A 144,179-nucleotide genomic window follows, 5' to 3' on the forward strand; every position below is an offset into this window, starting at 1 on the left:
ATGGCAACTGCCTTAGTATTTCTTTCAAAAAATCTAGCCCTTTTGAGGAACTTCAGACACATATGTCCCTCGTCAAAAATAAATCAAAATCTGGTAACATGACCATGGGTTAGGACAGGAGTTCAACATCAAAGAGATGGAGTCAAAATGAGCAGGTGAATTGTCACACTCTTTTCGCGACCATGGGCGAGTCTAAATAGTTTTTATGGGAGGGCTAGATGTCATTGAAGTTTCCACTATTTATTATGAATCTTGAATGTGGTAATCTTATCTTAAGCACTGATGCTAAACGTCTGAAAATGACTGATAAGACAAATACTACATTTTGAGGCATTGTCCTCTTAGCCATATCGGAAAGAAACGCATGAAGAAATTCAACTGTGATGGAATTTTGGAGTCTTTTGATTTTGAATCATTTGACAATTGTGAGTCTTGTCTGATGGAAAATGACTAAGACGTTGTTCACCGGCCATATGGAACGAGCGAGCGACTTACCAGAAATCATACATACTCACGCATGTGGCCTAATGAGTATACCGATGTGCGGTGGACATCTCTATTTTGTTACATTTACCAATGACTTAAGTAGATAGGAATATGTTTAATTAATGAGACAAAAGTCTGAAATATGTGAAAAGTTCAAAGAGGTTTAGAATGAACTGGAAAATCATCATAACAAGAGAATCAAATTTCCGTGATCAAATCGTGGAGGAGAATAATTGAGTTGCATGTTTAAAAAGCATCTTAGAGGTCGTGGAATTGTTCACAACTTATGAAACCCGGGCACCACAGTGGAATGGAGAGCCCAAGAGACGTGATCGAACTTTGTTAGACATGATTCGATCTATGATGTCATCAATCGAACTACCACTATCTTTTAGAGGTTATGCTTTAGAGAGCATTGTCAAAGTGCTGAAATGATGTCATGTGAGATATGGAACAGGAAGAAACAAAACTTATCCTTTCTTAAAATTTGGTGATGCGATGTGTATATAAAACGTTTACAACCAAATAGGCTCGATCCCAAGCTGGACAAATGCTACTTTGTTGGTTATCCCATGAAAACAATGGGGTATTACTTCTACAAATGAGCTGAGGGCAAAGTGTTTGTCGCTAAAAATGGAGTATTCCTCGAGAAAGAGGTCAGTGGGGGACAGTACAACGTGACGAGAGTATAGAACCTTTGATGTCAGAGCAAAGGGATGAGGCACTAGAAAATGTTCCTGAGGTCACTCCTTTGCCGGAAGCTACAACATGCAATGTAGAAACTTTGGTCAAGTGTAGATGAACCACGCATGAAAAGAAGAAACCGTCCTCAACATATGAGGTATGAGGATGAAATTTTCCTATTTGAGAATGCAATCTTTTTACTAGAAAATGGTGATCATGCCAATTACAAATAGGAAATGGCGGGCCTTGACTACGGGAAATGGCTCAAATCCATGAAATCCAAGAGAGTATTCATGTACACGAATCAAGTTTCAAACTTGGTTGATCCTCGAGAGGGTGTGAAACCAATTATTGAATGTACTTGAATGGAAATGTCCGTCCATAAAGCTTGACTTGTCAAAAAAAAGTTTCGACAAATTCAAGGAGTTGACCATGATGGGACTTTCTTGCCGGTAGCCATGCTTAAGTCTGTTCAGATTTTTGTAGTATTGCTACATATTGTAATTATGAGATATAGCAGGTGCATGTCAAAATGGCTTTCCTTAATGGAAAACTAGTGGAGGATATATATACGATACAAACAGAGGTTTAGTTGGTCCAAAGGATGCTAACAAGGTGCGCAAACTTCATAGATACATTATTGGCTGAAGCAAGCATCAAGGACTTGAAATCTTTGTTTCGAAGAAGTGGTCAAAGGGTTTGTCTTCATCAAGAGTGGTGAAGAGGCTTGTGTCTAAAGTAAGTGGGAGCGCAACTGCATTTCTCATATTATATATAGATGACATGTTATTAATGAGGAATGACATAAAGTTTCTTAACGCAATAAAAGAGTCATTGAAAAATAGTTTTTCAGTGAGAGACTTGGGCGAAGCTGTGTATATATTGGGCATAAAGATCTATAGAGATAGATCAAGACATTTGATAGCACTGAGTCAGAGCACGTACATTGACCAAGTACTAAGGAGATATAGTATGGGAATCGCCATGAAGGGATTCTTGCCCATGTCACGTGGCACAATGTTGAGCAAGATTATGTGCCCAAAGACCACTAATGAGCAAGCATGAATGACTAAGATTCCACATGCTTCCACAGTTGGATCTATCATGTATGCCATGATTTGTACAAGACCAGATGTGTCATTTGCTCTAAGTATTACGAGCAGGTATCAAAGTGATCCAGGAATGGACCACTGGACAACAGTTAAAAACATTTTAAAGTACCTTGACAGGACTAAGGAAATATTTTTGTGTATGGAGGTGATGAAGAGCTCGTTCTAAAAAGCTACACTGATGCAAACTTTATGACTTATCTAGGCGACTTTGAATCTCAATCGGGCTTTGTTTTCACACTCAATGGTAGCGCGGTGAGCTAGAAGAGTTCTAAGCAAAGCACTATGACGGATTCTACAACGAGACAGAATATATTGTTGCTTCAGAAGATGCAAAAGAGGGCTATTGGATTAAGAATTTTATAAACTGAGCATGTTGTGGTTCTTAGTCCGGGATCCTTCCTGTCAAGGTGTTGGCCCCCCAAGTGCAAGGGTTTGTAGCAAGCAGTAATTCCACTTAAGGGACCTCGACGTTTATCGAACCAACAGGATCTTGGTAACACGACCAATTATCAGCACCTGCACACACAAATACAAAAAAAAATCTCGGCCTCCAATAGCACTAGCAAGGTTGTCAAACTCACTAGCTTGCTAGTTACAAGGATTAAAAACAGCAACGGAACCAGAAAAATGCTTGAACTTAATGAAAAGTTGACGGGGATGTAAAAGCAATAAATTGAAAGAGAGTTGATTGAGATTGAAAGTTTATAGGAAGAAAATGGATTGGGATCCATACGTTCACTAGTGGTTTATCTCCAAAAGAACACGTGGTGTGGTGAACAAATTATAGTTGAGAGCGATTAAATAGTTTTGAGTATGACTGTCCATGGAATAATTAACATATGAGCATCCCGTCCCAATATCTTTAGACCGCTATCCAACTGCATCTATAGCTAATACTCCACCCCAAGATTTCTATCCAGCATGCATCTCGAAGTATTAAGTAAAAACACACAATAAGTATGATGGCATGAAGTAGATGATATATTGTCTTCACCATGTGTTCAAAGAACAACTACACAATCAACCTTTTATTCCTAGTGGCAACAACACAATACAAGCATGTTCCCCTTTTTGTCACAGTAGCAGATTACTTGCAAGGTTGAACCAAACTATCATACACAACTCCCTCTTGAACATCGAACCCCTAATATTGGCCAAAGAGAGAAGAATAGATCGGAGAGCATATATGAATAAGAATTATGCAGCAAATAAACCAAAAATATCTCAAAAAGATCCATGGATAAATCTAATCATAAAGTGACAATTCATCATATCCCAACAAGCACACCACAAGATTACATCAGATGGATCACAGTCATGTAGGGCGACTCATGTGATCTTTGTATTGGGAAGCAAGGGAGAGAAACATCTAGCTACTGCTATGAACCCATGGTCCAAATTAAACTAATCACGGGCGATCATGGTGGCCTTCAAGTCGATGGAGATGGCCACTGAGAAGACTTCTCCCTCCGGCAGAGTTCCAAAAAAGGCCCCCGGATTGGACATCACGAAACACAGGTATATAAAAATCCTTGAAGATTTCAGAGGTATATAAAGACATTGGGAATGAGAGGCGGTGAAATGGAGCACGGGGGGCCCATGCGATAGGCCCATGTGGCCCCTAGCGTGTGGTGGTAGAGAGTGGGACCTGTGGGCGGCCCCTGATCTATGTCGGTTGCCATCGGATGCATCTAGATGCAAATCTTCCGCTGATTTTTTCGGATTTTTTGAGCCCAATAAAATTGATTTTCTTGAAAATCCAAAAAAATCCAGAAAGACAGCAACTCACATTGGCCACTAAATTAATAGGTTATTCCAGAAAAATAATATAAATTGGTGCCAAGACTATGCCAAAATGATATAAACATGACATAAAAATAGATAGATTTGAGACATATCAGATCCCATGGAGGGATGACAATAGTGGCGTCATGGCCTAGGCTAAAGTAGCCAAGGTCTCACTAGAAATACAAACATATTGAACGTCGATATCACATAATCCGAGATATGGTGGATCATGGACATGTAAAAGTATGCGAAATTCATACAGACCTGAATGTGTTGGATCCGTTGTCGAAGCCTCTACGATGGAATGGCATTGGTGTTAAAGAACTTATGTGACTAAATTATTGACTATAGTGCAAGTGGCAGATTGTTGGAAATATGCCGAGAGGAAATACTAATGTATCATTTATTTCCATGTTCATAATTAATGCTTATATTTCTATGCCATAGTTGCAATGATTCTTGAATAAGAGATTCCGAGGAAAACCCAATTGCATGTGTGGAAACATAAACACTTGCACATCCTAGTCTCTCCTCTAAGAGTAGCTCATGAATTATTGAAAGTGCTAGTTATCGACTAGAGGGAGGGGTGAATAGCCGATTTTTATGAAAGGCTTTGAAAACAAGCAATGTCGTCGAAGATAGCGGAAGTGATACAAGATCTAACAGTGGCAAGGATTAAGACGAGCAATCATTGGAGGCATATACATCATACATGGATACATGCATTGAAGATAAACACAAGAAGCATGAATACAAATGAGCAAACAGATGAACGACTTCAGGGAATATCTTCAAACACAAGTAAGCAAGCAAAGAATTCAAAATATGATGCGGTAAGTAAAGGAGATTGAGGATGGAACCAGTAGCTCGGGGAAGACAATGTTTTGGTTGAACGGTTTCAACTATTGTGACAGTTGTACGTCTAGTTATGGAGACTGAGATTGAACTTAGAAAACCTGGTCTTCACCTTATTCCCCTTGAGCTAAGGTCACCTAGACCCCGCCCAATCACTGAGGTAAGTCTTCAAGGTAGACTTCCAAACCTTCACAGACTTCGTTCACCAGCAATCCACAATGACTCTTGGATGCTCAGAATGCGACGCCTAACCGACTGGAAGACCACAGTCTTCAAGTGTAATAAATCATTGATTCACTCAGAACATAGTGTCTTCGGTGATGCTCAATCACTCTAGGCTCTGGGTGTTCTGGGTTTTGTCCTCGCAAGGATTCTCTCTCAATGGCTTCGAAGGTGGGTTGCTCTCAAACGATAAAAGCCGTGTAATTCTCTCGGAGCAGCCACCAACTTATGGTGGAGGGGGTGGCTATTTATAGCCAAGGGGCAGCCTGACATGATTTTTCCAATATGACCTTGGGTCATTGGGGAACTGACACGTGTCCAACGGTCGGATCCCAACCCACGCGGCAACTTTACTTGAGCTCCAAGAAAAGCTGACTCAACCAACTCCAGAAGAGATTTTCTCTCATTTGTCTTCGCTCGAAGACATAGAATTTTAGGTTGAGCATCACGCCAGATTCTAACTTCGTTTACCTCGACCCCACTTGACGGTTCGGTGTATCCTCCTATGACTCAAGAAACAAGAAAATGAAACCGCCGAAAGACTATGTCTTTGTGCTTCATTGTCTTCAACGGATGTCTTCATGAGCCATTATGTTCAACATGAATATATTCATAAACCACCATTGTCTTCAATGTCTTCACACATTTTTAGGGGCCATCTTCGATGGGTAAACTGAATCAATAGGGACTTCTACCTATGTTCTCCTGTGAATCTCACAAACACATTAGTCCCACAACCAAGTATGTCTTCGGTAGTACAAAACCAACAACGGGTGGCACTAGATGCACTTACAATTGTTGATGATCTTGTTTTCCTGATATGGGCATTGCTAAAGTAACAATGATACCAACAACAATGCGAACATATTGTTAGTAGAACAATGGCATTGGATATACCCAATGCTTATGATACCCCGCGAGAAAAACATCGTCACTTAGTTGTCAATAATATCATATAAAGAGTTAATGTTTACCTATGTCTATAGACCATGAGAATATCGTAGGAACTTCATACTGGATGGTTACTTTGGGGTTACCAAACGTTTCCCGTGATAGGAGAGTTTAAGGGTACACCAGAAAAGTATGTCAAGGTTCTCGATGATTCGAGATAGGGATTTGTACCTCCGACAATGGAGAGATACTCTCTGGGGTCACTCAATATTATGGTATCCATTATCGTCTGGCCATAGACAATGGTAGTGATCACAGGGATACCAGAATAAGGAAACGAGTAATAGAACAAAACTGATAACGAGGATAACGAATATAGTGATCAAAGTGTTGATCATGGAAATACTGTCTCGCCTCGTGTTTTGTATAAGTACTGTGAAACAAAGGAAAAAATGTATTCGATAACAAAAGGTTCACCGAATAAAAGATCTTCGTGTGTATGTAGGAATTAACATGCCTAGATTCCACCATTAACTATTCCAGAAGGTGTTCCGAGTCATGCGTACATATTACTAAACATGCAAGGTACACGCTAAACGACTAGCAAATTGTATGAGTAATATAGGACATTGGAGAAAGAGAGAATGGCACCGGAAAAGTTTTCAAAGGTTTCAGAACTGCTCCAGATGGATCCGGAAGCGTTCTGGTTATTTTTGTAGGTGTCGAAAGGTTCCGAAATATTCTGCACGGAGGTGTCCTATGGGATTCACCTCGGCTAGCCCAAGGGGTGGCAGCCACATGGGCCCTAAGGGCATTTCTAACCGATTCCGTGAAACTTAATGGAGTAAACGGTGGAGTAAAGTTAGTGGAGTAAATTTTTACTCCACTAACGGTGGCCGCACCTAGCCAATCGCCTAAAAGTTAGTGGAGTAAAAATAAATTTGTCTAGATTCTGTATCCTAGCCGCACCAACTTCAAACAAAACACAATACATATCTTTAAAACATTCAAATTAAAACATGCGTAGCATAACCGTCATTACATAAAGTTTCATCATCTGGTTTTTCAAAGTAAAACATGTGAAGTTCGTCCAAAAGGCATCACGTCAAACACAATGTTTGATCCAAAATCACCACAAACATGGCATGTATATGTTGTGATCGGGCCAAAGTTTGGCATGCACCATCACCTCCTCGATCAGCCACCACTCAAACAATGTCATTGGCGAAGAAATCAACTTCACCATCCTCTCGGCCACCATCACCACCGCCATGAACACCGCCATCCTCTCGGCCACCATCACCACCAACATCAACACTGCCATCGTCTCAGCCACCACCACCAACATCATCGCCTCCACCACCCCCTCGACCGCCACCATCAACACCACCCCCTTGGCCACCACCAACATTTCGTAGAGAGGCTTCCAAGATCTCTCCACGAGTGAGCTCCCAATACTTTCTTGTGGTTTCATCCATTGTATTTGGATTCATGAAGATGATAGCGCGTACTTCCGCCTTCTTGGCATCACGAATCCTCTCCTCCTCAAGTGCAAGCCTATGCTCCTCCACCTTAAACATTCTCTCTTTGGACGCGGACTTGGCCTTCCATTTCTCATCCTCTAACGCCTTAAGCTCATTCCACCTCGCCATCTTCTCCTCTTTGCGTTCGTCCGCCAACATCTTATTGGTCTCGATCATTGCCAGAAGTTCTTCCTTGTAAGTGCCACCGAATGCATTTCTCTTCTTTCTTTCGCAATCTTGTTTCCTTCCGGTCTTTTGTTGGCATCTTCATCAACCTTGTCCTCCTCCTCCTCAACGGATGCTCAACCTTGACCTCTTTGGAGTGGTCTCCGCAATTTTTTGGATCCACTTCTCATTTTTGCATAGCTCTTTGTAACAATGATGCCAAGTGAAGGGCTTGTGGCCGAACTTGGTGTTCCGATGCTTGAATAGCTCTTGGATGTAGGGGCCATACTCCGCCACTTGCACACCACTCGGTGGAGCATGATTCACTTGGTCGATGCAACCGGACCATCGGTTGCATTGGTCATGAATGGTGCTCCAACGATGCCCAAGAGAACCTTGGGTACGGCTTGATCGCACGTCCACGGAGTTGTTGTAGTGGTCGGTAATCCTCTCCCAAAACATGGTCTTCGTTTGATCCGTTCTAATCGTTGCATCCATGGAGATGGCGCACCAAGCATCGCAAAGAGCAATGTCCTCCTTTTGGTTATAATTTTGGGTGTGGCCCTTGGGACCTAGGTGCTTCCTTCGGTCACCTCCACAACCTCCTACTCCTCGGCCTCCTCCTCGGCCACCACCTCTTGGACCTCCTCCTCGGCCTCGGCCTCCTCCTCCTCCATGTCTTGGGTGGCTAAATGGTCCCAAAATAAGTCATAGTTGAGCTCATCAAGGCCAACGGCGGCCGAGGACTCCAACGATGCGAGAAGTTCGGCCGTGTTCATCTCCGCACTATAATATCAAAGCAAACACTACCAACAATCATTACTGATCACTATCGGATACTGAAAAGACGCAAGGTTTTTAGTAATTTCAAAAAAATTCCTACGCACACGCAAGATCATGGTGATGCATAGCAACGAGAGGGGAGAGTGTAGTCCACGTACCCTTGTAGACCGAAAGCGGAAGCGTTAACACAACGCGGTTGATGTAGTTGTACGTCTTCACGATCCGACCGATCCAAGTACCGAATGTACGGCACCTCCGAGTTCAGCACACGTTCAGCTCGATGACGTCCCGCGAACTCCGATCCAGGAGAGCTTCACGGGAGAGTTCCGTCAGCACGACGGCGTGATGACGGTGATGATGTTGCTACCGATGCAGAGCTTTGCCTAAGCACCGCTACGATATGACCGAGGTGGAATATGGTGGAGGGGGGCACCGCACACGGCTAAAAGATCAAGAGATCAATTGTTGTGTCTAGAGGTGCCCCTACCCCCGTATATAAAGGATCAAGGGGGGAGAGGCGGCCGGCCAAGGAGGGCGCGCCAAGGGGGGTGTCCTACTCCCACCGGGAGTAGGACTCCTCCTTTCCTTGTTGGAGTAGGAGAGGGGAGGAGAAGGAAAAAGGGGGCGCCGCCCACCCCCTCCTTGTCCAATTCAGACTATAGGGGGAGGGGGCGCGCGGCTTCCCTGGCCGCCCTCCTCTTCTCCCACTAAGGCCCATTAGGCCCAATAAACACCCCGGGGGGTTCCGGTAACCCCCCGGTACTCCGGTAAATGTCCGAAACCTCCCGAAACACTTCCGGTGTCGGAACATAGTCGTCCAATATATCGATCTTTATGTCCCGATCATTTCGAGCCTCCTCGTCATGTCCATGATCATATCCGGGACTCCGAACTACCTTTGGTACATCAAAACACAAAAACTCATAATACCGATCGTCACCAAACTTTAAGCGTGCGGACCCTATGGATTCGAGAACTATGTAGACATGACCGAGACACGTCTCCGGTCAATAACCAATAGCGGAACCTGGATGCTCATATTGGCTCCTACATATTCTACGAAGATCTTTATCGGTCAAACCGCATAACAACATACGTTGTTCCCTTTGTCATCGGTATGTTACTTGCCCGAGATTCGATCGTCGGTATCTCAATACCTAGTTCAATCTCGTTACCGGCAAGTCTCTTAACTCGTTACGTAATGCATCATCCCGCAACTAACTCATTAGTCACATTGCTTGCAAGGCTTATAGTGATGTGCATTACCGAGAGGGCCTAGAGATACCTCTCTGATAATCAGAGTGACAAATCCTAATCTCGAAATACGCCAACTCAACAAGTACCTTCGGAGACACCTGTAGAGCACCTTTATAATCACCCAGTTACGTTGTGACGTTTGGTAGCACACAAAGTGTTCCTCCGGTAAACGGGAGTTGCATAATCTCATAGTCATAGGAACATGTATAAGTCATGAAGAAAGCAATAGCAACATACTAAACGATCAAGTGCTAAGCTAACGGAATGGGTCATGTCAATCACATCATTCTCCTAATGATGTGATCCCGTTAATCAAATGACAACTCATGTCTATGGTTAGGATACTCAACCATCTTTGATTAACGAGCTAGTCAAGTAGAGGCATACTAGTGACACTATGTTTGTCTATGTATTCACACATGTATTATGTTTCCGGTTAATACAATTCTAGCATGAATAATAAACATTTATCATGATATGAGGAAATAAATAATAACTTTATTATTGCCTCTAGGGCATATTTCCTTCAGTCTCCCACTTGCACTAGAGTAAATAATCTAGATTACATTGTAATGATTCTAATACCCATGGAGTCTTGGTGCCGATCATGTTTTGCTCATGGAAGAGGCTTAGTCAACGGGTCCGCAACATTCAGATCCGTATGTATCTTGCAAATCTCTTTGTCTCCCACCTGGACTTGAAGCGTCTCTTGATGTGCTTGGTTCTCTTGTGAAATCTGGATTCCTTTGCCAAGGCAATTGCACCAGTATTGTCACAAAAGATTTTCATTGGACCCGATGCACTAGGTATGACACCTATATCGGATATGAACTCCTTCATCCAGACTCCTTCATTTGCTGCTTCCGAAGCAACTATGTACTCCGCTTCACACGTAGATCCCGCCACGACGCTTTGTTTAGAACTACACCAACTGACAGCTCCACCGTTCAATGTAAACACGTATCCGGTTTGCGATTTAGAATCGTCCGGATCAGTGTCAAAGCTTGCATCGACGTAACCATTTACGATGAGCACTTTGTCACCTCCATAAACGAGAACCATATCCTTAGTCCTTTTCAGGTATTTCAGGATGTTCTTGACCGCTGTCCAGTGATCCACTCCTGGATTACTTTGGTACCTCCCTCCTAGGCTAATAGCAAGACACACATCAGGTCTGGTACACATCATTGCATACATGATAGAGCCTATGACTGAAGCATAGGGAACATCTTTCATTTTCTCTCTATCTTCTGTAGTGGTCGGGCATTGAGTCTGACTCAACTTCACACCTTGTAATACAAGCAAGAACCCTTTCTTTGCTTGATCCATTTTGAACTTTTTCAAAACTTTGTCAAGGTATGTGCTTTGTGAAAGTCCTATCAAGCGTCTTGATCTATCTCTATAGATCTTGATGCCCAATATGTAAGCAGCTTCACCGAGGTCTCTCATTGAAAAACTCTTATTCAAGTATCCTTTTATGCTATCCAGAAATTCTATATCATTTCCAATTAGTAATATGTCATCCACATATAATATCAGAAATGCTACAGAGCTCCCACTCACTTTCTTGTAAATACAGGCTTCTCCAAAAGTCTGTATAAAACCATATGCTTTGATCACACTATCAAAACGTTTATTCCAACTCCAAGAGGCTTGCACCAGTCCATAAATGGATCGCTGGAGCTTGCACACTTTGTTAGCTCCCTTTGGATCGACAAAACCTTCTGGTTGCATCATATACAACTCTTCTTCCAGAAATCCATTCAGGAATGCAGTTTTGACATCCATTTGCCAAATTTCATGATCATAAAATGCAGCAATTGCTAACATGATTCGGACAGACTTAAGCATCGCTACGGGTGAGAAAGTCTCATCGTAGTCAACCCCTTGAACTTGTCGAAAACCTTTCGCAACAAGTCAAGCTTTATAGACATTAACATTACCGTCAGCGTCAGTCTTCTTCTTGAAGATCCATTTATTCTCTATGGCTTGCCGATCATCGGGCAAGTCAACCAAAGTCCACACTTTGTTCTCATACATGGATCCCATCTCAGATTTCATGGCCTCAAGCCATTTTGCGGAATCTGGGCTCACTATCGCTTCTTCATAGTTCGTAGGTTCGCCTTGGTCAAGTAACATGACCTCCAGAATCACTACTGGAATCAGGCACTTTGCCATCTGCCATGGCAGATGGCAAAGGCACGGACGGCGGATGGCAAAGGGCTTTGCCATCTGCCAGCAGATGGCAAAGGGCCGGCTGAATAAACTCTGGTAAAGGCTTCTTTGCCATCTGCTGGCAGATGGCAAAGAGCCTGTAGCCTTTGCCATCAGCTGGCCGATGGCAAAGCCTGAGGAACGGGGTTAGCCACGTTAGGAGGCTAACGGCGTGCTTTGCCATCTGCCATCTGGCAGCTGATGGCAATGGGTGCAGGCTCTTTGCCATCGGCCAGCTAATGGCAAAGGCTGCAGGCTCTTTGCCATCCGCCAGCTGATGGCAATGGGTGCAGGCTCTTTGCCATCGGCCAGCTGATGGCAAAGGCTGCAGGCTCTTTGCCATCCGCCAGCTGATGGCAAAGGATGCAGGCTCTTTGCCATGTGCTGGCGGATGGCAAAGAGAACAAATAGGCTAGACGAGCGCTTTACAGGTTGTTGCCACGTGTCCTCTTTGCCATCTGCCAGCGGATGGCAAAGCTCTTTGCCATCGGCCAGCAGATGGCAAAGTGCCTATATTGCCTCATTTAATTTTGTTTTTTCTTATATCAATTCATTTTCACATAAAATTAAACATATATATATATATATGACCAATATAGCATATTCAACACATATTACCAATAGTCATGAACGCAAATATATCCAACACATATCCAACACATGTTACCAATAGTAGCAAGTTTCATCCATACATATACATAGTTTCATCAATATTACACAGTTTCATCACAGGTAGCAATTCTCACAAAGTCAAAACAAAAACTAAAGACAAACACTCCATCAACCCAAGCTTCCGTGATCTGAAGCAGATCTACAAAATGGGAAAGAAGAAAGTTAGAAGAAGAAGATTATTATGATGCAACTAAAATGTGAAGATTATTATGATCCAACTTACATCTGTAAAATAGGTCATTTTGGAGCTAAGTATGGTTACTATGTCATTTTTGAGCTAGCTAAGCATACTAAGTCATTTTGGTGTAAAAAATGCTAAGTAAGGTCATTTTGGAACTAATAAGTTTATTATGTCATTTTGGAGCTAGCTAAGCATATGAAGTCATTTCGGAACTAAAATATGTCATTTCGTAAGCATATTATGTCATTCTAGAGCTAGCTAAGCATATTAAGTCATTTGGAGAAAAAATTGCTAAGTATAGGTCATTTTAGAGCTATCCTAGGTTAAATAGGTCAATTTTGAGCTAGCTAAGCATATTAAGTAATTTTGGTGGAAAAAAAATGCTAAGTATAGGTTATTTTAGAGCTATCCTATGTTAAATAGGTCATTTTGGAGCTAATTAAGCAAAGCACTAGGCAAAACTTACCGTCAACCCGTAGGTGAAGGATCGGGGTTCTTGCTCGCGGTAGTGGCAGACAGAGGAGGATCGGGGTTCTTGCTCGCGCCAATGGCAGACATCGATGCTTGTCGGGAGTTATGCTGCACCAAATTAAAGATCATTTGCAATGTTTCGTTAGCATGATGCAACTCAAATGTGAAGACTAATAAGTAATGTCCATTCAAATGAAACTCGCCGTGTTCGCCGGAGCAATGACTGGCATCGGCGGAGGGGTCTGACCGTTCTTCTCACACATGGACTGCACATTTGGTTTTGACGAGTCAGTCATATTAGTTACTAATGAAAGGAACATTACGTGCATGATTTAGCTAATATGCAGAAGAAACTTACCGCGAAGAGCTCGTATATGGCCCGGTTAGCCAAGTCGTTCCGGTTCCTCTCCTCCTCCAAAAGCCTAGCCGTCCTCTCCTCAGTCTCCCTCTCCCTCTCCGCCGCCTGCCTCCTTTCCTCCGCCAGAAGCTCCTGGGTCTTTGCTCTCTCTTCCTCAATAGCAGCCTGCAACACCACTCCTCTTTAGCATTGTAATCATCGACGGCCGCACACATAATGTAATGGAGGAAAGGCATCTGATTCTGTATAACTAACCTTGATTTGGAGATCCATTGGCCGTGGACGAGGCCTTATCTCAGGATCGGAGCTCGTCTGGCGCCTCTTGATCTGCGGGAGAGTGCTAGTACAACGTATCAGTCCATCCCCAATGGCTAACAAGCCATGGTTCCTCCCACCACCAGATATCATCACCAGCTCTGGATCAATAGGCTGGCTCGGGTTAAAGTCCGGCCCTTTCCTCGCCTTCACCTCGTCTCTGTACCTCACGAGCTTGTTGTGGGAGGCGCGGTTGGTGAAGTTCTTTGGATCATCGATATCAGACTCAGAGAATGCCTTAGCCTTCTTATACGGGGCACTATGGGCCATGGCATAGAGGTCGAACAGCTCTGGCACATCCGTCTTGTTGTGCCGCGCCTAAAAGAGAGGAACAAAGTATTAGTTAAGGGCTCAAGCTAGCATGAAGACTGAATTTGCATGAATCATGAAGCAAACCACATACCCAGTTATCCCCGTACTGATATAGGTTGACGCTGCCTTGATGGTGTGGCACACCGCTCATTTTGCCACGCCGATCGTTTGCATTGTTGTGGGTGGATAGCCATTGGGGAGAGCACCACTCATCCACCAACGCCTCCCAACAATCCAGCCTATCCGACCATGAAAAGACGTTGGAGTCTTGGTATGATTGGCATATATCGAAGAACATTAACTGGGATTTTTGTCTGACTCTTCTCACCCATACCGTTGTCTACCACAACATACCTGGAAGACTGGCAAACGGGACAATACTTCAAGTCCGCATACTCAAGCCTAAATAAGGCACATCCTTTCTCACAGGCATCTATCTTCTCATAGGGCATCTTAAGTACACGGAGGATTTTGTCCGACTGGTACATGTTTGTAGGCATTACATGGCCTTTGGGTAGAAAGCGTCCAAATAGTGTCATCATCACGTCGTAGCATTCTCTTCCCAAGTTGAATTGAGCCTTTAGAGCCATTACTTGTGCGATGGCATCCAGCTGACAAAGCTCAGTGTGCTCATGGAGAGGACGTTTTGAAGACTCCAACATCTCATTGAAGGCCTTTGCAGATTCCTCCATCTCATCATCCGAATCCCGAGCATCATCAAAGTATTCCACCATGTCTTGCATCCCGGTACCATGCTCGTCGGTGTGAGGACGGCCCTCCTCAGCTCTGACACGTTGGGTAGACTCACCATGAAATGTCCAGACCGTATAATTAGGCGTAAAACCCCACTTCTGCAGGTGTTTGATCATTTCAAACTCTGACCTCTTATGATAGTTGTCGCACTCGACACAGGGGCACCAGGTTTGTCTCTGTCCATTTGCAAATGTGACTCTCACAAACCCCTTGGTTTTTGTTATCCATTCATGGGTCATGTCTTTCTGACTAGTGTGACCGGTGTACATCCACGCACGATCACTCATCTTGCCTAGCTACTGGACACACAAGAAATATATACATAATTCAGCAAACCATATTCATCAGTTAATAGAGTTTGTCAGTTTTATTACGTCCATGCAACCTAGACGCTAATAGGTAAAGATAGGTCCTAATCCCACCCGAGTATGTGTAGATTGGGTTCGTTTTCCCATGCTCTACTCTGGATCCAACGCAAAATTTTGGCAGCACCTCCCCACTGTTCTCCTGATACACGTCTCCGCAATAAGCAAAGAGGATGTGTACCCGGAGAACAACAGGGAGGCGTTGACAAAATTTTGCATCAGATCCGGAGCAGAGCATATGGGAAAACGAACCCAATCTACACATACTCGGGCTGTCCATGGATAACGTTGGACAATTCGAAAGAATCACGGTTATAAATATGCAAATGCATGCATATTTATAGATGTAACCCTTTTGAACGGGAGACGCATAGTGGTCACGCATACTGATGATTCAATCTACCTACAGCTAGTATGTTTCATCGGCACGAAGACCGGAACATAACAAATGATTGGGGGAGGAGGAGATGTCATTTGTGCTCACCCACGAACGCCGGGGCGGAGCTCGTTGAACGCACGGGGAGGTCGTCGAACACCAGACCCTCGCAGCGACGAAACAACTGCACATTTAAATCCACCCGATCAACACAAATATATATGATGTTTTTCATAACAAAATCGGAAAATATATGACCTAACTCATAATTCATAAATATATGACCCCGTCGGCCTCTGGAAGGCCGAAAAGCACCTTTTCAGTCAACAGGAAGCCGAAGAGGCGTCGGGGGTCGGGGGTGTCGTGTCTGGGTGTCGTGGTGTCAAAGGGACAAAGATAAATTCTATCCGGCAAAAGTGGACTGTAAAGAAAAGCCTGCTACATAATCCTCAAAACATCTATAAGCATATCCTAAATCTTGGCTGCATGCATGTGTTTTTTGGAAGTCTAAGAAGAAGAAAAACTAACATGCCTTTAGTGTGCACTTAATAGTCTGTCGCTGTACAATGTGATTTTTTCCAGTAGGGGTATAAGCGAGAACTCATAGACATCTTACCTTGGGCAAGAAGTGCTCAAGCGAGGAAACGACAGTGACCAAGGCTGGATCAAGCCCAATCTCCTCCTTTGCCTCCCTTAATGATGTTGCTGCATCATCAGCATCACCCTCCTCTGCCTTTCCTCCGGGCAATGCAACCTCCCCTGCAAATCTCAAGTGGAGAAAACAAAATCAGATAGGGTTTATCTAGCTCGTGTCTAGGTTGGTATCTATTTGTGAACCTGATTGTTGAAATATAAAAGCTAAGGCAAGCCAAACTAGCACTAAACAGAAAAAGCTAGGTTAAAAATCCTCTTAAAATTAGGGAGTGTCTATTTAGTACTTGATTGTTTTTCAATTCGGTAACATTCTCATTTCCTGACAAATAAACGGAGGACACTTGTATGTCCAAAAAACCCCACCCCGGCGACTGTATGCTTTCTATTTCTAAAAAATGGGTCGGGCTAGACTGTCACCCGGTTTCAACTAAACCTGAACCACAAATACCCTGGACCATGGCGAACAACTGCCCATCAGCTTGTGACCCACCAAACAGCCAAACATTGAGGGAAATCCCAGGAAGATCACCAGGTCAGAAACACTTCTACTTACTATATAGTAATAAAATCTGGGGAAATATTAGTATATTAAATTAGAAACAAACAGGATCCTCTGGAAATTACAGAAACTTTGAAGTCTAGAATGAAGAAATACAGTGGCAAAAAATCATATAACCTACACTATAATCCTGAGGTAGCTGAAAATTACACTGCAGACTCAATATTAGTGAAAGCATGCAAAAAAATACAAAAGAATGTGTGCACCTAATAGCATAAAAACATTCAGAGCCTACACACTGTGTTGACAAAGTAAATGACACTGAAAATTATCAAGAATTATAGTGCAAAAGAGTCCAAGAACACCTACAAATTACAGTCCAAGATTTACACTAGCAGAACTTGCCAACTTACACTGCAACTGCCTAGCAATTACTTTGTAATGTAGCCCTTTCTGCATTAAAATTAAAATACCTCGCTATAAACAGAAGAAGGCAATAGATGATATACGTCTGTCCTGCTTTGTATGCAATCGGTGTTGAGCACAATCCAACTTGCAAACCTCAGAAAAGATTCATCTTTTTCTGAATGTATATCACGGTTATGTCGTACATATGTAGTTTTATATCAAGAAACAGCAAGAAGAGAATTTTGTCAATTTTGGTTGAATTCCAATTGCAACTTCGACTGCAAGTCTGAACATTATTTTTTGAAAAGGGGGGAGACCCGGACCTCTGCAAGTCTGAACATGGACATGAGAAACTCAAAATTGCAAAAGGAGAGACTTGACGCAAACACACCTTTCCCAACACGACGATCAATTTCTTGCAGATTTCAGCAGATTTTTAACACTATAAATCTTGCTTTCAGTTCATCAACTTCTTTCGATCACATACAAAAGATGTTTCTCTGAAAGATTTTCAGAGGCCTATATCCCATCCTACCAGTTTCTGATGGGAATTCAACCTAACTGCATAATTTGACATGGGGACCTGCAAGTCCGTGTATAGATGTCAACCCTAGCATCACAGTTACCGTGCATGTTCTGCTCAGAAACAGAGAAAGGATTACATCATCATTGTAGAATGTCCTTAGTGGATTGCTCACCAATACATATATATACAGGTTCAGTATCATGCTCAAAACTTGTAACAAATGGAGGCCAAGTTTGAAACCTCGTATGGATGAAAACATCCTCTAACAACTTAAAACGGAATGCTTATAATATACTTAAAGTAGGAACTACACCCTATGCTCCTGAATATAAGACGTTTTGGCAGTTCGATATAAACTGCCAAAACGTCTTATATTTAGAAACATAGCTAGTACTTGTGAATCATTCCATTTAATCATTTGAGCAGAGTATACAATTATTTACACATAAAAATACTTCTGACTAAAGAACATCATGGGTTCAAGGTAATCACATGGGGAAATGTAAAGAGGTGTTCAACGAAGACATGTAAAGATTTTCATGACAGCATACTACCAACATCAGGCCGATCTGTGTCTCCCGAGTTGATTTAGAGAGCAAATCAAATAATGATAATTCGATTAAATGATGAACAAAGCACAGGAACAAAAGATGGGTGAGTCTAGTCTATCATCAGCATGAGCATTCTCTACATCTCACTGAGAATAGATGAAGAACCCCAAACTGAGTTCATCTTGTACTAAAAACTTGTAAATCATGACAACAGGCCTCCAAACTAACCAAAACCTTTTTCGTGTGGAGGGGCGAGCGCAGGGGCCTGGCTCGGTGGATGGCGCGGTGGCGGGGAGGGCCGCGGGGAGGGGCCGGCGCCGCGGCCTGGCTCGGTGGAGGGGCGGGCGCAGGGGCGGGGACGGCCGCGGGGCACGCCGCGGTGGCCGGGAGGGCCGCGGGGAGGGGGCGGCACCGCGGCCTGGAACGGTGGAGGGGCGGGCGCAGGGGCGGGCTGCGATGGCGGGAAGGGTCGGGGAGGGCTGCGGTGGCGGGGAGGGGTGGGCCGGCGGCGGTGCTGGGTGGCGGCGGGGAGGGGCGGGCTGGCGGCGGTGCTGGGTGGTGGCCGGGAGGGCCGCGGGGAGGGGGCGGCCGCAGGGGCGGGCTGCGGTGGCGGGGAGGGTCGGGGGAGGGCTGCGGTGGCGGGGAGGGGCGGGGCAGCGGCGGTGCTGGGCGGCGTCGGGAACGCGGGGCTGGGGCGCGGTGCGGTGGTGGCTGGGAGAGGTGGGGAGAGAGAGAGGGGTGGGGCCGGGCTGGGAGAGAGGGGAGGAGATTTTTTGTGAAGAAGAGAGGGGAGCAGATAGTCCCACTTCTTTGCCATCAGCCAACGGATGGCAAAGGCCCACATCTTTGCCATCAGCCAGCGGATGGCAAAGCCCCACCTCTTTGCCATCAGCCAGCTGATGGCAAAGAATCTTTGTCGTCGGCTGGCAGATGGCAAAGAGGTGGGGCTAGTGGGCCGTTATAGCTCCGTCATCCACTAGGCCCCACCCACTTCTTTTCCATCTGCCAGCAGACGGAAAAGATTCTTTGACATCTACTGGCAGACGACAAAGAGGTGGGTTGATTGGCCGTTACAGCACTGGACCCCACCCACCTCTTTGCCGTCTGCTAGCGGACAGCAAAGATTCTTTGCCATCGGCTGGCAGATGGCAAAGAAATGGCTGATGGCAACCAGGTTCTTTGCCATCTCTCACTTCTTTGCCGTCTGTTTTTGTAAGCAGATGGCAAAGACGTTCTTTGCCATCCGCTGGCAGACGGCAAAGAACTGGCTGATGGCAAATTCTCTGTTTCCAGTAGTGAATAGGATTACCGTACCACTCTGGTGCGGATCTTACTCTGGTTGACCTGAGGTTCGGTAGTAACTTGATCTGAAGTTTCATGATCAACATCATTAGCTTCCTCACTAATTGGTGTAGGAGTCACAGGAACCGATTTCTGTGATGAACTACTTTCCAATAAGGGAGCAGGTACAGTTACCTCATCAAGTTCTACTTTCCTCCCACTCACTTCTTTCGAGAGAAACTCCTGCTCTAGAAAAGATCCATTCTTAGCAACAAAAGTCTTGCCTTCGGATCTGTGATAGAAGGTGTACCCAACAGTTTCCTTTGGGTATCCTATGAAGACACATTTCTTTGATTTGGGTTCGAGCTTATCAGGTTGAAGCTTTTTCACATAAGCATCGCAGCCCCAAACTTTAAGAAACGACAACTTTGGTTTCTTGCCAAACCACAGTTCATATGGCGTCGTCCCAACGGATTTCGATGGTGCCCTATTTCATGTGAATGCAGCCGTTTCTAGAGCATAACCCCAAAACGATAGCGGTAAATCAGTAAGAGACATCATAGATTGCACCATATCTAGTGAAGTACGATTACGATGTTCGGACACACCATTAAGCTGTGGTGTTCCGGGTGGCGTGAGTTGCGAAACTATTCCACATTGTTTCAAATGTAGACCAAACTCGTAACTCAAATATTCTCCTCCACGATCAGATCGTAGAAACTTTATTTTCTTGTTACGATGATTTTCCACTTCACTCTGAAATTCTTTGAACTTTTCAAATGTTTCATATTTATGTTTCATTAAGTAGATATACCCATATCTGCTCAAATCATCTGTGAAGGTGAGAAAATAACGATACCCGCCGCGAGCCTCAATATTCATCAGACCACATACATCAGTATGTATGATTTCCAACAAATCTGTTGCTCGCTCCATTGTTCCGTAGAACGGCGTTTTAGTCATCTTGCCCATAAGGCATGGTTCGCAAAGTACCAAGTGACTCATAATCAAGTGATTCCAAAAGACCATCAGTATGGAGTTTATTCATGCGCTTTACACCAATATGACACAAACGGTAGTGCCACAAATAAGTTGCACTATCGTTATCAACTCTGCATCTTTTGGCTTCAACATTATGAATATGTGTATCACTACTATCGAGATTCAACAAAAATAGACCATTCTTCAAGGGTGCATGACCATAAAAGATATTACTCATATAAATAGAACAACCATTATTCTCAGATTTAAATGAATAACCGTCTCGCATCAAACAAGATCCAGACATAATGTTCATGCTCAATGTTGGCACCAAATAACAATTATTTAGGTCTAAAACTAATCCCGAAGGTAGATGTAGAGGTAGCGTGCTGACGGCGATCACATCGACTTTGGAACCATTTCCCACGCGCATCGTCACCTCGTCCTTAGCCAGTCTTCGCTTAATCCGTAGTCCCTGTTTCGAGTTGCAAATATTAGCAACAGAACCAGTATCAAATACCTAGGTGCTACCGCGAGCTCTAGTAAGGTACACATCAATAACATGTATATCACATATACCTTTGTTCACCTTGTCATCCTTCTTATCCGCCAAATACTTGGGGCAGTTCCGCTTCCAGTGACCAGTCTGCTTGCAGTAGAAGCACTCAGTCTCAGGCTTAGGTCCATACTTGGGTTTCTTCTCTTGAGCAACAACTTGTTTGCCGTTCTTCTTGAAGTTCCCCTTCTTCTTCCCTTTACCCTTTTTCTTGAAACTGGTGGTCTTGTTGACCATCAACACTTGATGCTCCTTCTTGATTTCTACCTCCGCAGCCTTTAGCATTGCGAAGAGCTCGGGAATAGTCTTATCCATCCCTTGCATATTATAGTTCATCACGAAGCTCTTGTAGCTTGGTGGTAGTGATTGAAGAATTCTGTCAATGACACTATCATCCGGAAGATTAACTCCCAGTTGAATCAAGTGATTGTTATACCCAGACATTTTGAGTATATGTTCACTGACAGAACTATTCTCCTCCATCTTGCAGCTATAGAACTTATTGGAGGCTTCATATCTCTCAATTCGGGCATTTGCTTGAAATATTAACTTCAACTCCTGGAACATCTCATATGCTCCATGACGTTCAAAACGTCATTGAAGTCCCGATTCTAAGCCGTAAAGCATGTCACACTGAACTATCGAGTAGTCATCAGTTTTGCTCTGCCAGACGTTCTTAACGTCGTCAGTTGCATCTGCAGCAGGCCTGGCACCCAGCGGTGCTTCCAGGACGTAATTCTTCTGTGCAGCAATGAGGATAATCCTCAAGTTACGGACCCAATCCGTGTAATTGCTACCATCATCTTTCAACTTTGCTTTCTCAAGGAATGCATTAAAATTCAACGGAACAACAGCACGGGCCATCTATCTACAATCAACATAGACAAGCAAAATACTATCAGGTACTAAGTTCATGATAGATTTAAGTTCAATTAATCATATTACTTAAGAACTCCCACTTAGATAAACATCCCTCTAATCATCTAAGTGATCACGTGATCCAAATCAATTAAACCATGTCCGATCATCACGTGAGATGGAGTAGTTTTCAATGGTGAACATCACTATGTTGATCATATCTACTATATGATTCACGCTCGACCTTTCGGTCTCAATGTTCCGAGGCCATATCTGCATATGCTAGGCTCGTCAAGTTTAACCCGAGTATTCTGCGTGTGCAAAACTGGCTTGCACCCGTTGTAGATGGACATAGAGCTTATCACACCCGATCATCATGTGGTGTCTCGGCACGACGAACTTTGGCAAAGGTGCATACTCAGGGAGAACACTTTTATCTTGAAATTTAGTGAGAGGTCATCTTATAATGCTACCGTCAAACAAAGCAAAATAAGATGCATAAAGGATAAACATCACATGCAATCAATATAAGTGATATGATATGGCCATCATCATCTTGTGCTTGTGATCTCCATCTCCGAAGCATCATCATGATCACCATCGTCACCAGCGCGACACCTTGATCTCCATCGTAGCATCGTTGTCGTCTCGCCAACTATTGCTACCGCTTAGTGATAAAGTAAAGCAATTACAGGGCGATTGCATTGCATACAATAAAGCGACAACCATATGGCTCCTGCCAGTTGCGGATAACTTGGTTACAAAACATGATCATCTCATACAATAAAATATAGCATTATGCGTTGACCATATCACATCACAACATGCCCTGCAAAAACAAGTTAGACGTCCTCTACTTTGTTGTTGCAAGTTTTACGTGGCTGCTACGGGCTGAGCAAAAACCGTTCTTACCTACGCATCAAAACCACAACGATAGTTCGTCAAGTTAGTGCTATTTTAACCTTCTCAAGGACCGGGCGTAGTCACACTCGGTTCAACTAAAGTTGGAGAAACTGACACCCGCCAGCCACCTATGTGCAAAGCACGTCGGTAGAACCAGTCTTGCGTAAGCGTACGCGTAATGTCGGTTCGGGCCGCTTCATCCAACAATACCGCCGAACCAAAGTATGTCATGCTGGTAAGCAGTATGACTTGTATCGCCCACAACTCACTTGTGTTCTACTCGTGCATATGACATCTACGCATAAACCTGGCTCGGATGCCACTGTTGGGGAACGTAGTAATTTAAAAAAATTCCTACGCACACGCAAGATCATGGTGATGCATAGCAACGAGAGGGAAGAGTGTAGTCCACGTACCCTCATAGACCGAAAGCAGAAGCGTTAGCACAACGCGGTTGATGTAGTCGTACGTCTTCACGATCCGACCGATCCAAGTACCGAACGTACGGCACCTCCGAGTTCAGCACACGTTCAGCTCGATGATGTCCCGCGAACTCCGATCCAGCAGAGCTTCATGGGAGAGTTCCGTCAGCACGACGGCGTGATGACGGTGATGATGTTGCTACCGATGCAGAGCTTCGCCTAAGCACCGCTACGATATGACCGAGGTGGAATATGGTGGAGGGTGGCACCGCACACGGCTAAAAGATCAAGAGATCAATTGTTGTGTTTAGAGGTGTCCCCTGCCCCCGTATATAAAGGAGCAAGGGGGGAGAGGCGTCCGGCCAAGGAGGGCGCGCCAAGGGGGAGTCCTACTCCCACCGGGAGTAGGACTCCTCCTTTCCTTGTTGGAGTAGGAGAGTGGAAGGAAGGGAGAGAGGAGGAGAAGGAAAAAGGCCCCCCCTCCTTGTCCAATTCGGACTAGAGGGGGAGGGGGCGCACGGCTGCCCTGGCCGCCCCTCCTCTTCTCCCACTAAGGCCCATTAGGCCCAATAAACTCCCCGGGGGGTTCTGGTAACCCCCCGGTACTCCGGTAAATGTCCGAAACCTCCCGAAACACTTCCGGTGTCCGAACATAGTCGTCCAATATATTGATCTTTACGTCTCGACCATTTCGAGACTCCTCGTCATGTCCATGATCATATCCGGGACTCCGAACTACCTTCGGTACATCAAAACACAAAAACTCATAATACCGATCGTCACCAAACTTTAAGCGTGCGGACCCTATGGGTTCGAGAACTATGTAGACATGACCGAGACACGTCTCTGGTCAATAACCAATAGCGGAACCTGGATGCTCATATTGGCTCCTACATATTCTACGAAGATCTTTATCGGTCAAACCGCATAACAACATACGTTATTCCCTTTGTCATCGGTATGTTACTTGCCCGAGATTTGATCGTCGGTATCTCAATACCTAGTTCAATCTCGTTACCGGCAAGTCTCTTTACTCGTTACGTAATGCATCATCCCGCAACTAACTCATTAGTCACATTTGCTTGCAAGGCTTATAGTGATGTGCATTACCGAGAGGGCCCAGAGATACCTCTCCGACAATCGGAGTGACAAATCCTAATCTCGAAATACGCCAACTCAACAAGTACCTTCAGAGACACCTGTAGAGCACCTTTATAATCACCCAGTTACGTTGTGACGTTTGGTAGCACACAAAGTGTTCCACCGGTAAACGGGAGTTGCATAATCTCATAGTCATAGGAACATGTATAAGTCATAAAGAAAGCAATAGCAACATACTAAACGATCAAGTGCTAAGCTAACGAAATGGGTCAAGTCAATCACATCATTCTCCTAATGATGTGATCCCGTTAATCAAATGACAACTCATGCCTAGGAAACTCAACCATCTTCGATTAACGAGCTAGTCAAGTAGAGGCATACTAGTGACACTATGTTTGTCTATGTATTCACACATGTATTATGTTTCCGGTTAATACAATTCTAGCATGAATAATAAACATTTATCATGATATAAGGAAATAAATAATAACTTTATTATTGCCTCTAGGGCATATTTCCTTCACCTTGATGGCATTTCATCGAGCATTTGGCAACCGCGATTCTTGTTGCCGGCTGCGGCCGCCGCTCGCGCCGAAGCTGTCGCCGTAGGGGCTGAGAGTTGCAGCATGACGAGGCGGCCTAGGGAGGCGCCACTTTGGCCTTCGTCTTCTTCTTCGCGGCCGCCTCCACGAGCGCCAACATCGCCGCCGTTGGCTTTTGAGCCTGTTTGCCTCCGGTAGGTGCGGCAGGAGAGCGGCGTGCCGTTGCCGGAGAGGCGGTGGCCACCCTGGAGACCATTGGAGCGTGGGAGGAGGAGCTTGGACACGGTGGGTCTTCTTCATACCCAAACTCTTCTTTAGAACGCCGGTGGCGCATGGGTGGTTTCTGACGGCAAAAAGCCGGCGCCGGTGACCAGCGGGGTGAGGGAAGAGGCCGGGCTATCCATTCCGGCCAGCCCGACGGTCATCGGCGGCAGCGGGGTGTGGAAGCGGCATCGGCGGGAGACAGTGCGGCGAGAGTGAGAGGCACCACTTTTATCGGCCGCAGCGGGATGGAGTAAATTCAGGGAGATTTCAGAGAGAATAGGGAGGTGGAGTAAAAATTATACCCCGTTAACTTTTTTAAGGGATCGGCTAGGTGCACCATAAGGGAGTAATATCGAATTTTTACTTCCTTATGACCTTTAGGGGATCGGTTAGAAATGCCCTAAGGGGGGCGATGGTGGGAGGGGGACTGGGGTAGCGTTTATCCTACTTTGGACCGCATGGTTTTGCTTTATGCAAAAGAAGCCTTTTCATTGACATGGAACGATGCCAGAGTAAAAATGTGATTGAGGTTGAGAATCTACGGTGGAGCTGAAAACCGGTTGTACAACCGAACGGATGCAGAGAAACTGATAAAAGAAGTCGATCGCTGCTGACAAGGAGTACTATTGAAACGATGAGTTTAATTACTCTCTTGATTGTCTTTGCAGGCTGCGTCGACGCCCAATCAAGCGACGGTTGCGTTCCCAACTCAACGCACGTAGGAGCAGGTTCATTGCACCGGTTGGATCTCACGCCCTCCTCTTGATTAGCACGTGCAGAGTGGATTAATTAAGGGGTTGATCACATGCTGAGTGGAGATGCTAATGCGGCCATCATAACTGGTGCTGGCATCGTGCTAGCACTGCCACCCACTGGCGGATGTGTTTATGTATGTAACTTTTCGGGCAATCTATGGGCAAACTGCCCGTGGATTGTGATGGCCCATTCCGCGTGTTAGGGCCGGAGATAGAGGATTAGCACTAGTGCTGTTGCTGCACTTCTGAATTCTGATGTATTGTAGTTCAACCCACCCAGGAATCTCGGCCGAGAAAGTATGAGCTCCACTAGCAGGGCAACGCAAGACAAGGCCTGCAAACCCTCGTGATGGTCTGGCCAAATTAGAGCTATGACAGAACTAATTTATCTTGAAGGGGTACCAGTGTACGCAGAGGATCTAGTAGTTGAGTTCTCCGCAGGGAATCATGGAGACTGTCTACTTTTCATCCTGGGGGGAAGTGGTTTATGCAATCATGTCACCATTTGTGCCAACCTCTGATTAGATCCTAACTAACTAATTACAGTGCCATCATTGACTTTGGGGTTGGTTGGGGAGAATTAAATGCAGCAGCATCTTCAGAGCTTTTTTTAGACATCTTCAGAGGCACTACTACTGTACATCAGAACCTGGATAGTTTCAGTTTGACAGATGCAAATAGCACCAACCTAGTGGCTAGATCAGATGTGAGCTCATCCAACTGAACTAGGTAGGTCAAGGAAAAACATCTCACGGAAATACTGCAAACGTCTGTATTATTTTCCTTCTCTTTTTTTTTGCGAGTGCCAATTTTTATGCGATCTTAAGTTTTTCCTTCTGCTGTTTAAATCGCAAAAATGCACATTTTTGCACGAAACTCGACAGCTATGTGTAACCCATGATGTTCTGAAAGTATGAATTTTTCGCTAATCATGATAAATGGTATGAATTTTTTCGCTAATCATGATAAATGTATATTTTAACAAGGGCACATGCGTGAGCCCGAGGCTTATTACATTATCCGCCAGCACTCACCAGACACCAAGCTGCCCATGTCCCAGCAAGTTGTGAGGTGTATAATGTCTAAATTAAGCAGTTGTTCCACTTGCAAAGTAGAAGCACCATATAAGCAGCAGCTGTTCTCATAGTGGCCTACTCTACCTCTTATGCATATAATTTAGGCAGCCTGCGCAATAATAGTTCCATACAAGAGGAGGCAAAGCAACCACAATCTAACGTGCTGCCAGCTTGATCCCTGCAGCACCACCACAGCCGTTGATCATATTAAATTAGGACATGCGGCAACTTACACCAACATGCCGGGGCTACAATTGCATTGCCCTTGAATATGACTATTCAATTTAGCTAGCTTTATAGTTAGACATGTATTAAACATAAATGTATCATCTCTAATTGGTTGACAGTTCTTCTGCAAAAGTGTACTACAGCTGGGTTAGGTTGCATTTTGGGATTTGTATATAGTTTTACATTTGTAATCGACGGCCAGAGCAGCTGTAATCTAGTGCATCCAACAGCTAGATTTGAATTGCCACAGAATAAGCAGGACAAGTAGACTGAGCCCTATGAGGGAACCCAATGAATATGATTTTATTTTAGTTGTCCACCAGTACTACTTTGCGTTGGACCACTAACTACGTGGAGATGTACAGAGTTGCTTTCGGGGAAAAGCAATATATTGTCAAACAAAACAAAGCTCAGCATGTGAGTATTGCACTCTAACTAGACAATTTGCACACAAATAACTATCTTCCTACTGGCAAATAGTCCTTAATATACCTCTGGGCCGAGCATCCCATGTCTCTCTGCTCCGGGCACCATGTTCACGACATGTATCATCACTTGTATTCACTCTTAACTTCTTCTATCAATGAAATGATACGCAAGCTTTGCGTATCCGCCAAAGAAAAGTCCTTGATATACCTCCAGTTGGGCCATGTATGGGAATATTTAGAGCAACTAGGAGAGTTTGGGGCATATACTGAACTTAATATTATGTTGGGGGAATTAGGTTTTGCTCCAGTTAGAATAGTTAGTTGGATTTTAATTCTACTATCAATTCAACTCTTTCCAAGAAATGGGTTTGCAGAAGCTGGATGTTGAGGTACGACGTTTTTGCAAATGCCATTTGCATGTTCCAAAAGATCTATTAAAAGTCTACAAACAATAATAGATTTTCTCTATGTATATGTAAATTTCAACAAATAGTAAGATAATTTTTGGGCAACATATGTCCCCAAAACAATAAAAAGAAGCCCATGTTGGTCTATGTATTTGTCCAGATACAATAAATATATTGATGGAAATTCTTACACACACACACACTACACATCTATATGTATATGTACAAAAAAATCAGAATTCTTTTAAGTGCGACCTGGAGCCCTAGCTCCGACTACTTTTCTCGGGTGTTGGTACAAAAGTGTCGTTGATCCTAGTATTTAAAATTTTAATGCAAGGATTCACTTCATAGTGTTTGTGTGAAGATAAACGATGCAAATTACAACCAACAAGTCATTTGTCTATTAAAACAAATTGTTTTCAGTGTGTATGAAATACTTGAATGTGTCATTAACAACTGAACTACCGGGGTTGGGGGGGGGGGGGGGGGGGAGGGTGTGGACACGTATAGATCATGTGAGCAACTCGATGTCTGTTCACTTAAAGGAAAAACCCTTGCTCTTTAAACAAAGTCAACTCCACAAGAGAAAAATGGGGGCAACCATATGGATCACATGAGGCCACGTATCCCCTACCAAAGACAACATAGTAAATTATATAAAGTCTAAGAAAAATTAAAGAACTGGCTAAGGACATCATTAATTACTTAAATCTAAACAGCTACTCCCTCCGTTCCTAAATATTTGTTTTTATAGAGATTTTAACAAGTGACTACATACGGAGCAAAATGAGTGAATCTACACTCTAAAATATATCTATATATATCTGTATGTAGTAGTCCATTTGAAATATCTAAAAAGACAAATATTTAGAAATGGAGGAAGTACTAGCTAACAGTACTTGTAATTAACTGTTTCAACTAAAAACAAGCAACATTGAGGCTGACATGTGCAGCTAAATATATAATAGGTAAGCTAGTACTTAATTCTGATGTTAATTAAGCTATCGTGAGCACTTAATAGACGCGGTAACTAAAGCTTGGCATCTTAGAACGTGCAAGGTGGTTGCCCATGCTTGGCTTCTCCATGCGCGGCTCTTGAGCTAGCTAGCCAAGTGGATCAGGCCGAGGGGGGAATAATAGTATTTCCTTCGGCTCCCGTACAATTGGAGATTTATTTATTTGCTAGTGGTGCAATTGGAGACTTTTTTATGGAGCATGTGCGTACAACAAGTGATGACTAAATACAAATGCAACGCACCAGCTACAAATAGCAATAATGAACATCAACTGATTCATCATCAAGCCTTCTTAATCATTTTAAGCGAAAATTGTGATATTCGTGTAAACAGCAGGTGCAATTTTTTTTTGAAATGAAGGCGTACCCCCGGCCTCTGTATCATAATGATGCATGCAGCCATCTTATTAAAAGTTCGCAAAGTATCACAAAGTCGTCAAAGTATTACAACTCACAAGTGGAGCGAAACAAAAAAAAATCAAAGTTCATGCTGACAATCACAACCGGAATGTCAATATGAAGGATAAGCTCCCTAGACTCCTATCCTGTTATGCGACCGTCATCCGAACCGGTTGAATATAGCCCGTGCTACCATCTCCCACTGGTTGCATCCAGTAACCAAAGGTTCCTTGGATTCCATAGGAGTGAGTAAGGACCACGTACGGATCCAAGCGGTAGCTCTGAAGATGACCTGCAAGAAAGTTAAATTGTGTTGTCTGTTAAATATCAAATCATTCCTGCAATTCCATATAGCCCACAAAAGCGCACATATTCCAATCTGAATACGAGCCGCAATAGTATGTTCAACCCCAGTTAACCACATTCCAAACAACGATGCAATGTCAACTGGAGGAATAATGTTGAAGGCTATATGAATCGTTCTCCAAAGCAATTTGGCGAGTGGACATTCAAGAAATAAGTGTTGTATTGTTTCATCATGATCACAAAAGCAACATCGTGGACTACCTACCCATCGCCTCTTGATTAAGTTGTCCTTTGTAAGAATTACTTGTTTGTGGACAAACCACATAAAGATTTTAATGTGTAAAGGAACCTTAATCTTCCAAATATGCAACGATCTTGAGATTGGGCCAGAATTAATCATGAGCCTGTCACAATCATGATTTGCACTACTTCAAACTGTATCGAATTGCACAGAACACCATGGTTGTAATTAGTATGTCTTGTTTGATTCCTAATTTCAAAATTTTCAGGTTTCTAATTCGGGGATGTTCATTGTTAAGTAATATTTTGGATCCACTGAAGAGGTAGAGAATGCAATAAAGATAATTTAAACTCATTTAATCCTCTAAAAATTGGGTCATCATGTTTTTATCAAATTGATGTCGTGCAGGCAGAACTTGGGCATCATTATTTGGCGTAGCTTAGCTAGCAAAGAATTAATTGACTAGGACTTTCCCTTTTCCGTATATATAAGCTATAGTTATGGGGAATTACTATTTTCAATATACATTTACAACTCAGCCAATTTGGTCAAGGAAAGTTGGAACTTGGCGGCATGGCTGGGCAAGTTTAACACCCTGTTGCAGGCACGATATTGTTAGTCTCTGTGTCTGCGCGTGCGCGTGCGCACGCACGTGTGTTTTAAACTCCATCTTTTTTATGTAACACTAAATGATTCGAACTGGATGCACTTAGTCCAACCGCCACCTCTTCATAAAGCCTAGACAACTGGCCTTGCTCCACCCGTTTCCCGCTGGTGAGGCCAACCGTTCCCTCCTCCTTCACTAGCCACTTCGGTGACGAGAGGTCGTTCCCTCCGCCTTCACTAGCTGCTCCGACAACGAGAGGCGGTTATGGGAGCACCAGATCTGCGTTGCAAAGTTGTAGTTAGGTCTCTTAGTTTTAGAGTTTCGGTGGAGACGATGTAGACACCACACAGATCAAGAATAAGGTTTCCTCGATCCCTGATCTACCTTGTCAGCACTAGCGTAGAGAAGGACAAGGGATTATCCGGTCGTTGTTTTTTCTGGAGTGGTGGATCTGGTTGTGTCTTCATGTTACGAAGGTGGTCTTCGAAGGTGTCTTCCGGCAGAGTGATTGGCAGCACTTCATGTCTTGGTCCTTTGACCCCTTCTTCGATCGACGACGTTAGGCCAACTTAGTCGTCCTTGGGGAGCTTGGGAGGTTAGGTCTCTCCGGTTCTGTCTGGTCAGATCTTTGGTGGTCATCCAAACCTCTTTGTCGGCTTCTCCAGGGCGGCGATCTCAGTCCACTGTCGCCGACATCTTCTAGTTTAGGCTGGTGCTTCTGGGTACTGCATTAACAATGCTTCCCTGGCTCTCGCGATGTTTCCGAGGTCGAGAGGCAGTATCGAGCTTCGCTCACAGAACGCTATTGGCAGGTGCAAAAGGAAGATGACATTGATTCCCCAAGGACATGTACGCACTTTTTAAATACTACTATAAGGATGTAAAGGTTATGGCCTTTGGCCTTTTCGCAAAGAAAAATGATTTTAACAATAAACTAAAATTTACAGAAATGCTAAATATCTGCCGTCAGATTTTTTTTAAGCATGACAAATCGTCTTTTATGGCAAATTACGTGTGTCCCGTCTCCCGAGCATAAACATGGCAGATGCTGCAAAAAAATGAAAATGTTAGGATTTGTCAGGATTTGCCATGCTTGCGGAAGGGAATTGTCAGGCTCGCGACACGTAATTAATTTTCCATGTTTAAAAATTCGACATCAGATTTATAGTGTGGTCCAAATTTTGTAGGGGGTCATAGTACATTTCTAACTTTCCGAAAGATGTATATAATTTAATAAAAAGTAATGTATATACCTGGCCGAAAGAAGCTATAGCTTTGTACTACGTGACGCCCAAAGAGCAGAGGGAAATAATGCATGGATTAGTCTAGCTTATCGCAACAACCTGGCTTAGTCTTAAACAATTCAGCTAGCTAGCGCAATCATCTGCAAGCAAACGTTTACAGCTGCGTGCCTACACACCACCACATCAGCGCAGCGCTGCACGCATACATACATTGCACGCGGTTGAATTTACGATACACGCTAGTCCGCGATGCACGAAACGGAAGAATTAAACAATGGAACCATCAAACAGATGGCATTAGAAACTTCTTGTTTTCATTTGAGTAGGATCAAAGGTGCTGTTTTGGGGCTGCCACTTGTTGTTTTCTGGCTAACCGAGTGCAGTAACCAGGATGAGTGATCACGGGAATTACGTGCTAGTGGTACAAGCAACCGGACAGCGCGACAAGTCGACAGTGGCGCGGCCGGCTGGCGCGGCGACAGCCGGAGATGGGCTCTGTCTGCCTCAGGCTGTTGGATCCGCGTACGCACGGGTGCAGATAGTAGACAGAGGCAGGATAGGTTGATCGATCATCGATGCAGCTGCATGCCCAGTTGATGATCAAGGTGAGGTTTAAGTAACCTCTCGTGGACGGAGCCCATTGGCTAACCGGCCGGTTGAGCCGCGTGCGCGCCTCGGGCGGCGTCGCCGGTGCGGTGGCGCTGCTTCCGAGCCAAACCACCGTGTGGACTTGCCGCAGATAAATAGTTGCCGCTCCGGCCGGCGCGGCCGGACCACACGTTCCCGTCGTCGTCATGCATGATCGTGGAGACACCTTGCGTTTGCACGGATGCCCATTGGCCATTGCCCCTGCAGATTCGTTACCTTTTACTTAGACTAGTACTACCTTTTACAAGTCCTGCGTGTATATCTAGGTTGTCAATTTTATCACCCTAATATAAACTATATAACACAAAAATTATATCTTTTGAAAGTAGAAACTCCGTAGTTTATGTTGGTATATTTTTTGTAATATATGACTTGTATTAGATTGGTCAAATTGACGACCTAGGGGTACGCGCATGCCCTGTAAACTGAGAGAGAGGTAGTAACAAGCATGTTATTCCCTCCTTTCCGGTTTATAGGGCTTATCTCAAAATTTTAGATTTTCCGTTTTATAAGTCTTAATTTGATTGTTTCCCATCACATGTTCAGATTTCAAGGTGCATTAAATCATTGCATACGAGGATTAAGAGAAAGTTGACCAATGCATATACTTTATTCATGAATGCATTGAAAACACAATTTTGTGAAGAAAACAGGCACATTAATTGAGTGCTTTTGCAAACTACAAAAATTATTCTACCACTTATCATCTATCTTGGTTGGTGACATTTTTAAATTAAGCCCTATAAACCGGAAAGGTGGTAATACTAGTCTATGTTACTACATTCATAATGGGTAGTGTCATAGGTGTGGTAACATACTCCCTCCGTCTAGGTGTGTAAGTCATCTTACGAAAACCAAATAATCCCAAAATACTTAGGCGCGGTCACTAGTAGAAAACAGGGCATTGGTTCGGCCCTCGTAATACCATTAATCCCGGTTCGCTCACGAACCGGGACCAAAGGAGGCAACTGTCCCGGTTCGTGAGCCTAGGGGGCCGGCCGGGCCACGTGGGCCATTGGTCCCGGTTCGTCTGGACCTTTTGGTCCCGGTTCCACGCACGAACCGTGACCAATGCGCCTCGCCCCTGGCCCATGACCATTAGTTTCGGTTTGTGCCACAAACCGGGACTAAAGGGTTGGTCCTCGTTGCGGTCAGAGTTTAGTCCCACCTCGCCAACCGAAGGGCGCTCACACCGGTTTATAAGCCCGTCCCTCTCTGCCTTGTTGAGCTCCTCTCAAAGTGAAAATAGATGCCCTTATACAGGGAATTTGACCTAAATTCAGAGTAAATTTCTTTGAAATTCATAGAAATTTATTATGAATTTAGGTTGAATTCTCTCTATAGGCGCATCTATGCTCATTTTTTTATTTTGGGGTTGGCGATCTTTACAGACTTTTTGTGTGTTGAATATGCACCATTCAAAATCACTCTCTGCTTTGAATGGTTCATTTTGAACACACAAAAAGTCTGGAGTTCAAATAAGTTCAAGAAAATGAAATCCCTTTGTAACAGATGAGTTTTCGTCTGAAACCCTGATACTTCGAAAGAGATTGTCCATTTTGTTCACGAAGTGCATCCAGCTTTTGCCGTAACCCTCTCAACTTTTTAGCACATGCTATGTGGGTGAAATGATGATACCATGCCAACTTTCAACCTTTTCAGAGCTTATTTGTAGGGCTTTTCAATTTCAGGGTCATTTAGCTCAAAACAATCCGTCACTGCATGAAAAATAACAAATGAAGTCAGAAAGGGTTGAAAATTGATGATGTGGCTTTGAATGGTGCATTTTGAACACACAAAAAGTCTGGAGTTCAAATAAGTTCAAGAAAATGAAATCCCTTTGTAACAGATGAGTTTTCCTCCGAAACCCTGATACTTCGAAAGAGATTGTCCATTTTGTTCACGAAGTGCATCCAGCTTTTGCCGGGACCCTCTCAACTTTTTTAGCACATGCTATGTGGGTGAAATGATGATACCATGCCTACTTTCAACCTTTTCGGAGTTCATTTGTAGGGTTTTTCAATTTCAGGTTCATTTGAAATGCTTTTCAATTTTAGGGTCTTATAGCTCAAAATAATTAGTAAATGCATGAAAAATAACAAATGAAGTCAGAAAGGATTGAAAAATGATGATGTGATTTTGAATGGTGCATTTTGAACACACAAAAAATCAGGAGTTCAAATAAGTTTTAAAAAATGAAATCCCTTTGTAACAGACGAGTTTCCGTATGAAATCCTGATACTTCGAAAGAGATTGTCCGTTTTGTATACGAAGTGCATCCAGTTTTTGCCGTAACCCTCTCAACTTTCTTGCACATGCTATGTGGATGAAATGATGATACCATGCCAACTTTCAACCATTTCAGAGTTCATTTGAAATGCTTTTCAATTTTAGGGTCTTATAGCTCAAAATAATCAGTAAATGCATGAAAAATGATGCATGAAAAATAACAAATAAAATAAATAAGTAATTAGAAACAAAATAATATAAACTTTATTAAAATATATAAGTAGAAACAAAATAAAATAAACTTTAATAAAATGTATGAAACTAAAATTAACAAAGTATTTTCTGTTCAAAACATTATAAGAAACCTCTAGTATTATTGAAACTAAAATTACATAAAATTGATGCAACTAAAATTATCGAAGTTTTTTCTGTTCAAAATCATTAAAAGCAAAAATAATTTTCATAAAGAACTTTTTTTGTTAGAAACTTTAATAGCAAAAAGAATTATCATAAAGTAAAATAAATAAGTAATTAGAAACAAAATAAAATAAATAAGTTTTTTGTTTTAAGTAGAAACAAAACAAAATAAATAAAGCAAAAAAGAAAACAAAAAAAGGCAAAAAATAAAAAATATGCCACCTACTGGGCCACCACGGCGTGAATACGACTAGAAACCCATCGATGGGCCAGGATTCAGGCCCGCAGAAGGCCCAGTAAGCCCATCAGGCATATCAGTGACAATTAGGCCCGTAAGCCTGCAATGGAGAGGAGATCGAGATGGGTGCGGCAGTGGGGCTTATAAACCACTGCGCGCCCCTCTCAACTAGCGAGGTGGGACTAAACTTTCGACGCGGGTGCAGCAGCACAAGGCCTTTGGTCCCGGTTGGTGCCACCAACCGGGACCAAAGGCCGCCGCTTCCCGCCCTTTGGGCTGCTGAAAAGAGGCCTTTGGTCCCGGTTGGTGGCAACAACCGGGACTAAAGGTCGCATTCGTCCCGGTTGCTGTCACGAACCGGGACCAATGCTTCGTCTATATAACTAGCACTTGTGAAATATTTCATTCAGTTCGTCTTCCCCGCCCCGACGACGCCGCCAGGCTGCCCCTCTGCGCCTCGCGGTCGCCGTCGTCGCCCTGCCTCCGACGCCGTCCCGCGCCGCCCAGACGCCGTCCCGCGCCGCCCAGCCACCGTCGCCGCCCCACGCCCCCTGCCTCCTTGTCGCCCGTCGCCGCGCCCCTCACCTCCGCCCCCTGCCTCCTCGTCACCCGTCGCCGCGCCCCTCACCCTCGCCGTCGCCGCCCCCTGCCTCCTCGTCGCCCGTGGCCGCGCCCCTCACCGTCGCCCCCATGCCCTGCCTCCTCGTCGATCGCCGCCCCCTTAGTGAGCTCATATGAATTTTCCTAATTTAGATGTGTAAATAATTTAGATGTGTAGTTTAGATGTGTAGTTAATTGAGTTGTTGTAATTTGTTCATAAATGAATATGCAGAAGTTAGAATTTTTTTCTGTTCATAGATTTTTTTGTGATATTATTGTTGAATATGCAAATGTTTGTGTGTTCATATATATACAAAGAATATGTCAATTTTGTTCATAGAATTTTTATAATTGTTTTCTGTTGTAATTTTGTTCATAGAATTTTTATCTTGTTCATAGAATTTTTATGATTTTTTTCTGTTGTAATTTTGTTCGTAGAATAAGAAGAGAAAGTGTTTAATAGAATTAGTTAGAAAAATAATAGAACTAGTTAAACTCGTTTATTTTTAGTAAGTACTACTTTATTCTATTTATAGTAAGTGCTTAGTAGTTGAACTAGTTGATTTAATAAAACTAGTTTATTTTAGTATAGAAGTAGTTTATTTTTAGCAAGAAAATTAATAGAACTAGTTTATTTTTTAGTTAAAGCAATTATTCCCGCATCGACGTCGATGATGCCAATCCCGCATCCTCATCATCGACTCGGCGGAGGAGGCCGACTTGATCAGAGGGGCCATGTCCGGGACTGGGCTCCGCCGGGCTGGTTTTGGGAGGTGCTACCTTCCCGGGGGCGTAGGTTGGTGAGGAGCCAGCCCGTCATTGACCCGATCCTTGTTTGGTGGCGGTCGCGTGGGCCAGTGATGGTGCCGAGGCTTCCGGACACCGCGGAGGTGGTACGTCACCGTGTCAGCGAGGAGACGAGCACGTCCGTCGCTACATGGTTGCGTTGGAGTGCAGGTTCGACAATACCTGGCAGGTTCTTCAGGGATCTCACTGGAGCTATGATCCTGTGATGGTTCCTTCTCTTTGGGTATCCACCGCCCGCACCGATACCCGTCGGGCGCTACGGTTCTAGCTGTACTAGCGATGCTATATGTATGATAGTATTCGAGGTGTATTAGTGATAATATTCGACGATGTACGGACGCATGGAGATGATGTAGTTTTGCTTATAATTGAATGCATCCTAATTTGAATACTACTTTATTTTGTGATTTGATTTTGATTATTGAATGCTCAAATTGGAAAACTACTCCTACTTTGAATGCTAAAATTGGAGAGCACTATGCAAGGCGTATGCATATGATTAGTTGATAGCTTATAGGGTTTTTGTTTTCGCAGAAATCTAGGAGCCACCCTCCATCATCCCTGCCGTCGTCCCCGTCACCGACCCCCTCCGACTTCGAGGTGAGACCAGCCACGAACCAGTTTTAGAAAGATAATTAAACGATATTTCGGGTTGACTTTAAGTCTATTGAGTCTCCACCATATATGAGAGGACGAAGAATCCGACTGTTGTCGTGGGGGTAGCTTCTCCTTCGTTCCCGTGTGCTAGACAATTTGGTGTAATGCACTCGGGAACGAAAGGAAGGAGCTACCATCACCGACGGTCGCAAATGTCTGAGAGGAATCAGTGAGGGAGAGTTCCACCATATATATATGAGAGGACAAAGAATCCCGACTGTTGTCGTGGGGGTCGCTTCTCCTTCATTCCCGTGTGCTAGACATTTTGGTGTAATGCACTCGGGGATGAAGGGAGGAGCGACCATCACCAACGGTCAAATGTATACACCACGTGAGCTGAGAGTTTTCAAGAAAAGACTCGACAAACCGATAGTCAACCCGTGATGAATAATAATGATCTAACTTAGGTTTTTTAGTACATATATTTAATTGTAGACGTTTAATATTTGAATTATGAACATAGGAAATGTCGTACTCGAACGACGAAAGTCTCCCGTGGGAGTGCAACTGGTGCCACGACGACCGAGGTCTGTGCGACAGGCCTCACCTGGACAAAGATCGGCGCTTCAGTATTAAGCTGGAGGAGACCTTCGATGTTGAAACGGTACGCAACGACGACAAGTGTTATTTTTTCGTAATTAAGCACGACTTCAACTATTTCAACGTGTACTTTTCATATTTTACAATTCGACTAGCTTATCCCATGCCATGCAAGACGCTACGTCTTGGAGAGGATGGGTTTTGAAGACCATGAAAGTATGGAAACAAAGAAAATTCACCTAAGGACCCATCATGATATAGATTTTGAAGTAAATCTGTATAATTCTGAGAGCGTAACCCATTTTGGTTGCAAAAATTGAGAAGCATTTTGCAAGATGTATGGTTTTGATGAGGGTATGCTTGTCACCATGGATCTTGGTGATCCTGACATCGAGCAAGACAATATGGACATTTGGGTCCTTGTTGATACGCCTCCAATTCTACCGCTATGTGAGTTTCTCAAACATAGTTATTCGCTAATTTATATTGTTCATTTCAAAATAGTTGACAGCTTATTTTCATTGACAGCTTATTTTGATTGTTCAAACAATGTGCGGAACATGGTAGACAGAACGTACTACACTGATGGCTCTGAGTTAACTTATAAGGAGAAAACTCATCTGGTCGGATTTTGTACTGATCTTGAGAATTAGAATATCTATTGTAAAACTCCTCCACAATATGGTCAATACGTGCCACTAGTGCACGTGTTGAACTACGGTAACTACTATGGAGATACCCTGGTAAGATTTCTTACTATTACGACATCCGTGCATCTTTTGCATACTTCTAAAACTAGTACATCATTGCTAACTATGAAGTTATTACTATGTTTTTCAACAGATAATCCCAGAGGATTGTGTGCCTCATTTGATGTATCAGAATGGTAGCCTTGATGTTTTGAACATACAACTAGGTCATCCTACGAATCTCAACTGTCCATACCGGATTTCTAAAAGAAGTGGAGACACGAAAATCAAAGAATGGAAAAAATGTATGGACAGTCGCAAGGAGGTTCTTGGAAGCAAAAGGAAGCGAAGCGCAAAAATTGGAGACAGGATGATCTCCATTCTCCATAATGGAGAGTCGGGGTCTATATTGTTTTATGCTATTTTACCTTAAAGAGGGTATTTAGGTCCTACCTAATACTGATGATCATGTGCTAAGAACAATTAAGTAGGGTTGGTTCGATGACTATGAGGATGATGATCGTATGACTTGTTATTAATAACGAGTAGAAGTTGTATGATGATGATTAGTAGGACTTGTTATTATGATGATGCATGATGCGGACATGAAGAGTTATTATATATCAGTTATTATATATCTCTGTTAGCTAGCTTACACACCCTAAATTACCCCCTAAACCCTCCCCCTTTCAAAAAAAAAAAACAAAAACCCAGCCACTGAAATGCTGACGCGTGGATGCCGTCCCGGTTGGTGTCACCAACCGGGACCAAAGGCCCTCCTGCCTGGGCTGGCCGCAGCGGCCACGTGGAGGCCCATCTGTCCCGGTTCGTGTAAGAACCAGGACTAAAGGGCTAGGGCATTAGTAACGACCCTTTAGTCCCGGTTCAACAACCGGGACAAAAGACCCTTACCAACCGGGACAGATGACCCTTTTTCTACTAGTGGGTACAATAACTCTCATCTCGTTTCTTGTTTCGTGACATATCAATCAATAAGAGATGTGGGCCATGCATGATTTAAATGACTTGAGACTACCAAACACGACATGTAGTGGTTAGTTCATTGCATGCAATGTTATTAATTAGCAAAATAACATTAATTTCTCCCGTTTTCCCCTCCATCTTGGTCTCGGTGCGCAACCTAAGATGACTTACACACCTAGGCGGAGGGAGTATATGCCTTCATTTATTACTTTGTAGACTCATTTTACATTGAAAAGCGCTATGTGATGGTAATATATTATGTTACTCTATTTCCCTCTCTCCTCATTAACTACTTGACACATCATCATTTTTGCTTATGTGGCATCTATGTTACTATTTATATTACTCCAACTATGACCAACCTTAGTTTACTGTGTTCCTCGCAAAAAAATAGTTTACTATGTTTCTTTCAGAAAAAGTTCATTTTTATGTAGGCAAGAGAAAAAGGTGCTCAGATGTTCACTACTCCCTCCGTCTAGGTGTGTAAGTCCTCTTACGAAAATCAAATAATCCCAAAACACTTAGGCGCGATACATTAACTCTCATCTCGTTTCTTGTTTCGTGACATATCAACCAATAAGAGATGTGAGCCATGCATGCTTTAAATGACTTGAGACTAGCAAACTCGACATGCAGTGGTTAGTTCATTGCATGCAATGTTATTAATTAGCCAAAAAAATTAAGTACTCTTGTTTTCCCCTCTACCTTGATCGCGGTGCGCAACCTAAGATGGCTTACACACCTAGACGGAGGGAGTACTATGCCGCAGCAGCCCAGCACGCGGTTGGTGCAGGGTCTTGCCGGCCCGTCTCTACATCTCCATTTCCCTTTTGAGTCGTAGCACACATGGCCATGCGTTGCAATGTGAAAGAAATAAGCATGTTCATCAAAACGTTTATCGACGCATTATGACAGCATCTGAACAATGATACCCGGCGACGGCACGTAGACGGACTCCGAGATCTAAACTTATTTTTCTGGTAAAAAATAAAAAATTAAATTGATAATCCAACTCTGAAACTCCAAAAGAGTTAATTTTGAAGACAAATTTGGCAGCCGACACTTAGGCGGACACCCAGATCTAGATTTGTTTTCTCGTAAGAAAACAAAATTTGGATTTATAATTGAGTTTGGAAGAATTAATTTTGAAGATAAATTCGGCACCTGGTTTGGACCCCAGAAGGATTTGTTGAGTCACAAAGAAGCCGCGCGACAACCATAGTGTTGTGCTCAGGATGAGATGGCCCTGACTGCAGACGGGTAGTGGACAGGTCTTCGAACCAGATCGTGTATGTACTCCTAGCTGGTCTCCATCGAGGCCAAGATATTAATGCACACACCTCTTTGATTGTTATGCATGGGTTCTGCATGCTTTTTCCGACTGTTGATGGCTCAACTTGTTGATTCTCGTTACTCATAGGCATAGATAAATTGGTGAAATTTGGTGTAAATAAGTAAGATGAGATGATTAATTGATAAACGAATTTTAGCTTTTGGCATCCGACTTACATGGCCAGGTGGAGGCCAAGCCGACGACGATGTACGAAGCGTCACGTTCTTTAGCACTTACGGGTGGTTGGGCCAAAAATTCAGAGAAATACGTTGTCCATTATTAATAGATATAAAATAGATATAAATATGGGTGCATTGGAGTTATAAATATCGATATAGATATAGTGCCATTTCCAGGGCAAGTTTGTCTCCCCATTAATGGGATGGAAGCCGAGCTCGCCTACAAGGGAGTCCCTAGAGGGCTAGCCCAGTAAACATCTAGCTTTGTCATGCTGATGTCATGTACCTTTTTTTATGTTTGTTTATCTTTTATAAATACTAAGGACATATATTATGAAAAAAATAATTTAGTTATTTTCTGCAAAAGCGTTCATCACATATTTAAAATTAGTTTAACTTGTAGAAAATGTTTTTCCAATTAACAAACTGTGTGGGAAATTTAAAAAGTGTTCAAGTGTTTCAAAAATATACTTTACAATTTAAAAAATATTCACACATTCCAAAAAATATGTTTGTGACATTCTAAAAAATGTTTTTACAATGTAAAAAAATGTTCACATAGTTTTCAAAAAATCTTTGTATCGTTGAGAAAACTGCTTTAACCTGTATTTGGAAAAATAACACATTTTCGGAAAAAAGTTCAAATCTTGTACTTAAAAAAACGTTAATCATGTATTTGAAAAATTCTAGACTTATATAAAAATGGTAGAAACATGTTCAAAAATTGTTTTAACGTGTATTTGAAAATGTTTAACACATATTCCAAAAAAAATGTTCAAATCACGTACATAAAAAATGTTAATCATCTATTTGGAAAATACTAGATTACATAAATTAAATGTTCGAGAAATATTCAATGTGTATGAAAAATGTAGACATCAAAACATATGTTGTAAAAATTAATCATGTATTTGAAAAATATAAACGTGTATAGAAATTATTCCTGGTGTATAAGAAAAATCTACACTGTATAAGAAAAATAATTTGTTTGATGAAAAATGGAAAATTAAAACCAAAGAAAACATGTGACAACAGAAGAAAGAAACAAAGAAAACCAAGAAAAGAGGAAAACGAAAGAAAGAAAAATTGAGAAAACCCAAAGAAAACCAATGCAAAATAGTGAAAATTTGATAAAAAAAACCACACGAAAAAACACAAGCATAGCTACAATATTGGGTCAACACAGTAGCGCCGCTCTTTATGTGTGACTATTACGACTCGGGTAAGAATGTCATTTGCACCATTTCCTACTGTTTTTGCAACCCGGGCCACCCCCCACCATTCGACCTGGGCTCAACCTATTTATTCTTTCTTCTTCTTGTTTGCACCGTGAGTTAAGGTGAATCTATTTGACGCTCACTGCGTCAAAGTGTTTGTGAAACGCACAACGATTGGAAGCGAAAGACTAAACTAGCTGGCCCATTCTAGTTAGGGCACAGGTTGCTACGGTACTGGTTCTGGGAACTTTCCAGATGGCTCCTGACAAGTTCTGGGAACCTTCTAGAAGGTTCATGATCGGATTCCTTTTTTCTGTTGTCTTCTTTAGTGCTTCATCGGTTTTCTTTTTGTTTTAAGTATTTTGGTTTTCTCTTTGTATTCTTTTCCATATTTTTGGTTCCCTTTTCTTTTCTTCTCTTTTTCTTCTTTAAAAAAATTCACAACTTTCAATTTTTTTGTCTTTTTCAAAAAACTCTTATAATTTCAAGCAATTTTCATGTTTTTCAGGAAATGCTTGTGTTTTAAAACATGTTTATGGTTTCAAACAAGGTTTGAAAATTTGAAAAATCTTTGTGTTTTAAAAAACTGTTCAAATTTCTAAATAATTTTTATGTTTTCTAAAAATATCACAAATTTAGAAAATGTCTGATTTAAACAATTGTTCACAATTCCAAAAACGATTCCAAATGCGTTTCTAAGAAATGTTTGCGAATTTTGAAAATTATCCGTGTTCTAAATATCTACTCAAAATTTAAAAAAATATTCGTGCATTCATAAATTTGTTCGCCGTTTTCAAGTATTGTATGGAATCTCGAAAGATGTAGAATTTTGAAAAATAATGCACTTTTTTCACTTTTTAAAAAATATTCTCAGTTTTTACTAGCATATTCACTTTGAAAAATTATTTTGATGGAAAGAATATCTTGAAAACGTTCTTGATGCGTCTTTGATGGAAAGAATATCTTTGAAAAATTATTTTGATGGAAAGAATATCTTGAAAATTTATTTTGATGGAAAGAATATCTTCAAAAATTATTTTGATGCGTCTCCTTCCATGCGAAGGTCGCCCGCGAGTATACCCCCCCCCCCCCCCCCCCCAAACGCTCCCTCGCTGGGTCGGTCGGCCAACTAGCTCATCTCCGATTTTGGGAAGGTTCTAGAACGTCCCCAAACAGATTTTTTTTACTTCATATTTCATTCAGTTTTTTCTCTCATTTTCTTTTTCTTGTTTATTTATCTTTCCATTTTACTTTTTCCTTTTTTAATTTTTTTTTCCAAATTTAACGAACAATTGATGAACATTTTCTTTCAAATTGGAGGAACATTTTTTCAAATCCAAACAATTTTTTAAATTGTAGATGAACACTGTTTTGAATTAAAAATTTGTTAATTGAATTCAAAAAATGTTCATACTTTTCCCAAATTGCAAATATTTATAAATCTGTGAACACTATTTACAAATACGTCAACATTTTTCTATATGGTGAACATTTAGAATTAACGACCATTTTTAAAATCCTTGAACAGTTTTTTTTGAATGTGCTCAGTTTTTGAAATCATGAACATTCTTCAACTTCATGGACATTTTTTACAAGTTGGTTTACATTTTATTTAATCATGATTTTTTTCGAAATTAACTTACATTTGTTTCAAGTTGTGGATTTGTAAAAAAGTTCACAATACAAAAAATAAATCATGAATCCGTAAAAAGTTGATGAATTTTTAAAAATGTTCATGAATTTAGAAAATATTCAAAAGTATTTAGAAATATCACGAAGTTGCAAAAAAAAAATCAAACATTTGAAAAATTTCCTCATATTTGAAAAAGCTCATTACTTTGTAATAAAAATCCCGAGACTAGAAAATTTATGAATTTGCGAAAAAGTCCACAAATTTTAGGAAAAAGGTTCTCAGTTTTGAAAAAGTTATGAATTTGAGAAATCGCATATTTAAAAAAAGGTCATGAATTTGTAAATATTTCACAAATTGGAGAAAAAACTAAATGAATTTGAAGACAGTTCACAAATTTGAGACAAAAATGTTCATGTATTTTGAGAAAAAAATCATGAATTCGGAAAAGTTCTGCAATTGAAAAAAATTCAGGACTTTAATAAAAAAGTTTCACGAAATTGGGTTAATTTTGCCAATTGAAAGACACAAAAAATCATGAAATTTAACTATGGAGAAGTAAAAAAGGAAGGAAAAATAAAAAATAAATGAAAAAAAACTTAAACGTACATAAACAAACAACAACGACAACAACATCAACAATAACAACAAAGACTTTAGACCCAAACAAGTTTCTCCAAGGCCCACCACATGGCATTCCATGGTATCTTATTGTGGGCCTTCTCCAAGTCAATGAACACCTTGTGTAAGTCCCTCTTTTGCTCCATCTCTCCATGAGTTGTCGTACCAAGAAATTGGATTTCATGGTCAACCACCCAGGCATGAAACCAAACTAATTTTTGGTCAAGCTTGTCATTCTTCTTAAGCGGTGCTCAATGACTCTCTCCTATAGCTTCATTGTATGGCTCATCAGCTTAATTCCACGGTAATTAGTACAACTCTTAACATCCCCCTTGTTCTTAAAGATTGGTACCAATATACTCCGTCTCCATTCTTCTGGCATCTTATTTGCCCGGAAAATGAGGTTGAAAAGTTTAGTTAGCCATGCTATAGCTATGTTTGCAAGGCCCCTCCACACCTTAATCGGGATACAATTAGGGCCATCGCCTTGCCTCCTTTCATCCTTTTTATAAGGCCCCTTGACCTCAGACTCCTGAATTCCGCACAAAATGCCTACTGGTATCATCAAAGGAGTCGTGCAGTTCAATGGTAGAGCTCTCATTCTCCTCATTGAAGAGCTTGTCGAAGTACTCCCGCCATCTATGCTTAATCTCCTCGTCCTTCACCAGGGGCTGGTCTACTTCGTCCTTGATGCATTTGACTTGGTCAACTTCCCTCATCTCCCCCTCTTGGATCTTGGTCATCTTATAGATGTCTCTTTCGCCTTCCTTCGTGTCTAACCGTTGGTAGAGTTCCTCATATGCCTAACCCCTTGCTTCACTCACAGCTTGCTTTGCCACCTTCTTTACCATCATGTACTTCTCTATGTTTTCTACACTCCGATCCAGGTATAGGCATCTAAAACAATCTTTCTTCTCCATAATAGCCTTTTGGACATCATCATTCCACCACCAGGTATCTTTATTAGATTCGCTTCTACTTCCCCTGGACACTCCAAAATCCTCTGAGGCCACCTTACGAATGCAAGTCGTCATCTTCGTCCACATATCGTCTCCGTCACCTCCTTCCCCCCAAGGGCCCTCCTTAACGACCCTCTCCTTGAACGCCTGAGCTATCACTCCCCCCCCCCTTGAGTTTCCATCACTTCGTTCTAGCAACTTTGGCACAGTTATCCCGCTGGAAAGGGATCCAAAAGTGGAAGTCAACCACCACGTGCTTATGTTGAGGGACAAAACCCTCTCCAGATATCACCTTACAATCTAGGCACACACGCATGTCCTCTCTTCTCGAGAGGATGAAATCAGTCTAGCTAGAGTGTTGACCACTACTAAAAGCCACTAGATGTAATTCTCCCTTTTTATAGAGGCTGTTAGCTACGATCATGCCATAGGCTGGAGAAAAGCTTAAGACATCTTCTCCTTCTTGATTCCTGATGCCATAGCCAAAGCCCCATGCACCCCTTCAAAACATGTGTTAGATGTACCCACATGGCCATTAAGGTCCCCTCCTATAAAGATCTTCTCGCCACTCGGTACACTCCCAACCATGTCCTCCAAGCCTTCCCAGAACTCCCTCTTGGTGTCCTTATTGTGGCCTACTTGCGGGGCATATGCGCTGATAACATTGAGAACCAAGTCCTCAACTACCGGCCTGATCAGGATAATCCAATCCCCATGTCTCTTAACGTCTACCAGTTTATACTATAGGCTCTTGTTGATCAAGATGCCTACTCCATTTCTGTTCGCGGCCGTCCCCGTATACCACAGCTTGAAGACGGTATCCTCTACCTCCTTCACAATATATCCCCTCCATTTGGTTTCTTGGACGCAAAGGATATCAACACCTCTCCTCACTGCTGTATCAACTAGCTCCCAAAACTTACCTGTCATGGACCCTACATTCCAGCTACATAAGCGGATCCTCCTAGTCATGGCTAGCTTCCTTACCCTTCGCACTCAAGTCAAATGCAAACACCCTTGCTCATTTTCCACTACACCCAGGCATCGGTGTAGCGCGCCACTAAGGATGCGATGGACCGATCCTTGCTCACTTGCCATCATATGCAGATCAAGATACAACGCGCCACGAGGGGGGGGGGGGGTAACTGCCTGGCCCTTTCCCATATGACACCACACCCGGATTACGATGTGACGTGTCACTGATAGGCTTACGCCCCAACAGAAATCTTTTGGGTTTCATCTCCATAAGGGTGGTTGAGTTTTGACGTTGGCTCACCAAGCCTATCACAACCCTCCTCTTTTACATGGGCTTGGGACCAGCTATGTTGAGACAACATAGGCGGAGTTTCGATTAGAAGGGTTTGGGCCGCTTATCGAATACACTCTATCTCTGTTTGGTGCTGAAGTATTCGGGCTGGGGAGGCGTGACAACTATGTTTCGCCGGTAGATTCCTAATAGGAATTGCCTACGGGAAACAGAGCAGCTGGCTGGCCCACCTAGCAGCATTGAATGATGGCTTCGTTCGCACCGCGCCCAGTCGTTGCATTCATCAGTTCAGTCCGGTGTTCTTTCTTTCTTTTTCTTTTTTCTATTTTTATTCAGGTTTCTTTTTCTTTTATTTTTTCTTCATTATGCTTTGGTTTTTCTTTGTTTTTGCAACGGCTTTCTTCGTCTTTTTTTTGTTTTTCGCTGGCCCAGCGAATGCCCTACCCACAGTTGCATAGATCTCAGCGAAGGGGAGATGGCACGCCAGATATTGAAAGTAGTTCGTTATAAGATAAAAGCCAGCAAACATTTTACTTTTCAATGCACCCTAGTGTACTACACTAGCTAGTGACACGAGCTTGCACATGGGATACCTGGGTTCGAATCCCAGGCACTCCTTTTTAGCCTTTTCTCACCATGATGGAATTAACTTTTACATGGCAATTTTTTCTAGCAAAAAATATAACATGTCAGTTTATAAATTTTTGAAATATGTCACATGGCAATTCAGCATTTTTTACAAACCAAGTTTATTTTTTATATGACATTTTTTTAGTAAGAGATGGAATTTATTATTATTAAGGGATGACATTTTAATTATTTAAGAGATGGCATTTTTATTACTAAGAGATGACATTTTATTATTATTATTACGAGATGACATATTTATATTTTAAGAGATGTCATTTATTATTAATAGTTGCCATTTTTATTATTAAGAGATGACATCATCATCATTATTATTATTATTACTATTACTATTATTATTATTATTATTATTATTATTATTATTATTATTATTATTATTAAGACATGTCATTTTTATTATTAAGATATGGATTTTTTATTATTATTAAGAGATGGAAATTTTCTAAATTTTTAGTATCCAAATAAAACCTTTATTATCTACACGATGACAGTTTTTAAAGTTTAGCATCACAACATTATTTTCTAGATCACACAAACTTTTTTTATCACACTCATTGTTAATTTATAAATTAGAGTAGTGGCATTTTTTTCTTTCTAAATTAGCATGGCAATTTTCATAATTCAAATCAGCGGCAAAAACGTTTTTGTACAAGATGACATTTTTTTTATTAGATACTGATTTTATACATACATCATGGTAAATCGTTTTCCTTTTATTTTTTGTGTACAAAAGGAAATTGTAATTGGGCCTGGAGGCCTAGAAGCTAAAGGGGGCCTCTATGGGTTGGTTCGCTCGATGGCAATTTAGCCTTTTTTACAACTCAAGTTTATTTTATGTGCCATTTTTTATATTAAGGGATGGAATTTATTATTATTAAGAGATAACATTTTAATTAATTAATAGATGACATTTTTAATATTAAGAGATGACATATTTAATTATTACGAGATGACATATTTATATTTGAAGAGATATCATTTTTATTATTAAGAGATGGATTTTTTATTATTAAGAGATGACATTATTATTATTAACAGATGGCATTTTAATTATTAAGATATGGATTTTTTGATATTAAGAGATGACAATTTTTTTTTAGTATCTAGATAAAATCTTTTCTATCTACAAGATGGCAGTTTTTATAGTTTAGCATGACAATTTTGTTTTCTAGATCACACAAGCTTTTTTTAATCACACTCATTGTAAATTTATAAATTAGAGTAGTGGCACTTTTCTCTAAAGTAGCATGGCAATTTTCATAATTCAGATCAGTGGCAAAAAAGTTTTAGTACAAGATGACATTTTTTATTATGTACTGATTTTTATACATATATCATGGTAAATTTTTTATTTTCTTTTTTTGTGTACATAAGAAAATTGTAATTGGGCCTAGAGGCCTAGAAGTTAAAGGGGGCCTCTATAGGTTGGTTCACTCGATCGCTAGCTCCCTAGTAAACAAAAACGTTCGCTGGTCAGTTCACCAACATGGAAACAAGTCATTTGTTGGAGCCTTAATATCATTTATATATCATTTTATCACTAGATCCGTCTGGCACTGTACGAACAGTGGATAGAGTACACTGAGGAATGCATGCTAGAAAGTACACCCACTGCTTGTAGAGCTGTGAAAATGAGAAGATGAAGGCAACACACCTTGTAGTCACCAAGAGAGCAGTTTGCCCATGCCCTCACCTATATTTGGTAGATTTCTTTTGGGTATTTTTCTTGTGGGTAGTCACCCAATGCTTGTAGTCCTTTTTCTTACATAAGCGAGGTCTTCCACACAATGATGTTTGTTGATTTATAATGCACTTAAAAAATCATACATCATAGTCCTGCATGGTTCAACAAGAATGAGAAAAAACAACTCAATCTCGTGCTAACCAGTGATCATCCTTTTTGCTGTTGATGACTACAAGAAATCTACAAGCATTGGGTGACTACCCACAAGAAAAACACCCAAAAGAAATCTACCAAATATAGGCGAGGGCATGGGCAAACCGCTCTCTTGGTGACTACAAGGTGTGCTGCCTTCATCTTCTCATTTTCACAGCTCTACAAGCATTGGGTGTACTTTCTAGCATGCATTCCTCAGTGTACTCTATCCACTATTCGTACAGTGCCACACAGATCTAGTGATAAGATGATATATAAATGATATTTTTTTCTTACTGTTGCAATGCATAATTTCATAAACTTAATAAAGTGCTAACTGTAGACTGGTTTGGCATTGGACACTACATCACATGTGTTTTTTCTGTTTTTGTTGAAGATCATGAACAAATGCATTCCGAGGAACTCCTTGAAATAGAACCCATTTTTGCAGCTACACTTTTGGAGGTATATTTTTGCTCGAATGAACTCTTGCATTTCTGTCCCAATTGTGTCTTTAAATATTCACAAAATATATTTGATGGTATCACTTCCAGGAAATGGTTCTACCAGAATCCTGGAAGACAAGTAAACTCAAAGTAAAATTGTGTGAGTTAACATTGTCTTTTAGTATCTTCTTATATTTTCATTCAGGGACAGTCCAACCCCGGTGTTATGTCAAATAAATATCAGTATTTATGCTAAACTTATAATTATAACTATGTTTATAAATCAAATTTCCAACTTATGATTATATCTATGTTTATAAGTCAATATTTCCAACTTATAATCATATCTATGTTTTGTGGTAAATTTAAACAACATTTGTAATAAAATTGCATTTCTCAATAAAATACACCTTAAATGATATTTAAATCAATTCAATTTAAATGTGAGCAAACAAAAATGACAAAATTTGATGTCTTCTTAGATTGATTTGTGAATCTTGTATTAATGTAGCGTATTTATATGTGTGATGTTAACTATCTAATAAATACCTTAAAGTGTGTGGTATACAAATATATCTTGATAGTGATCTTTATGATTAGATACATGCAAAATCTAGAGTACACGAGATGTTTAGAAGGAGCTTGGTACCTAATAGCTGGCAAACTGCTTTATTCACCTTTTGTTTCTATAACATGTTGACGATGTGTATATGATATATACTTGGCACTGAAATAATATTGCTCTAGCTAACATAACCTTTTGTACAACTTGTGAAACATTCACCAAAGAGAGACTTGCATTGTAACTACCACCGGTGGTACATAAGATTTGTCATATATATATATATATATATATATATATATATAGTAGGCCTTATATGTAAAATTTCACTAACGATGTGATGATTAATATGCACAGTTAATGTAATGTTTGTGTGTGTGTGCACACGCGTGCACCTTCGCCATTGGGCCTGACATCATTGTCCTGCTTGCTTGGTCTATGGGTCCTTTTAGTGAGCCGATAAAGGAGCAGAAATGATTCTCGTCTTTTTCCACAGAGGTGACCTTGATTTATCGAACCCACGAGAGGAAGAGTGCCTTTAAGGCTAGGGTTTGTAACAAGATTTGCAAGAGAATTAAATTCCAGTTCTTGGACCGGATCAAATCAAGTTGCACAGTTGAACACTTATAAATGGGAATAGGCATGAGTATGAGGACTTGTTCTTACAACCACATATTTTTGAACAGGATAATCATGATATTCATTGGTCCTTTGAAAGTCAGCATTTGGATATGCTTGAAACGTCTTGAAGTGGGGGATGTGTCCAAATTACGTCTTGACCGACACACATCCTGCATCAAGAGTCATTTGTCCTACCGAAGGCTCTATTCGTCGCGTGAGGTTGCCTCGGGTATTAAGAAAATTAGACAAAAGTATTTGGCATTTAATGACTACACCTCCTATATCCTAGAGATAGGATTCACACCATCATACTAAACCTTTCTATTACTGGTGTTTAGAATGGCATTTCACGGTCTCTCTGCCCTTAGCCTCTCCGTGGCTCGATCTCTATGATCGTGAACATCTGCAGAGACAAAGATCGCGAATGAGACAAGAGACATCTAGGAAGTAATTTTATTTCACACATACAAGACATCAAAATACTTTCATTGATCCATCCGACAAATACATAGGGCTATAGGGATTTGCCTCAACACATGACCTTGCCAAAATACTCACACATGGGACCAGAGCACAAGAAGAAACCATTGAAGAACACATCATGAGGATTATTGATTGATAATATGTCTTAGAATAGTTGCCGGATGCGATACACGATTATAAAGTGTGACTAGTTTCGATGAGTGCTGCGGTGATGGCGGTGGAGATGGTTGATATGTCTCAAATGTATCCATAAATTTCTATTGTTTCATGCTATTATATTATCTTATTTATATATTTTTGTATTACTTTTCAAGACTAACCTATTAACTTAGTGCTAGTACTTTTTTCTTCTTGTTTTTGGTTTCGCAGAAAATCAATACCTAGGAAGGTCTAAACATGATGCCAATTTTGACGATTTTTTATGGACCAGAAGGAACATAGGAAGCTTCGGGAGATGCCGAGAGTAGGCAAAAAGCTCCATGATGATGTGTGAGTAGTTTCCTTAGGACCTACGGGTCCATAGTAGTAGCTAGATGTCTCTCTCTGCCTCTCTCTCTGGATCTTCAATACCATGTTCCCCTTCTTTGTATGATCAGGATCAATACGATGTAATTTTTCGGTGTGTTTGTTGGGACATGATGAATTATAAGTTTATGATCAGATTGTTCATTTAATATTATTGAATCTTTTGATTTTTCTTCGTTGTAGAATTAAATAGCTATGTATGCTTTCCGATCTATTTGTCTTCTCTGGCCAAGATTGATGAGTAGTTCTTTAGAGAGAGTGGTGTATAGTAGTGGGTTCACGGTGCTCTAATCTAGTGACAATAAGGACAAAGATACATATTGTATTGTTTCCACTAAGGATAAAATGACATGGTTTAATCTTGTTGCTAGATTTCTTTCTGTCTACATTACGTCATCTTGCTTATTGCAATGATCTGTTTCTTGTAAACTTAATACCTTGAGATGTGTGCTGGATAACGGTTTCGGGGTGGAGTATTAGTAGTAGATGTTGATGGAGTAACGGCTACTTATCACGGACATAATGCATATGTGAGATTACGCCATGAATGATTCTAATTATAAACGTCTCTATTGTTGTCAATTGCCCAATTGTAATTTTTTACCATGCCATTGCTATCTTTCGAGAGAGATACCTCTAGTGGACCTCTGGCCCCCCATTCTCTATTAATTAAAGTTTTCCATACAATTTGCTCCTCCTTTATTTATTTTGCTATTTTATGACACAACTATCCATCTATCTATTAGCTTTCAATCTTGAAACTAGCAAGGACAAGGGGTTTGACAAACCTCTTGTAGCGTTGGGTGCAAGAATTTTATTAGCTTCTTAGCGTTGGGTGTACATGTGCTTCTTATCTTGTTAGCTTGAAGCTCCTACTCGTTCGATAAACCTTGGTTCTCAACCGAGGGAAAATTTTCTTCTATCTACATCACCTTCCTATTTGGGGAAACCTAATGACTCCTGTGGGAGTAGCAAAGAAATTTCTGGCATTGTTGTCCGGGAGTCTTCTTCTTCCAAATCAGGTGCCTTCGCACAAACTCTTTTATTTTGCTTGTTTTATTTCTTGTGTACTTGCCTTTGCTTTTTATTTGCCTATTTCTTTGCTTGCAAAATTTTGAAAATACCAAAATAACTTGTGTTGCTATTTCTGCTTTTGTTGCCACTATGTCTACAACCGAGAACACTAAGCTTTACGATTTTCAAGTACTAATAACAATAATTTTATTAGTACTCCTATTTCTCCTCCCGCCACTAGTGCGGAGTCTTATGATTTTCAGGCTACCTTGTTAAATCTTATGAAAGAACAAATTTTTGAAGAAGTTGTTGCTAATGATTCTAGTGCAGACCTTCCTAGTGGTAATCACGAGAAACTGCCTAAACCACTTACCCATGATAATGATTATCATGAAAAGAAGTGCCTTTAACCTTGCAAATAAAAAGGTTTCTTGTAGGAAGTGGGGATATTATTGAAAAAAATGTTATTTAAGAACTCTTTACTTGTGCAGGAACCAGCAATAGGGGGGGGGGGTCAATTCTTGCAAAAACCACTAGTTATGCGAATGCTATAATTTTGCTTGTAGTACAACTCGAAAGAAAATTTATAGATATGCATCCTACTTTGTAATGATTGTTTCTTGAACTCCCAAATATTCAGGATCCTAGAGTTAAACAAATGACTACTATTGTTCTTATACTGAATTTGCTTTTATAATGAAAGGGGCTCTAGAGATTTTTGCTTATTACGGAATAAGTAGAGAATGTCACCCTATAAAATAAGGTCTTTATGACCAGGCACTACTGGGAAAACGCTTATAGGTGCCCTCAAATGAGTGGCGGGCGTAGCCAGGTACATGCCAGCGGAATCGACACAACAGTGGCGGGCAGATATGTTGACCCACCACACAAACTCTTCCACTTTTGCCCGTGTGGTGAATGTTATCAACGGCGGGCTCAAAGTGCCACCCGCCACTAGTTTGAAAGGCAATAGTGGCTGGCAGATCGTATGCCCACCACAGATAAATCTTTGTAACATGCGCCCCAAAAAATCTAAATATCCAGAAGTTAGCTCTGGCGGGCAGTGGTAAAGGGCCGCCACACATAAGTTAGGTCCAAAAATTCCTTAGAAAATCATATTAGGTAAACATATAGTAGTCTCAAATTTGAAGGGGCTCCAAAAAATCCTCAAAAGTGGAAAACAAACTCAAAAACTGCTTTGCCCACTGGTACAGAGACGTGCTATACAAACAGTTTTTACCCCCTTTCCGCGATGGCATTCTGAACCGTCGCTGAGTGAGTGTGTGCGATAGGGGGTCCTTCCCACATGACCCAGAAACCATCGGGGATAGGCCCTCCGGCCACACACGTGGGGGCAAAATGAGCTCGTGTGCGATCGGGCGAGGCATCGAAGCCCAATCGTTTCCGTTCGTATGTACATCCCACACAGTGAATCCCGGAAAAACGTTTCCGTTTGTATGTATATCACACACAATTTTTTGTGTGGAAACGTTTGTGCAAGGTGGCCTAACGCAAACAGTTCTTTGCCGGAAGCCGTGTGTGATTGTTAGTTGATCCAACACGCCTACTTTCTCAAAACCGTGTGGGTTGTTTGAGTTTATCGCCCACGGTGTTGTCAGAGTAACCGTCTGCAATAGAAAACCCCAATAAGCAGGATAATTAGCCTATTATTGATAATCCATGTAGTAATCAAATTGACATTTCTTATAAAACACACCAGATATTTCATATTCGTATAACAGCAACCAGGATTTTATAATCGAATTATATCCGATAGCTTCAGCACTCGGTTACACCAAAGAGGGATGTAGCTAGCTACGCCATTACACAACAGCACCAAGTTTCACATGCAACATCGAAAACCTTTGGAAAGTAGCATCATACACGGTAAATAGATAGATGAATCTCATCTGGGAAACTGCAGAAGCGGAAGGCGAATATTGAGCCTTCAGTGATGTTGAATGTCCTTGCAACTTTAGGCCAGTGGCTATGGATTATTGCCCGCCCAACCTTCATCCTCTTCAGGAAGAATTCAATATTGTACCGTGGGTGTTGAATGAATACCTTCCTTGCCTCTTGATCATGCATGTGGTTTGAGAGGTAATCATCGGTGAACTGCTTTGGAAAGTACTGAAAACAAAGATATGCATAAATCGCTGTTATAAATTTTGAAATGGCACAAGGGGTAAAAACAAGGTAAAAGAGTTAGTACCATCCTATAGTGTCGGTGTACAAAAGTAGGGGCTCTCCTTTTAAACCCCTTTACTTGTGCACGGGCAGTCGGAGCCGCACCGGCGGCCACACTTAGCAGGGCAGAGGAGGGAAGCCGGAGAGAAGCCGGAGCACAAGACGGTCAGGGCAACGCCAAGACTAGAAACACCAAAGAGCAAGAGGGCGAGGTGGACTCCCACGGCAAGGCCCTTGCCGGGGCGGCCTCCATGGCCCCGTCAAGAGCCTTGCCGGGGCAACTTGCCCAGTACCAGCAGGGCGAGCCACCCTGAGCCCAAGAGTTCCGAACGCCGCCAACGACTACGTTGGAACCAAGGCTCGGGAGGCACCTCTGTGGTGGCATGCAGATCTTTGTCAAGATCATAAATACACAGGATCAAATGAGGACCAGAAGACGGCGACCCTCGGCGGGATCCTAGCCGAGGAAATCCACAAGACCCCCGACAAGCGCCTTGCCGGGGACGACTGCAACGCCACGGCAAGACCCTTGCCGGGCCCCCCGGCAAGACCCTTGCCGAGGGCATCAGTGGGGCCACAGCCAGGCCTGCGTCAACCAAGACTCCGCCGCCGTTCGCATGCAGCTGCCAGCCCAACACTACTAGGAAAAGGCCTGCTAGTGCGCCACTAGCATCACACCATTAGAATTTTTTACTAATGGCGCACCACAGGTGCACCATTAGTATCTGTTATACTAATGGCGCACCAGGCAGTGCGCCATTAGTATATCACACGGTGCGCCATTACTATCTGACTTAGTAATGGCGCACCACATAGAAATGCGCCATTACTAACTTTTTTTTTCAAATTTTTTTCAAATTATTTTTTCAATTTTTTCTTAATCTCTGGTCACTATGGCTTAATCTCGGGTCAATATGCTTAATCTCAAGTCAAATCGCACTCCGTGGTCAAACTTCCCGAAAGGTCACCCATCCTCACACTACGCCAGCCCAAGCACGCTTAACTTCAGAGTTCTATCCAACCCCAGCACCAGCTCACTTAACAGGCACTTGTTGATATATCTAGCATGTCAATCCTATTAAACCTTGTTGATGTCTAGGACTTTGTTCATGTTCATGAGTATGATGAAATTTTGAAAAAATATTTCAAACTTCCGTTCATATTACGTATCATATTTTGAACATTTTTTCCAAAAAAAATTTGAAACTATTTTTTTTTCTGTTACTAGTGGCGCACCTAGCAAATGGTGCGCCACTAGTAAGTTTGAATTTCTTTTCCATTTTCCCCCTCTAGATCTTAAAAGTCCCGTATCTTTTTTTCTGTTAGGTTTTTGGGGATTCTAAAAATGTTCAACGGGGTTCCCCTAGTTGAATTCGGATGTATCTTTTCAAGTAGATGATTTTTCATATAAAAAACTTTTTAATCCGAGTTCGTATGCAAAAGTTATGCCCATTTTACAAATTCCAGAGAGATTTTGCAAATAAAGTCGAAATTCATATTTGTAAATTTTCCCAACAACTAGACCACATATCACATGGGAAACTTATTTTTTTATTTTTTTTGACATTTCCATCATTTTCTTTTATTTTTTCTAAAACGGAAAAGGCGGTCTCGGGGGGGGGGGGGGGGTGCATTCGGTGGAATTTTTGGGCAAAGTAATGGCGCACCGTGGGTATGGTGCGCCATTACTAGTTTAACTAGTAATGGCGCACCACACCCACGGTGCGCCATTACTAATAACTTTGAAAAAAAATAAAAAAAATTGTTACTAGTGGCGCACCGAGGGTGTGGTGCGCCATTACTAGTTAAAACTAGTAATGGCGCACTGTCCCCTGATGCGCCATTACTAGTTTTGAAAAAAATAAAAAAAATTTGTTAATAGTGGCGCACCGAGGGTGTGGTGCGCCATTACTAGTTAAACTAATAATGGCGCACTATCCCCTGGTGCGCCATTACTAGTTTGAAAAAAAATTTTTTTTGTTAGTAGTGGCGCACCGTGGATGTGGTGCGCCATTAGTATTTGGACACTAATGGCGTACCAACACATGATGCACCATTAGTATATAGTAGTGGCGCACCACATGTGTGGTGCACCATTAGTGTCCATATTATCTATATCCCTTTTCCTAGTAGTGCAAACAGCTGGGCAGGCACCTGCGTGGCAACATGCGGCTTCCAGACCAACTCAGCAAGCACCTGCGTGGTGGCATGCAGATCTTCGTGAATGCCCTGCCACCGCGCCACCTCAGCAGCCTGCCTGCCTACATGGCGCTGCACACATCGCTGGCCTGGGCGCGTGTCGAAGCAAGGCGGAGCGGCGACGGACAGGACGTGCCTCGTTCTCGTCCCCGATAAAGCTAATGGACACCTAAGTAGTGCATTTAATGCACTTTGTCCCGTAGTGCCAGGCGATAAGCTCGCACACTGTAGACCTTTCCACCTCCTGTGTGCCACTGTGGCAGCCCCTTTTGACTATAAAAGGAGGCCCGAGGCATACTGGAGAAGGATTCGGCTCTTTGGAACTACGCAGCCACCGTAGCTAGTTCGAGAGCTCAAGAACACTCTGAAATACACATCAAAGCAGGACTAGGGTATTACGCATCCTCGCGGCCCGAACCTGGGTAAACGATCTTTGTGCTAGCTCCTAAACCTGCTCTTCTCACAACCCCGCGCCCGCCAACTGTAGAAGGGATTCCAGTGATCCCATAGGTGTCGTTTCCCCGACATCTTTGGCGCGCCAGGTAGGGGAAGCAGTTGTGAGAATCTGGTCTAGCAGCTAGCCTAGTAGTTCTTCATCGCCATGGCCCCCAAGAAGAAGACGATCACGGCGATCGGCTCGCCGCGAGCCGAACGGCCCGTGCCAGTGCGGGCGAGCAGCGGGCCGGTCGCGGACAGAACCCGAGCTGCAGCCCGCGAGCACCAGCATCGCTCTGGCAGTCAGAGCCTGGCGAGCGGCGTCGTTCGTGCGCCAGACGACGGGCCGCACACCGCCAAATCCAAAGACGGGGCTGGGCCCCCGACAGGCGGCGCGGGGCCCTCCAGGGGTGTCGCTGTGCCCCCTACGGGCGGCGCAGCAACCTCCAAGACGCCTACGCCGGTGCCCACAGCGCACTCTTCCCAGGGTGCGCGTGACGAGCAGCGCCACCACGCTGGAGACCCCGGCTGCCGCGGTGGGAAGAGTCCCGTGCATCATCTGCGGGACGAAGGAGGCCAGCATGCCCACCGAAGTGCTGGCGAAAATGGTACGCAGCCGCTGGGCCGTGATAGAGCTCCTTCTAACGTGGTTAGAAGTCGAAGCACGCCACAGTCCACGCAGCTCTCGCCGCCACCCATGCCAACAGAAGCTTTGGCGCGCGCGCAGCTACTCCTCGACTTCCCTCCTGCTGCAGAAAGGCTCGATGAGTGGAGGGCCACCTTCCGGAGCCTTGTCGGCGTCGCCAACCAAGACGAGCCACGGCCAGCGGGGCCCTCAGGCCGGCGCTTCGTCGAACCACCGCATGCCAGCGGTGGAGGGGCCGGAGGTGCTGCGGCCACGGTGCACTCTCCTCCTCTACGCCAGCCACCGCGGGTGTCGATCCGTCGTGATGACGCTTGTGATAACATTTCCATAGCGTCGTCCGACCCACGGACCCACCGCGACCAGCGCCAAGTTCTTCGGGAGCGAGCCCATGAAGACGCTCAAACCACCATCGAGCGCCGGCGCGATATACGCCACCAGTCAGATAGGCGGGCGGGGCCCACTATGGACCACCCAGCACCGGGAGGCTCCGGCGGCCTACCTTACGAGGTGGGTTGCCCGGCCTTTACCCGTGATCTGCGGCAGTTCCAGTGGCCGTCCCACCGTACGTTCAAGCCCGACGTCGGCGAGAAGTAGAACGGCAAGACCCACCCGTCGGAGTTCCTCAGCATCTACACCATCGCGATGCAAGCCGCTGGAGCTCGCGACGACAAGGTGCTTGCCAATTACTTCCTATTGGCCCTGAAAGCCAATGTCATGTCTTGGTTGATGCACTTGCCGGCGAATTCCATTTCTTCTTGGTCGGATCTGTGTCATGAGTTCCTTGGTCCCTTCACCGGAGGCCACCAAGCTCATGGCCAGGCGAGTGATTTGCATATCATTCCCAGGAAGGTGAAAACCTGCGCAAGTACATACAGAGGTTCAGCCGGGTGCAATACAACATCCCAGATGTTCATCCTGCCACCGTGATCAGCGCGTTCCATCAGAATATGCACAACCGCAAGATGCGTGAAGAGCTGGCGATGAACAAGGTCAAGGATGTCGCCGAACTCTATGTTCTGGCCGATAGATGCGCTCGGGCTGAAGAGGGGAGGAAGTACCCCGGCGAGGACGCCGGCGTGGAAACCAACTCTACTGACGAAGACGCCACCGCCCCGACGAAGAAGGGTCGGCGTCGCAATAGGAAACGCAAGGGCAAGGTCGTGCTTGCCGTCGAGGGATCCGACGACACCGGCGCTGCCAAGAAGGCCAAGGCAGACGACCCCGGCAAGGAGATTGCCGGGTGTGCCGCTTGCTGGGCCTTGGCGGCTGCCGACAAGCCAGTAGGCTCCGACAAGCAATACTGCAAGATCCACCGCACCAAGGGCCACGACCTCCAGAACTGCCGACAAGTCGAGCTGCTTGCTGAGAAGCAAAAGGCCGAGTATGAGAGGCGGGACAAGGAGAAGGGCCAGGATGGTGCCGAAGGATCCAGCAAGAAGCGTGGCGGCCAAGGAGGCCGCGGCGGCAAGGATAACGAACAAGAGAGGCCCGCTCGGGGCCGCGACAAGAAGCAGGAAGACGACGATCACGATGAGGACGACGAGTCCGGCGAGCAAGAGTTTCAGAAGGCTACGGAGGCCATGTGCGTCGATGGTGGCGCCTCGCTGCACACTTCTCACCGCCAGCTCAAGCAGTGGGCGCATGAGATCACAGCAACGGATCCATCGTTCGACGCTCAGAAGCCGTTGAAGTGGTCCAGCACGCCCATCATTTTTGACGCCGAGGATAGCCCTGATCGCACAACTGCGGTCGGGTGTTTGCCGTTGTTGGTTTCACCAACGATATGCAACCTCAAGGTGAACAAGATGCTGGTTGACGGCGGGCCGGTCTCAACTTGATCTCACCCATTGTGATCAAAAGGCTGAAAATTCCTGACGGAGACCTTGAGGAAACGGGAACGTTTCAAGGGGTCAACCCGGGGAGGAGCCAGCCGAAGGGGAAGGTCATGTTGCCTGTGACGTTTGGAGGAGAGTTGAACTACAGGACGGAGAGGATTGTCTTCGATGTAGCCGAGATCCCTTTGCCCTATAATGGGATCCTCGGCCGCCCGGCACTAGCCAAGTTTATGGCGGCGTCGCATTACGCCTACAACACGCTGAAGATGCCTAGGCCGATGACCATCATCACCGTTCCCTGCGACAAGAAGGATGCGTTGATCTGCGCCGACCTACTCTACCGGGAAGCAGTTGCAGCAGCTGCCGCCAAGGCACTTGCTCCTGCCGCTGAAGCCCCGGGAGGGAAGAAGAAGACCGGCAAGACCTCTCGCACCCACTCCGGCAAGCGCACCTCTTCGGAGTGTTGTGCTACCGTCGAGGACGTGCCAGAGAGCTCCACCGGCAAGAGCAAGAAATCCAGAGCTGCGCCGCCAGAGACCAAGAAGGTGTCCGTCAAGGAGGATGGTACGGGAGGGGCTTTCACCATAAGCTCCACCCTCGACAGCAAATAGGAAAGCGCGCTCGTCACTTTCCTACGGGCGAATGTCGATGTCTTTGCATGGCAAGCATCCGACATCCCCGGCGTTCCCAGGGAAGTGATTGAGCACCATCTTGCTGTCTACCCCCATGCGCGACCCGTCAAGCAGAAGGTCAGGAAGCAAGCTTTGGAACGGCAGGAGTTCATCACACAGGAGATCAGGAAGTTGGAAGCAGCAGGCTTGGTGAGGGGAGTGCTCCATCCGACGTGGTTGGCCAATCCGGTGGTGGTGCGCAAGGCAAACGGGAAGTGGAGGCTGTGTATTGACTACACAGATATCAATAAGGCTTGTCCTAAGGACCCCTTCCCGTTGCCGCACATCGACCAGATTGTTGACTCCACGGCCGGGTGTGATCTGTTATCATTCCTCGACGCCTACTCGGGCTACCACCAAATCTTCATGACAAGAGAAGACGAAGAGAAGACAACATTCATCACCCCATGTGGTACGTATTGCTTTTTACGGATGCCTTTCGGGTTGAAGAGTGCTGGCTCGACGTTCGCGAGGGCGGTCCAAATTGGTTTTGAGCCCCAGCTACATAGAAATATGGAAGCTTACATGGATGACATAGTGGTCAAAACCAAGGACAAGGCAACTCTGGTACAAGACTTAGAAGAGACGTTTGCCAACCTGCGCAAGATCAACCTCAAGCTGAACCCTGAGAAGTGTCTTCGGCGTTCCGTCCGACAAACTTCTCGGGTTCTTTGTGTCGCAGCGTGGGATCGAGGCAAACCCAGACAAGATCAAGGCTATCGAGCAGATTGAGGCGCCCAAGCGGATCAAGGATGTGCGTCGGCTCACTGGCTGCGTTGCCGCCATGAGCCGATTCATCTCCTAGTCTGCCGAGCACGCCCTTCCCTTTTTTCAAGATTTTGAAAAAGGCGGGCCCAATGGAGTGGACCCCGGAGACCGAAGCAGCACTGCAGGATCTGAAGAAATACCTCTCTTCTACACCAGTACTGGTGGCGCCTAAACCGCAAGAGTCGTTGCTGCTGTATCTGGCGGCGATGAATCAAGTGGTCAGCGCCGCGCTAGTGGCGCAGAGGGAGGTCGACGAAGAGGTAGTGGCAATGGCAGGACCGGCGGATGGCAAGTCAGAGATTCCCCTGGCAGGGCCAGGTGCCGGCAAGGCAAGGCCCCCGGCGGAGTCTAACGCCATCGGGACAGAGCCCGCGCAGCCAAATGAAGTGGTGCAGAAGAAGAAGATGATGCAGCACCCGGTTTAGTTTGTCAGCTCCCTCTTGCAGGGGGCTAGGTCAAGGTACTCCGGTGTGCAGAAATTGCTCTTCGGCCTCCTTATGGCCTCGAGGAAGCTACGTCATTACTTCCAAGCCCACGAGATCACGGATACGTCTCCGTCGTATGTACTTTTCCAAACACTTTTGCCCTTGTTTTGGACTCTAACTTGCATGATTTGAATGGAATTAACCCGGACTGACGCTGTTTTCAGCAGAATTGCCATGGTGTTATTTATGTGCAGAAACAAAAGTTATCGGAATGACCTGAAACTCCACGGAGATTATTTTTGTAAATAATAAAAAATACTGGCGAAAGAATCAAGGCCAGGGGGCCCACACCCTTTCCACGAGGGTGGGAGGCGCGACTGCCCCCTGGGCGCGCCCCCTGCCTCGTGGGCCCCCTGGAGCTCCACCGACCTCAACTCGAACTCCATATATTCGTGTTCGGGGAGAAAAAATCAAAGAGAAAGATTCATCGCGTTTTAGGATACGGAGCCGCTGCCAAGCCCTAAACTCTCTCAGGAGGGCTGATCTGGAGTCCGTTTGGGGCTCCGGAGAGGGGAATCCGTCGCCATTGTCATCATCAACCATCCTCCATCACCAATTTCATGATGCTCACCGCCGTGCGTGAGTAATTCCATCGTAGGCTTGCTAGACGGTGATGGGTTGGATGAGATTTATCATGTAATCGAGTTAGAATTGTTAGGTTTTGATCCCCTATTATGTTTTCATGAATATATGTGAGTTCTTGATCCTATCTTGCAAGTCTATAGTCACGTACTATGTGTTATGATCCGGCAACCCCGAAGTGACAATAATCGGGACCACTCTCGGTGATGACTATAGTTTGAGGAGTTCATGTATTCACTATGTGTTAATGCTTTGGTCCGGTACTCTATTCAAAGGAGGCCTTAATATCCCTTAGTTTCCATTAGGACCCCGCTGCCACGGGAGGGTAGGACAAAAGATGTCATGCAAGTTCTTTTCCATAAGCACGTATGACTATATTCGGAATACATGCCTACATTACATTGATGAATTGGAGCTAGTTCTGTGTCACCCTATGTTATGATTGTTACATGATGAACCGCATCCGGCATAATTCTCCATCACCGATCCAATGCCTACGAGCTTTTCACCTATTGTTCTTTGCTTATTTACTCTTCCGTTGCTAGTGTTACAATTACTACAAAACCCAAAAATATTACTTTTACTACCGTTACCGTTACTTCCATACTACTTTGCTACTAAATACTTTGCTGCAGATATTAAGTTATCCAGGTGTGGTTGAATTGACAACTCAACTGCTAATACTTGAGAATATTCTTTGGCTCCCCTTGTGTCGAATCAATAAATTTGGGTTGAATACTCTACCCTCGAAAACTGTTGCGATCCCCTATACTTGTGGGTTATCAAGACTATTTTCTGGCGCCGTTGCCGGGGAGCATAGCTCTATTCTTTGAGTCACTTGGGATTTATATCTGCTGGTCACTATGAAGAACTTGAAAGTCGAGAAAACAAAAATTTATCCCTCAACTACGAGGGGAGGTAAGGAACTGGCATCTAGCTCTGCACTTGATTCACCTTCTGTTTTGAGTAAGCTTGCGACACCTAAACCTGCTTCTACTATTAATTCAGATATGTCGCATGTTATTGATGATGCCACTTCTGCTATGCATGATACTTATGATGAAACTACTTCTATGCTTGATACTACTGTGCCACTTGGTGAATTTCTTGATGCACAACTTGCTAGGGCTAGAGAGAATGAAATTATTGAAACTGATAATATTGATGAAAGTGATGATGAAGACTCTCCCAATAAATATGAATTGCCTGTTGTGCTTGAGGGCTATGTTATGGATGAAGAAACTGCTAGAGACTTTCTTGCTTGCAATGATAGAAGTGATCTTAAGAAATTATTAGCTAAGCTTAAACAAAAAACTCTGAATGCTAGAATGAAATATGATCCTGCTTATGCTACTTCACCTATCTTTGTTACTGATAAGGATTATGAATTCTCTATTGATCCTGATATAATTACTTTAGTTGAATCTGATCCTTTCTATGCCTATGAATCTGAAACTGTTGTGGCACATCTTACTAAATTAAATGATATAGCCACCCTGTTCACTAATGATGAGAAAACTCGCTACTATTATATCCTTAAAATATCTCTGTTCTCATTAAAGGGTGATGCTAAGATATGGTTTAATTCTCTTGATCCTGGTTGTGTGCGTAGTCCCCAGGATATGATTTATTACTTCTCTACTAAATATTTCCCTGCTCATAAGAAACAAGCTGCTTTAAGGGAAATATATAATTTTGTGCAAATTGAAGAAGAGAGTCTCCCACAAGCTTGGGGGAGGCTTCTCCAATTACTTAATGCTTTGCCTGATCATCCTTTCAAGAAAAATGAAATACTTGATATCTTTTATAATGGACAAACCGATGCTTCCAGAGACCACCTGGATAGTTGTGCTGGTTCTGTTTTCAGGGAAAGAACACCAGATGAAGCTGAAATTCTATTGAATAATATGTTGACCAATGAAAATAATTGGACACTTCCTGAACCAACTCCTAAGCCAACTCCGAAGAAGAGGGGTGTTCTATTTCTCAGTCCTGAAGATATGTAAGAGGCAAAGAAATCTATGAAGGAAAAAGGTATAAAAGTTGAAGATGTTAAGAATTTACCTCCTATTGAAGAAATACATGGTCTTAATTTACCGCCTGTTGAAGAAATACATGATCTTAATTCATCACCTATTGAAGAAACTCATGGTCTTGATAACCCGACACAGGTAGTAAAGGTAAATTCTCTCTATAGATTTGATGAAGGTGATATTCCTCACTATAAGTCTGCTAGACAGTGCTTAGATGAGTTTGACAATTTTATTGTTAAACAAGAAAATTTTAATGCTTATTTTGGTAGACAATTAAAACAAAATGCTTATATGATTGAACACTTGGGTGATTATATGTCTAGAGTTAAAGGTGAACTTAAACTCATTAGTAAACATGCTTCTATGGTTACCACTCAAGTAGAACAAGTACTTAAAGCTCAGAATGATTTGCTCAATGAATTGAATAGTAAGAATAATGATTATGCCGTTAGAGTGGCTACTAGAACTGGTAAAATGACTCAGGAACCTTTGTATCCTGAAGGCCATCCTAAGAGAATTGAGCAAGATTCTCAGAGAAATAATGTAGATGCACCTAGTCCTTCTAAAAAGAAGAAAAAGAAAAATGATAGGACTTTGCATGCTTCTAGTGAACCTATTGCTAAACCACCTGAGAATCCAAATGATATTTCTATCTCTGATGCTGAAACACAATATGGTAATGAACATGAACCTAGTGATAATGTTAATGAAGATGTTCATGTTGATGCTCAACCTAGCAATGATAATGATGTAGAAATTGAACCTGCTGTTGATCTTGATAACCCACAATCAAAGAATCAACGTTATGATAAGAGAGACTTTGTTGCTAGGAAGCACGGTAAAGAAAGAGAACCATGGGTTCAGAAACCCATGCCTTTTCCTCTCAAACCATCCAAGAAAAAGGATGATGAGGATTTTGAGTGCTTTTCTGAAATGATTAGACCTATCTTTTTGCATTTGCGATTAACTGATATGCTCAAAACGAACCCTTATGCTAAGTATATGAAAGAAATTGTTACAAATAAAAGAAAGATACCGGAAGCTGCAATTTCCACCATGCTTGCTAATTATACTTTTAAGGGTGGAATACCAAAGAAACTTGGAGATCCAGGAGTACCAACTATACCATGCTCCATTAAAAGAAATTATGTTAGAACTGCTTTATGTGATCTTGGAGCCGGTGTTAGTGTTATGCCTCTCTCTTTATATCGTAGACTTGATTTGAATAAGTTGACACCTACTGAAATATCTTTGCAAATGGCTGATAAATCAACTGCTATACCTGTCGGTATTTGTGAGGATGTGCCTGTTGTGGTTGCAAACGTTACTATTTTAACGGACTTTGTTATTCTTGATATTCCCGAGGACGATAGTATGTCTATTATTCTTGGAAGACCTTTTTTGAATACTGCAGGGGCTGTTATTGATTGCAAAAAAGGAAATGTCACTTTTCATGTTAATGGTAATGAGCATATGGTACACTTTCCGAGGAAACAACCTCAAGTCCACAGTATCAACTCTATTGGAAAAATTCCATCGATTTTTTTTGGAGGTTTTGAATTTCCTCTTCCTACTATCAAAAAGAGATATGCTATTCTCATTATTGGGGATGTGCATACCCCCGTTGAGGTAACATAGTGTTATTCAAAATTTCTCCGGTTCCATGTTATTCGGAATGAGTTTGTTAACAAGACTTGAGCAACCTTGTTAGTGGATTCCTTTTGATGAGCATGAGATGGATGAAGTTAGAAAGCACAACTTTCTGTACCCTCCTTTTACTTTCTGTTATTTAGTTGAAATAAAGTAAAAATAGTATTTTTTCTGTCAGTTTTCTGAATTATCCGTGCAATAAAAAATACCCCAAAAATAAAAGTTCTCCAAATGCCCCGAAATTGAAATATGATTTTTTCTGGAATATTTGAGAATATCTGGCACTGAGAACACAGCAGGGGGAGCTGGCACCTGGGCACGAGGGTCCAGGGCGCGCCCACCCCCTGGGCGCGCCCCCTGCCTCGTGGGCCCATGGTGGCTCCCCTCCACTTATTCCTGCACCCACACACTTCTTCTTCCTCCCAAAAAAATCACCATCCAGCTCAAGCACGAGTTCTAGCTCATTTTGCTGCGATTTTTGATCTCCTTGCTCAAAGCACCTCTCACAAAACTGCTTTGGGGGATTGTTCCTTGGTATGTGACTCCTCCATTGGTCCAATTAGTTTTTGTTCTAGTGCTTTATTCATTGCAAATTTGTGCTGCCTAGGTGACCATGTTCTTGAGCTTGCATGTCAAATTTATATGGTTCCAAGTAGTTCTAATGCATATAGGCTCTAGGCACTTGTAGGAGTAGTTGCTATCAATTTTGTTGAGCTTGGTTCACTTTTATTTGAAGTTACTAAAAATTTCAGAAATTTTCAGAAAATCATGAAGAGATTTTTGAGGGGCTCATCGAGCCGAAGCTCGAAGGAAAAACAAAGTGAAGAAGAAGAGAGGCCCAAGTATAATCTGCCTCGTACTGCGGAGGTTCGCCCGTGTGAATGGCCTTGTGATGATTTCTTGAGAGCAGCTGGGATTTATGATGATTTTTATGAATTGGCTGAGAATGCAGGCCTCACCGACTTCCTCCACGACCAACGCGAACAGTATCTCTTACTCACCAATACTTTTGTGCAAAACTTCTGCTATTATCCTAAGGAATCTCCTCCTTCAGTAGAGTTTCATTTATATGATGTGGTTAAGAAGATGTCACTATATGAATTTTGCAGGGTTTGCAAAATACCTTTCGAGGGTAGCTTAGAGGAACCACATCGTAGAGATGTGGATGGGTTTATTGATACTATTACTGTAGGGGAAACTAGGAAGGTTTCCGATGCAAGAATCACTAGCATACATTTTCCTGTTTTACGCTACTTTGCAATATTTGCTAGTCATTGCTTAATTGGTCGCGGAAACTGTGGAAACCTTAGTGTTCCTGATATTATTATTTTGTTCCATGCTTTATTTCGTGATGACTCTGTTAGTATGGGCGCTATTATTGCCAAACGGTTAAGTCTGAACCGTACAAAGGGCCCCATCTTTGCAGGTGTCTATGCTTCGCGCCTCGCTGCATACTATAACATACCTATTAGGCATTATGAGAAAGAAGAAAAATTGCTGCCTACTGTTTATTTAGATTATAAGAGTATGGTAGCGCATGACTTTATTGTTAAGAATAGGGAAGGGGCACTTAAATACAAACTGTTATTTGATAAACATCACCCTGAGACTATTACCTTGCCTGCTCCTTCCTTGTTTGATTTATCTGCAGGCCAGTATCTCGTTCCGCTAGCGACCATCCAGGCATACCGGAACCCTACATCAGCCACAGAGCCAGAGCTGGAACCAAAATTTGATCCTCCACAACAGTCTAATTACCAGTGGGATCCGGAAGTAATTGCCAACCAGTGGCAATTAGAGGCTTCTTCTTCTCAGTACGACCCCAACTATAACTATGGATATATGCCAGGCCAGCCGTGGTAATAGACCAACTTAGGCCAAAAGCCTAAGCTTGGGGGAGTACGTATTTCTCACCGACATTACATTCATGTTCACACACTCATTTCTAGTTGTCGGTGCTCATACTCTTTCACTGTAATATCTATGCTAGTTTATTTTTCTTTTTATGCTTTCTTCTTGTGTGTTTGAAAAACCTTGAGAAAACTAAAAAAAAATAGTTGTAGCTTTTAGCTAGTTTACTTTTCTTGCTGTAGTAATAACTAAGAGAAAACCCAAAAAGATTTCCTATTCTTCTTTTGCTTGTTGGGAGCTTTCCCGTGTAAATAGTTTTATTTCTTTTCTTTTCTTTTCTTTGGGGGTTGATAGGAGAAGACCATGATTAAATTGTTGAAGTGGCTCTTATATGCATTATTTTTGATTTAACCAAGATCCCATATTGCCTTGTCTTCTCCTGTTTATTGAATGCTCGCAGGTTCCAGCTTAGTCCAATGCATGTGCACTATTATTATTATTCACATCGTTCGGTCGTGCAAGTGAAAGGCAATTATGACAATATATGATGGACTGATTGAGATGAGAGAAGCTGGTATGAACTCGAGCTCTCTTGTTTTTGTAAATATGATTAGTTCATCGTTCCTGATTCAGCCTATTATGAATAAACATGTTTGCAATGACAATTAGAGATTATAGTTACTTATGCCATGCTTAATTAGCTAGGAGCTTACAATGGTTTACCTTGCGTGCCAACATGCTATTAAAATGGTTGTGATGAGGTATGATAGGGTGGTATCCTCATTTGAACGATTCGAGTGACTTGACTTGGCACATGTTCACACATGTAGTTGAAACAAAATCAACATAGCCTTCATGATATTTATGTTCATGGTGGATTATATCCTACTCATGCTTGCACTCAATGTTTATTAATTTTAATGCATGATCATGACTGTTGTCGCTCTCTAGTTGGTCGCTTCCCAGTTTTTTTCTAGCCTTCACTTGTACTAAGCGGGAATACTGCTTATGCATCCAATCCCTTTAACCCCAAAGTTATTCCATATGAGTCCACTATAACTTCCTATATGCGGTATCTACCTGCCGTTCCAAGTAAATTTGTATGTGCCAAACTCTAAACCTTCAAATGAAATTCTGTTTTGTATGCTCGAATAGCTCATGTATCAACTAGGGCTGTCCATATCTTCCATGTTAGGCGGGTTATTCTCAAGAGGAGTGGATTCCGCTCCTCACTCACGAGAAAATGGCTGGTCACCGGGATGCCCAGCCCCATGCTTTATGCAAATCAAATCAAAATAATTGCAAACAAAACTCCCCCGGGACTGTTGTTAGTTGGAGGCACTCGTTGTTTCGAGCAAGCCATAGATTGATGCTTGTTGGTGGAGGGGGAGTATAAACTCTACCATTTTGTTTGGGAACCTCCTATAATGTGTGTAGCATGGAAGATATCGCCATCTCTCGGTTGTTATGTTGACAATGAAAGTATGCCGCTCAAAATATTATTTATCTCTGATTTAAAATCGAGCTCTGGCACCTCTACAAATCCCTTCTTCCTTCTACGAAGGGACTATCTATTTACTTTTATGCTGAGTCTTCACCCTCTTATTAAAAAGCACCAGCTGGAGAGCACCGCTGTCATTTGCATCCATTACTATTAATTTATATTGGGTATGACTATGATTGGATCTCTTTTACCATGAATTACAATGTCTAGTCAGTCCTTGATCTTTAAAGGTGCTCTGCATTTATGTTTTGCAGTCTCGGAAAGGGCTAGCGAGATACCATCTTGTTATATCATATCATGATTGTTTTGAGAAAGTGTTGTCATCCGAGATTTATTATTATTGCTCGCTAGTTGATTATGCCATTGACATGATTAAACATGAGACCTAAGTGTTATTGTGAATATGATTAGTTCATAATCTTTGCTGAAAACTTGAATGCTGGCTTTACATATTTACAACAACAAGAGCAAACAGAGTTTGTAAAAGTTTTTCTTTATCACTCTTAGTTTATCAACTGAATTGCTTGAGGACAAGCAAAGGTTTAAGCTTGGGGGAGTTGATACGTCTCCGTCGTATCTACTTTTCCAAACACTTTTGCCCTTGTTTTGGACTCTAACTTGGATGATTGAATGGAACTAACCCGGACTGACGTTGTTTTCAGCAGAATTGCCATGGTGTTATTTATGTGCAGAAACAAAAGTTCTCGGAATGACCTGAAACTCCACGGAGATTATTTTTGTAAATAATAAAAAATACTGGCGAAAGAATCAAGGCCAGGGGCCCACACCCTTTCCACGAGGGTGGGGGGCGCGCCCCCTGCCTCGTGGGCCCCCTGGAGCTCCACCGACCTCAACTCCAACTCCATATATTCGTGTTCGGGGAGAAAAAAATCAGAGAGAAAGATTCATCATGTTTTACGATACGGAGCCGCCGCCAAGCCCTAAACTCTCTCGTGAGGGCTGATCTGGAGTCCGTTTGGGGCTCCGGAGAGGGGAATCCGTCGCCATTGTCATCATCAACCATCCTCCATCACCAATTTCATGATGCTCAGCGCCGTGCATGAGTAATTCCATCATAGGCTTGCTAGACGGTGATGGGTTGGATGAGATTTATCATGTAATCAAGTTAGAATTGTTAGGGTTTGATCCCTAGTATCCACTATGTTCTGCGATTGATGTTGCTATGACTTTGCTATGCTTAATGCTTGTCACTAGGGCCCGAGTGCCATGATTTCAGATCTGAACCTATTATGTTTTCATGAATATATGTGAGTTCTTGATCCTATCTTGCAAGTCTATAGTCACCTACTATGTGTTATGATCCGGCAACCCCGAAGTGACAATAATCGGGACTGCTCTCGGTGATGACCATAGTTTGAGGAGTTCATGTATTCACTATGTGTTAATGCTTTGGTCCGGTACTCTATTCAAAGGATGCCTTAATATCCCTTAGTTTCCATTAGGACCCCGCTGCCACGGGAGGGTAGGACAAAAGATGTCATGCAAGTTCTTTTCCAGAAGCACGTATGACTATATTCGGAATACATGCCTACATTACATTGATGAATTGGAGCTAGTTCTGTGTCACCCTATGTTATGATTGTTACATGATGAACCGCATCCGGCATAATTCTCCATCACCGATCCAATGCTTACGAGCTTTTCATCTATTGTTCTTTGCTTATTTACTTTTTCGTTGCTAGTGTTACAATTACTACAAAACCCAAAAATATTACTTTTACTACCGTTACCGTTACTTCCATACTACTTTGCTACTAAATACTTTGCTGCAGATATTAAGTTATCCAGGTGTGGTTGAATTGACAACTCAACTGCTAATACTTGAGAATATTCTTTGGCTCCCCTTGTGTCGAATCAATAAATTTGGGTTGAATACTCTACCCTCGAAAACTGTTGCGATCCCCTATACTTGTGGGTTATCAATCACTGTCGTCACCCGCCTCCCGTTGCAACGGATACTGCACAACCCAGACGCAACCGGAAGGATTGTGGAGTGCGCCTTATAGCTATCAAGCTTTGGGTTGAAGTTTGAAAGTACTTCGACAATCCAGAGCAGAGTCTTGGTGGAGTTCATTGCAGAATGGACCTCAACGCCTGACGAGGAAATCCAGGAGACCACTCTCCCCGGCAAGGAAGCAAGTCACAACTGGATCATGTACTTTGACGGTGCTTTCTCGCTGCAAGGCGCCGGTGCTGGTGTGCTGCTCGTCGCACCCACCGGAGAGCACCTCAAGTATGTAATCCAGATGCACTTTCCCAGGGAGATGTCCACCAACAACACTGCTGAGTACGAGGGGTTGCTTGCCGGTCTCAGGATCGCGGCAGACCTCGGGGTTAAGAAGCTCATCGTCAGGGGTGATTCGCAGCTTGTCGTCAGACAAGTCAACAAAGATTATCAGAGCCCATTGATGGAGGCGCTGGAGGAGCGCTTTGACGGTATACAAGCGGAGCACGTTCCCCGAGCGGAGAACGACATCGCCGATTACCTGTCAAAGCGCGCTGCATTCAAGCTACCTGTGGAACCAGGTACTTTTTTGCTTCGATTAACTCAACCATCCGTCGAACCATCAACGGAGCAGAACAAACGGAGGAAATCAGGCCCCGGCAAGTACTTTCCCGCTGAGCCCCCGGGGGCCGCCGGTAAGGGTGTTGCCGTGGATTCTGAGCCTCCCGAGGAGCGACTGACTCTGGCAGGCCGTCAAGCCCTGGCCGTAGAGACGGCCGCTCCCATGGCAGAAGAAATTCCTTTGGTCCTTGCCGTCGAGCCCCAGGCTCTGGCATGGGCACAACATACCGTCCGATTCCTCCAAACAGGGGAGCTTCCTGAGGAGCAGGAAGAAGCGGAGAAAGTAGCCCGTCGCTCTGCTATGTATCAGTTCGTCGATGACGTTCTGTACAGGAAGAGATCGAACGGTGTGAAATTGAAGGAGATACACGGAGGCATATGTGGCTCCCATATAGGGTCGAGGGCCCTTGCCGGCAAGGCGTTCCGGCAGGGTTTCTTCTGGCCCACTGCCCTCCAGAATGCAATGGCACTAGTAACCAAGTGTGAAGCGTGTCAGTTCCATTCGAAGAAGCTTCATCAACCAGCTCAAGCCCTTCAAACAATTCCTCTTTCCTGGCCATTCTCGGTCTGGGGGCTCGACACCCTGGGCCCTTTCCCCCACGCTGTCGGGGGCTTTGAGTACTTGTACGTTGTGATTGACAAGTTCATAAAGTGGCCGGAGGTGGAAGCAGTGAGAAAGGTGACAACACAGTCAGCCGTCAAGTTCTTCAAGGGGCTAGTTTGCCGTTTTGGTGTGCCAAACAGAGTCATCACCGACAATGGCACGCAGTTCACAAGCCACACCTTCATGCAATACATCCAAGACCTCGGCAGCAAGGTCTATTTTGCTTTCGTGGCACACCCATGGAGCAACGGCCAGGCGGAGAGGGAAAATGCTGAAGTGTTGCGAGGCCTGAGGACAAAGACTTTTGACAGGCTGCACAAGAGCGGAAGGCGCTGGATTGATGAGTTGCCGACGGTTCTATGGTCGATCAGGACGACGCCAAATCGAGCCACCGGCCAGACACCCTTTGCCCTGGTATACGGGGCAGAGGCAGTTCTCCACACGGAACTCATATACGGGCCACCTCGAGTGCTCGCTTACGACGAGCTTGAGCAAGAGCAATTGCGGCAAGATGACGCAACGCTCCTTGAGGAAGATCGTCTTCGGGCGGCTGTGAGAGCAGCACGCTACCAGCAAGCCTTGCGCCGCTACCATAGCCGCAAGGTTCATGCCCGAAGCTTTGAGGAAGGCGACCGTGTTCTTCGGCGCGTTCAATCGGCCAAGAATTCCAACAAGTTGACGCCGAAGTGGGAAGGCCCTTATCGGGTAATACGAGTCACCAGGCCTGGCGCAGTCCGCCTGGAGACCGAAGATGCTATTCCAGTGAGCAACTCGTGGAACATTGAACATCTTCGCAAGTTTTACCCATAAGGCGCGGTTGCCGGGCCCCCCGGCAAACCACCTTTTGTACAAGCCTTGCCGACAAGGCATGTAACCCTCTGTACAAAGCCAGGCGCAGACCCTGAGCATAAATAAATGAAGCACTGGCGCCCTAAGTTATAGCATGCATGCTAGGTTAAGTCTCTCCCTCGGTTAGGGTTGATAGTGCTTAGCGGCGACTAACCCCTAGCCTAGAGGTCGAGTGTGCGTTTTTCTATCCTCTTTGGTTCGCAGGGCACGTGGACACTTCTGCTGAGCCACTTGGAAGAAAGAGAATGGACCGGCGCTCCGGCCCCGGCAAGCCAAGACTGCCGGGAGCTGAAGACACAAGGATCCAACCATGGCAAGCCAAGGTTGCTGGGGGCTACGGATTCAGATAAGTCTTTCATCCCCTGTTATGCATTTCCGTATGGAACTGGGACATGTGAAACCTCGTTTAAATTCTTAAACCACCGTGCTCCCCTTTTCTTGTACCCATTACTATGTCAACTTAGTAATGGCGCACCTATACAAAGTGCACCATTACTATGTGTATGACTGGGTCAAACCTTGGTCAAACTTAGTAATGACGCACTTTTCACCTGGTGCGCCATTACTGTTTTGGTTACTAATGGCGCACCTATATCTGGTGCGCCACTGCTATATAGCAGTGGTGCACCACATACATGGTGCGCCATTAATGTCCATATTAGCTATAGCCGTTTTTCTAGTAGTGTTCCTCGCCTCTGAGGCGGCGTGTGCCGCGGCCACGGCGGCGGTAAGGCTCTTTGCGTGCTCGACGAGGCGCTCCTCCTCCTCCCGCAGGAACTCAGTGTAGCGCGCAAGGTCGCTGACACACGTGCGTGCATCCACCTCTGCCTTCCGCCTTTGGGTGGCGGTGGTGGAGCGGGTGATGTCCCCGACGGTCGACGGTGGGCTGGCGGCCACGGCGGCCGACGACGGGGTGGCGGCCAGGACCACCACCTCCCGCCTTCGGGCCGCGGTGGCGGAGCGAGTGACGGCCACAGTGGCCGGCAGTGGGGTGGCGGCCACGACGGCCACCTCCCGCCTTCGGGCCGCGGTGGCGGAGCGGGAGATGGCCCTGGCTTTCGACGGTGGTGTGGCAGCAACGGCGGCCGGCAACAGCTGCGGGCACTGGCGGCGGAGCGTGTGGTGGGTGTTCCCCGCACACCCAACAGGGACGCCACGCGCACTACACTACGCCAGGGACTGCGCCGCCCCCGCAGTGTAGCCTCCCAGCTGGAGCTGTCCTCTAATGACAGCGGAATGGCTGAGCGACGACGACGGACCGGTGCCATTGGTGATTGTGGGAGAAGCAGATGAGATAAGCTACAGGGAGGGAGGGGAAAATGCGACGCAGGACTCGCCGGCCATGAGCGTTTCTATAGCAGGCCGGTAAGCATTGGGATTTTGGGGGATTTCACCGAGTCGGGCGGGAAGCTTGCGCGGGAACCTGCGAGGTTGCGTGGGAACGGGCTCACCGATGATTCATTATCGCCACCGTTTGGCCAAAAGAACGCCCCCGCGCGCTGCGCAAGCTTGCGCTGTAAGCCGTCTGCGGCAGCGAGGTGACAAGACGTGCGAGAGGAGGACGAAACGCCACGTACACATACGGTTAATAAAAAAAGTTTGCGATTTAATTACCTACTATACCACCGTCCTGGTTTATAAGTATGATTTAAATAATAAAATACAAATGCATGTCGCCAAGGATTATATAGTTGGATTTGTATTTGAACATAGTTTCCAATTATATAATTTTTAAAACAAGAATTAACATTTTGTTGGTTAAATTTGAGGGCAAAGTATGGAATAGAATATAAAGGAACTGTCGGCCGGCTTGTAGGCGACCATTTCCTGCGTGTTCAACTGTTCTATGCGTGTGGTTGCTTGCGGTTCAGGCGGCCGTGGCACGCTCTGCTCGCGTCGCGCGCTCTGCTCTCGCGTCCCTCCGGGTGCTCTGCCCTCGTCCCTCCATGCAAGCTGCCAGTGTTTGGGGCCGGCGCACGATCATGCACATTCGTGTGCAAGCGGTTGCGCCGGGCGCGGCGCGACGATGCAGTTACCCGCTGCAAAAACTGCCATGCGGACGCGCCGAGAATCCACGCCGCCCGGCCCCCTTTTATTCCTGTGGCTATTTACCTTCCTCTCTCGTCTCACACGACACAATAAGCACACCCACCAGGACAGATACAGAGAGGACATCCAGCGGTTCCAATGGCGCTTCCCGTGGCTCCAATGGCGCTCCCAGCGGCCGACGACGACAACGGCGGGCAGTTCACCACGCATCACGTAGTGGACACCCACGTGAGGGGGAAGGCCCTCTCAGTGGTGTACACGAACGATCCGGTCTCGGTGGAGAGCTCCATCCAAACTATGGAGCAGTTCCTTGCCGAGGACAAGTACCGAGTGGTCGGCTTCGACCTCGAGTACACCGTCGGTCGTGCCGGGCACGATCAGAAGGTTGTCGTCGCCCAGTTGTGCGTGCGACATGACGTCCTCGTCTACCACTACCACCTTGCCACAAGGCCTTGCGAGCATTTCTCCAGGTTTATCAATAGCTCCAACTACAGTTTCTCTAAGCTGGACACCACCAACGATAAAAAACCGCTCAAGGTTTCGGACTTGAAATGCCCGAATCTTGTCAACATCCAGCAGCAGTACAAGGTCTGGGGCAGCGACAAAAACAAACTGAACTCCCTGGTTGACCTCGCCTCGGCCATCATCGACCCCTACTATGCAAAGATGAAGGAAGAGAGCAATAAGGACAAGAACGCCTGGCACAGTGTGTGGCATGAGAGACTGGATGAACAACATGTCAAGTACGCAGCCATGGACGCGTACACAAGCTACGAGATGTACATGCGAATCGTTGACATGAGGAACTGTCTTCTTCCTGACCCAGACGAGGGATCGAGCCACATAGCAGTGGCGGGAGCATCACAAGAAGTAGATGACTAGACGATCGTTTCTCCTACTTTCGAATGCATGCAATTGTTTATTGAGGTGTGTGCGAATGATCTGTATAGTCACTTATGTAATTGGATGTTTATTTCCGTTATGTATATATATATATGTTATTCTACTGTAGACAGAGCAATTCACACGGCTTATTAGCAGCAATCGTCTGCGTTATTATTGGTCTTCGCACACATTTCTGATTACGGACCTGTTTGCCGCGTATCACACACATCTTGTTCAGTTGAACCGTTTCCATTGTGTTGCCTAATCACACACAGTTCATCCGAGTGGACCATATGTTGTATATCGCACACGCCTTCATCCGGCTGCCCGTTTCTTTTGTTCCTCCTCATCCCAAACAGTTAATTGAGTTGAACCGTATGCCCTGCATCGCACACGCAACTAAATTCTGAACCGTGTTTGATGCATCTGCCATCGCAAACGTTTTGCACCTTTTTTGACGGTTTTTTACACCACCGTTTGTGATTATGGCATTGCACACAGTTTCGTCGAAGAGTCTCTGATCGTAGTGTCGCGTTTGGACCATCCTGCAATAGTGAACGTATTCACCTCAAGGGTGATGTCAACAATAATAACTCATGCCTACTCATATCCAACTGAATATATGTGCCTAGATCTTTCCTCACCACATGATGCTTGCAGAAAAAGAAAATAAAAAGGAATAGGGAAGAAAACTTTTGACTCTTACATAAAAGTAAATGTATAAAAGTAAAATATAGGCCATTCGCAGAGGGAAGCAGAGGTTGTCATGCACTTAGTTTGTTTGTATGCCAAATTCCTTAATGTAAAAGAACGTCACATTATATTGCCCCTTATGATGGCAACCTTTATTATGCAGTCTGTTGCTTTTATTATTTTGCCATCACAAGTTCGTACAATACTCAATTTTCTCTTACACTAAATGATCCAACACATTTAGAAGCAATTTTTATTGCCTTATTGCACCGATGACAACTTACTTGAAGGGTCTTCCTCAACACATAGGTAGGTATGGTGGACTCTCAAAATAAGATTTGGGTTAAGGGTTTTTGGATGCACAAGTAGTATCTCTACTTAGTGCAAATTTTTTGGCTAGAAAAGATATTGAGCAAGCACCACATTTTGAAGGATCTATGACAATATAACTTCTATGTGAATATGAACAAACATAAATCATTACGTTGTCTTCCTTGTCCAACATCAACTATTTTGACACAAAATATTTAATGGGGGCTCACAATCATAAAAGATATCCAAGATGGTGTATTTGCATGTGAATCTTCTCTTCCCTTATTAATTCTTTCGTGAATTGCATCATTGACCAATGCTATGTGATGCGTCTTCAACGTATCTATAATTTTTGATTGTTCCATGCTATTATATTATCTGTTTTGGATGTTTTATATGCATTAATATGTATTTTATATTATTTTTGGGACTAACCTATTAACCTAGAGCCCAGTGCCAGTTCCTGTTTTTTCGTTGTTTTTGAGTTTTGCAGAAAAGGAATACCAAACGGAGTCCAAACGGAATGAAACCTTCGCGATGATTTTTCTTGGACCAGAAGACAACCAGGAGACTTGGAGATGAAGTCGGAGGAGCCACGAGGCGGCCACAAGGACAGAGGGCGCGCCCAGGGGGTAGGGCTTTCCCCCCACCCTCGTGCCCCCCCGTGGCCCTCCTGACCTAATTCTTTCGCCTATATATTCCCAAATATCCCCAAACCACCAGAGGCATCCACGAAAACATTTTTCCACCGCCGCAACCTTCTGTACCCGTGAGATCCCATCTAGGGACCTTTTCCGGTACCCTGTTGGAGAGGGATTCGATCACGGAGGGCTTCTACATCAACTCTATTGCCCTTCCGATGAAGCGTGAGTAGTTAACCACAGATCTACGGGTCCATAGCTAGTAGCTAGATGGCTTCTTCTCTCTCTTTGATTCTCAATACCATGTTCTCCTCGATGTTCTTGGAGATCTATTCAATTAATACTTTTTTGCGGTGTGTTTGCCGAGATCCGATGAATTGTGGATTTATGATCAACTTATCTATGAATATTATTTGAATCTTCTCTGAATACTTTTATGCATGATTTGATATCTTTGTAATTCTCTTCGAACTATCGGTTTGGTTTGGCCAACTAGATTGGTTTTTCTTGCAATGGGAGAAGTGCTTAGCTTTGGGTTCAATCTTGCGGTGTCCTTTCCAAGTGACAGTAGGGGCAGCAAGGCACGTACTGTATTGTTGTCATCGAGGATAAAAAGATGGGGTTTTCATCATATTGATTGAGTTAATTCCTCTACATCATGTCATCTTACTTAATGCGTTACTCTGTTCTTCATGAAATTAATACTCTAGATGCATGCTGGATAGCGGTCGATGTGTGGAGTAATAGTAGTAGATGCAGAATCGTTCCGGTCTACTTGACACGGACGTGATGCCTATATTCATGATCATTGCCTTAAATATCGTCATAACATTGTGCTTTTCTATCAATTGCTCGGTAGTAATTTGTTCACCCACTGTATTATTTGCTATCTTGAGAGAAGCCTCTAGTGAAACCTATGGCTCCGGGGTCTATTTTCCATCATATAAGTTTCTGATATACTATTTTACAATCTTTTACTTTCCAATCTATAAACCAAAAATACCAAAAATATGTACTTTATCGTTTATCTATCTCTATCAGATCTCACTTTTGCAAGTAACCGTGAAGGGATTGACAACCCCTTTATTGCGTTGGGTGCAAGTTGTTTGATTGTTTGTGCAGGTATTCGGTGAGTTGTGCGTTGTCTCCTACTGGATTGATACCTTGGTTCTCAAACTGAGGGAAATACTTATCTCTACTTTGTTGCATCACCCTTTCCTCTTCAAGGGAAAAACCAACACAAGCTCAAGAAGTAGCACTATGTTTGTCAATCTCCAATAAATTTTACCACCTATACTTTTCCTTATGTGATGTCATTACTTACCATAAGATTAGCATATGATCTTTCCATTTATTTTCCTTTCTTTTTATTGGAACATGAAAGTAAAGAAACAAAACTCAAACTACTATTTATTATATCTCGCACACGATTACATCGATAGATAGATCACTAAGCAAACACTCGAAAAGAAAGGATCAAACTAAACTTTTATTCAACTAAATCATAGGGAAACTAAAGATCGAATTAAAATAGATAAAAGCAGAGATAGTGGTGGTGATACGATACCGGGACACCTCCCCCAAGCTTGGCACAAGCCAAGGAGAGTGTCCATACCATGAACTCAAGTCTTCTTTGGTGATGAAGAAGGTGGTGGTGAAGAGGTAGTAGTGATCTTATCTTCCGGTTTCCATGGCAATGGCTCACCATCATAAAAGGAGGAGCGAGTCTCGTGAGTCCTGCAACTGGCAGCCAAACTCATACCTTTAAACCTTGCCTCATATTCGAAGACTTGGTTTTGGAGATCATAGAGTTGGCTTTGCAGAAAGTTGATTTGCTTGTTGAAGGTGAAGACGATGTCCTTCATGGATTTGCCATCCACCTTGAGATCACGGGTCTAATCCGCGATCATGAGGTGATTGGCATTAAGTCCATGTTCCACCATCCCCTTGCACTTGAAGACCTCCTGCTCCATAGCTTCGAGCCTGGCATCCATGGTCCCCGTCCCCTTGGGACCCTGGACGTCCCGGATGTGAAGCACCCCCCACGCATCTCAATGGCTTGAGGGTACTGCATCACCTCCCGCAAATACGGGTTGATAACGTTCTCGAAGAACTTGTCCTTGGATGAGCCCAAAGCGGCAATGGCGATCTAGATCTGTCAGAAAACAACAAGAAAGAAAAACAGAAGATTTCTCCGCGATAAGGTGGTCAATACGTTCGGGGGGTATATAAAGATTTTTTTATCTTGGGAAACAAGCAAACGGGAGGAAAACGGAGTCGGGAAGGTTCCCGAGGTGGGCACAACCCACCTGGGCGTGCCAGGGGGCCCAGGCGCGCCCTAGTGTCTTGTGCCCCTGATACGTCTCCGTCGTATCTATAATTTTTGATTGTTCCATGCCAATATTTTACAACTTTCATATACTTTTGGCAACTTTTTATACTATTTTTGGGACTAACATATTGATCCAGTGCCCAGTGCCAGTTCCTGTTTGTTGCATGTTTTCGGTTTCGTAGAATATCCATATCAAACGGAATCCAAACGGGATAAAAACGGACGGAGCTTATTTTTGGAATATTTGGAAAATTCCGAAAGAAAAATCCACGCGAGACGGTGCCCGAGGTGGCCACGAGGCAGGGGGGCGCGCCCCTGACCCTCGTGGGCCACCCGTAAGGCGGTTGATGCCCTTCTTCGGCCGCAAGAAAGCTAATTTTGGTAAAAAATCACGGCGAAGGTTTCAGTCCAATCGGAGTTACGGATCTCCATATATATACGAAACGGTGAAAGGGCAGCATAACAGAGCGCAGAAACAGAGAGAAACAGAGAGACAGATCCAATCTCGGAGGGGCTCTCGCCCCTCCCACGCCATGGAGGCCAAGGACTAGAGGGGAAACCCTTCTCCCATCTAGGGAGGAGGTCAAGGAAGAAGAAGAAGGAGGGGGGCTCTCCCCCCCGCTTCCGGTGGTGCCGGAACGTCGCCGGAACCATCATCATCACCGCAATCTTCACCAACAACTTCACCGCCATCATCACCAACTCTTCCGCCCTGTATGCAGCGGTGTAACCTCTCTCTTACCCGCTGTAATCTCTACTTAAACATGGTGCTCAACGCTATATATTATTTCCCAATGATGTATGGCTATCCTATGATGTTTGAGTAGATCCATTTTGTCCTATGGGCTATTTGATGATCAAGATTGGTTTGAGTTGCATGTTTTATTATTGGTGCTGTCCTATGGTGCTCTCCGTGTCGCGCAAGCATGAGGGATTCCCGCTGTAGGGTTTGCAATACGTTCATGATTTTCTTATGGTGGGTGGCCTGAGTGACAGAAGCACAGACCCGAGTAAGTAGGTTGTTTGCGTATGGGATAAAGGGGACTTGATGCTTTAATGCTATGGTTGGGTTTTACCTTAATGATCTTTAGTAGTTGCGGATGCTTGCTAGAGTTCCAATCATAAGTGCATATGATCCAAGTACAGAAAGTATGTTAGCTTATGCCTCTCCCTCAAATAAAATTGCAATAATGATTACCGGTCTAGTTATCGATTGCCCAGGGACAAATAACTTTCTTGTTGACAAAAACTCTCTACTAAAATTAACTTAGTTGTGTCTTTACTTAAACAGCCCCTAGCTTTTATTTACACGCTCTTTATCTTCTTGCAACCTATCAAAAAACACCTACAAAGTACTTCTAGTTTCATACTTGTTTCCGGTAAAGCGAACGTCAAGTGTGCGTAGAGTTGTATCGGTGGTCGATAGAACTTGAGGGAATATTTGTTCTACCTTTAGCTCCTCGTTGGGTTCGACACTCTTACTTATCGAAAGAGGCTACAATTGATCCCCTATACTTGTGGGTTATCAGCCCCCCTCGGGTGCCTTCCTGGTTGTTTCTTATCTTCCTAATTTTTAAAATATTCCAAAACTGACAGAAAATATTTTTGCGGATTTTTCGGAATCTGTTTACTTACCGTATCACGTACCTCCTCCTTTCAATTATGTCTGGAGCTGAGTTTTCGGAAGTCCTTTTTAGTTTCTCAGGTCGTCATGGTTTGAATATAATATTGCTTTCTAACATTAAGGAATGAGGACGTACCTTGAGATTATGTTAATCTTTGCCCATGGTTGACCAGCTTTCGGACGTTAGACCTCTCGAGGCAATATTTATTTGATAGCTTCCAGAGCGAGTTAGAAACTCCTTGAGATTATATGGTCCTTCTATTTAAGAGAATTTGTCCTGCAAAGAACTGAAACATACGGTTGTACAAAGGAACATAATTCTCCAACTTTGATATTCGCCGCTTTAGGAGTTCCATTTGTCATGTCCACTTGTTTTAACGTATCTTTCTTTAAATAAAAATAGCTGTTAAGCGCACCTTGGTGTCGGTGTCAAAACCGGCGGATCTCGGGTAGGGGGTCCCGAACTGTGCGTCTAGGATCGATGGTAACAGGAGACGGGGGACACGATGTTTACCCAGGTTCGGGCCCTCTCTATGGAGGTAATACCCTACTTCCTGCTTGATTGATCTTGATGAATATGAGTATTACAAGAGTTGATCTACCACGAGATCGTAATGGCTAAACCCTAGAAGTCTAGCCTATATGACTATGGTAATGTGTATCCTTTCCGGACTAACCCCTCCGGTTTATATAGACACCGGGGGGATCTAGGGTTTACATAGAGTCGGTTACATAAGAAGGAATCTTCATAATCGGTCGCCAAGCTTGCCTTCCACGCCAAGTAGAGTCCAATCCGGACACGGGTACAGTCTTCGGCCTTCATGTCTTCACAGCCCATCAGTCCGGCCCAATGGATAACAGGCCGGACGCCCGAGGACCCCTTAGTCCAGGACTCCCTCAGTAGCCCCTGAACCTGGCTTTAATGACGAGGAGTCCGGCGCGCAGATTGTCTTCGGCATTGCAAGGCGGGTTCCCCTTTTTCCCGAACTCCAAGATAGTCTTCAGATGTATTGATTGTATCCGGATTTTTATACACAACTGCAGAGGATATAATATTTCACGAGTCCAATCCCCCGACAATTTTTGGTAATATGACATCACGCCTGCTTCGGCCATTATTTGCGAACCGTTTTAGCTGGCCCGTCGCCCCACGTCTCAAGACATGGTTTTATAGGCATGTCTTATCCAAGCAGAGATCGTGCCTCCCTTTTTTAAGGGATTCCTGTCAACCCGGACGTGAGTAACCCAACCGTCGCTCGGGTACAGCTCCTTGGAAACTAGCAAGTTTTCGAGGCCTGAAAGGAGACGTTTGATATTCGCAGCCTTTATATATAGGGGTACAGACCCGTCCTTTTCTTCCACGCTTGCTTCTCCCTCAGACCCTGCTATCCCGAGCTTGACCACCCGAGTTTCGGTCGCCACAAGCCCTAATTATGTCCGGATCCAGCCGTCAAGGCCGGTGGGTAGCTTCTTCTGTCACGGAGGGAGATATTGCAAAGCTTCGGGCGGTGAGGTATTTGACCGCGGAAATCCATCATCGGCTTCCCGCCGAGGGGCAGGTTAGTCCCACCCCCAGATCCGGCGAGAGGGTCGTGTTCGTGTCCCACTTCCTTCGCAGGCTAGGGTTTGCACTTAACCCCTTCGTCCGGGGGCTCATGTTCTATTACAGGCTAGATTTTCATGATCTGGCCCCGGACTCTATTCTTCTCATCTCGGCGTTTATCGTCACGTGCGAAGCCTTCCTCCGGACTCCCCCGCACTTCGGCTTGTGGCTCAAGACCTTCGATGTGAATCCGCAAGTGATAGAGGGGGAGCAGACCGAGTGCGGGGGTGCTTCAATGAGCAAGCTTGCTAGCGCGGTTTGGCTGAAAGGATCCTTTGCCAAATCTTCCGATCTGTGGCAGCAGGGGTGGTTCTATATCACCGAGCCTCGCGGCTCCAAGTGGGCAACTGTGCCTGTATTTCGATCCGGCCCCCAACTCAGCTTGCATCGTGGATTAATAAAGGATTGGATTGGGGATCAATGAACGAGGTGCGAACTCTGCAAAGTCGCATCCGAAGCCTCATTGAGAAGGACATCGATATAGCCAACGTCGTTCAAGTAATGTTAGTTCGTCGGACCCTGCCGTGCCAGCGACGGCCTCTCCGCATGTGGGAGTTTAATCCGGAAGGGCCGCGGACGCTTCAGCACTTCTTCGGCACTACACACGAAGGAATGTGGAGGTTATTCTTCGGGAAACGAAGGCAATGGCCGGACACCACCGAAGATGCCAGCCTAGACTGTAACCATCCGGATACCCCGGTAAGTACCCGTTTGCCAAATACCTTAAATTAGATACCCAGTGGCAAGATACCGACAGTATCATCCTTTTTCAGGGCTGGATAAAGAAGGTGGAGCGGATTAGGTGTCCGGCTCCCCTTCCCGAAGACTCAGCTACTCCTGTGCTAACAAGGATGCTGGCCTCGGCACCGTACCAGGCACCAGCAGGGGAGGGTGAGAAGACCCAAGATGACCTTGGTTCTGGAGGTAAGTCGGACACTGAGTCCGGAGAAATCGACCTTTCCTTGCCCGAAGACAGAGGCGGAAAAGGACCCAGCATCCCTTCTCCGAGTAGGAGGAAAAGGGCCACCTCTGAAGATTGGGAGGGGCGGTCTTCCAAGAAGGGCAAGATGCCACCGTCGAGCGGCTTAGGTTTGAAAAGTGACGCCGTTGAACAGCTCCAACAGTGGGACAAGCACTAGGCCACATCGTAAGAGATTCCGGAGTACTTTGATAGTGTCCTGCTCCGTTGCTGTTACCGAAGATATTCGTAACGCATTCATGCATTTTTGCAGGTCGGCACAGAGTTTTTCTGGGCGATCCTCTTCTTCGGGGAGTCTTCTCCCAGAGATGATGGAGAGCGAGACGCCTCCTCCAACCTCCTCGCCCAATAAGGCGGATGACTCTGAAGTGTCGTCGCGGAGGGTCCCTTTAGAACAGGGGACAAAAGAGGCAGTACCCGAAGGCGGACCTCGGACTATCCGGGATTCCAGGGCTGATGATAACAAAGGCCCCCAAACTGTCTGGTTCACAGCCGACAGTGATTTTGGAGACGGGTGAACAGATTCCTTCAAAGGATGATTGCGCTCTTGGAGCAGCTTCCGGAGACCCGGGGACTCCGGATGTGTTGCAGGACATGTTGCGGGGCATCTGTCTCGGGGGAACATCGTACCTTGATGGGTACAGTGATTGAAAAGATTTCGTCCGCGAAGAGCGGATTAAATGGAGCTTTCATGAGCCTACTGAAGGGCTTAGAGGTTTGTGACATAATGTTTTTCGGCTATGTTTTATTTGCAAAGATGCGCCTGTGTATAGGTAGTAGCCCCTGATACTCGGGTTGGCTTCCACTGGGAAGCAAAACGGAGGATCGAAAAAGGATCGTTTGAGGACTAACCTGATCAACTTTGAACACCGGCTGCTTCCCCCTTGGCCGCTTCCCGGACTATGGAAATTGCCGAGTTGCAGCGGAAGCTTGATGTGGCAGGGGATGATCTTGCTTTGATCAATATGCGTCTTGACGAGTCGCAAGGTATGTATTCGGGGCAATCCACATACATTTTTGTGGTATAAGCATGATGCTGAGATTTGGCTGCAGATGGTGCTGCCGCCGTTCAAGTTCTTTGAGCGGAGCTGGCCCGGGCCAAGGAGCAGGCCCGGCGTAGCAATGCTGCTGCCAAAAAGGCATCGACTGAATTAAAAGCCGAACAAGCTGCACGGCGCCAAGATGAGGAGAAGATATCCACGATGACGCTCGAACTGGAGAATGCTATCGACCACTGTGAATTTCTAGAGAAGGAGAGTAAAGCCTTAACGGCTGGTTTGGACAAGGCCTTACAAGAGGCGAGAGAAGCGTGGTCGGAATGCAGAGCAGCCCGTGAGGAGGTTCGATAGGCGAGGGAGATTGCGGCTGGAAAGCCTTTCTGCTGCAAACTAAGTTCGGCGACCCGAACTATGCCAACTTAACCAAGTATGGAGTTCTCCGGACGAGTTCTTGGACTTTCCGAAGAGTTCTGCCGATGCGGTGCAATATTACCAAGCGCGAGATGGATATGCAACGGAGAAGCTTTTTTGGTCGCAGTTTGGCGCATCAAAGCGCCCTCTGTTGCTCAATGAACAGATGTCCCAATGGGCCGAACTTCATAGGATATCCGGCGCTGCCATGAAGGATGTCGTAATCCAGTTGTGGCCAACCGAGCCTGTTCCGAATAGCTATTTTCGGTTTGGTGCAAAGGCTTGTTGATGCGGTGCCGCGTATCGATGCTGTGAAGCGGTCAACGTGCATTGAGGGTGCACGGATGGCTTTTGCCCGAGTCAAGACGTTCTGGGGGAAGATGAAGGCCATCGATGTTGCGACGAAGGGTCCACCCAAAGGCAAGGACCGTCCGGAACCGGAGCATTATTTTGAAGACGTCCTAGAGGCCGCCCGCTTATAGAGGGTCAGTGCTCGAAAGACATAATGTTCGAGTGAGGTGTATGAAAATTGTAAAAGACAATTTTATAGTTAATCTATTTATGTTTTGCTTGAAAGCTTGAATTCCTCCTGTGCGGCCGTTTTAATATAATCTGAAAGTTTTCCAGTCGTCGGCTTCAGCCCCCTCGTAGGAAGTACGGGGGTGTTCGGAAAAGCATTTAATCACTCTTTATCCAACGTCTTGGTCCATGAAGAAGGTGATAATGCAGCGAACCAGGCAATCGGACTATAAGGCGTTAACACTTTCACTTAGCCATAGGAGTTTTATGGTGGGGCTACGACATAGCCCCTGGTATGTATGCGGCGTATGGTGCCTTACATATTTGATCTGAAAAAGATCCCTCGTGTGACACGGAGAATCGCTAAAGATTCCAAGAAGTCGTCAAGTGGTTGACCAGCTCACGCCGCATCATGACAGTCAGTTTTCAGCTTTCTCTACTGAGGTGCTCGTCCGGTTTGACCAGGGCACAATCGCAGTAGTTCTCCCTTTACTACCCTAGCCGATAGAGCGGAACGTAGGGTAGCAAGCACAGGAGCCGGGCAACCCAACTATTGACCCAAGACAATGATTCAGAGTTGATGCATATAAGGCCAAACTTGCGACACCGAAGTATGCTATAGAGCTGTTCGGACTTTTACTAGCAACTCATTTGTTCCCATACCAAGCCCCTGGCGGGTTATGCCAAGGTATTTCTGTGAAACAACCATGGAGCCATATTTGTTGGGGAAACAATGCGGGTGATTAGTTTTAATGGGAACACAGTGATATGCCAATGATTACTTAAGATATATATATATATATATATATATATATATATATATATATATATTATATATATATATATATATATATATAAGCCATCATCCCAGCTATTTGACATGCTCGGGGTTGGAGGCGGAGGAACATGCATAGTATAGGCTAAAAAAATAGAGAGTGCAGTCTACAAAAAGTTATTTTGGACCTCCTGTCGCACGTCTGCACTGCCAGTCCTCGGTGGGGGGAATCCTTGACGGAAATGACCCCTTGGGTGAGTGTACGGATCCGGACTCTGATAGAGCCAGTTTCCGACGTTTATCCAGTTTGTTACCTGTTTTTAAAGGATATCGAATGAAGAAATAAAAAAGGAAATAAATAATTATATAAAAAGGGTTACTAGAGTGCTCGCAGGCATGTCCGTATTGTGCTTCCGCCAATGCCCATGGTATCTTGAGTGCGTAATGATGTATGCACGGTACAAACTTCTGTAGGTGTACGGAGTAGGCGGCGGAAGCCGGGTAGCTATTTCCGTTCTAGGAGTAATTGATCCTCGGATGGAGACTGCTTCTGACCCCCGGTGTTTCGTTGGTGAACCTTTCCGTCATCCATGTCGCTTGGTGGCCTCTTCCCCTGTGTTCGGCATTGAGCTTGCCGGCCTGTTAAAGACCCAGCAGTTTCTGTTGGCATGATTAGCTGGTTTATTGGGGTGGCCATGAATCTGGTAGGGTCGATCCAATATCCTGTCCAGGTTGGATGGTTCGTCTTGATTCGCCTTGAATGGCTTCTTCCACTGACCGGCGTGGGGTTGCTGAATCCGGCGTTGACCACTATGTCGCCTGATCTTTCATTGTCATTGCGACTGTTGTTTTTGCTTCCTCGTGGCTTGCCGTTGCTGTCTCAGATTCACAGGTGCCTTGGTTAATGGTGATATTGCTTCTACGAGCGAGCCAGCTGTCTTCTCCCGTGCAAAAGCGGGTCATCAGAGCAGTGAGGGCTGTCATGGATTAGGTCCTTCTTGGCCGAGGTGGCGTGCAAGCCATTCGTCTCGGACGCTGTGTCTGAAAGCCGCGAGGGCTTCCGCCTCTGGACAGTCGATGATTTGGTTCTTTTTGACTAAGAACCGAGTCCAGAGCTCCCTGGCTGATTCTCCGGGCTATTGGACAATGTGACTTAGGTCATCGGCATTCGATGGCCGGACAACTGTTCCTCGGAAGTTATCGAGGAAGGCCTCTTCCAAGTCCTCCCAACTGCCTATGGAGTTTTCAGGCAGGCTGTTTAACTAGTACCGGGCTGGTCCTTTTAGTTTTAGCTGGAGGTATGTAACAGCGTGGAGATAGTCCCCATGGGCCATATGGATGTGGAGGATGAAATCCTCCATCCATATCACGGGATCAGTTGTCCTGTCGTATGATTCAATATTGACGGGTTTGAATCCTTCAGGGAATTCATGATCCATTACTTCATTAGTGAAGCAAATCGGGTGTGCGGCACCTCTATGTTGGGCCAAACTGCATCGTAACTCCAAAGGAGTTCCCCTGCAGTTTTCGGCTCGGTCGTGGCGAGGTGTGACACGTCCGAATAGGTAGCCATCATCGCATGTCGAAGCATGCTTTCACGATCCGTAGATTGGTCTTACGTTTCCTGCTCTATTATCCAAGTCCCCTCCGCAGGTTGTCTAGGTGATCGTGACCTGCGTTGTTCTTGCCTTTACGGCGAGGTGGGGCGGTCTGGTGTTCAGCTTGAGTTGCCTCTTTATCCGGGTAGAGTTGTCGATGATCTGCCACATTGTGTGACGATGGTATGGGCTCCAATGCCCCGTCATCGGACTGGTATAGCAATCTGTGCTTTGGGTAGCTTTTGGTTAGGCCACAAAGGCCGTATTCTTCGGTGACCAGGACTTCGGTCCATCTATCATTGAGTAGGTCTTGGTCAGCTTGAAGCTGTTGCTGCCTCTTTTTCAGGCTCCTTGCCGTAGTTATCAGCCTGCGCTTGCAGCGCTCCTGCTCGAGGGGCTCTTTGGGTATGATGAAGTCTTTGTTGCCGAGGCTTACCTCATCTTCGGAGAGTGGAAGGTAGTTGTCGTCTTCCAAACCGTCGCTAGGCGGGGCCTGTTCATCGGGGCTGGCTTGCCCGTTTTCCTATTCCTCATGTTCGGATATTTCTCCCACAGGGTCTTCATTGCTTTCAGCGCCGTCTGGAGTACTATTTTCTCCAACGCCATCGTTGCTGCGGCGTGACTTGGGGCGGCATTTGGGGAACCGGAAATTAGACTGTGTCTCACGAGTTTCAGCTGGATCTCCCTTATCCTTGCCGCGAGGATTTTGAAGTGTATCGATCATGTACATGTCATATGAAGAGGTGGCCGTCCCACGCCTGATGACTGGCAGGTCTTGGCCTTGGTCCTTATTGGCATCATCGTCTATGCCGTCAATGTCTTCGGAGCCAGAAGCGGGCATGTCGGTTAAGTCCTCGATAGTGGCCATGAAGTGGGTGGCGGGTGGGAGCGAAATTATCCATTGTCAGCCTCTAGCTCGAACCGGAGATGGTTAGGCCGTGAGTCTTTCTCCAAGGACGAGTTCTTTAAAGATTTTAGCACATCGCCCAAGGGTGAGTGCTGAAAAACGTCTGCGGCACTGAATTCAAAGATTGACAACCAATCTAGCTCGGTGTCCGCAAGCGTACATGGTCCGGAACTTGTAGCCGAGATGAGTCTGGAGTTCTATTGATGCAAATATTGCGGGGTGCTGAGCCTGTGTGTGGATCCAACGCCGCGGACTCTGTGGCCTCGGATGGCATGATCTGCTTCGGACCTACGGCCGTAGCAGTTACAGGAACCATCTCCTGAATCTGGTCCGATGACAGATTTAAGTCATGTTTAACGGAGCGAGGGGGAGCGATCGCCGCGGTCTTGAATCCATTGAAGATCAAGTCTCCGCGGATATCCACGACATAGTTCAAGGTTCCAAATTTGACCTGATGGTCAGGGGCGTAGCTATCGATCTGCTCCAGATGGCCAAGCGAGTTGGCCCACAGTACGAAGCCGCCGAATACGAAAATCTGTCCGGGGAGGAAGGTTTCTCCTTGGACATGGTCACTATGGACGATTGAAGGGGCCATCGAACCTTTTGTCGACGACATAGTGGAACTCTCAATGAAAGCACCAATGTCGGTGTGAAAACCGGTGGATCCCGGGTAGGGGGTCCCGAACTGTGCATCTAGGATCGATGGTAACAGGAGACGGGGGACACGATGTTTACCCAGGTTCGGGCTCTCTCTATGGAGGTGATACCCTACTTCCTGCTTGATTGATCTTGATGAATATGAGTATTACAAGAGTTGATCTACCACGAGATCTTAATGGCTAAACCCTAGAAGTCTAGCCTATATGACTATGGTAATGTGCATGTTTTCCAGACTAACCCCTACGGTTTATATAGACACCGGGGGGATCTAGGGTTTACATGGAGTCGGTTACATAAGAAGGAATATACATAGTCGGTTGCCAAGCTTACCTTCCATGCCAAGTAGAGTCCTATCCGGACACGGGTATAGTCTTCAGTCTTCATGTCTTCACAGCCCATCAGTCCGGCCCATGGATAACAGGCCGGACGCCCGAGGACCCCTTAGTCCAGGACTCCCTCACTTGGGTTCTCCATTCATCTAGTGAGCTAATATCAAATAACCTCTTTTCACCGGCAAGTTTGAAATCATAGTTATGTTCTTTAATTGCCCAATATGCTTTGTGTTCTAACTCTAGAGGCAAATGACAAGCATTTCCATAAACCATTTTATAGGGAGACATACCCATAGGATTTTTATAAGCTGTTCTGTAGGCCCAAAGTGCATCGTCTAATTTCTTAGACCAATTCTTTCGGGACCTATTAACGGTTTTCTGTAATATTAGTTTTATTTCTCACCACTAAATTGAGGATCATAGGGTGATGCAATTCTATGGTTAACATCATATCTAGCAAGCATTTTACGGAAAGCAGCATGAATAAAGTGTGAACCACCATCATTCATTAAATATCTAGGGACTCCAAACCTCGGTAAAATAACTTCTTTAAGCATTTTAATGGAAGCGTTACGATCAGCACTACTAGTTGGAATAGCTTCTACCCACTTAGTAACATAATCAATAGCAACCAAAATATGTGTATACCCATTAGAGGAAGGAAAAGGTCCCATATGAAGAAAACCCCAAACATCAAATGGTTCAACAACAAGTGCATAATTCATAGGCATTTCTTGACGCTTCCCAATATTACCAATTCGTTGACATTCATCACAAGATAAAACAAACTTACGGGCATCCTTGAAGAGAGTAGGCCAAGAAAAACCAGATTGCAATACCTTGTGAGCAGTTCTATCTCCCGCATGATGCCATCCATAAGCTTCGGAGTGACATTTCCGTAGGATTTGTTCCTGTTCATGCTCAGGTACACAATGTCTAATAATACCATCTACTCCTTCTTTGTAAAGATGTGGGTCATTCCAAAAGTAATGTCTTAAGTCATAGAAGATTATTTTGTTTTGTTGATATGTGAAACTAGGTGATATATATATTTAGCAACAATATAATTAGCATAGTCAGCATACCAAGGAGTGTTATGAGAAACATTTATTGCAGCTAGTTGTTCATCAGTAAAACTATCATTGATAGGTAGTGGGTCATCAAGAATATTTTCTAATCTAGACAAGTTATCAGCTACGGGGTTCTCAACTCCTTTTCTAACAGTGATATGTAAATAAAATTCTTGTAGCAAGAGAACCCACATAATGAGTCTAGGTTTGGCATCTTTCTTTTCCATAAGATATTTAGTAGCAGCATGATCGATGTGAACAATAACTTTGGAATCAACAATGTAAGATCTGAATTTGTCAGCAAACACAACTGCTAAAAATTCTTTTTCAGTAGTAGCACAATTTCTTTGGTCGCCGTCTAGAGTTTTGCTAGCATAATGGATATCATTTAATTTTTATCAACTCTTTGTCCTAGAACAGCACCAACAACATAATCACTGGCATCACACATAATTTCAAAAGGCAAGTTCCAATCAGGTGGTTGAATAATAGGTGCAGAAGTTAAGGCTTTCTGAACTGTTTCAAAGGCTTCTACACAATCATCATCAAAAACAAATGGAACGTCCTTTTGTAAAAGATTTGTAAGAGGCCTAGAAATTTAGAGAAGTCTTTAATAAACCTCCTATAGAAACCAGCATGACCTAGGAAACTATGAATACCTTTATCTCTGGGACATGGCATTTTCTCAATTGGATCAACTTTAGCTTGGTCCACTTCAATACCTCGTTCAGAAATTTTATGACCCAAGACAATACCTTCATTAGCAATAAAGTGGCACTTCTCCCAATTCAAGACAATATTAGTGTGCTCACATCTCTGCAAAACTCGATCAAGGTTGCTTAAGCAATCATCAATAGGAGTCCCATAAACCAAAGAATCATCCATGAAAACCTCAACAATCTTTTCACAAAAATCAGAGAATATAGTAGTCATACATCTTTGAAAAGTAGCAAGTGCATTGCATAAACCCAAAGGCATACGTCTATAAGCATAAGTTCCAAAAGGGCAAGTAAAAGTGGTTTTCTCTTGATCAGGTTGTGAAACAGGTATCTGAGAAAAACCAAAATATCCATCAAGGAAGCAAAAGTGTGTGTGCTTAGACAATCTTTCCAGCATTTGATCAATAATAGGCAAAGGGTAATGATATTTTCTAGTAGCTTTATTTAATTTTCTAAAATCAATTACCATTCTATAGACAGTAACAATTCTTTGTGGAATAAGTTCATTTTTATCATTGGGAACAACAGTAATGCCTCCTTTCTTAGGGACACAATGAACGGGACTTACCCATCTACTATCAGCTATGGGATAGATTATACCTGCTTCCAGAAGTTTTAATATTTTAGTTCTTACCACTTCTTTCATCTTAGGATTCAAACGTCGTTGATGATCAACAACGGGTTTAGCATCAGGTTCCATATTAATCTTGTGCTGATAGAGAGTGGGACTAATGCCCTTAAGATCATCAAGAGTATATCCAATAGCAGCACGGTGCTTCTTCAGAATTTTCAACAATCTTTCTTCTTCATGTTCCGAAAGGTTAGCACTAATAATAACAGGATATATCTTTTTCTCATCGAGATAAGCATATTTCAGTGTGTCAGGCAATTGTTTCAATTTAAACACTGGATCACCTTTAGGAGGAGGAGGACCTCCTAGAGTTTTAATAGGTAAATTATGTTTGAGCAAAGGTCGTTGTTCAAAGAAAATTTTATCTATCTCATTTCTTTCCTGCATGTGCATATCATTTTCATGGTCTAGCAAATATTGTTCTAGTGGATCAATAGGAGGCAGCAATAGAAGCAAGACCAATTATTTCATCCTTACTAGGTAATTCTTTTTTGTGAGGTTTTCTATTAAACTTGGAAAAATTAAACTCATGAGACTCATCACCAAAGCTAACACCGACAGTTTGTTTTTCACAATCTATTTTATCATTGACAGTGTTCATGAAAGGTCTACCAAAGATAATGTGACAGAAGTCATCTTGTGGGGAACCAAGAACTAGAAAATCAGTAGGGTATTTTATTTTCCCACACAAGACTTCAACATCTCTAACAATCCCAAGTGGTGTGATGGTGTCTCTGTTAGCAAGTTTAATAGTAACATCTATGTCTTCTATTTCAGCGGGTGCTATGTCATTCATAATTTCTTGGTATAAGGTAAAAGGAATAGCACTCACGCTAGCAGCTAAATCACATAAATCATGATAACAATGATCTCCTATTTTAACTGCGACAACAGGCGGTCTATGTTTATCTTTTTCATCGGGTTTGGCAATTCTAGCAGCTTCATCACAGAAGTAAATAACATGCCCATCAATGTTTTCTACCAGGAGATCTTTAACAATAGCAACACTAGGTTCTACTTTAATTTGCTCAGAAGGTTTAGTTGCTCTAATATGACTTTTGCAAACCACAGTTGAAACCTTAGCATGTTCCTTTATCCTAACAGGGAAAGGTGGGTTTTCAATGTAAGCAGTAGGCACAGCTGGATCAACATTGTAAATGATAGTTTCATCTTTAGCTATGTCGGGTTCTTTAATTTCTTGTTTGATAGGGGGGTGATATTTAACCCACTTCTCCTTAGGGAGATCAACATGAGTAGAAAATGATTCACGGAAAGAGGCTACTATCTCAGAGTCAAGTCCATATTTAGTGCTAAACTTGTGAAAAGCATCGGTATTCATAAAAGGTTTAACACAATAAAATTCAAGCTTAATACCTGACTCTTTACCTTCTCGAGTTCCCAATCTTCAGAGTTGAGTTTAATTCTTTCTAAAAGATCCGACCTGAATTCAATAGTCTTCTGCATAAAAGAACCAGTACAAGAAGTATCGAGCATGGATTGATCATCACGAGAAAGCCGAGCATAAAAATTATGAATAATAATTTCTCTAGAGAGCTCATGATTGGGCATGAATATAACATTGACTTAAGCCTCCCCCAAGCTAGAGCGATACTTTCTCCTTCACGAGGCCAAAAATTATATATATAATTCCGATCATGATGAACTACATGCATAGGATAATGTTTTTGGTGAAATTCCAATTTCAATCGATTCCAGTTCTAACATCCAATATCATTGCATAGCCTATACCATGCCAATGATTTTCCCTTCAAAGATAAAGGGAAAACCTGCTTCTTAGCTTCATCTCCGGGCAAACCTGCAAGCTTAAATAATCCACAAATTCATCTACATATATCAAGTGCATATCAGGATGTTTGGTTCCATCTCTTGCATAAGGATTAGCTAGCAGTTGTTCTATCATACCCGAAGAATTTCATAAACAATATTTTCAGTAGGTGCAGTAGATTGAGGGGCAACTAATCGTGGTTCCGGTCGAGGTGAAGATACCCCGAACAAACACCTCAAAGGATGATTTTCCATAGTAGCAAGTGACAATAAGTTTCAGCATGTAGTAATAATTTTTCCTTACCAATTTCCACTTACCAAGAGTGCTTCACTCCCCGGCAATGGCGCCAGAAAAGAGCCTTGATGACCCACAAGTATAGGGGATCAATCGTAGTCCTTTCGATAAGTAAGAGTGTCGAACCCAACGAGGAGCAGAAGGAAATGACAAGTGGTTTTCAACAAGGTATTTTCTGCAAGCATTGCAATTGTCGGTAATAGGTAGTTTGATAACAAGATAATTTGTAACAAGCAAGTCATGGTAATGGTAAATAAAGTGCAGCAAGGTAGCCCAATCCTTTTGTGGCAAATGACATGCCAAAACGGTCTCTTATGATAAGCAAAGCGTTCTTGAGGGTTCACGGGAATTTCATCATGTTGATTTGATTCGTGTTCGCTACTTTGATAATTTGATATGTGGGTGGACCAGTGCTTAGGTGCTGTTCTTACTTGAACAAACCTCCTACTTATGATTAACCCCCTCGCAAGCATCCGCAACTACGAGAAAAGTATTAAGATCAAATCTAACCATAGCATTAAACTTTTGGATCCAAATCAGTCCCTTATGAAATAGCGCATAAACTAGGGTTTAAGCTTCTGTCACTCTAGCAACCCATCATCTAAGAACTACTCCACAATGCATTCCCTTAGGCCCAAATATGGTGAAGTGCCATGTAGTCGACGTTCACATGACACCACTAAGGGAATCACAACATACACATCATCAAAATATCGAACACATATCAAGTTCACATGATTACTTGCAACATGACTTCTCCCGTGACATCAAGAACAAAAGTAACTACTCAAAAATGATAATCATGGTCAAGATCAGAGGTGTATTAAATAGCATAATGGATCTGAACATATAATCTTCCACCAAATAAACCATATAGTAATCAACTACAAGATGTAATCAACACTACTAGTTACCCACAAGCACCAATCTAAGGCTCCGGTACAAAGATTAAACACAAGAGATGAACTAGGGTTTGAAAGGAGATGTTGTTGTTTAAGCTGTTGATGGAGATGGCCCTCCCAAAGATAGGAGAGTTGGTTGGTGATGACGATGACGATGATTTCCCCCTCCGGGAGAGAAGTTGCCTCGGCGGAATCGCTCCACTAGAGGGAAAAAGTGCTCCTGCCCAAGTTCCGCCTCGAGATGGTGGCGCTTCGTCCCGAAAGTCCTCTCTTTATTTTTTCTAGGTCAAAATGACTTATATACCAGAAGATGGGCAGCGGAGGTGCACCGAGGAGGGCACAACCCACCAGGGTGTTCCTGGGTTCCCGGGCACGCCCAGGTGGCTTGTGCCTACCTGGTGGGCCCCTCTGGTAGTTATTTGCTCTAATATTCTTCATATATTGCAAACCAATTCTCCGTAAATTTTCAGATCATTTGGAGATGTGCAGAATAGGTAACTCTGACATAGCTTTTTCAGGTCCAGAATTCCAGGTGTCGGCATTCTCCCTCTTTGTGTAAACCTTGCATATTATGAGAGAAAAGGCATTGGAATTACTCCCAAAAGCATTATTATGAATAAAAACATAATAAATAACAGTATGAAAACATGATGCAAAATGGACATATCAGGCACCAACATGTTGTGGTAAATTTTTGGCCGAATTGGGACAAGTTTCGGTATAAGCTTCTTGCAAACCGGAGCTTCTCTCAAGAAGGATCGTGGTTCCGAGAGGGAAACGTGTCACCTTTGTGTGCGAAACGACATACGCCGTTTCCCCCCCTTCTTGATTTTTTTACAGAGCCAACATAGAACTATATGAGTGTCGTGTTAAAAATTGGAATTATTTCGGGTTCGTTTGGCCTTTTTATGCATTAATTGAGATTCTGGACATTTAATGTGCATAATTCAAATTTTAACTGCAAGCACATGCTCCAGTGCACCAAAGTTTGTTGAAAAATCACATGTGTTTCTTTGGGTGAATTTATGGGTCCCTTGCAAGAAATGGGAATGAAATTCAACCATCTGGGCGTCGTGGCTCGACCGGAAACATTGAGAAACTAGGTTTTTAAATTCATGTAAATCCAAAACATGCATGAAAATCATGAAACTTGGCATGGTGTCATGACATGGCACCAACATGTTGTGGTATTTTTTTGGCCGAATTGGGACAAGCTTTGGTATAACCTTCTTGCAAACCGGATCTTCTCTCAAGAAGGCTTGTGGTTCTGAGAGGGAACGTGTCACCTTCGTGTGCGAAACGACATACACTGCCTTTCCCCGCCTTGATTTTTTTACAAAGGAAACATAGACCAATAGGAGTTTTGTGCTAAATATTGGAATTATTCCGTTTTTGTTTGGCCTTTTTATACATTAATTGAGTTTCTGGTCATTTAATGCGCATAATTCAAATTTGCACTACAAGCACATGCTCCACTGTGCCAAAGTTGGTTCAAAATCATTTATGTGTACTTGGGTGAATATGTAGGTCCCATTAACAAGAAATGAGAGTGGAATTCAAACATCTAGGCGTCGTGGCTCGGCCGGAAACATCAACAAACTTGGTTTTTAAATTCATGTAAATCCAAAACTTGCCTGAAAATCATGAAACTTGGTATGGTGTCATGACATGCCACCAACATGTTGTGGTAATTTTTTTGTCCAATTCGCGAAGGCGCACACATTAACAGCCAACAAAGTCATTTTGGAACAAATGTTGTCACGTTACAATCGGAAACACAAGTATTATTGAAATTGTGGGCGTTCTACTTACCATTTACGTGCTGCCACGCGTCCCCTTTTTTTATTGGCTAGGAGGCATCATGCAGGGTAGCTCTTTGAGTACGGGAGGCATGCGATTAGACCCCTACGCGTGCTTATCGGGAGGAGAGCCCTTTGACCTCCATCCGTCGCCCACCTCTCTCCCAACGGCTCCAATAATGGCGCCCGAGCCCATGTTTTGTGGCGTGGCTATGTTTCACTGGACTGAGATTGAAGAAGAAATAAGAAAATCCGAAAAGAGAATTTTGCATGAATATTGATGTAAGATCTGATGGACATACTATATAGCATTGACTGCGACTTATATCAAGGTTGATATGAATATATAAGGATGATGACAGTGGATAATAATTGTCTTGCATATTTAGGAAGATAATTAAAAAACCCACATGCGGCAACGCCCAAAATACACAAGGGCAAAAGAAGAAGGAAGACGCAGACAATGATCTTGCTCGCTGATCTCTACTTTCTTGATGCGTTGCTGTAGGCCGCGAAGACTAGTTCTTGCGGCGAGCGGCAATGACCTCTTTCCTGTCCTCATTACGCTGCTTGAGAGCATCCACGGATTCCTCCACCAGCCTTTGGCGCTCGATGCGGAGCATGGCATTCTCGTCCATAAGTTTCTTGACAATGACGCCCGTCCTCTTCAACAAGGCAGTGGTCTCCTCGCGCTCGGTGTCGAGCCTTGCCTTATCCTCCCCTAGTCCCTAGATGACGCTGGTAGCATATTCAAACGAGGCATTCATCTCATCCTGCAGCTTCATCCAGCCGGAGATCCGATCCATCAGGTCATCAAGCATAGCACACACGCGCCTGTGAGAGTCCTCGCCTGCCCCGAGACATTTTCCTAGGCCGCCATGCCGCGGGAGGAACTCTCTGCTGCATTCGCAGCGCGGCAGGACATCTCTGCTACTTCCGCGGCGCGGCCGAACCAGTCTGCTGCATCGACGGTGCGGCGGGACCTCTGTGCTGCTATGTCGGTGCGGCAGGACATCTCTCATGCTTTCGCTTCCATGCTCGCCTCTCCCGACCCAGAACTCATGCGGGCCATGGCAGACGCAAGGGAATGACGATGAAAGACTTGTTTGTTTTTGTGGATGAGGAGTTGAGGAGGAATGTGCAGTCATCTTGGAGTAGGTAGTATTTATAACCGAGTACTAATACGCTCATAAGTTGGAAACCGTTTAGGTTTTGATCAGTGTGAACAGGTTTTGATCGGCGTGAACAGTAATTGTGAATGTGAAGGGAAGCAAGTTCAAAATTTATTGACGGTTCATATTTCGAAGTGTGGTACGATTCCCGGAAGGCGTAAAGTGGGCACTCGTTCTCGGCCGCGTACGTGGTGTTTGCACCATAGGGTGCACCGCAATAGGTGATGTCAGCACACGTCTTGTTCCATCAACCGCGCGCGCTCGTTATTACCATCGCACACGCTTCTTTTAATTAGAATGTGTGCCCATCTAGCGCACACAACTTTATCTGTCGAACTGTTTCTGTTTGTTGTGGTTAATCGGAAATAGTTCATCCGTTTGAAGTGTATGCCGTTAATCACAGACACCTTGATCTAGCTGACCGTTTCTGTTGTGTTGCCTAATCACATATAGTTCATCCGAGTGAACTGTATGTCGTCAATCACACACACACACCTTGTTCTACCCGACCGTTTCTACTATGTTTCCTAATTGCAAACAGTTCATCCGAGTGAACGGTATGCCATACATCGCACACACCTTCATCTTGCTGCCCGTTTCTGTTTTTAAGCTCATCGCAAATAGTTCATTCGAGTGAACCGTATGCCATGCATCGCACACACCACCATAATCTGAACCATGTTTGATGTCTCCGCATCGCAAACATTTGCATCATTTTTGACGGTTTTTTACATCACCGTTTGCGATCAATACATCGCGCACAGTTTCGTTGAAGGGTCTCTGATTGTAGTGTCGCGTTAGCAACATCCTGCAGTAGTGACCGAAGAGAGTCACTACTGAAACAACACTTCCGTGATGATACGTGTTTGTCATAGTAGGTCACGTTTTCTATCTCGCATATACATTCGTGACGATTTTATGATAGAATGAAGATAGTCATACCTGTGCTATCGTAGAAGTGTTCCATGACAATACTCAATTTATTGTCACGGAAGTGTTCACTTCCGTGATGATAAATGACGCGTCGTGGAAGAGTTTTCGTCAAGGGTAACTAACACGTGGTATCCATCATAATGGGTTGCCGTTAAGCTATCAGGTGCCGGTTTTGGATCCGATACCCGTTAACAATCGGACCAATGGCAATTTTCCACCCGACAAATTCTCATTCGCCAACGGAACCACGTGTCAGCTCAGCATTGCGACAGATGTCATCATTCCAATGGACGGGACGCACCAATGAGATGTCGACATGTGGAATGGCCCAACAATGGCCCATTTATGTTAAAAGGGTCGGCCTAGACAAAGGCCCACAAGATTTTGGCAGATACTAGTGGGCCAGACCGTTAACATCCTGCCATATCTTTGGGCCAAATTAAGGCCCATATGCAGATCCAGCCCGTAAACAGTCCATTATGTTTTTGCTCCAAATGAAGGTCCGGTTTATCTTTTGGTCTGTTAAAGGCCCATTAAACAGTTTGACCCATTTCAGCCTTTGTTTGTGTCGGCCTGTTAATGGCACTTGGTGCAATCGGGCCAAATTACGGCCCATATCAGATCCGCCCATTGAAGGCCATGTTTGTATTTCGGCCTGTTAAAGGCCCGTTGAACAATTAGACCAAGTTCGGCCTGCTAGCAGCCCTTGGTGCAATTGGGCCCATTTCTGGTCCGAAGTGACTTTCGGCTTCTTAACGGCTCGTGGTTTTCATGGATAAATTTAAGCCCAACCTGACCATTGGCATGTTAAAGGCCCGTGATAAAATTGGGCCTAATTATGGCCCACTTTCCATTTGGCCTACTTACAACCCATAATGTGATTGGGCCAACCGAGGTCCGAGATAAATTTTGGCTTGTTAACGACCCATCTTATAATTCGGCCAATCATGGGCCGAGGTATATTTTGGCCTGCTGTCGGCCCGTGATTTGTTCGGCACAATTCAGGCCCAATCTACCTTTTAGCCTGTTAAAAGCCCATGGTATTTTCTGGCCCAACTAAGGCCCACTGTTGACTCAGCCTGTTAAAGGCCCGAAACTACTTGGGCCCAGTTTACGTTTAGGCCTGCTAAAGGCCAGAGATGATTGTGGGCCCATGTTTCAGCCCATATATGACGAGTTGCAGGCTGGCCATTTGCGCAGTGTAATTATTTTTTATATACCACTGATGGATAATGTTTTGGCCCATTGACCTCCGTCGAAGCTTACGCCCTTTTCAGGGAGCGATGACACAATATATAGTAAATTAGTTACAGCATAGTGACTAAGCATAAACCTAGACTATAGAATAAAGAAATTACGACATATTACATCCACTGGGCATCAAAGTTCGTCACCAGTAATAATAAAGTGCAACCAGACAACAAATTACATATATTGGGCATTAAAGGTTGCCACCAGTGCAAATAAATGCGCTGACCAAATAATATACAGAACCGACAGCACTTCAACACAAAATAATATATTGGTAATTAGTTATTTAGTGAGCATCATCATGTCATCATTTTAAATTTTTTAAAACTGAATTGAGGAATTTCCAGAAGCCTCAGAAAATATTTTGAAATGATCAACCAAAATTTCTTCAAATGTTCCCAAGGAAATGTTCCTTTTGTTGGGGAACATTGCATGGAAAACGAAAAGTCTCTACGCACACGCAAGATCTATCCATGGAGATGCATAACTATGAGAGGGGGAGAGCATCTTCATACCCTTGAAGATCGCTAGGCGGAAGTGTTTATCAACGCGGTTGATGTAGTCGTACACCTTCACGATCCGTCCCGATCAAGTACCGAACTTACGGCACCTTCGCGTTCAACACACGTTCAGCTCGATGACGTCCTCGCCTTCTTGATCCAGCAAGAGGGGCAAAGTAGTAGATGAGTTCCGGCAACACGACGGCGTGGTGACGGTGGTGGTGAAGAACAATCTCCGCAGGGCTTCGCCAAGCACAACGGAAGCTATGATGAAGGATAAACTAGAGGGGGCGGGGTTGCTAGCACACGGCTTGGTGAATCTTGATGTGTTCCCGGTGCTAGCCCTGTCCCTCTATTTATATGTTGAGCCTTGAGGTTGTTTCTTGGAGAAAGAGCCTCCTCAAAGTCGGTTTAGCCAACAAGGCAAGAGTCCTTCTTGGACTCCAGGACCAGACGCCAGGGTCCCTGGCGTTTGGCCCCTTTGGCCTCTGCAAAACTGCCTTTTGCACCTTCCTAAAGCCCCATGGGCTTTACCCCTGGGCCCAAATAAATTGTTCTCGTACCCGAACATTTCGGGAAACATCCAAAACCCCTTCTGGTGAATTACGGAACCCTTCCGGAGACCAAACACTATTATCCCATATATCAACTTTTACCTTCGGACTATTCCAGAGATCCTCGTCTGTCCGTGATCTCATATAGGACTCCGAACAACATTCGGTCACCAACATACATAACTGATACAATACTATATTGTCAACGAACGTTAAGCGTGCGTACCCTACGGGTTCTAGAATGATGTAGACATGACCGAGACGCTTCTCCGGTCAATAGCCAGTAGCGGGACCTGGATGCCGATATTGGTTCCTACATATTCTACGAAGATCTTTATCGGTCGAACCTTTTATGACAACATATGTAGTTCCTTTTGTCCGTCGGTATGTTACTTGCCCGAGATTCTATCATCGGTATCTCCGTACCTAGTTCAATCTCGTTACCGGCAAGTCTCTTTACTTGTTTCATAATACATCATCCTATAACTAACTCCTTAGTCACTTTGCTTGCAAGCTTCTTGCCATGCTGTATTACCGAGAGGGCCGAAATACCTCTCCATCACACGGAGTGACAAATCCCAGTCTCGATCCATGCGAACCCAATAGGCACCTTCGGAGATACCTGTAGAGCACCTTTATGATCACCCAGCTACATTGTGACATTTGATGGCACACAAGGCATTCCTTCGGAGTCCGGGAGTTGCATGATCTCATGGTCGAAGAAACATGTATTTGACATTAAGAAAAAGCAGTAGCAATAAACTGAACGATCATATGCTAAGCTAACGGATGGGTCTTGTCCATCACATTATTCTCCTAATGATGTGATCCCATTATCAAATGACAACTCATGTCTATGGTCAGGAAACCTTAACCATCTTTTGATCAACGAGCTAGTCTAGTAGAGGCACACTAGGGCTTTGTATTTGCTTATGTATTCACACATGTATTTAAGTTTCCGGTCAATACAATTCTAGCATGATAACACACCTTTATCATGATTAAGGAAATATAATAATAACCACTTTATTATTGCCTCTAGGGCATATTTCCAACACCTTTTTAGCTTTGAAAATTATTGGCAAGAATAAAATTTAAACCAATATATTTGGAGGCTTAAAAGTATTTATTTTTGGGGCTTTGAATTAATTCATAGCTATTTGAATTGGATTTATATTTACTATAAAATAAATATAAGTCCAATAATTGTGAAACTTGGTATGTGACTCTGGTTTTGTCACTTTAGTCTACATATTAAATTTCATGAGTTTTAAAATTCAATTGGCATTTAAATTAAATCCAAAACAAAGTGTCAGAAATAAAACAAAGCACGGCAATAAAAAAGGCAGAAGGACTTACCTGGGGCCCAGCTCGCTGGCCCAACCCATTTGGACAAGCTAGCCAGTCCACTTGGGGCTGGACTGTCTTCTCCCTCACGCCAGGGAGGGACGTTGCTGCTTGCCGAGCATGCACGCGGCCGCGCCACCTCCTGCTTCGCGCTGGAGGCTCGTCCATGTCCCTGACCCCGCGTCTGGAGACGCCCGAGCCCCCTCTCGCTTCTCCCTCACTCTAGCCCCCTCCTTCTCTCGCTTTTGTGCTCACCGAGAGGAACCGAGCGCGTCGTCGCCTTCATTCAATGCTTGCGCGCCCACCGCCACCTGATCGACCAACCATCATGTCCGTCAGCATCGCCCCATCACCATACGACGCCCAGCCAACGCCAGCGACCTCAGGTGGCTTGCATTGCCGGGATCGCCTTCATCTTCGTCGCCTGCGCCTGAGGAATGTCGCCATTGATCCACAGCAACCAGAGCGCCCCCTGAGCTTCTAGACGACCTCGCCGTGAGCTTCTCTCCATTTACCCCCTGTCCCCTTTCTCCAACTCATCCCGTTGTCACTGCTCATCGAGCTCCCGGAACGCCGTCCGCCATGGTCGATGGGCGCACTGAGGGAGTCCTGGATTATGGGGTCCTCGGGTGTCCGGGCTATGTGACATGGGCCGAACTGATGGGCCGTGAAGATACAAGGTAGAAGGCCTTCCCCCGTGTCCGGATGGGACTCTCCTTTGCGTGGATGGCAAGCTTGGCGTCCGGATGTGTAGATTCCTTCTTCTATAAACCGACTCTGTACAACCCTAGGCCCCTCCGGTGTCTATATAAACCGGAGGGTTTAGTCCGTAGAGGCTATCACAAATCATATAGGCTAGACATCTAGGGTTTAGCCATTACGATCTCGAGGTAGATCGACTCTTGTAACCCCTATATTCATCAAAGTCAATCAAGTAGGAAGTAGGGTATTACCTCCATCAAGAGGGCCCGAACCTGGGTAAACATCGTGTCCCCTTTGTCTCCTGTTACCTTCGATCCTCAGACGCACAGTTCGGGACCCCCTACCCGAGGTCGGCCGATTTTGACACCGACATTGGTGCTTTCATTGAGAGTTCCACTGTGCCATCGACAGAAGGTTCAATGGCTCATTCGATCATCTACAATGATGCTATTTCGGGGGAGACTTTTCTCCCCGGTCAAATTTTTGTGTTCGGCGGCTTCCCGCTGCGTGCCAACTCGATTGGCCACCTTGAACAGATCGACAGCTACGCTCCTGGTCATCAAATCAGTTTTGGGAACCTAAATTATGTCGCTGATATCCGAGGAGACTTGATCTTCGAAGGGTTCGCGACCTCGACCACCGGTCTGGTCTTAGATCCAGAGCAAACTACCGGGTCTGAAGATGGGAGTTTGGAGCCCACCGGACTCTCTCCGATTATGAAGCTCACTACCGGAGATCCGGAGGGGACTGTGTCACCGGCAAGCCTGGAGTCAAACTGGGTTCCCCCTATCATTGGAAAGCCCGACTCGCCCCCAGACGCTAGCTCCAAACTCTTGAGGTCCACGCCAAGTGAGCATGGCCAGGAGGCTTTTGCCCTGCCTAGCTCAGTGGACTCTCGCTTCCCTGTCCAAACCTCGCTCTTAAACGAGGCTCTGGAGTTAATCCGATCCCTCGCCATTATAGAGGAATCACCTCCAAACTACACCCAGCCCAGATTAGGGGCTGAAAGTGGGGAATTTTACGTCCGACCCACCACCCACTTCATAGCCACTATCGAAGACTTAACCGACATGCTGGATTACGCTTCCGAAGACATCGACGGCATGGACGACGATGACGGAGACAAACAAGGCCAAGACCCGCCGTTTACCGGACGTTGGACGGCCACCTCCGAAGCGGATGACGGCAAAGGCAGGAAAGAGGCACCACCGAAGCGTCGACGCCAGCGGCGCCGCTCAAAATCGCGTCACGAAAAAGACAGCAATACTGGCACCGGAGACAATAACACTCTGGTGAATGCCGAAGACCCCGAAGCCCCCGTCGAGCCCACATTCGAACAGGATGATTGGGAGGAGGGGCAAGTTAACCCCGACGATCCGGTCGGGAACGAGGACTCGGAGGATAGTAACTATCTCCCAATCTCTGAGGATGATGTGAGCCTCGGCGACGAAGACTTCATCGTGCCAGAGGAACCCCTCGAGCAAGAGCGCTTTAAGCGCCAGCCAATCGCAATAGCGAGAAGCCTAAAAAAGAAGCAGCATCAGCTTCAAGCCGAACAGGATACGCTCAATGACAGATGGACTAAAGTCCTGGCAGCCGAAGAATACGGCCTCGAACGCCCAACAAAGAGCTACCCGAAGCGCAAGCTACTCCCACAATTTGACGACGAGGCCCTTGAGCCAATACCGCCAAAGTATAAACCTGCTGATGAACCTGACCGACCACCACGTGGACGGGACAGAGCGGCTACTTACTCTGAACACCAGCCCGCACCACCCCGCTGTAAAGGCAATGAGGTAGCGGCTCCGGGCTACACCTACGACCTACGCAAGACCTGGACAATAGAGCCGGTCAGACCAGATCAATCTATGGATCAAGGGGATGTGCCCCAACACGAGAGGACGACCATCAGGCCCGGCGCGACAAGCATAATCTCACCCGGGCTGAAAACCGAACACAGATGTCGTCCGAATTCCGTCGTGACGTCGCCCGATACAGAGGCGCCGCACACCCCTTATGCTTCACCGATGAGGTAATGGAGCACCAGTTCCCAGAAGGGTTTAAACCCGTGAACATTAAATCATACGATGGAATGACAGATCCCGCAGTATGGATTGAAGATTTTCTTCTCCATATCCACATGGCTCGTGGTGACGATCTCCACGCCATCAATTACCTCCCACTAAAACTAAAGGGACCAGCGCGGCACTGGCTAAACAGCCTCCTAGAGAACTCCATTTCTACGTAGCTGGGAAGATATGGAGGACGCCTTTTGAGACAACTTCCAAGGTACCTATGTCAGGCCTCCGGACGCCGATGACCTAAGTCATATAGTCCAGCAACCCGGAGAGTCAGCCGGCAAACTCTGGACTAGGTTCTTAATTAAAAAAACAAATCATCGATAGTCCAGACGCCAAAGCCCTCGCGACCTTTAAACGTAGCATCCGCGATGAATGGCTTGCCCGACACCTCGGCCAAGAAAAGCCGAAGTCCATGGCAGCCCTTACCAGCACTCATGACTCGCTTTTGTGTGGGAGAAGAGAGCTGGTTAGCTCGTAGAAGCAACACTACCAGCAACCCTGGCACCTTCGAAGCCAGAGATGGCAACGGTAGGCCACGACGCAACAAACACAAGCATCGAAGCAACAATGAAGATACCAAAGACATGGCAGTTAACGCCGGATTCAGTGGCTCTAAATCCGGTCAGCGGAAGAAGCCATTCAAAGGAAACAAAGATGGTCCATCCAGTTTGGAAAAAATACTCGATCGGCCCTGCCAGATTCATGGCACCCCTCACAAGCCTGCCAATCATTCCAACAGAAATTGTTGGGTCTTTAAATAGGTCGGTAAGTTAAACACTGAACATAAGGGGAAAGGGCCGCCAAGCGAGGACGACAAAGAGCCTCGCCCACCGAACACAGGGGGACAGAAGAAATTTCCCCCTGAGGTGAAAACAGTGAACATGATATATGCCACGCATATCCCCAAGAGGTAACGCAAGCGCGCACTAAGGGACATCTACGCTGTAGAGCCAATCGCCCCAAAATTCAACCCCTGGTCGGCTTGTCCGATCACCTTCGATCGTAAGAACCACCCGACCAGCATCCGTCACGGAGGTTCGGCCGCTTTGGTCCTTGATCCGATCATCAACGGATTCCATCTCACACGAGTCCTCATGGACGGCGGTAGTAGTCTTAACTTGATTTATCAAGACACGGTCTGCAAAATGGGTATTGGCCCATCAAGAATCAAGCCTACTAACACCACCTTTAAAGGAGTAATACCTGGTGTAGAAGCCCGCTGCACGGGCTCAATAACATTTGAAGTAGTCTTCGGTTCGCCGGACAAGTTCCAAAGCGAAGACTTGATCTTCGACATCGTCCCCTTCCGCAGTGGTTATCACGCACTGCTCGGACGAACCGCCTTCGCTCGCTTTAATGCAATCCCGCATTATGCTTACTTAAAGCTCAAAATGCATGGACCCTGCAGCGTCATCACAGTTGGAGTGCTCCCTCCGTACCGAGGAGCACACCGCAGCCCTCGCAGCCGAGGTATAGAGCGACCCTATCAAGCCGCACACCTCATCGACCATCAAGCCCCCAGACATTGTTAAACGCGTCCGGTCTACTCTGCATGATGACAGCTCGGCGACTCCAGAGCTAGACTAGCAGTTTTTCCTCCGTCGATCGGCACACACATCCGTGGCACATCTACCACGCGTGCATAATTACGCACTCAAAATACCCTGGGCAACGGCCGAGGCACAATACGGATAGGTCTATAGTACGGCTCGACCCTATGTGTGACCTTGACCTTTTTCCTTTGATCTTTTTTTTTCAAATACCACAGGTGCGTTAAAACCTAGCTACTCCACGGTCATGCAGGGACTCTTTCCGAGCCCGTTTTCGTATAGACGACCGTGGGCCGTTCCTCGCAAGGAATCTCTCCCACAAAGGCGAAAGTGACGCAGACGTGCCGCAGGGTGTCCAAAGGATCTTCAAGACCACCTTTTCTTTTTTAGGACATGTATACAGCTTTCCCTTGTTCACAAATTCTTGGCATGTAAAATAGCCTTGATGCTTATGGCATCCTCTATAAGAGCACGTTTTGATGTATTAATCAGACTATAATGGAAACAGTTTCGTCCAACCCTATTCGGTATTGGCTTATTTCATAATCTGTATTCCCTCTTCACGTCAGGTTGGCATATACACCTCGGCATGATTTAAATTGCCAGGGCTATATTCGGCCACATATATTTCTCAAAAAAAAAAGAAGTCCGAACACTTTTATAGTATACTTCGGCGTCCCGAATATTGCATTATATGCATCGGCTCCGAATCATGTCTTTGGTCAATAGTTGGGTTGCCCGGCTCCTGTGGTTACCACCTTACGTTCCGCTTGTTCGGCTAAGGTAGTAAAGGGAGAACTACTGTGATTGTGTTTCTGGTTCGTCCAATCAAACACCTCAGTAGAGAAAGCCGAAAACTGACTGTCATGATACAATGAGAGCTGGTCAGCGATTTGGTGACTTACTAAATCTCTTGTGATTTTTTTCCGTATTGTACGAAGGACTGGCCTCCACCCAGTCACGCGCCTAAGGTATCCAAGTTCGGATAGCCGCACATGCACCAGGGGCTAGATCAAAGTCCCATTGTCAATGTCCTATGGCTAAGTGAGAGTGATAAAGCCGCATAGTCTGATTGCTTGGTTCGCTGCACTGACACCTCCTTTACGAACCAAGACGTTGGATCAAGTGTGGTCATATACAATTCCGAACACCCCTGTAGTATCTACGTGGGGGCTGAAGCCGACAACTAGTAAACTTTCAGAAACAAAAACGTCCGCATAGGAGGAAAATAATTTCAGATAAAGGCACAAATATATTACAAAGCCTTAGTTTATAACACAACGTCTGGGAAGTTCGGATACATTTAGTCAAACATGATATCCTTCGAGCATTGACCCTATATTAAACGGGCACCCTCTATGACGTCTTCGAAATATCGCTCCGGCTTGTGGTGGTCCTTGCCTTTGGGTGGGCCCTTGACTGCCACGACGGCGGCCTTCATCTTCGCCCAATGCATCTTGACACGGCAAAAGGCCATCCGCGCACCCTCTATGCACGCCGAGCGCTTCACAGCTTCAACTCGGGGTAGGGCATCGGCGAGCCGCTTGACCAGGCCGAAGTAGCTACTAGGAATGGGTTCGGCTGGCCACAGCCGGACTATGATGTCCTTCATAGCCAACCCAGACATCATATGCAGCTCCGCCAGTTGCATCATCTGGTTGTTCAACAGCGTTGGACGCTCCGGCGCCAGGTATTGTGACCAGAAGAGCTTCTCCGTCATGTTCTCCTCTTGGGCCCGGAAATACTGTGCAGCGTCGACAGCTCTCTTCGGCAGATCCGCAAAGGCATTTGAAGAACTCCATAGTCGAGTGAGCATGGCATATTTCTGACCACCGAATTTACTCTATAAAAGAAAGGGCTTACCAGTCGCTATCTGTTCGGCCTGCCTGATCTCTTCGCGAGCCGCCCGGGACTCGGTCCACGCCTCCTTGGCCCCCTGGAGAGCCTTGGCAAGATCGGCCGCTTGGGCCTTAATTTTCTCTTCCAAGGCCTCGCACATGCTGGCGACATCCTTGAGCTCTTGCTCCACTTCGGTCACCCGGTCTTCATACTGGCGGCGGGTGACCTCCTCGGCCTTCAAATCCGCAGCCGCTTTTTCAGCGGCCGCTTTGCTCACCCGTGCCTGCTCCTCGGCCTAGGCAAGGGCGCTCTTCAGGGTCTCGACGTCAGCCGCATTACCTGTAATAATGATCAGGGCAACACACGAGCTTAGAATCTGCATTGGCATATTACTTCAGGTGTGTAAACAATTTTTCAAAAACATACCTTGCGCCTCATCAAACCGCTTGTTGATGCGGACGAGATCCTCATCGGCCAACTCCAGCTTCCGCTTGAGTTCGGATATTTCGGCGGCTTGGGCGGTCGCCGCTAAAAGTGAAGCCAGTTTATCAAAATAGACAAGTACGTTATCTCCTGCGAAAATTACTCGATCCTCTGTTCGGCCTTTTTTTTCAAAAGCCGAACAGAGTCTCAGGGGCTACTATCTATACACAGGCATATTTTTCATATGAAAAGCGGCTAAACATATTACATCGCATACCTCGAAGCCTGTTAGTAGGCTGGTGAAGGCTTCGTTCAGCCCGCTCTTGGCGGACTAAACTGCTACCTCTTGAGCTTGCGTTGGTTCTTTCCTTGAAGAGGAAAGGGTGATGCAGCAAAGTAGCGTAAGTATTTCCCTCAGTTTTTGAGAACCAAGGTATCAATCCAGTAGGAGGTTACACACAATCGCCTTATACCTGCACAAACAAAAAATAACCTTGCAACCAACGCGATAAAGGGGTTGTCAATCCCTTCACGACCACTTGCAAAAGTGAGATCTGATAGAGATAATAAGATAAATATTTTTGGTATGTTTTATGATATGAACTGAAAGTAAAGGTTGCAAAATAAAAGTAGATTGGAAACTGATATGATGGAAAATAGACCCGGGGGCCATAGGTTTCACTAGTGGCTTCTCTCAAAATAGCATAAGTATTACAGTGGGTGAACAAATTACTGTCGAGCAATTGATGGAAAAGTGCATAATTATGAGAATATCTAGGCATGATCATGTATATAGGCATCACGTCCGCGACAAGTAGACCGAAATGATTCTGCATCTACTACTATTACTCCACACATCGACCGCTATCCAGCATGCATCTAGAGTATTAAGTTCATAAGAACAAAGTAACGCATTAAGCAAGATGACATGATGTAGAGGGATAAACTCAAGCAATATGATATAAACCCCATCTTTTTATCCTCGATGGCAACAATACAATACGTGTCATTTTCCTTTCTGTCACTGGGATCGAGCAACGCAAGATTGAACCCAAAGCTAAGCACTTCTCCCATTGCAAGAAAGATCAATCTAGTAGGCCAAACCAAACTGATAATTCGAAGAGACTTGCAAAGATAAAAAATCATACATAAAAGAATTGAGAGGAGATTCAAATATTGTTCATAGATAATCTTGATCATAAACCCACAATTCATCGGATCTCGACAAACACACCGCAAAAAGAGTTACATATCATAGATCTCCTAGAAGATCGAGGAGTACTTTTTATTGAGATCCAAAGAGAGAGAAGAAGCCATCTAGCTAATAACTATGGACCCGAAGGTCTGAGGTAAACTACTCACACATCATCGGAGAGGCTATGGTGTTGATGTAGAAGCCCTCCGTGATCGATTCCCCCTCCGGCGGAGCGCCGTAAAAGGCCCCAAGATGGGATCTCATGGGTACAGAAGGTTGCGGCGGTGGAAATAGGGATTGGTGGTGCTCGTGGATGTTTTCGGGGTACATGGATATATATAGGAGGAAGAAGTAGGTCGATGGAGCTGCAAGCGGCCCATGAGGGTGGGGGGCACACCCAGGGGGCAGGGTCGCCTCCCTGCCTCGTGGCTTCCTCGCTTCTTTCTTGGCATCCACTCCAAGTCCCCTGGATCACGTTTGTTCCAAAAATAACTCTCCCGAAGGTTTCATTATGTTTGGATTCCGTTTGATATTCCTTTTCTGCAAAACACTGAAATATGCAAAAAAAAGCAATTTGGACTGGGCCTTCGGTTAATAGGTTAGTCCCAAAAATAATATAAAAGTGTATAGTAAAGCCCATTATACATCCAAAACAGATAATATAATAGCATGGAACAATAAAAAATTATAGATACGTTGGAGACGTATCAAGCATCCCCAAGCTTAATTCCTGCTCATCCTCGAGTAGGTAAATGATAAAAACAGAATTTTTGATGTGGAATGCTACCTAGCATAATTCTCAATGTAATTTTCTTTATTGTGGCTTGAATATTCAGATCCGAAAGATTCAAGACAAAAGTTTAATATTAACATAAAAACAATAATAGTTCAAGCATACTAACAAAGCAATCATGTCTTCTCAAAATAACGTGGTCAAAGAAAGTTCATCCCTACAAAATCATATAGGTTGGCTATGCTGCATCTTCGTCACACAAAATACTCAAATCATGCACAACCCCTGTTTCAGCCAAGCAATTGTTTCATACTTTAATTTTTTCAAATTTTTTCAACTTTCACGCAGTACATGAGCGTGAGCCATGGACATAGCACAATGGGTGGAATAGAATATAATGATGGGGGTAGTGTGGAGAAGACAAAAAAGGAGAAAGTCTCACATTGACACGGCTAATCAACGAGCTAGGGAGATTCCCATCAATTGATGTCAATGCAAGGAGTAGGGATTGCCATGCAACGATGCACTAGAGCTATAAACGTATGAAAGCTCAACAAAAGAAACTAAGTGGGTGTGCATCCAACTTGCTTGCTCACGAAGACCTAAGGCATTTGAGGAAGCCCATTGTTGGAATATATGATACGTCTCCGTCGTCTGTACTTTTCCAAACACTTTTGCCCTTGTTTTGGACTCTAACTTGCATGATTTGAATGGAACTAACCCGGACTGACGCTGTTTTCAGCAGAACTGCCATGGTGTTATTTATGTGCAGAAACAAAAGTTCTAGGCATGACCTGAAACTCCACGGAGATCATTTTTGGAAATAATAAAAAAATACTGGCGAAAGAATCAAGGCCAGGGGGCCCACACCCTTGCCATGAGGGTGGGGGGCGCGCCCCTGCCTCGTGGGCCCCCTGGAGCTCCACCGACCTCAACTCCAACTCCATATATTCGTGTTCGGGGAGAAAAAAATCAGAGAGAATGATTCATCACATTTTACGATACGGAGCCGCCGCCAAGCCCTAACTCTCTCGGGAGGGCTGATCTGGAGTCCGTTCGGGGCTCCGGAGATGGGAATCCGTCGCCATCGTCATCATCAACCGTCCTCCATCACCAATTTCATGATGCTCACCGCCTGCGTGAGTTATTCCATCGTAGCCTGGCTGGACGGTGATGGGTTGGATGAGATTTATCATGTAATCGAGTTAGTTTTGTTAGGGTTTTATCCCTAGTATCCCCTATGTTCTGAGATTGATGTTACTATGACTTTGCTATGCTTAATGCTTGTCACTAGGGCCCGAGTGCCATGATTTCAGATCTGAACCTATTATGTTTTCATGAATATATATGAGTTCTTGATCCTATCTTGCAAGTCTATAGTCACCTACTATGTGTTATGATCCGACAACCCCGAAGTGACAATAATCTGGACCACTCTCGGTGATGACCATAGTTTGAGGAGTTCATGTATTCACTATGTGTCAATTCTTTGGTCCGGTACTCTATTAAAAGGAGGCCTTAATATCCCTTAGTTTCCATTAGGACCCCGCTGCCACGGGAGGGTAGGACAAAAGATGTCATGCAAGTTCTTTTCCATAAGCACGTATGACTATATTCGGAATACATGCCTACATTACATTGATGAATTGGATCTAGTTCTATGTCACCCAATGTTATGACTGTTACATGATGAACCGCATCCGACATAATTCTCCATCACCGATCCAATGCCTACGAGCTTTTCATATATTGTTCTTCGCTTATTTACTTTTCCGTTGCTACTGTTACAATTACTACAAAACCCAAAAATATTACCTTTGCTACCGTTACCGTTACTTCCATATTACTTTGCTACTAAATACTTTGCTACAGATACTAAGTTATCCAGGTGTGGTTGAATTGACAACCCAACTGCTAATACTTGAGAATATTCTTTGGCTCCCCTTGTGTCGAATCAATAAATTTGGGTTGAATACTCTACCCTCGAGAACTGTTGCGATCCCTTATACTTGTGGGTTATCAATATAAAAGCCAAGTTCTATAATGAAAAATTCCCACTAGTATATGAAAGTGACAAAACAAGAGACTCTCTATTATAAAGATCATGGTGCTACTTTGAAGCACAAGTGTGGAAAAAAAGGATAGTAGCATTGTCCCTTTTTATTTCCCTTTTTTCTTTTTTTGGGCTTTTTTTGGCCTTCCTCTTTTTTTATTTGAGACAATGCTCTATTAATGATGATCATCACACTTCTGTTTATTTACAACTCAATGATTACAACTCGATACTAGAACAAAATATGACTCTATATGAATGCCTTCGACGGTGTACCGGGATGAGCAATGAATCAAGAGTGACATGTATGAAAAATTATGCATGGTGGCTTTGCCGCAAATACGATGTCAACTACATGATCATGCAAGGCAATATGACAATGATGAAGTGTGTCATAATAAATGAAACGGTGGAAAGTTGCATGGCAATATATCTCGGAAGCTATGGAAATGCCATAATAGGTAGGTATGGTGGCTATTTAGAGGAAGATACAAGGAGGTTTATGTGTGATAGAGCGTATCATATCACGGGGTTTGGATGAACCGGCGAAGTTTGGACCAACTCTCAAGGTGAGAAAGGGCAATGCACGGTACCGAAGAGGCTAGCAATGATGGAAAGGTGAAAGTGCGTATAATCCATGGACTCAACATTAGTCATAAAGAACTCACATACTTTATTGCAAAAATCTACAAGTCATGAAAACAAAGTACTACACGCAAGCCCCTAGGGGAACGGTTGGTAGGAGTTAACCATCACGCGATCCCGACCTCCACACAAAGGAAGACAATCAAATAAATACCTCATGCTTCAAATTTGTCACACAACATTTACCATATGTGCATGATACGGGACTTGCAAACTTCAACACAAGTATTTCTCCAATTCACAACTACTCTACTAGCATGACTCTAATATCACCATCCTCATATCTCAAAACGATCATCAAGCATCATACCTCTCATAGTATTCAATGCGCTTTTTATGAAAGTTTTTATTATACCCATCTTGGATGCCTATCATATTAGGAATAATTTTATAGCCGAAGCAAACTACCATGTTGTTCTAAAGAACTCTCAAAATAATATAAGTGAAGCATGAGAGATCAATAATTTCTATAAAATAAAACCACCACCGTGCTCTAAAAGATATAAGTGAAGCACTAGAGCAAAATTATCTAGCTCAAAAGATATAAGTGAAGCACATAGAGTATTCTAATAAATTCCAATTCATGTGTGTCTCTCCCAAAAGGTGTGTAAAGCAAGGATTATTGTGGTAAACTAAAAATCAAAGACTCAAATCATACAAGACGCTCCAAGCAAAACACATATCATGTGGTGAATAAAAATATAGCATCAAGTAAAGTTACCGATGGACGAAGACGAAAGAGGGGATGCCTTCCGGGGCATCCCCAAGCTTAGGCTTTTGGTTGTCCTTGAATTTTACCTTGGGGTGCCTTGGGCATCCCCAAGCTTAGGCTCTTGCCACTCCTTATTTCATAATCCATCAAATCTTTACCCAAAACTTGAAAACTTCACAACACAAAACTCAACAGAAAATCTTATGAGCTCCGTTAGTATAAGAAAACAAACCACCACCATAAGGTACTGTAATGAACTCATGATTTATTTATATTGGTGTTAAACCTACTGTATTCCAACTTCTCTATGGTTCATACCCTCCGATATTAGTCATAGATTCATCAAAATAAGCAAACAACACACGAAAAACAGAATCTGTCAAAAACAGAACAGTCTGTAGTAATCTGGATCAAACGTATACTTCTGGAACTCCAAAAGTTCTAAAATAAATTTCTGTACGTGAGTAATTTGTCTATTCATCATCTGCAAAAAGAATCAACTAAATATCACTCTCCAGTAAAAAGTTGTAGCTAATCTCATGAGCGCTAAAGTTTCTGTTTTTTACAGCAAGATCATAAAGACTTCACCCAAGTCTTCCCAAAGGTTCTACTTGGCACAAACACTAATTAAAACACAAAACCACATCTAAACAGAGGCTAGATGAATTATTTATTACTAAACATAACCAAAAGCAAGAAATAAAAATAAAATTGGGTTGCCTCCCAACAAGCGCTATCGTTTAACGCCCCTAGCTAGGCATAAAGGCAAGGATAGATCTAGGTATTATCATAATAATGATAAGGTAAATCAAGAAAACTCCTCTCATATTCCCTAAATTCAGCAGAAAGTTTTCTTTGTGGCAAGCAAAAATAATCAAAAGGACTAAATTTAATGGGACAAAAGTCCCCAAGATCAAGCTCGGGAGGTATGGGCTCCTCCTTTGGCCCTTTATACTCCACAACCAATTCATCATTATAAGCGTTCTTTTCACAAAAAGTCATGAGCCTTCGTTCAAGAAAAAACCCTAACCCATTATTCTGCATAGCAAAATCATTATTGAGTTCAGAAATTCTATCAACTAGAACATCGGTAGGAACCTTCTTTCTAAGGTTTTCATTGTAGGCGACATGATCTAAAGATCGTAGACGCATTAAATCTTCTTGATTAAAAAGGATAGCTTCTATGGGAGGACGTCCAGCGTCCACCCTATAATGCGCAAAAATTTCATTGGCTTCTTTCATTATAAATCTAAACTCATGAGCCAAAAAGATAGTAGCTGCTCGCTTAACAGAAGAGTGCTCAATATTGGAAAATTCTAGAAAAATCCTTTGAATGCAAGGATGCATATGAATAAACTGTCTTTCAAGTTCAACTATGAGCAAAGATATGGCATTCGCAAGGGTACTAGTTCTATGAAGGACAGGGACACCCATAGTGGGCAAAGCACCGGCACAAGTAAATAAATCTTGAATAACTCCTTTTCCAATAATATTACCACTACCGATTCGAAACTTTTTAGTATGTAAGATAGTGGGTTCTTCAGGAGGATCATCAAAAGCATCAAAGTTTCCCATGTTATTACTATTGTCCTTATCAACAATAACCTCCCCAGATTCAGACATAATGGCAGCAAATACAAGGAACAAGCAAAAAAGAGGCGAACGGAAAAGAGGGCAAATAAAACGGCAAGGGTGAAGTGGGGGAGAGGAAAACGAGAGGCAAATGGCAAATAATGTAATGCAAGGGATAAGAGTTGAGATGGGTACTTGGTATGTCTTGACTTGACTTGGCAACTGCGCCAGAGATGGCTAGATGCTGGAAGATCAAATCTTGACTTGACTTGGCGTAAGCCTCCCCGACAACGGCGCCAGAAATCCTTCTTGCTACCTCTTGAGCTTGCGTTGGTTTTTCCCTTGAAGAGGAAAGGGTGATGCAGCAAAGTAGCGTAAGTATTTCCCTCAGTTTTTGAGAACCAAGGTATCAATCCAGTAGGAGGTTACACACAAGTTGCCTTATACCTGCACAAACAAATAAGAACCTTGCAACCAACGCGATAAAGGGGTTGTCAATCCCTTCACGGACACTTGCAAGAGTGAGATCTGATAGAGATAATAAGATAAATATTTTTGGTATTTTTTATGATATAAACTGAAAGTAAAGATTGCAAAATAAAAGTAGATTGGAAACTTATATGATGGAAAATAGACCCGGGGGCCATAGGTTTCACTAGTGGCTTCTCTCAAGATAGCATAAGTATTACGGTGGGTGAACAACTTACTGTCGAGCAATTGATAGAAAAGTGCATAATTATGAGAATATCTAGGCATGATCATGTATATAGGCATCACGTCCGCGACAAGTAGACCGAAACGATTCTGCATCGACTACTATTACTCCACACATCGACCGCTATCCAGCATGCATCTAGAGTATTAAGTTCATAAGAACAGAGTAACGCATTAAGCAAGATGACACGATGTAGAGGGATAAACTCAAGCAATATGATATAAACCCCATCTTTTTATCCTCGATGGCAACAATACAATACGTGTCGTATCCATTTCTGTCACTGGGATCGAGCAACGCAAGATTGAACCCAAAGCTAAGCACTTCTCCCATTGCAAGAAAGATCAATCTAGTAGGCCAAACCGAACTGATAATTCGAAGAGACTTGCAAAGATAACAAATCATACACAAAAGAATTCAGAGGAGATTCAAATATTGTTCATAGATAATCTTGATCATAAACCCACAATTCATCGGATCTCGACAAACACACTGCAAAAAGAGTTACATCGAATAGATCTCCAAGAAGATCGAGGAGAACTTTGTATTTAGATCCAAAGAGAGAGAAGTAGCCATCTAGCTAATAACTATGGACCCGAAGGTCTGAGGTAAACTACTCACACATCATCGGAGAGGCTATGGTGTTGATGTAGAAGCCCTCCGTGATCGATTCCCCCTCCGGTGGAGCACCGGAAAAGGCCCCAAGATGGGATCTCACTGGTACATAAGGTTGCGGCGGTTGAAATAGGGTTTCGTGGTGCTCCTGGATGTTTTCGGGTTACATGGGTATATATAGGAGGAAGAAGTAGGTCGGTGGAGCTGCGAGGGGCCCACGAGGGTGGAGGCGCGCCTAGGGGGCAGGCGCGCCTAGGGGGCAGGCTCGCCTCCCTGCCTCGTGGCCTCCTCGCTTCTTTCTTGGCGTCCACTCCAAGTCCCCTGGATCACGTTTGTTCCAAAAATAACTCTCCCGAAGGTTTCATTCCGTTTGATATTCCTTTTCTGCGAAACACTGAAATAGGCAAAAAAACAGCAATTTGGACTGGGCCTTCGGTTAATAGGTTAGTCCCAAAAATAATATAAAAGTGTATAGTGAAGCCCATTAAACATCCAAAACAGATAATATAATAGTATGGAACAATAAAAAATTATAGATACGTTGGAGACGTATCATGAACCTTCTCAACCACCACACCCATCAGGGTGCGGTGCTCCACCATGATGGAAGCGCGTTGTAGTGCCCCCATCAGAGTGTTCGGCGCCTCCGGATTAGTGGAGGTCACCACCGGAGTTGGCGCTCCCCCCTCCTTTGAAGGGGGTCGCTCATTCGATTCTGGAGCCACTAGGGTAATATGTTATGTTCGGCGCCTCCAGATTAGTGATGATTGTTGGGGGAGATCGCGGGCCGGACTGAAACTCATAATGTAATATGTTATCCTACAACTCGTAAAAGATCAGATGTATGTAAAGCATCCTTAGATACTTACGATTCGGCCAGGGTCTTTCCCCTGGGGCGCCGCTTGGGGATGGCTTCAGCATCCGAATCCGAGCCATCCAAGAGGAATATCTTCCCTCTTTTGGACGCCTCCGCCTCCGGATCTATGAAGGCCGCCCTTTTCTTCTTCTTCCCCTTAGGGGGAGAATTGCTTTCTGCCTCCTCCTCCTCTTCATCTTCATCTCCCTCGTGGGAGGAGGGAGCCTCGATCTCTCCGGACATAGCGTCCGAAGTACCTTTACGGCGGAGGCCGCTTTTGGCCTCCTTGCCCTTCTTCTTGGCCTTCTTCTCCGGCGCCTGGTATGCCGAGACCAGCATCCTCGTTAGCAGAGGATCACCTGGGTTTTCGGGCAGCGGAGCCGGACACCTGATCCGCTCCGCCTTCGCTATCCAGCCCTGGATGAGGAATGGACGTCTCAGTATACCCTCTGACTTATGGACCGAAATTGTGTTCGGAAGTAAGATACTTACCTCAGTAGCCGGATTCGCGCTGTCGAGACCGATGTCTTTGGTCTTCTTCGACCATGTCTTGTGGGCCTTGAAAAGCAGTTTCCATATCTCTTCGTGCGTTGTGCCGAAGGAGCGCTGCAGGGTCCGGGGCCCTCTGGATTAAACTCCCACATGCGGAGAGGCCGGTGTTGGCATGGGAGGACCCGACGGAAGAGCATCACCTGAATCACGTCGGTGAGACTGGTGTTCTTGTTTATCATACTCTTGATGCGTTTTTGCAGCATCATTACTTCGTCAGTTGACCCCAGTCCAGACCCTTGTTGGTCCACGACGCGAGTCGCATAGGGGGTCCAGATCTAAATTCAGGAGCGGCCACCCATTTGGTACCACAGGGTTCGGTGATGTAGAACCACTCCTGCTGCCACACCTTCACGGTCTCCACGAAGGCCCCTTTGGGCCAGGTGGTGTTGGGGAGCTTGCTCACCATGGTGCCGCCGCAGTTCGCATGCTGCCCATCGACCACCTTCGGCTTCACATTGAAGACTTTTAGGCAGAAGCCGAAGTGTGGGGAGATGCGGAGTAGCGCCTCGCATACGACGACGAACGCCGAGATGTGGAGGAATGAATTCGGGGCTAGAACGTGGAAATCTAGCCCATAGTAGAACATCAAGCCGCGGACGAAGGGGTGGAGGGGAAACCCTAACCCGCGGAGGAAGTGAGGGATGATCACAACCCTCTCGCCGGGCTCTGGAGTGGGGATGACTTGCTCTTTGGCAGGGAGCCTGTGTGCGATTTCCCCAGTAAAGTACCTCGCCTCCCGGAGCTCCTTGATATCCTTCTCCGTCACGGAGGAGGCCACTCACTTGCCTTGAGAACCGGATCCAGACATGGATGGAAAGGTTGGTGGCGGTGGGGAAGATCGAAACTTGGGCGCTGGAGCTCGAGGATGAGAAGGCTCAGGAAGGAAGAAGGCGTGGGGTGAAAAGAAGGGATTTGTATCCGTTTATATAGGCCATGAATATCAAGCGCCCCCCCTCAAGCCTTAAAATTCGCCTATTCCCAAGGGATCGTGTGAATGGCACGGTTGGATTACCCAAACCCGTATTGATGAGAATCCCGCAATAAGGGGACACAATCTCTGCTTTGACAAGACGTGTCAATGGAGACCGCGTCTCGAAACGCGAAGCGGGAGGCCAAAAAACGGTTCGAAATAGTAGAGAGGCCAGACGTAACATTTCGCCAAAAAAGCTGTCAGTGCACATACCTTATTTTGATTAAGTATTGTGCCCTTGTGGTTGAGGGTTGTAACTGTTATACAGAGCCGGATACAGTTCTCTTGTTCAGAAGACTGCTTTGAAGTATTCGGAGGAGGAACCCGCCTTGCAATGCCGAAGACAATCTGCGTACCGAACACATCGTCATCGAAAGACTGGTTTAGGGGCTACTGAGGGAGTCCTGGATTATGGGGTCCTCGGGTGTCCGAGCTATGTGACATGGGCCGGACTGATGGGCCGTGAAGATACAAGGTAGAAGGCCTTCCCCCGTGTCTGGATGGGACTCTCCTTTGCGTTGATGGCAAGCTTGGCGTCCGGATGTCTAGATTCCTTCTTCTGTAAACCGACTCTGTACAACCCTAGGCCTTTTCGGTGTCTATATAAACCGAAGGGTTTAGTCTGTAGAGGCTATCACAAATCATATAGGCTAGACATCTAGGGTTTAGCCATTACGATCTCGAGGTAGATCGACTCTTGTAACCCCTATATTCATCAAAGTCAATCAAGCAGGAAGTAGGGTATTACCTCCATCAAGAGGGCCCGAACTTGGGAAAACATCGTGTCCCATTTGTCTCCTGTTACCTTCGATCCTCAGACGCACAGCTCAGGATCCGCCTACACAAGATCGGCCGGTTTTGACAACATTGTGTCCCCTTTGTCTCCCGTTACCTTCGATCCTCAGAAGCACAGTTCGGGACCCCCTACATGAGATCGGCCGGTTTTGACACCGACACGCACCGCTGCCGAGCTCCCCTCAACTCCTCGCGCTGCCTAGCGTGCCTCTGGAGTGCCCAGGAACCCAACACACCCCTCTCTTTGCTCGCTAGCCAACCGCAACGCAGCACCCACATACTTCCGAGCTCCGGCCACCGCCCAGCTCGCTGTCGCTGTTGCCAAAGTGCATCCCAGCCGCTGCCGCTCGTTGCTTTGGATGCGGGAGACCCTGGTGACGTGGCTTGAAACTGCGTCGGTATTTCCCTCAATTATGAAACCAAGGCATCAATCCAGTAGGAGAACCAAGCAACACTAAGAACACAAAGAAAAAAAATACTTGCAACCCGACGCGTAAGAGAGGTTCTCAATCTCTCCACGGTAAAAAGATAGATTGGTTTGTATGAGATTGGATAAATAGATCGCTCAAGAACACAAAATAAAAGATGCAAATAAAAAGTACAGCAAGGTATTTTTGGGTTTTTAGAATAATAGATCTGAAAATAAACGTGGCAAAAAATAGATCGGAAAGCAATATGATAAAAGATAGACCCGGGGGCCATAGATCTCACTACTGGCCTCTCTCAAGAAAATAGCGCACGGTGGGTAAACAAATTACTGTTGGGCAATTGATAGAAGAACAAATAATTATGACGACATCCAAGGAAATGATCAATATATAGGCATCACGTCCAAGATTAGTAGACCGAAACGATTCTGCATCTACTACTATTACTCCACACAACGACCGCTATCCGGCATGCATCGAGTGTATTAAGTTCATGGAGAAACAGAGTAGTGCAATAAGAACGATGACCTGATGTAGACAAGATCTATTCATGTAGGAATAGACCCCATCTTGTTATCCTTAATAGCAACGATACATACATGCCTCGCTACCCCTTCTGTCACTAGGTGAGGACACCGTAAGATCGAACCCATCACAAAGCACCTCTTCCCATGGCAAGAGAACTCGATCTAGTTGGCCTAACTAAACCAAAGATTCAAAGAAGAAATACGAGGCTATAAATAGTCATGCATATAAGAGATCAAAGAAGACTCAAATAATATTCATGGATATAGATCTGATCATAAACTCAAACTTCATCGGATCCCAACAAACACACCGCAAAAAGTCATTACATCAAATAGATCTCCAAGATACCATTGTATTGACAATCAAGAGAGAGAGAGAGAGAGGAAGCCATCTAGCTACTGCCTATGAACCCGTAGGTCTATGGTGGACTACCCACACATCATGGGAGAGGCACCAATGAGGATGATGAACCCCTCTGTGATGGTGTTAGATTAGATCTCGTGGTTCTGGAACTTGTGGTGGCTGGAATTGTGTTTTGACTTCCCTTCTAGGGTTTCTGAAATATTTGGGTATTTATAGAGCAAAGAGGCGGTGGAGGAGACCCCCGTGGGCCCTACAACCCATCAGGGCGCGTTAGGGGCCTTTGGCGCGCCCTGGTGTCTTGTGGGCCCCATGGGCCTCCCCCAGGTGCTTCCTTGAGTCCAAAGTTATCTTCTGGTCCAAAAAACTCACCAAAAAGTTTCGCTGCGTTTGGACTTCGTTTGGTACTGATATTCTACGAAGTAAAAAACAAAACAACTGGCACTGGGCACTATGTCAATAGGTTAGTCCCAAAAAATGATATAAAGTTGCTATAAAATGATTGTAAAACATCCAGGAATGATAATATAACAGCATGGAACAATCAAAAATTATAGATACGTTGGAGACGTATCAACATCCCCAAGCTTAATTCCTGCTCGTCCTCGAGTAGGTAAATGATAAAAGCAGAATTTTTGATGTGGAATGCTGCCTAACATGTTCATCACATATTCTTTTCTTTTGTAGCATGGACATTTGGACTTTTTATATGGTTCAAAGCAATAGTATAGTTTTGACATTAAGACTTCAATACTCAAGCATATCAACAAGCAACCATGTCTTTCAAAATATGAACACTAAAGAAAGTTATCCCTAGCCCATCATGCTCAATCATTGATCCATTCATGAAACACACTCAAATATTAGCTACACCCAATGCTCAAGTACGATCATAGTGCCCCCTAGTTGGTGCTTTATAAGAGAAGATGGAGACTCAAATAAAAATAAAAATTGCATAAAGTAAATAGATAGGCCCTTCACAGAGGGAAGTAGAGATTTGTAGAGGTGCCAAAGCCCAAAGCTTAAATTGAGAGATAAAAATATTTTGAGAGGCATGGTCTTCTCGTCAACGAAAACGACCGAGTAGTTCCCAATACTTTCCATGCTAGATACATGATAGACGGTTCCCAAACAGAAAATAAAGTTTATTCCTTTTTCCACCATACTTTCACACTCCACGGCTAGCCGTATCCATGGGTACCATCCATACCATCACTTTCCAAGGAATTTATTATTTGACAACATAACCTAAAATTCTTTTTCATTTCGGGACTGGGCATCCTTATTACCGCCATACTCTCGTGCAATGACAAGTGAATAAACACTCATCTTGAGAATAACACATCTAGCATGGAAAAATATCGGCCACCCCCTGCCGCTTCATGAGCGGTACGGGCACATAAAAAGGAAATTCATTTTGAAAATTAGAGTTGGCACAAACAAATTTACTTGGAACGGCACGAAAATACCGCATATAGGTAGGTATGGTGGACTCATATGGGAAAACTGGGTTTAAGGATTTTGGATGCACAAGTAGTATTTCTACTTAGTACAAGTGGAGGCTAGCAAAAAGATTGAGAAGCAACCAACCAAGAAACGAAAAATCTCATAAACTAGCATTAAGCATAACTAACACCGAATAATGCACCACAAATAGGATGTAATTCATTGCATAACTATTGACTTTCGTGCTTGCATAGGGAATCACAAACCTTAACACCAATATTCTTACTAAAACATAATTACTCACCAACATGACTCACATATTACTATCATCATGTCTCAAAACTATTACAAGGAATCAAGTTTAATTTGTCCAATGATCTACATGAAAGTTTTTATTATATCCTTCTTGAATATCTATCACTTTGGGACTAGTTTCATATATTGCCATTGCTTCTGACAAGTTCAAAGAAATTTAAGTGAAGAATATGAGCATAAAGATCTGTCAAAAACTGAACAGTCTGTAGTAATCTGGACTTTTACCATACTTTTGTAACTCTAGAAATTCTGAAAAATTAGGAAAGCGTAGGAAATTTGTATTTCAATCTTGTGTAAAAAATTCAGAAACTTTCGTTACTTTTGTGAATTTTCGAAATTCTGCTACTGGACGCATACGTTTCTGTTTTTCAACAAGATCAAGTCAACTATCACCCAACATGATCCTAAAGGCTTTACTTGGCATAAACACTAACTAAAACATAAAAACACAATCATGACAGTAGCATAATTGTGCAAACACTCAAAAACAGAAAGAAAAAGGAAAAAAAATATTCATTTGGTTGCCTCCCAACAAGCGCTATCGTTTTATGCCCCTAGCTAGGCATAACGCATAGATTCAAGTATTGTCGTCTTTGGTTTTTTATCCATAGGATGCCCTCATGATTGATTCATATGGTGGCTTAATTCTTGTTCTAGGTAAGTGTTCCATACCGTTCGTTAGTGGAAATTGAAATTTAATATTGCCTTCTATCATATCAATCACGACACCTATAGTGCGTAAAATGGTCTACCAACAATAATTGGACAAGATGGATTGCAATCAATATCAAGAAAAATAAAAATCTATGGGCACATAGTTCCTATTTGCAAGAATAAGAACATCATTAATTCTTCCCAAAGGCTTTTTAGTAGTAGAATCCGCCAAGTGCAAATTAAGAGAACATTCTTCAATATTGGCAAGACCAAGCACATCACAAAGAGATTTTGAAATTGTGGAAACACAAGCACCCAAATCACATAAAGCAAAGCATTCATAATTTTTAATCTTGACTTTAATGGTAGGTTCCCATTCATCATGTAATTTTCTAGGAATTGAAATCTCTAATTCCAACTTTTATTCTAAAGCTTTCATCATGGCATCAACAATATGTTTAGTAAAAGCTTTATTTTGTCCATAAGCATGGGGTGAATTGATCGTGGATTGCAACAAACAAATACATTCAATCAAAGAACAACTATCATAATTAAAATCTTTGTAATCCGAAAGAGTGGGCACATCACTAGTTAAAGTTTTTTCCTCTCCAAACCCACTTTTATTAAATTTTTCATCAAGATTTTCACCCTCCGAAACATTGGGACGCCCTCTAGCTAAAGTTGACTCTTCTTCAGTCCCTTTATCATCAATTTTAACATTAATAAACAAGGAATCAATAGAAGAAACACCAATCATGTTAAGATCTTCATCATTTTTATGAAAGCAATCACTAGAAAACGCTCTTTCTAAAAATTCTCTTTTAGCTCTAAGCATAGCGGTTCTTTTCTTACTTTCATCCAAAGAAACATATAAGGCTTTAATTGATTCATCAACCTTGGATGGGAAAGCTTTCAACATGAGATTTTCTACATCATGGGAAATTCTATCAATGCTTCTACACATATCATCAATTTTATTCAACTTTTCCTCTATCGTCGTGTTGAAAACCTTTTCAGCATTGATAAATTCTTTAATATTACTCTCAAGATCAGAGGGGTTCCTATTATTATTGTAAGAAGAATTTCCATAATTATTAGAGCAATTTCCCGGGAAAGGCCTAGGATTAAAATTACCTCTATAAGCATTGTTATTAAAATTGTTTCCCGAGACAAAATTCACATCTACGAGATCACTATTTTTCTCAATCAAAGTAGACAAAGGCACATCATTAAGATCAATAGGAGCATTTTTACTGGCAACCAACTTCATAAGAGCATCAACTTTTTCACTCAAAGAATTAATTTCTACAACCGAATTAACCTTTTTACTAGTAGGTGATCTTTCGGTATGCCATTGTGAATAATTTGCCATAATATTATCTAGCAATTTAGTAGCTTCACCCAAAGTAATTTCCATAAAAGTACCACCCGCGGCGGAATCTAAAAGATTTCTAGAGGCAAAATTCAATCCCGCATAATTTTTTTGTATGATCATCCAAAGATTTAAACCATGAGTAGGACAATTTCTTAGCATCAATTTCATTCTTTCCCAAGATTGTGCAACATGTTCATGCTCAAGTTGCTTAAAATTCAAGATTTGAGTTCTAAGGGAAATAATTTTCGCGGGCGGAAAATACTTAGTAATAAAAGCATCCTTGCACTTATCCCAAGAATCGATACTATTGCGAGGCAAAGATGAAAACCAAATTTTTGCACGATCCCTTGAAGAGAAAGGAAATAATTTCAACTTCACAATATCATTGTCCACATATTTTTTATTTTGCATATCACACAATTCTATGAATGTGCTTAGATGGGACGCGACATCCTCATTAGGAGTACTGGAAAATTGATCTTTCATAACAAGATTCAACAAAGCGACATTAATATCACAAGACTCTCCACTAGTGGCGGGAGGAGCAATCGGAGTACTAAGAAAATCATTATTGTTGGTATTGGAAAAATCACACAATTTGGTATTTTTATTCGTGTATTTTGTACGCGGGTGAAAATTGTTCTTGGAGGTTGGGAGGAGGAACAGGAAGACGGACTGTTGAACAAGCATCACCGTGAAAGGTCGGGCTGTCAAAACGCACGAATTAGCGTCGCTAGTCCGTGCCTCATCAAGTGGTATTCAGAGCAAAGGTTAGTCACGGCGTTTCAGTTTGCAATATTGTATGCAGAGGCGAGCATCAACATGTTGAGGAAGAACTTGTTGATGGAGGAGGAAGGCATCGGCGAGGTCGTTCTTTTTCACACTCGTTGTGTCATGAAGGAGCGGTTTGTCAATTTGACGATTGATGAAGGTTCTGCGGTCAACATGATGAGCATCGAGGTGGTGAAAAAATTGGGGCTGAATATGGCACCCCTTGAAAGACCGTACACGCTGAAGTGGTTCAAAGGTGAAATAAAAACTACGCATCTGATTTTGCTAATTTTTGATTTGGGAAAATATTGTTGTGCGGAATTTTTTCACATTTGTCCAGTGCCCATGGTGTCGTGCCATATGCTACTTGGGAACCCATGGTGCACGCGTGTTGGGGCTGTTCGGAATGTCAAGAAAAATATTTCTCTTTATCATGGAAGGGCCAAAGAATTTGTTTTATTCCTATGCCGGTGGATGTGTTCACGATTGATTGGAAAAATCGTTTGCGAAAAAGAAGAGAAGAGCTACACGAAATAAAAGAAGAAGTTGACGCACCGATGAAGGGTCTAAATCTCTTGGTGGAGAAGGTGCAAGGGGGTGGTGATGCTAAAGGGCAGCGGTGGAGAGTTTTTAAAACACAATGCAAGATCAAGGACCTGGCATGCAAGCTGATAATTGATGGTGGTAGTTTTACTAGTGCTATTAGCAAAGATCTTGTGCAAGCATTGGGTTTGTCCATGTGGCGGCACCCGCAACCGCACCACGTGGAGTGGCTATACAAATCCAGGAAATTAAAGATTACACATAAGGTGCGTGTGCCATTTGTTGTTGGAGATTATATTGACAAGGTGGATTGTGATGTCTTGCCGATGGACGCTTGTCAGTTACTATTAGGGAGGCTGTGGCTGTTCGATCATGACGCGGTGCATGCCGGGAGATCCAACACATACTCATTCATGTATGGTGGAAGGAAGCACGTGCTAAAGCCAATGCTGGATAGTGAAATCACTAGCGAGCAGCAAGTTCGAGAGAGGAGTGTTCAAAAATGACTTGAAACCGCAGACGGTTTTGCTTCAAGGGAGGGAGGATGATACACACACAATATCGCCATACATATCATCAGGTGATAACCAGTTAAGGAATCAAGCCATGATGCCTGCAAAAAAAAGGAATCAAGCCATGAAAAAGTTGAGGAAAATAATCCTACATGTGCCGCCAAATTTCATCGAGGAAAAGATGGTGTGTTGCGTCAAGTATGTGGATCATGGTTCAGCGGTACAAGAAAATTAAACCGGGTTTATATGGTGCCTGCTAGACATGCTGAGTTTCGTAAATATATGACACATGACGTACGTAAATTAAATAGTCCGCCGCATGTCAAAGTGCAACGATGATGGATAGACAAGCAATGCAAGAGTCAAGAGGAGCCGCAGCCAGATGAATGTTATTCCCACTTTTCGTACGCCTCCCGGGAATATTAGGATCGGCAGCTTCCATTTCAAACTCCGAGCTAATATATTTGATGGATCTGCTAAAGATAAGTTTCCATGTTTTGTTTAAATTGTGCTTTTATCCCATTAGGTAGTGCTATGTGAGAAGCGAAAGTAGTATTTTTTCCATGTAAAAAGGTCCACGTATGTTATAAACGTGATGACCAAGTTGTATTGATAAGAGTCTAGATTGTGTTGGCCTTCGGCCATGTGCGTGCGTGCGGGTCGGCTATATAGTAGCCAATATAAGTCAGATGAGTTGGAGTTTAGTTTTGGAGTTTAATAAAAATACAGAAAATGCCCGAGTTCGGGGCGACCAGATCATGCGTATCTTGTGTGATTTTTCCATGAGGGAAATTTACTAGCGACTGGAGGTTGATCATCATATCAACATCTACGTGCTGATCCGAGGGGGTAATTATTTTTATTGTGTATTTTGTACGCGGGTGAAAATTGTTTTTGGAGTTTGCGAGGAGGAACAGGAAGACGGACTGTTGAACAAGCATCGCCGTGAAAGGTAAGACTGTCAAACGCACGAATTAGTGTCGCTAGTCCGTGCCTCATCAGCCACACACACATAAAATACTTGAAATCTAGTTTACACCTAATAATTTTAAAAATCAGACTAGCAATATCAACCTTGACATTGGTCGCCCATATTGGTTACTTCTACACTCTGCGATATACTGCTTGATACACATGATCCAGGGTAGCAAATTACAAGCATAAGTATGCTAAAGAGGAAAACGAATAGAGCCTAGATGGGAAGTAGCTAGGTAGGCGTGGCCAAATGCGTGATCGATCGTTCAGTGTCATTTTGTTCGGCATCCTTGATACTTACACTGACGCCATCAGTTCTCCCAATCAATATAGCCGTTGAAGCAGGGGTTGAGCTTGCGCGTACGGTTGCTGGTCGTCTCGTCTTGGCCTGCGGTTGTTTTGGGCTGCTGGTGGGCCTGAGTAATAGAGGTGTTAACAGCCAAGAACGGACGCCCCGTCCTCCTCCCTCCCAACCCCTCTCTTGCCATGGCAGCATGGTAGCAGTTACACGTCGGCGGCGGAGGGGCGTACTTACGGCGTACGGACTGTGCCACCATGGCTTCTTCATTCCTGAACCCCTCGCGGGCGCTCAACACAACTACGTAATCCAGCACCGCCGACACGGCGGCCATGCCCAGCGCCGGCCACGGGCATAGGCCACGAGGATGAAGACGACGTACATGAGCGAGAAGCATCCAAACAGCACCCCGAAGACGCACTGCACGCACGAAAGAGAAAATTATACATATTCACGACGAGACGACTACGTAGCAATCCCGCAAAAAAAAAGACTACGTAGCAGTACAGTTTTATACTTATAGGTTATAAAATTGGGTAGCTTCTTTTTTTAGACAAATAAAATTGGGTAGCTAGAACGATGATGGTGAACGTACGCCAGGCCCAGGGATGTAGTCGTCGCTGGCAGGCCAAGACTCTTCCGGCTCCACGGCGGCGCAGCCTTTCTCGAGGTCCACATATTTCCCCATCATGCCTCTTCGGACGTTAGGATTCGGCCGCCTCTCTTCGTCTCTGTCGTTTCAGCCTGCCCCCGTATATGCTTTGTCAATCGATCCGAGCTCCGTGTATATATAACCGGCCAGCGCATCGCGTTGCTAACTGGTAGTAGAACTGTAGTCGTACTCGGTTATCTCGAGGATAGCATCCGTTTCGGATCTGAACTCCGGGACGCGGCCAGTTATCCTTCTTCTAAGCGTATTTCTTCTTTCTTTCTTTTTGAAAATGTCCAGCAATTGCTGGCTATTCCATTGATTCATAGCAGGAAGAACATGGTGATAACAAAAAAGGTGTCGGGTGGTCAGGGACCAAGGATGAAAAGAAAAGAACATAAAAAAAGGCATCTAGAAGCCAAAAATCTCACGGTGGCTCCCCGAAGGGACTCTCAATACAGTTCGCTCCAGCGAGTCTCCATAACTCGATTGAGTTTCTTATTTCCCTCACAATGTCAGAGGTGGAGGCTGTCTTGTTTTGGAAGGTGCTTCTATTCCGTTCTTGCCAGATCTCCCAGCATGCTGCCAGCAGCATGGTTTTTGTTCCTTTCCTTTCCCTTGGCGCTGCCTTGTTGATGATTTCTCTAATGATCAGCAGCGGCTGCTTCTGGCGCCACTCGTCCTTCGGCGTGAAGGTGGAGCAGCCGCGCCATGATGCCACCTGTTGCCACATGCTCCATGCCTTGGGGCATTCCTAGAATATGTGTTTGCTTGTTTCAAGGTTTCTGTGGCAGAGTTGGCAGAAGTAGCCGTTCGGCTAGCCCCGGCGTTGGAGTCTGTCGTTGGACCAGACTCGGTTCTGTAGTAGCAGCCAAAAGAACATCTTGATCTTCCCTGGAGCCCAAGTTTTCCATATGATGCTATCAAACTCTGAAAAGTGCCGGCCCTGGAAGTGCATTTTGTAAGCGGAGCTTGCTGTGTATTCCCCTTTCGCCTCCAGGTTCCACCGAATTTGGTCCCTTGCTTCTCCATTGAGTATGATGTTTGCCTCTCGATTTCTCCAGTGCAGCCGCAGGAACTCCGGCAGTAGCTGGTTGACATCACCATGCTCAAGGTCGCTCATCCAAGTGTGGTTGTGTAGCGCCTCATAGACTGTCCTGTTTTTGCGCCGGGAGTGGTGGAACAGATTTGGGTAACTCTGAGCAAGGGTTCCTGGTCCCAGCCAGGTTGATTGCCAGAAGATCGTTGTTCTGCCATCGCCAACCGTCACCGTTGTTGTTGTGGCAAATAAAGCTCTGTCATCCTCGTCGCATGGCGGTGGTGTGCCTACCCATGGTCTGTCCGGGTCCTTCCATGCAAGCCATAGCCAACGTGGCCAGAGGGCTCGGCTGAAACTTTGAAGGTCGAGGATCCCGAGCCCACCCCTCTCTGTTGGAGTACACACCGTTGGCCAGTTTACCTTGCAGCTGGCCCCTGTTATAGCCTCCTCCTGCTTCCAAAGGAATCTTCTCCTGCACTTGTCAATCTCCTTGAGCAGCTTTGGTGGCACCCGCAGCACTGAGAAGGAAAAGGTGGGCATCGCGCTGAGGACGCTTCGGACCAGCACTCTTCTGCTGGCAAAAGGGAGCAGCCGGCCTTTCCATCCCGCTAACCTAGCTCTAATTCTATCGATGAGGAACTGCTGGTGCAATAATTTAAGCCGCGTGGTCGTCACGGGGAGGCCTAAATACTTTATAGGGAAGGAGGTAATGAAGCCGCCAAAACTACCGAGGATCTCAGAGAGATCAATGTTCTCGCATCTGATCGGTGTTGTTGTTGACTTCGCCGGGTTCACATGCAAGCCTGTGGCGTTTCTGAACTCATTCAGGATCTCCATGATGGTGTCTACTTCATGCCGGTCTAGGTTTGCGAAGATGACCGCGTCGTCCGCGTATAGGCTGACTTTGAGCTTGATCTCACGGCCTGGCAATGGTGCGATCAGATCTTGCTCCACCGCCGCCTTGAGCACTCTATGAAGAGGATCAATGGCTAGAATGAATAAGAGCGGCGAGAGGGGGTCACCCTGCCGCAGCCCTTTGCGGTGCCTAATCGTTGGCCCTGCGATGCCATTAAGCAGGAAGGTCGACGAGGAGGTGGAGAGGAGGAGTGCAATCCAATCTCGCCATCTCGCGCTAAAACCTAGTTGTTGAAGTAGCTCTAGCAGATATTTTTTTGCGGGGAAATATCCGATCTATTCATCTTCGATCATGGCAGTACAACGAACACCAGAAGTAGTAAAAATTACATCCAGATTCATAGACCACCTAGCGACGAGTACAAGCACTGAAGCGAGCCGAAGGCACGCCGCGTCATCGCCCCTCCTTCACCGGAGCCGGGCAAAACTTGTTGTAGTAGACAGTCAGGAAGTCATCGTGCTAAGGCCCCATAGGGCCAGCGCACCAGAACAACAACCGCTGCCGATGAAGAGTAGCATAGATCGGAAGAATCCAACCTGAAGACACAAGAACGTAGACGAACGACCAACAAATTCGAGCAAATCCACCAAAGGAAGATCTGCCAGAGACAAACCTCCACACGCCCATCGATGATGCTAGATACACCACAGGAACGGGGACGAGGCGGGGAGAACCTTCTTCCATCCTCAGGGAGCCGCCATCGTCTCGCCTTCCTGAGTAGGACACAAACCCTAACAAAACTCAAAAACACATCTAAAAATGGAGCCCTCCCACCGGCAAGGCTCGGGATCCACCGTGCCCCCATGGCCCTAAGGCCACCGGAGACGAGGCGGACCGGCGGCGGCGCCGGCGGGAGGCGGAGGAACCCTAATTTTTAGGGGAGGAACGATACATCTCCGTCGTATCTATTTTTCCAAACACTTTTGCTCTTGTTTTGGACTCTAATTTGCATGATTTGAATGAAATTAACCCGGACTGACGCTGCTTTCAGCAGAATTGCCATGGTGTTATTTTTGTGCTGAAATAAAAAATCTCGGATTGTGCTGAAAATTTACAAAGAATTATTTCAGAATATATAAAAAAATATTGGCGGAAGAAAATACCAGAGGGGGGCCATCAGGGCGCCACAAGCCCAGGGGGCGCGCCACCCCCCAGGGCGTGCCGTCTAGGCTTGTGGGCCCCTGACAACTCCCGTAACCCTATCTCGAACTCCATAAGTACCTACCCGCCAAGAAAAAAATCAAGGAGAAGGAATCATTGTGTACGATACGGAGCCGCCGCCACCTCCTGTTCTTCATCCGGAAGACAGATCTGGAGTCCGTTCTGGGCTCCGGAGAGGGGGATTCGTCGTCATTGTCATCACCAATTTCATGATGCTCACCAACGGATGCGAGTAATTCCTTTGTAGGCTTGTTGAACGGTGATGGGTTGGATGAGATTTATCATCTAATCGAGTTAGTTTTGTTAGGTCTTGATCCCTAGTATCCACTATGTTCTAAGATTGATGTTGCTATGACTTTGTTATGCTTAATGCTTGTCACTAGGGCCCGAGTGCCATGATTTCAGATCTGAACCCTTTATGTTTTCATGAATATATATTTGTGTTCTTGATCCTACCATGCAAGTTATATACACATATTACGTGTTATGATCTGCATACCCCAAAGTGACAATAGTTAGGATTCTTTCCGGTGATTACCGTAATTTGAGGAGTTCATGTATTCACTATGTGTTAATGCTTTGTTTCGGTTCTTTATTAAAAGGAGGCCTTAATATCTCTTAGTTTCCTTATGGACCCCGCTGCCACAGGAGGGTAGGACAAAAGATGTCAAGTTCTTACTATAAGCACGTATAACTGAATACATGCCTACATTACATTAATGAATTGGAGCTAGTTCTGTGTCGCCCTAGGTTATAACTGTTATATGATGAATGCCATCCAACGTAATAATCCATCACCGATCTAATGCCTACGAGTTTTTCACATATTGATCTTTGCTAAGTTACTATTTTGCTGCTGATGTCACAATCATTATAAAACTGCTACTATTACTGTTACAGTTACTGTTGCTACCGTTACCACTATTATCAAACTATCATATTACTTTCCTACTGATCACTCTGCTGCAGATATTTAGTTCTCTGGGTGTGGTTGAATTGACAACTCAACTGCTAATACTTGCAAATATTCTTTGACTCCCCTTGTGTCGAATCAATAAATTTGGGTTGAATACTCTACCCTCGAAAACTGTTGCGATCCCCTATACTTGTGGGTTATCAAGGAAGCAGTCGCGTGGTGGGAACACAACATATATAGGTAGGTATACATAAGGTGTTCTAAACTTTTTCTAAATCGGATGACTCAGTTCAGTTGTATGTATTTCATACTGAAATATCCAAAACATCTTATAATAGTGAACAGAGGGAGTAGGAGACAATTGCATAATGCACACTCAAACTTGAAAGATGGTCAGAGAAAACAGGAATTAGGTCACACCGCCTCTGGCTCTCCTCCAAAAAAATTAGGGTTCCTCTGCCTCTCATTGGCGCTTTGATCCACCTTGTCTCCGGTGGATCCAGGCCCTTGCTGGAGGGAAGTCGAGACGACGATGACTCTCTGAAGATGGAATAAGGTTCGCCCCGTCTAGGCCCCGTTCCAATGGCACGTCTAGTATCGTCGGTAGGCGTGTTGTGGTCTGTCTCCGGTGGATCTATCTTTGTTGGATATACTCAAATCTGGTCATTATTCGTCATACGTTTGTGTGTCTTCAGGCTGGATCCTTCCGATTTACGCTACTCTTCATTGGCGGCGGTTGTTGTTCTGGTGTGCTGGTCCTATAGGGCCTTAGCATGACGACTTCCTGATTGTCTACTACGACAATTTTTGGCCGGGTCCGGTTTGAGTGTGTAGTGACGCTTAAGAAGGGGTAGTGAACGCCGGATTCATTGGCCAACGCGGCAGTAACAAGCGGAAGCCCTATCAAGGCAATAAGGACGGCCCGTCAACGCTGGACAAAACATTGGATAAACCATGCGCAATTGATAGCCGCATAATGACGACGGTAGCCAGGCCAGGCCAAGTAGTGGAGGCCAAAAAAAAGTTCCCTTCCGACATCAAGGGTGTGAATATGATTTATGCCACTCATGTCACAAGGAAGGGGAGAAAGGGCATGCTTCGAGATGTCTATGCCATAGAGCCAGTAGCGCCAACTTACAGCCCATGGTCGGAAATCCTGATCCCCTTCGACCGAACTGACCATCCGACGAGCATCCATCACGGAGGCACCGTGGCGTTAGGGGTCGACCCAATCATGGACGGTTTTCATCTGACCCGAGTGCTCATGGACGGTGGCAGTAGCATCAACCTGATATACGCCAACACAATCAAGAAAATGCACATGTATTCGGCTAGAATCAAACCTAGTTCCACCACCTTTGAAGGTATCATACCAGGAGCCGAGACTCAATTCTCGGGAAGCGTCACCTTAGACATGGTCTTCGGCACTCTGGATAACTTGCGCAGCGAAGAGTCAATCTTCGACATTGTACCCTTTCGAAGTGGTTACAATGCGCTCCTCGGAAGGACCGACTTTGCCTGATTCCATGCCATCCTCCACTATGCTTATTTAAAGCTTAAGATGCCGGGGCCAAATGCCATCATTACAGTTAATGGAAACACGAAATGCTCCCTCGGGACCGAGGAGCAAATGGCGGTTTCGCAGCCGAAGTACAGTCGGCTGAGGAGGCATCAAGAGCACGAGCGGCATCAAACGAAACCGTCCTTAAAACGAAACAGTCCAGACGCTAAACTTACGCGTGGTCATATCATCCTCTCCTCCTTAAAATGAAACCGTCCTCGGTTTTGAGTTGATCTCTTCAACAATTCTTTTATTAGCAGACTGAACGACAACATTAAAAATTTCTACAGCTTCGACCTTCTTCGGTTCTTCTTCTTTCTGCTTTTTTATCTTCTTAAGATGTTCTTTTTAGAGGAAAGGCTGACGTCCGACTTTATAGATAATGGAATTGCTATTTCACATCTCAATGTAATATACTACTCTAAGGTGAGAACCGTTGATCTTATTTGTCTTTAATTTTTGATCAACATGATCTCGTCTTAATTTTCCTGCTTGTCCAAAACCAACCGTTTCATTGACGTGCACGTCGGCCTGTTTTAGTTCACCCGAGATGAGGCGGCCGTTGTTGGTTTTCTTTTTCTCGTGAGCTCGGGCTGATCTGCACCCGCTCGATGTGTTTGTGGGCTTTTCTGTTTGTCAGAGCGGCCGCTTTTATTTCTCTCGAGACGTGCGGTGCCCATTCATTTTCCTTCAGTCCCCCCTTCACGCGAAGAGCGGGTTGAAACTTGAAAGTGAGAAGGGAGGAATGGAAGTGAGCGATTTTCCACTCCAATTCTCTCTTTTTTTTTCTTTTTTTACATTTTCTATATTCTCTTTGCCAATTTTATTTTATTTTTTCATTTTTTTCTTCTTTGTTATTTGTTTTAAATTCATGAATTTTTCCACTCTGTCATCTATTCATTTCAAATGGCGTCCAAATCTTGATCATGGATTGTTTTGTTGCGCTTGTCCCGTATCACGTCATGCGTCTGGTGTCGACTTATTAGTCTGCCCACACATGCGTCTTTTCTTGGGCCATTTTCATGGCGCCTGGGTCCTGTTTCGGATTTGGTTTTGCTATTCTCACCTAGATGAGAGTTAACAATGTCTCATCTAACTCATTCCATTAGAAATACGTGCTCGTTGTTATTGTGTCGTGTTTTCTGTTCTTCCCTCGTGAAGCTATGAGGCATGATATGAATTTTTCGAGTGGGCCGTTTTTATGTTTTGTGTATTTTTTTGGGTTGTAGCTTTTTTGTGCCACATGTCTTTTTGTTCCCCTTTTTGTTTATTTTGGTTCAACTGTGTAGCTAGAGAAGAGCGTGACTAGATTTTTTCTCTTTCGGATCTGCTAAATCTCATCTAGATGAGATCTGTGATGTCTCGTCTAAGTCTATAACTATCCAATTTGTTCGCTTTAATGTTTGCACAAACTCGATCATGCGCGTCTGTGTCATCTCGTGCTTTTTTGTCATGCGTCCTCTTTGTCTCGTTTTATTTTGTGTCGGTTTGTTCTCTGTTTCTTTTCACATGGGCCCATGTATGTTGCCTTTTGGGGGACGTGGCCCATTTCTCTTTTCTTCATTTTCACTATGAATTTTTGTGGTATGGTGTAGAGTCCGGCCTCGGCTCGCAAATGGGCTCGTAGTTGTCCCAGTTGAGTGGGGGGAGTGGGGATCGGGCCTAGGGTTCGGTTGGGGGAGTGGGGGGTTATGGGGGAGAGGTGGGCCGGCTGGCTGGGCGGTGGCCTGGTGGGCCGTTCGGCCCGGGGGGAGGGGTTGTCTTTTATTTAATTTTAACTTTTTAAAACTTTTCTATTTTCTAATTTCTTTTCACATATTTTTAGATTTATAAAATACAATTCTTGTACCTAAAATAGCACAATAATTCGGGACACTGCCTCAATTAGTTTGAGGTTAAAATAAAATATTTTAGTATTTTTATAATTTAAAAAGTGATTAAATTAATATTTAGGATACTGTTTTGATTAATTTAGGGCATTAAAGCGCTATACAAGAAATGTTGGTTCACCACCAATATTAACAAACGATTATTTGCAACAACTCGAACATTTTAGTTTTCACGTTTAACAAATTTGAATTTTGACTTTAATCTTGGTTTTGAATTTGAGTTGCGATTTGGATCAAGCGAAGTTTAGCAACAGTAACATGATGACATGGCATCATTAGTAGAGGGTTACTGTAGCTTAATTATTCGGGCGTCACATCTTGGGGACAAGTTGCTTGGATCATGCAAATATTAGCCTTGTTCAATGATTCTTCAAAGTTGGGTTGAATTGTAATTCAAATGAGACTTGATACGAAAAGCCCAATTAGAAAAGTTAGTCAAATCAAGCTTAGGAGGAGAGCCATGATTGTTTATATGAGGCGAAGGGACCGGACCACCATAGACCGGAAGAGGGGCAACCGCGGCGTGGATGCCCGGCCCATTCTTTCCTTGAGAAGAATTAGGCTTCAAGCAATTAGCCGTCCCCCTAGGGGATTTAACATCCATTTCCGAGACAATAGGATCAACTATTTTCTCGGTAGCGGTAGTGGGTTTCTTGCAATCAAGGAATTTATATAGCATGTCTTGGACCTTGTCCACCATTAGAGTTTTAAGTGAGGCCATGACCTCATTTAAAACATCTCAGGTGGGCACGGTCGAATCCACGTCTATGATGATGTCCTCCCCTTTTTCCCCATCGTCGACCATACTCTTTAGGCGGTAAAGACTTTAATAAACAGATGGGGCTTTGCTACCAACTGAAAGGATCGGTATGGTCGACTAGAGGGGGTGAATAGGTAGCTAACAACTTTTAACTTATCTTAACACAATTAAGGCTCAATAAGAAAATAGGTTGTCTAGATATGCAATTAGGTGGACAATCTATATTACAAGCACAACAACAACAAATGCAAGCACAAGGTAAACACAGAATAAAAGCTTGCACAAAGTAAAGGTACGAAGTAACTGCAAGTGGAGTCGATGGAGACGAGGATGTATTGCTGAAGTTCCCTCCTTTGGGGGAGGTATGTCTCTGTTGGAGAGGTGTGGAGCCACAATGCTCCCCAAGATGTCAATAGGACCACCTTATTCTTCTCATGCCCACACACAATGCAAGATGCCATGATTCCACTAGCGGTGCCCTTGAAGGAGGCAACTGAACCTTTACAAACAAGGTTAGGGATCTCACCACAACTTAATTGGGAGGCTCCCAACCCCACCATGAAGGTTCACCATAATGGAATGTGGCTTCGAGGTGGCCTCTTCCGTCTAGGGAGCCCAAACACCCACGAGTAATATCTAGGTCTCCTCCCTCAATCCCTAGCAAATCAACAAGTTTGGTTGGCTAGTGAAAGAAGATCGAGCAAGTTGGACCTTGAGAAAGAATGGAGCAAAATGGGAAGGAAATAGGTGAGCTTTGTGGAGAAGAAGACTCACTTTATATAGTGGGTAGTGTTGGGGAATGTAGTAATTTCAAAAAAAATCCTACGCACACGCAAGATCATGGTGATGCATAGCAACGAGAGGGGAGAGTGTTGTCTACGTACCCTCGTAGACCGTAAGCGGAAGCGTTTATCAACGCGGTTGATGTAGTCGTACGTCTTCACGATCCGACCGATCCAAGTACCGAACGCACGACACCTCCGAGTGCTGCACACGTTCAGCTCGATGACGTCCTCGCCTTCTTGATCCAGCAAGACGGGCGAAGTAGTAGATGAGTTTCGGCAGCACGACGGCGTGGTGACGGTGTTGGTGAAGAACAATTTCCGCAGGGCTTCGCCAAGCACTGCAGAAACTATGATGGAGGATAAACTAGAGGGGACAGGGTTGCCGGCACATGGCTTGGTGTTTCTTGATGTGTCTTTGGTGCTAGCCCTGCCCCTCTATTTATATGTTGAGCCCTGGGGTCGAAACTTGGAGCAAAAGCCTCCTCAAAGTTCGTTTTGCCCGAAAGGCAAGAGTCCCACTCGGACTCCAGGACCAAATGCCACAAACCTTGGCGTCTGGCCCAGACGCCATGGGCCTCGGCGTCTGGCCCAGGGCCAAACACCAGGGTCTCCGGCGTTTGGCCCCCTGGCCTCCGCAAAACTCCTTTTGCACCGACTTATAGCCCCGTGGGCCTGACCCCTTGGCCTAACCATATCATCCAATATATGAATCTTTACCTCTGGACCATTCCGGAGCTCCTCGTCATATCCGTGATTTCATTCGGAACTCCGAACAACATTCGGTCACCAACATACATAACTCATATAATACTATATCGTCAACGAACGTTTAAGCGTGCGGACCCTACGGGTTCGAGAACTATGTAGACATGACCGAGACACTTCTCTGGTCAATAACCAATAGCGGAACCTGGATGCCCATATTGGCTCCTACATATTGTACGAAGATCTTTATCGGTCGAACCGCATAACAACATATGTTGTTCCCTTTGTCATCGGTATGTTACATGCCCGAGATTCGATCGTCGGTATCTCGATACCTAGTTCAATCTCGTTACCGACAAGTCTCTTTACTCGTTCCGTAATACAACATCCCGCAACTAACTCATTAGTTACAATGCTTGCAAGGCTTAAGTGATGTGCATTACCAAGTGGTCCCAGAGATACCTCTCCGACAATCGGAGTGACAAATCCTAATCTCGAAATACGCCAACCCAACAAGTACCTTTGGAGACACCTGTAGAGCACCTTATAATCACCCAGTTACGTTGTGACGTTTGGTATCACACAAAGTGTCCCTCCGGTAAACGGGAGTTGCATAATCTCATAGTCATAGGAACATGTATAAGTCATGAAGAAAGCAATAGCAACATACTAAACGATCAAGTGCTAAGCTAACGGAATGGGTCAAGTCAATCACATCATTCTCCTAATGATGTGACCCCGTTAATCAAATGACAACTCATGTCTATGGCTAGGAAACATAACAATCTTTGATCAACGAGCTAGTCAAGTAGAGGCATACTAGTGACACTATGTTTGTCTATGTATTCACACATGTACTAAGTTTCCGGTTAATAAAATTCTAGCATGAATAATAAACATTTATCATGATATAAGGAAATAAATAATAACTTTATTATTGGCTCTAGGGCATATTTCCTTCAGTCTCCCACTTGCACTAGAGTCAATAATCTAGTTCACATCACCATGTGATTTAACACCAATAGTTCACATCACCATGTGATTAACACCCATAGTTCACATCATCATGTGACCAACACCCAAAGGGTTTACTAGAGTCAATAATCTAGTTCACATCGCTATGTGATTAACACCCAAAGTGTACTAAGGTGTGATCATGTTTTGCTTGTGAGAGAAGTTTAGTCAATGGGTCTGCAATATTCAGATCCGTATGTATTTTGCAAATTTCTATGTCAACAATGCTCTGCACGGAGCTACTCTAGCTAATTGCTCCCACTTTCAATATGTATCCAGATTGAGACTTAGAGTTATCTGGATCAGTGTCAAAACTTGCATCGACGTAACCCTTTACGACGAACCTTTTGTCACCTCCATAATCGAGAAACATATCCTTATTCCACTAAGGATAATTTTGACCGCTGTCCAGTGATCTACTCCTAGATCACTATTGTACTCCCTTGCTAAACTTAGTGTAGGGTATACAATAGATCTGGTACACAGCATGGCATACTTTTATAGAACCTATGGCTGAGGCATAGGGAATGACTTTCATTCTCTTTCTATCTTCTGCCGTGGTCGGGTTTTGAGTCTTACTCAATTTCACACCTTGTAACACAGGCAAGAACTCTTTCTCTGACTGTTCCATTTTGAACTATTTCAAAATCTTGTCAAGGTATGTACTCATTGAAAAAACTTATCAAGCGTCTTGATCTATCTCTATAGATCTTGATGCTCAATATGTAAGCAGCTTCACCGAGGTCTTCCTTTGAAAAACTCCTTTCAAACACTCCTTTATGCTTTGCAGAATAATTCTACATTATTTCTGATCAACAATATGTCATTCACATATACTTATCAGAAATGTTGTAATGCTCCCACTCACTTTCTTGTAAATACAGGCTTCACCGCAAGTCTGTATAAAACTATATGCTTTGATCAACTCACCAAAGCGTATATTCCAACTCCGAGATGCTTGCACCAGTCCATAGATGGATCGCTGGAGCTTGCACATTTTGTTAGCACCCTTTGGATCGATAAAACCTTCAGGTTGCATCATATACAACTCTTCTTCCAGAAATCCATTCAGGAATGCAGTCTTTACATCCATTTGCCTAATTTCATAATCATAAAATGCGGCAATTGCTAACATGATTCGGACGGACTTAAGCATCGCTACGGGTGAGAAGGTCTCATCGTAGTCAACTCCTTGAGCTTGTCGAAAACCTTTCGCAACAAGTCGAGCTTTGTAGACAGTAACATTGCCATCAGCGTCTGTCTTCTTCTTGAAGATCCATTTATTTTCTATGGCTTGCCGATCATCGGGCAAGTCAATCAAAGTCCACACTTTGTTCTCATACATGGATCCCATCTCAGATTTCATGGCCTCAAGCCATTTCGCGGAATCTAGGCTCATCATCGCTTCCTCATAGTTCGTAGGTTCGTCATGGTCAAGTAACATGACCTCCAGAACAGGATTACCATACCACTCTGGTGCGGAACGTACTCTGCTCTGGTTGACCTACGAGGTTCGGTAGTAACTTGATCTGAAGTTTCATGATCATCATCATTAACTTCCTCACTAATTGGTGTAGGCATCACTGGAACAGATTTATGTGATGAACTACTTTCCAATTCAGGAGAAGGTACGATTACCTCATCAAGTTCTACTTTCCTCCCACTTCACTTCTTTCGAGAGAAACTCCTTCTCTAGAAAGGATCCATTCTTAGCAACGAATGTCTTGCCTTCAGATCTGTGATAGAAGGTGTACCCAACAGTCTCCTTTGGGTATCCTATGAAGACATATTTCTTCGATTTGGGTTTGAGCTTATCAAGATGAAACTGTTTCACATAAGCATCACAACCCCAAACTTTAAGAAACGACAACTTTGGTTTCTTGCCAAACCACTCTTCATACGGTGTCGTCTCAACGGATTTAGATGGTGCCCTTTTTAACGTGAATGCAGCTGTCTCTAATGCATAACCCCAAAACTATAGTGGTAAGTCCGTAAGAAACATCATAGATTGCACTATATCCAATAAAGTATGGTTATGACGTTCGGACACACCATTACGCTGTGGTGTTCCAGATGGCGTGAGTTGCGAAACTATTCCGCATTGTTTCAAATGAAGACCAAACTCATAACTCAAATATTTGTCTCCGCGATCAGATCATAGAAACTTTATTTTCTTGTTACGAT

The 144,179-nt window shown here is 44.2% G+C and overlaps 1 long non-coding RNA gene and 1 pseudogene across 1 annotated transcript; both read right to left on the minus strand.

Moving 5' to 3' along the window:
• Window positions 1–6,983: 6,983 nt before the first annotated feature.
• LOC123171374 (uncharacterized) lies at window positions 6,984–110,997 on the minus strand (annotated as a pseudogene).
• Window positions 110,998–130,444: 19,447 nt separating this feature from the next.
• LOC123164036 (uncharacterized) lies at window positions 130,445–131,338 on the minus strand. The gene is made up of 2 exons (XR_006482144.1): window positions 131,196–131,338; window positions 130,445–131,020 (listed from the first exon to the last, which is right to left on the minus strand). It is a non-coding gene; the product is annotated as an uncharacterized lncRNA (long non-coding RNA).
• Window positions 131,339–144,179: the final 12,841 nt, after the last annotated feature.

The sequence above is a fragment of the Triticum aestivum genome, chromosome 7D, assembly GCF_018294505.1.
Source record: "Triticum aestivum cultivar Chinese Spring chromosome 7D, IWGSC CS RefSeq v2.1, whole genome shotgun sequence".
NCBI classification, from domain to species: Eukaryota; Viridiplantae; Streptophyta; class Magnoliopsida; order Poales; family Poaceae; genus Triticum; species Triticum aestivum.